The sequence below is a fragment of the Manis javanica genome, chromosome 12 (assembly GCF_040802235.1).
Source record: "Manis javanica isolate MJ-LG chromosome 12, MJ_LKY, whole genome shotgun sequence".
Lineage (NCBI taxonomy): Eukaryota > Metazoa > Chordata > Mammalia > Pholidota > Manidae > Manis > Manis javanica.
The window spans coordinates 19,068,320-19,188,377 of NC_133167.1; the positions used below are offsets into that span (position 1 = coordinate 19,068,320).

The window sequence follows — 120,058 nt, forward strand, 5'->3', positions numbered from 1 at the left end:
GCTCCAAGCTATGGCCCTTCTGTCTTCAAGCAGACAGAACCTCCACTTGGGTCACTGTCTCCCTGTGTGGCTTATCTCTTTCTTGGCCCAATAAAGACAATTTTTTGATTTAAGACTTTATTAATCTTAACTCCTCCTTTCAGCTTCCTTTCATCCACCATTCCCAAGTCCCATAGACTGACAGGCCATATCTTGGTATCAAGTTTGGAAAGAACTCAGGTAATGATGCTAGTGTCCTCATAACTAAAGGCACTTAGTGTAATAAATCACAGTCCCCTAGGGTTATTAGGAAACCTGAGTTTAAAGAGATTATAGTGGAAACCAAGATGCTAAAATGATCTCATTTTCTTGACTGAAGAAGATAATACTTTCTATCAAAAAAAAAAAAAAACAGGCTTGACAAGGTGGGTGACACCTGTTGACCACATTTTCATATACCCATGGATGAGAACATAGTGCCCAGTCTTGCCCATATTCCTAAACATGAGTATGTGGGTTCCCAAACTGGGAACAGCTATGAGAGGATTTGCTCATTAGCATCATGTTTACGCATTTATTGTCAACTATAATTACTTGTTTATTAGAACAGAGGCTTCTCTGTTTATTACAGTCATTATGGTCTGTCAGTAAGAGAGAATGTGCTTGAATTTCACAAGTATGTGTGAATTTTATAAGTCCTGCCAGCCTTAGCTAAGACCAACTCTCAATGAAATGCTCAGAGATCATAATTCTCAAGGAGGCAGAGGGTTTTATTTCAGCTAATAATAATAATAATAATAATCATCATCATCATCATCCTGCCCAACAGAACTGCAGACATTCTCCTAAGGAAGGAATTTGCAGCAAGCTCCTTCTTACTTAGCATTAATTCATGTTTCTCTTCAGTAGGTTAATGTGAGGCACTGTGCTAGGCATTGACTTGGTATGTGTGTTTTCATTCCATTCATTAAAACCCTCTAATGGTAGGGATCAATGAACAGTCCCATTTTCTAGGCAAGAAAACTAAGGCTCAGAGAAGTCAAGTGACTGGCTTTGAAGGATGTGGCTAGGATCTATATCCAGGCCTTTCTTACTACAAAGCCCGTGCTTTGTTCATTACACACATACACACACACACACCACTCACATACTTGTTCCCCACATATATGAACTGAAAGAGAATGTTGGCTGGGCTAGGTTTTCTAGGGACATGACTGCAAGGGTGTTTGTAAAGGGCAATGGCTGGGAAACAGGACTGGGAGGTAGAGCCTAGTGATTATAAAAGGAGAGCAGAGGTATGATGGCAGGTGAAGGTAGAGAAGCCAGTGATAGGAAGAGATTGTATTTGCTGGGAAAGTTAAAAACCATGGTGCCTAGCTGGGACTTGGAAGACTAAAATGTATTCATTTGCGTGTTATGGGTGGGGCTGGACAGCCAGGACATTAACAATCATTAGTTAAGTCTCTGATCATATTTAATCCTTTTTGCTTTTGCAGATGCTTTTGGGGAAGGGGATAGAGGTTGTGGCATATAAATGATGCTGTGCTCTGAATGGCCTCTAGCTGTGTCAGCACAAGAACTGAGGGGTCACCATCATCATAATGGGAATAGCCAACTGCTACTGAGAGTTAACTATATGCCAGACATCTTGCAAAGTGCTTTTCATTAATTTTCTCATTTACTCTGTATATCTCTCTACAAGGTTCTATTTTGTTTGCAGCTGAGGAAACAAGCACAGTGGAGTAAAGTAAAATGGTCCAGGACACACAACCATGAACTCTCAGAATCAGACCTCAGTGTCCCACCCTATCTACACTAACAGAATTTTGAGACATAACTGTATACCAAGTACCCTTTATTATCCTGGTTCCAGTTCATGAGAATGCATCCTGGATTTCAAGAGGCAAATTTGTGTTTTCTTACTTTCGTATATTGAGATATATATTTATACCCAGGAAAACACATCTTAAATGGATAGCTGCATGGATTTTTACACAATTACATAGACTTGCAATAGCTCCTTATATCCATAACTTTATCTAATCTGAAAATGTAGAGATGATAAATATTGCAGGAAGTGCAGGTAAAAAATTATTTTGCTATTTCTAGGTAACATTTATAAGATAATGATTCAGCATGCATATGCATGGCATTATATACATTTTCTTGTTATAATTTATAGAACCCTAGCCTCCCCTATTTTGGAGTGTGTGTGGATCCAGATGCTCAGGATGTATGAGGTGCAAAGTGATGAAAAACAGGATGCTATAGGGCCTTCCTGTGTTTCATTAATTGTTTCACATTGCATGCTCAGATAAACTTTTGTGCTCTGTACCTAGGGGAGACCTGACATATCCTGTAAATTCCCCAGGAGGAGGGTATATAAATTTAAGGTTTTATTGTTTCTATGTATGTATCTAAAAATCAGTATTTCTATGTCTGGCTATTGATCTACATGTGCATGTCAGGCAGCCATTAAAAAGGCTCTTTGTAAAGCCATGCTGCCTTAAGTGGGTTCTCTGTTAAAAGAGGTAACGTGTACATGGCCAAATTTTGCAGGGTGTGAGTATCGTTGCACACATGTGAACTGAGGGCAGAGAGGGGAGTTTGTGGTACAGATACAGATTACATTCTATTTTCGACTATGTGTGTACATCTTAGAGGCCTATAGTTCTGTGTATAGTCACATGTCACTGTAACAATATGACATGTTACCTGAGAGAGTTGATCGGCGGGGGGGCTTTGTCCCTGTGAAGGGCAAAATCCTGCACATTTTGGAACCATGTGTGGAATACACACATCAAAGGCACATTCAGAGGAGCCTGGGGAATCTTCAGCTGAGACCACCTTTCCCTTTGTCACAAGCTGACTCTGAGCAGGCAACTGCCCTCTCAGCACAGTTGTAAAGCAGTTTCTGTCTTTCATGTCCACTGCCTCATTGCAGGCTTTTTGAATATTTAATAATCCCATTTGCCTTCCCAGAAAAGAAGCTTGGAGAAGCCTGAGCATCATGGGTACAGAAGGTGGCAGCCAGACTGTGGCTGACGTGGAGCAGGCAGGCCTGCCATTCCCCCGCAGCAGTGTCCCCAAACTGGAAACCCCCGCAGATGGCTCCAGGCTGAGGATGTGGCGGAGAAAGGAGGCCCCGCGGGCAGTTCCAGGCACCAGTTAGGAGCCTTACAGAGGAAAAGGAAGCGCTGAGCTGGTACTGAGTGACCATGGCATGTGGTGAGAAGGAAACCAGAGACTTATTTTCCACTTCCATATAAGAACTTGGCTTGAATTCAGACGACTGCAGTGTTTTCATAAAATGGTGAAGCTTGGATGAAACACATTGCTCTGTTGATCCCCAGCAAACATTTTGCAGACTGGGAAACTGAGCCCCAGAGTGTAGCCAGTGTCTGAAATCATACAGCTGATTAGTGGTCAAGCTGTGTTTATAACTGTGATATATATAAGAAATATGTATGACCAAATATATATTTTCCAGGTATATTTGGTCTTCATCCACAGTTCCTGAAAACACTGAAATGGGTGTCTTATCACGTCAATGAGAGACTTTGGGACCCCACCCAAGGGCAGGACTGGAGGCTGAACCAGCCCATGGCCAGTCACTTAGTCAACCATGGCTACGCAATGAAGCCCTCACAAAACCCCCTGAGGAGAGCATGTTGCTCGTTGGGTCCTGCTTCTAGTTGGGGAACGACGTGCTCCCGTGCACCGCAGAGCCAGGCGCCAAGCTCCGCATGGATAGAAGCTCCTTTACTTGGGACCTTGCCCTGTATGTCTCTCCATCTAGCTGTTAACTTGTATCTTTAACCTTATCATAAGTGTTTTCCTGAGTTCCGTGAGCCACTGTATCAAATTAATTGAGCCTAAAGGGGAGGTCATGGAAACTTCCAATCTGTAGCCAGTAGGTCACAAGCACAGGGAACTGCCTGGGGATTGTGTGTCTGGAGTTGCGGGTAGAGGAGAGTCTTGCAGGACAGAGCCCTTAACCTGGAGAATCTGGTGCTGTCTCTGGGCAGATAGCATCAGAATTGAGTTGAGATTTCAGACACCATGCTGGGGTTTGAGAATTGCTTGGTGCTATGTGTGGGAAGACACATCACAACACACACACACTGGAATCGGCTCTGGGAACCCAAAAGAAGTACTCCTTTTACTGCTGTGGATACTGTTCCTGCAGTGTATAATACAATTATTGTTGTTGTATATGAAAAACACATCGCAATGACCCAAGACTCTGTGTCCATTCTTGGAATGGTGAAGTTATGCTGCAGTAACAAATAGCACCACATTTTCAGTTTCTTAACACAATAAAAGCTTAGTTTGCCTTTCCCCTAAGTCCGTGCAGATCCAAGTGACTCTGCAGGACAGCTACCTTGATGTAGTGGCTCAGCAGTCTGGGCTGCTTTAATCTTATGGCACCCCATGCCAACACATGCTCTTGTGACTGTGGTGGGGAGGAATCCAGCACACAAGATCACATGTCAGCTCTGAAATGTTGGTAACAGTAGTCATAAGACCAGGCCTAATTGCATAGAGAGATGGGAAATATAGTTGTCCAGGTGTCCAGGAATATTGGTGTTCAGGTGTCCAGGAATATTGGTATTATCAACCATAGTCACTTACCAGCTGTTTGCTCTGGGCAAGTTACCTAAATATTTGAGCCTCAGTTTCCTCTTCTATAAAGTGGGAAAACGAGGTTTCTAGCCCACAAGTTTGTTGTAGAGATACAGCATATAAATGAGATAAAGCATCTAAAGTGCTTGGCACAGTGTCTGGCATATTATAAATGTTCAAGAAATGGTAGACCTCCAGCTCTCTCCCTACTCAGTAACCAGTTTAAAACCATTAAAAAAAAAAGGGAACCCATCACCTAAAATCCTTCAGTGGGTTCCCAGCTCCCTTAGAATTAGATGCCATCTCTTTCACCACTGTCACAGGGCTGTCCATGATATAATTTCTGTCCTCCTCTCCAGTTTCACCATTCACCTTCCCCCCTCTCATGCCCTAGCCTCCAGTTACACTGGCCCTCTCTCTGATCCCATCATGCACCACATCATTCCATCTCCGGCTCTGTGCTGGCTGACCTCTCTAATCTGAGCACTCAGCCTCTGATCTCCACAACATTAGTTCCTTTTCACCTCTCAAAATCTAAATCCAAGAAACTTTCCCTGCCCTCACCATCTGTTTCCCTCTGGTCAACACACATGCTGGTGAGTCATTACCTAGCATATTAGCCTGATTAGTTCCTTACAGCACTTACTGCCATATGACATTAACTTATTTCATTGATTGCCTATTTATCTGTTTTCCACACTAGGATGTGAAGTTTGTGAAAGCAAGGCCTTCATCTGTGTTGTTTTCTACCACATCCCGATCATGAGGAATGGTCCAGGACTTCAGTGGACCATTTTGGAGAGCATATATCCCTGCTCAGCACCTTTTCCATATCACTATTTTGCCTCTTGTTGTCATGGATTTGGAACTTGCTCTTTACTCAGTCATGTTTGGAGAAGCATATCAACTCACAGCAGGAAGTAGCTTGCCCTGCTAATGTGGTGGGTGATAACTGGAGGCTGGGGTCCTAGATTTGAGCTTTATCTTGTAATCCAATGTTCTCCCAGTAGAGCTCAAGTACCACCTGTTTCAGAACCACCCAAGGAACTAATAAAAAATACATATTCCAAGTCCCACACTAGACAAATTAGTCAGAATTTCTAACGGTTGAGAGTATACCTGGGAAGCTGCACTTTTAACAAGCACCGCAGGTGGTCTTTAAGGTACACTTTGAGAGGAGCTCTCCGAGGTCCTAAGTTCAGTCCACCAATTAAGCATAACAAGATAATTTTTTTTGTTCTGTTTTGCCTTGTCCATCCCCACATTTACACTTGCATTGTCTTGTGAACTATCATACCCTGTCTGAGGCTGGAGTACACTGCCCTGGAGCACAGAAAGCTTGGGTACAGTGACTGATGTTCTCAGTGCTCTTATGTGCGAGTTACCAATTGCTGTGTAACAAATAACCCCAGACTTAGTGTGCTTCTCACATTTGGGGACACCTTTCTGCTCACTAGCAACTCCCTGAGAAGGATGGGATAAGGTGACAGAATCGGGGGCAGAAATAGGAAAGAAAATTAAAATCCATCTCAGATGACCCCATATTGGTGGTTCGGTGAAAGGCTTGATGTGGAGAGGCTGGGATGAGGCTGTAACATTGCTATAGATTCTTATGATCCACAATTGAAAGCAGTCTATGGTTTGGAGGAATGATGACTATGGGGTAGTGGTGGTAGTCATAATCTGTTCAACAAATATTTATTTAGCACCTACTACCACCTGCCATCATTGACCTAGACACATGGGATCAAAATGGACCAAAGAAAACCAAACAAAACCCTGTCCCATGGAGCTTAAATTCTAGATGAAAGAATGGAACCTTGGGGCTTCATTCAACCTTGGGGCTTGGTGGAGACTAAGTCCCTCATGACTAAGAGCTCATGAGAAAGAAGTGCTTCCTCCCTGTTTGAAGCACTTCTTTCTCATGAGCTCTTAGTCATGAGGGACTTAGTCTCCACCAAGCCCCAAGGTTGAATGAAGATTCCCCAAATTTTGTCTTTTACCAGGCTTGCAGATGGATATCTACTCAAACTTACATGCAGGGAAATGGACGCTGGCTGAGAGGTAGATGTCTTTGGGTCTGTGTGTTGGGGGTGGGGCCTCTGACAGTGGGCACAGGGCTTAAAATAACTATACTTGTGTCATAATTTCTGTAAGTCAGGAATTCAGGCACAACTTAGCAGGGTCCTCTGGCTCAGGTTCTTTCACAAGGCTGGAATCAAGATGTTGGCCAGGCCCACAGACATCTCCAGGCTCAGCCGGCTAAGTATTCATTTCCAAAGTCACTCCTGTAGTTGCCAGTGAGATTCAGTTCCTCGCTGGCTGTTGGTCACAGGCTGTCCTCAGTCCCTTGCACATGGGCCTCTCCAGAGTGTAGCTCACAGCATGGCAGCTGGTTTCCATAAGAGAGAACAAGTGAGCGGAGCCAGAAAGAGAGTGAGAGCAAGACGGAAGTCACAGTCTTCTGCAACCTGATCTCTGAAGTGACGTCCCATCACTTTTTCTGTATTCTATTTATTAGAAACAAGTCAATAAGTCCAGCCCATGCTCAAAAGGAGGTGACTATACAAGGGTATAAACACCAGGAGGTGGGGATCACTGGGGGCCCTTTTAGAAGCTGCCTACCACACCTTAGCAGAGTTTTGAACCTTCTTTGGTATGGGACACAGGATGGCACACAGGTAATAACTGTGTGGGGATTCTATGTGGCACCTAGAGATGTAGTTTAAAAGGCAGTGTTATGTTGTAAGAAGGGCATAAACTTTAGTTTGAGCGAGGACTCTGTTAGAATCTCAGTTTTGGTGTTCACCTACCATATAACCTTAGGGCTTAGGCCTGATCAACTGGGCAAGGCGCTTGTTAAAATGCAGAGTCCCAGGTTGTTCTCCAAGAAATTCTTATTTAGTGGATTTGGGGTAGCACCTAAGAATTTCTATTTTTGCTAAGTGTCCAGGTGTTTATAAGCACATTTGAAAAAGGTGTGTGGTTCAGTACATGGTAGTTATTATAATTTGCATGACAGCAATTTTGCAATTATTATTGAGAAACTACATGTTTGAAAAGAGTCAACTGGGATATAGTAGACAGCAAACTGTACTGTGTATTAGAAGATGTGTAAATTCTAGCCTTTGTCTGACACTTTGCTGTGGCACCTTAGGCACAGAGCCACCTTATCTTACTGGACCTCTTTTTTTTAGCCTCTGTAAAATGCCTTCTAGCCTGTGTATTCTCTGTTTAGAAAAGAAGAAACAACAGCAGCTAGCATGGGATCACTTTAGGGCTCCCCTGGTAGTAGAAACAAGTGCAATGGCCTCCATAATAAGTCTCTTCTGAAATTCTACATCTCCTAATATTTCTTACTGAAGACTATTCCTTGGAGCCTTTCATTCCTCTACTCTTCTAATTCATATGATCCCAGCATCTCTGTATGTAATGAAATATATCTGAAAACAACCTCGTTTAAGAGAATAAATCTATTAAGGAGCTGAGAACTTCCTGGCATGAAATGAAAAATATTGATTGCTTCTCACCTGTTAGCAACGAAATCCCATCCAGTTAATTAACCTGCTCAGAGATAAAGTTTATTTCTGCCCTTCACCTTCAGCTCCAAATCTTTAAAACCATTAGAACAAGTACCTGGTCAGTGAATAAATCTTCTCTCAGAGTGGCATTCAGGGCCTTCTGTGATCTGGCTCCAGCCTACCTAGCTGACTTTACTTGCACTACTTACCTGCAAGTACTTTCTATTCTGACCAAATGGAAGAACTAAAGTATTTAGTGTTTCCACTGCTGCTAGAAATATGCTTCCCTCCTCTGAATTCTACATATTTTAACTCAGTTCAAACGTCACTTCTTGAAAAAGACTTTCCTAGAGCTCTGGCATCTCCACCTCCCCCAACTTCTCCTAACTGCTGCTAAGCTGTAAGCATAAATTAACTCCTTATTTTAAACACTGCCAAAACTTGTTATACCTTTGTAGAATTTATTGGTTTATATCGTATATTATGATTATATACATATTTATAGTATTAGGCCCTTGAGGATGGGATTCCAACCAATTAATTTTTGTGTTCCCCACATCTTCCATACAATGCCTTGCCTATGGTTGGTGTTCAGTAAATATTTTTTGAATGCTTAAATGGAGACCCATTGATGTCACATTTTCTTCATTGTGCCTTTTACTCTTGGGGCTTACAATCACTTTTTCACCATCAGCATAAGGAAAATCTAATTCAGTGAGGTACTTCTTAGGGTTTACATTATATTCAAAACAGAACTCTCAAGCCTCTCAGTCTTTCTGAATACAGTCCTGTTGTTGATTCCCATCCTTAGCAACTTTCTGTCTCTAGAAACCTTTTGCTTTCAGTGGAAGGGCTGGGAAAGACAGTCTTATTATGGATATCACCCCTTTCTATGACTCTGAATATAGGCCTCATATTGCTTTTCTGTCTCCTGTGCAAATTTACTGGCATGACACACTGAGAACTAGTATTTCATCAGCAAAGAACACTGAAACTCAATTTCAGGTAAAGCAGAGATATTCAGTGATGTACGAGAGCACCCACATATGTGTCTAAGTTAAAGGGGAGAAATATAGCTGCTTCACTGCAACAAAAGGCTGTTTGTTTGTTCAGGGTTCATTTTCTTGATTGCACACCAGACTTTAGGTGCTGTGTTTTGTGCTGAGGTACAAATATAAATGCTGGTCCTTGCCTTCAAGGAGCTCTGAGTCTTATAAAGGGAGATGAATGTGTGGTGAGATCATTATTATAGAGTGTGATTTGCACAATGTCAAAGGCAGGCACAAGGTGATATGGAGCACAGAGAATTTTTGAGAGCAGATGGATTTTTTTTGAACAAAGAAAATCTTTTTTGCAGCACAGTGTTCCTGCTGATATCAAAAGTATCTGTATTACTTGGTAGTTATTAACAGCATCAGCATCATTTTCCAACCACTCATCTTGGGCCAGGTGTCAGCATCCATGGCAGATGCTGAAGCATGATTCAAACAAGCAGCCACCCTGGGTTAGCCAACACCCAGACTTAGGTCCTTGCTTCTTAGAGCTCATAGGAATGAATCATTCGAGGAGATGGCAGCAAAGGGGTAGTTTTCCGATGATTCATGGGACTGAACTTCATGCCAATGATATTTTGGTGCAGAGATTTTGCATGACACTCTGTCTATGGCTCCAACATTTCTAAAGGCATTACCCCAGTTGTGTAGGTGACTCATTGGGACAGCTTATCCAAGTCTGTGACCCTGAAGGTGCATCTGTGTGTGTGTGTGAGAGAGAGAGAGAAGGAATGGGAGAGGAGTTGTGAGGAAAGGCAATAAAGCAATCCTAAATTTTAAATGACCAAAGTCTACAGCTGCAAGTAGTGAGTATTTGTACAGTCCACTTTAAGTTTTTTCATTTTCTTGTCATTTATATTTGGTGACACGTTTATATTCACTAGCAACTCCTTGAAAAGGGTGAGGCAGGGTGATACGAGTCAGAAGCAGATATGAGAGAGAAAATCAAAATCCATTTCAAGCTACCTCCTGTCAACATTCTAATGAAAAGTTTGTATGGTGGGAAGACAGGAAGCTGTTGGTTAAGATGAGGCTGTAACGTTGCTGTGGATTCTTATAATCACAACTGAAAGAGGTCTATGGCTTGGAGTAATGATGACTTTGGCGATGGTAATGGTGGTCATAACCCATTCAACGAATATGTACTGAGCACCATCACTACCTGGGCATATAGGATGGAAACGGACCCAAAAAGTCCATGCTCTTTGGAGCTTAAATTCTAGAAGAAACTGGCAAAAACTAGCATCCCTTTCCTTGTTTGAAGCACTTCTTCCTCATGTTACTAGTTATGAGGGACTTAGTCTCAATGAAGTCCCGGTGTCAGTGGGAGAATCACAAAACTTTACCTCTGCCAAAGCTTAGAGACTGATACCTGCTGAAAATGTTTATATGAGCAGGGAAATGGACTCTGGTGGAGGTGTTGAAGTCTCTTGTGTATGCACGTTGAGGGGGACGGTGTTGGTGCAGGGTGGGAACAAATTCTACAAACGTACTATCTACACTGATACTTTCCAGCTGGGGGAAACACACGGGTCAGTACCTGAATTGCACCCCTCCACCCACTTGCTTTTCTCTCTGTTCCTCCACTTCGCTCCCCCTCCTCCCTTCCTTCCCAAATCCCTCCCTTTCCTCCTTCCTTCCCCTTCCCTTGGTCCCTCCCCATCCCCTTCCCTCGAACAGTCCCCCTCTGCTCCCCTCTCTCTCTCCCTCCAGCCTCCTTTCCTCTAGCCCCCTTTGCCTCCATCCCTTGGCGGCGACTGCGTCAGGCCCCCACCTGCGTGACGCGCGGGGGCTGGGTGGGAGCTGTCCACTCGCTCCGGGTGCTGAATGCAGCAGCGGCGGCTGCGGAGAGCTGAGAGCCTTCGTCGTTCTAGGAACCTTGTTTGCAGTCCTCGGACGGTCAGCTCACCGCCCCGCCACCTCCCTTGCAGCACCGCCCCTTCGGGAACTGAACCAGGGGGGCAGCAGTCGCGGCGGCGTGTGCGGAGCAACGGCGAAGACAAGACAACACCTGGCAGGAGACTGGAATCTGATTTGCTTTCTTTCGCCTTTTATAAGAGATATATTTATATACGGTTTTGAGGAGTCGCGAGGACCAAGCAGGCCGAGCCGGGGCCAAGTGCTGGCTGCCTCCCGCCTCGGCCACACCGCTTCGTTTCCCCTCCCCACCGTCACCTGGCACCGAAAACAAGCCTTACCTCGTTGCGTCTGAGAAGAGAGGTTGCAACGGCGAGCCCAACCAGCCAGAGGCAGCGGAAAGGAGGGAGGGGCGTGGGGGAGTGGGCAGAGAGCCGGCCGAGGCCGCCCTTGGTGGGGGTAGCGGGGGCAGAGCTGCCGTGAAGACCGGCAGCCGCCCTTCTCCGCCCCCACCCCTGCAGAAGCACTCTTTCCTGACTGAGAACCGAATTATTGTTCTTCCACTAGTTTTATTTCATTTTTTATTACCCCACCTCCCACCCCCTTACTCCCTAGCCGCCCCCACCCCTACGCCTGCCTCGCCTCTGGTTGCATGGCAGCGCTGCCCGGGCGCGGGGGCTCAGAGCCGGCCCCCAAGGAAGGAGGAGGAGGAGGAGGATCATGAAGCCGGGAGTCGCGGCCACGCCGGACGGCGAGCAGCAGCCAGAGGACGAGCCGGAGCAGCCCCCGCCCCGGAGACACCCGGACGCCGACCAGCAGTCGCCGCCGCCGCCGCCGCCGCCACAGCAGCATCGGCGGCCGCGGGCAGACTCAGAGCAAGAGGAGGGCGACGACCACCTAGAGGAGGAGGAGGAGAAGCAGAGGCCACTCACCCGCTCGGATCTTCCCTTCTCCTGGCTCTTGCCCGTCGCCCTAAGGGACCATTGATGGAGCAGAGGGGAGTGGGCCGCAGATTTACAGACTGCCGCAGGGGTGGGCTTGGGGCTGAGATCATGTAACTACTCCTTCCTCCTGTCCCCTCCCACACGCCCCTCTTCTCTACCCCTTCTCTCTGCTCCACTGCCTCTTGTCCCCCATACACACACCCTTATCTTAATGCTCAGGAAGGAGGCGGCTCTGCAAAGGTTAAATTGATCTTTTTTCCCCCCTTTCTTTCCCCCTCCCCAGTCTCTTACTGTACCGCCTCTATTCTCCTAATTGGCTTTTCCCTCTTCTGTGCAGTCTTTTGGCTGCAGAGGCAAAGCACAAGCCCCTTGCCCAGTTTCACCTGCATCCCTTCCCCCCATCCAACTGCTCTCTTAAAAGCAACTCTGGTGCTTCCGGGGATTAATTGCCCCAGTTTTCTGCCCAGGAGAATTAAAACTTCTCCTAGTCTCCTCTCTGCCCCACCTTAATCCCCAATCTCCGGATACTGAGGAAAACTCTCTTGGCCCATGCAGTCCAATTCTTCACTAAGCTAGTTTGCTCTAAGGCCAGCTCAGTCCACTCCAAATTTGATGTATAAATTTCCCCACCCTTTTATGTAAAAGAAAAAAGATTCCCACTGCCTAGAAATTTCAGAAGAACCACCAATCCTCTCCTGGGGAACTTCCTAACAATTAGACCTGATGTCAAGGCCATAACAGCCCATCCTCAACATTTTTAAAACCCCCTTGTGTCCCCAGGTCAAAGGCAACAGGAGACACCTGTGCAAAGCCTAAGGTTGGGGTAGGGGCTGGTGGGGGGTGGCAAGAAATCCTCTCTTTCTTGCTTTTGGGCTTTCCAGGTGGAGTTCAGAGTCAGTGACTCACAGTTTTCAGTCCTGGGGCAGTTTGTTTGCTACTTGGAGGGGGTGTAAGAGGAGCCAGTGAGAAAGCAGACTCTCCCCATAACACAGACAGGCTGTGGACCCCCCAGAACCATCCTATCTTCCTCTGCAAAGACTCCAGCTGCCCTTCCTGGGCTCTCTGCCTCCACTGAGCACATGCTGACGCCCCTGAGTGGGCTGCTCTGGTGGTGGTGCTGCGGCCGTGCCTCGTACCGCTGTGGACTGTGCACCCCGGGTCCCCAGATGTTGCGCCACCAGGGTCTCCTCAAGTGCCGCTGCCGCATGCTCTTCAATGACCTGAAGGTTTTCCTACTGCGGCGCCCCCCTCCAGCGCCCCTGCCCATGCACGGCGACCCCCAGCCCCCTGGTTTGGCGGCCAACAGCACCCTTCCGGCTCTGGGTACCGGAGGGTGGGCAGGCTGGAGGGGCCCTCAAGAAGGTGTGGGCAGGGAGACCCCTCCTCTGCCACCTCCACCACCTTTGCCACTGTCTTCTGTGGAAGATGACTGGCGTGGCCCAACCACAGAGCCACCTGCTTTGCTGCTCAGCAGTGCCTCCTCAGATGACTTCTGCAAGGGGAAGGCTGAGGATTGCTACTCCCTGGGCAGCAGCCTGGACAGTGGCATGAGGACCCCACTCTGCCGCATCTGCTTCCAGGGACCAGAACAGGTGAGGCTCTTTCCCTTTTCGTGGTTCCTTGTGGTATCTCCAGGTCTTGCAAATTGCCACTTCTCTTCCTTGCTCTGGGGAACCATGCTGTTTTTAGTGTGAGCATTGTAAGTTTTAAAGGCTCCTCAGTAATGTTGCTTGTGGTTAAGTTTGCCCAAGAGGTGTCTGGTTCCTGGTGGAGCCTGTTTGGTGGCTCAGTGGTACCCCCATTTTTGCATTTTCCTTCCAATGCTCGTGTCTTCAATTCCGCTCAAAAATTTCATAAGCATCCTCAAGAGTAGAAGGTCCAGAGTCAGAAGCAATGAAATGAATTTGGTGGTACATTCATGCTTGTTGTGCAGATAACTTTTTATCTGACTTGTTGTTAGTTACATTTGCTCCAGCTATCTTCAGTCCCAGATTCAAACTTCTCCCCTTTCTCAAAGTGTATGAAGATCTTGTCTTGTTCCCCTATTCTCATGGACTGAAACTCAACAAACCAGAGTCTGTTATTTCACTTTGTGATTACCTTTCCCATACTATATTGACATCCTCGGTGTATGTTTTAGTCACTGAGGAGGAAATGGAGAGGGATTCTAGGTCCAAAAAGACTCTACAGTTTGCTAAGATACTTCTCAGAAGACTCAAGGTTTTCCTAGCTTGAAAACCAGTAGGTCAGTGGGGTGAGAATGAGTTTAAGAGATTTGGAGAAGGAAGTAGGGAATCTTTTCATATCTATTCCCCTTCTCGGTCCTGAAATATATCAACTTAGAATGTCCCTTAAACTTACCCCATCCAGGTTAGGGGATGCCAAGTACCTCAAGGACAAGAGTCTTCCCATGTCTGAGGTTTCTCCCTATCCCGTTCATTCAGATTTTCACACATATTCATCCCACCCATTCTAGTTCCACTTCCAATCCAGTGTCTGCAGCTGGGTAGCATGGGTACATTCTCCTAGAGTCATGAATTGTGGCAACACTTCCCACAGAATCCCATGTAGGAGAGGCTCACCTTAAAATCTGATCGAGTTAGTGATGCTGGAGAAGGAACATTCACTTGCATTTGGGCAGGCTTATTCCATCACATCAGCCACTTCTTCAGCAGTTTCCCATGAATGGAGGGAAAACTTCTGGGTGCTCCTTGAACAAATGACAGAGCAGTAGGATGCCATGCTAGTGCTCCTGAGTGGCTCTGGCTCTTTTGAAGACTTGCTCTGTGAGAGACAGGCTGAGCTGACATTTTCATTCATTTTTTCTTTACTCTGAATGGGCAAATCACTTCAGGGACAGATGATCACTGGGGCCACAGCATGTGTCTTATAAGGGAAGCTGATGTAGATTTCAGTGTGAATGTGAATAAATGTCTCTGAAAAGCTGAGAGCTGGGTTCTTCCTTCTTGTGACTAAAATTGCCTGAAGGCCCAAATGAAGCACTGCCCGGAATTAAGGACTCTTGCCAGGCAAGAGGTCCAGGATGCCTGCCCAGGGCCATTCTTTCAGCCCTTTTTCTCCACTTTCAAGTGCTGGGCTTCCCACAGCAACACACGGTGGAGTGGCTTGGCTGAGAAGAGAGCAATGTCCTGCTTTGGGATGTTCCTGGTCAGCATCTTGCCTCAATCAGGAGCCTCATCTTTTCCAAAAGAAAGTGTTATTGGCTTTGTCACTTCTCAAATTCTTTATTCTCCTGTATGGGCTGGCTTAGTCTGCATGTCAGAGGGCCAATGGGAGGATGGCTTCTGGCAAGAACAGCCCTGTTTCTAGAAAATAGAAGGACTTGGAGCCTTCTCTAGATGGTAGTCCACCTGCTGTGTGAACTTCTTCAAATTGTTTCATGCCTCTGGACCCCTTTTCTAACTTTTGAGATTTAGAGACATGTTTTTCTCTTCCCTTTCTCTCCTTATAGGTGTGTTGGGAGGATCTAGAAAGTAATAAGCCTGAAAATGCCTTGAAAGGGATTAATATATAATGGCATGTATTTTGATCATGAAAAAGCAGTATTTTGTTGAGAAAAGAAAAAGAAAGGTTTATTAGGAATATTGTGAAACTCCCTCAAATGATACAGGGTCTGGCTGGAAGTGAAGAGCTTTTATTCCTTGTTTATTATTTTTACAAAGCATCAAAAAAAAGCATTGAATAAAAAAGCTAATATCAATAAAGGAATGAGCTCTACGATTATATGGATGGAATAAGGGGTCATATCAATATTAAGATTGGATCAAATCAAGCACCTCCTGCATATGATTATTATATTTGGAGGGGGTAGGATTGCTTTCTGTGTGCAGGAGCCAGGACATTTTAATGAGATTGTAGTAGTATTAAGAGTAGCCTGTGGTAGATGTGAACACATTTTCCCACTTTTTGCTTGTTTTTCTTTGCAGGGTTTCAATGAAAAAGGGAGACAAAGGGGAGGGGAGGGGGAAAACTCTAGAGAAGAGAGAGACAGCCAGATGCAGACTGGGAATCTGAAAAGCTGAGATTTCAGTATTTTATTTTCTGTGCAGGGATAGAGCTGTCCAGCAGTTGTCCACACGTGGCCCTGAAAGGAGTGCAGACAGTGCAATCTCAGTAGCTGAAGTGTCCTAGTCTTTTCTCTGCCCAAACAAAGGAACCGAACAGCTCCGCAGTCATTTGCCATTGCTCTGGGGTCTGAAAGACTGCCCAAAGACTGAAGATTTGGTCTCTCCTTGCCAAGGGCTTGTGATATATCCGATGAGGGGCAACTGGAGGAATCAGCTAGTTCCACCTTTGTACATATCTGTAAAGGACTTTGCACCCACTCATTCATGCATGCATTTATTGAACAAATGTTTACCTGGCACCTAGATTGTTACTGATGCTATTCCAGGCACTGAGTATCCAGGAGTGAACAAACAGTTGAGATCTCTACTTTCCTGAAGCTGACATCATAGTGGAGATGCAGAAATAGACAAGTAAACTAGTTCATAAATAAAGTGATGTCAGATGGTGTTGAGTGGCATGATGAAAGTAAAGCGAGAGGAGGAGTTAGACAAAAATGAAAGGGTGGGCTTGGGCAAGGGGCAGCTGCATTAGGTAGATGACTAGGAACAGCCTTCCTAAGAATGTGCCATCTGAGCCAACATCTAAATGATGAGAAGGACCCAGTGATGCATAGGTCTGGGGCAAGAGAATCCCAGGTGGGGGTAACAGTAGGTTCAAAGGCCTAAGTGCAAGTAAGCTTAGCATGTTTGAGAACCAGAAGAGGGAACGAACAGGTGGAGGGAGAGGGATGGAATATGATCAAATGCTCTGAGAGCCAACCTGGCTCCATGCTGGAGAGCTGACCGAGTAACCACTCTCCTCTCAGCCATTCACTCGGGTCGGACAGGGGTTTAGGATCCATGAGAGTGTGAGACAAGAGCCCAGTCGGCAACCCTCTCACTCTCCGTTTCTGGTTGAAGCTGCACCAGTTTGCTTTGAGGGGCAGTGTACCGTGGTGGGTAAGCAGACATCTCAGCCAGATGGCTCCAGTTCAAGGCCTGAACAAGTCGTACAGCCTCTCTGTGCCTGTGGGTTCCCTCTTGGTAAGACTGGGATAATAATGATAGTCTCCAATTCATAAGGTGATTCTAAGCATCAGATCAGTTAGTGTGGTTAGAGCAGTGCTGTCACAGTGTTTTCATATTGTTATTATCTCAGAGGCAGGACAAGTGTTCCTCCAGCCTTGCTGTAGAGGGAAAGTGCTCCCTGGCTCCCCAGCTGGCAGGGGCACTGCTCTAATTTTGGTCTAGCGGTGCTCATAGATTGCTTCTTGTGCACTCACAATGCTCTAGGCACAGAGTGTTGCTCCTCTGTTTCCATCATCAAAAGTCTTTGTTAAGTGCCTACTTCTGCCTGCTGCTCTGCTGAGCAGGGTCTGGAAACACGGGGCAGATGTGGCCCTGCCCTCTGGGAGTTTCACAGTCTAACCCAGACATCACAGAGGCTGAGGCTGATAGAGATCAAGAACACAGAGACGGTGAGTCGCAGGTGAATCACAGTAATATTGGGTACAAGAAAGAGACACATGTTTGAAAGCAGCTAGTGTGTACGGTGTCTGTCTATTCAGAGAGATGAGTGGGGGAATTGCTACCTTTTCCCCAGTTAGTCAGAGAAGGCTTCTTTGTTATTGCTGAAGGCCAAGTGAGGAGACTTAGCCTGAGTTTAGACAGCTGGAAGCAGAAGAGCTATGAGACACACAGAGACCTCAACAAAGAGGTGAAACCACCTCCTAGGCTGGGTCAGCTGGTGAGCACCCGGGGGTGGGTTCAAAGATGAAATCCACCAAGGCAGTGGTGGTGGGGCACATGTTTTGGACCTAATGGAAAGCTGAAACAAGTCTACAAGAAATTAACAGGCTCGGTCTGCCTCCATTATTCTTCCTGGGATTTGCTTCTCTGGAGCTCCACGTTCAGAAGGGGTGAGAGTGATGTGGAATATTTCAGTCAGTGTTTGCATTCTTGGAGAGTGAGAGAAGGGCTTTGCAGGGCTCAGGGGGAACCTGGAGACCCCAAGATACAATGAGAACCCTGGAAGTAGAGATCAAGTAGAGCATTTTAGGAGAGACCCAAATGGTATATTATTTTTGCCAGCACTGTGGTTCAGTCTTGCATATATTTGTGTGATTATTTAACTAACATCTGTCTCCACAAAGAAGAGACTCATCCCTAATATTTACAGACCCTAAAGCAAGAGTACAGGTGGAGGCTCCCACACCATAGGCCAAAATATACAAAGGTAGTAAATCCAGCTAACAAAGTATTACACAAAATGTGTTATAATTTATTACCCTGATAAATAAACCTTCAAAACAACTGGAAGACAGGTTTTGATTTTAAACTGTTGGAATACTTTGAATTTTGTGCAAGCCAAATGGAGATATCTGGTCCTTAGTCTACAGGCCACTCGAATTCTTTTTTCACTGCTGGCTCCATCCTGCACCAGGAGAGCCTTGGACACACACATGTGGACAGTTGCGCTGGCTTGTTCAAGCTCTGTCTGCACCACTCCCAAGCAGCTGCCCCTTATCCCTCTCCCTCTGAGCCTGAAGAAGAGAACCCTGAAGGTTCTAGGAGCAGGCTTAAGGCTGAATAGGCAGGAATTACCAAGTCCCAAGTAACTGGAGCATGTTCTAGAAGAGAGGCATGTCTCCTTGACCCTGCAGACTCCTCACGCTATGGGGAGGGTGCGGCTGAAGAAGTGTAAGAGTGGGGCCTTCTACAACAAGGGTCCCTCTTGCCTGGGTCTAAGGGAGGCACTGCGAAGGGACTGTAAGATCTCTGGAAGCAGCGGCTTGTGTGTTGTGCTCATTATTGGGTCATCAGCTCCCATTCCAGTGCCTGCCATCTGCTTCATGCTCTAGAATATTTGTTGATGGAGTGCGCCTCTAGAGCTCATTTAGTGGGCCGCTCCACAGGTAGGGGAAAAGGGAACAAAAGACCATAAAGGAGACAATGCTAGCACCATGTGCTGAAAGTGCGCTGTGCAGGAGGGGCAGACCTGTTCCGAGGGGTCACAAAGGTCACTGCCTTGGCCAGTGATGGGATCTCTAGGGAAGCTAACTTGGATTTTGATATTAGAATGAACTTTCTATCAAGGTTGCCCCAGGATAGTATAGGCTGCCTGAGAAGGGGATGCGGAACTCAAATGGGTGACTGGAACTAGTGACCCTCAAGATCCCTTCTGAGACTGAGAGGTGGGATTCATTACCATGAGATTGACTGGGGGTCCAGAGAGATTTTAATCTAAGCAGAAAGAAATGAGTCTTCATCCCTTTCCAAGGGATCCTCTCATCCCGGGGTATCTAGTCACAGTGTGTACAACACATGGCATGTCCAAATGTGTCTTCAGCAAAGATTGCAAAGAAGAGTCTCTGTCTTATGCTCATAGAAATGGCAAATTGTTGGCAATAATGTGATTGCTGCAGTTACAAATTTAAACCATATACACACCACAGTAGGAAAGCAAGCATTTCATGAATGAAAGGCAACAGATACCATCATGGCAGAGTGATCCTAACAGTGAGGAGGCCCAGTTATCCCCCTGCCCAGAGTCATGAGTGGGCTGTTTTCATTTTCCCATTCAGTTTTTTTCCACTCTAGGTTTTCAGTACCTACTTTGGCCAGTCCTAGTCCTATTTAAACTGGAAGCTCCAGGGACCCTTTCCTCACTCAGGGTTCTTGCCAATGCTGTCATTCTTTAATGGAAGGTGATGTAAGGATATTCAGACCCCCAAGGCGTAAGGATGTCCAGGACTAGTTCCCAGAGTTAGCTATCCATTATTTACATGCACATGCGTGCACATGAACACACTCAAATAAAACACTGAGTGCATCTGTATCATGTTCTCAGGCAGAACCAGGGACTGGAAGAGGGGAGATGCCTGGTGCCTTGGCACTTGTAGGATGCTTCTCATCTAAACTGTCTGGAGATTTTGCACCGCGTTCACTTTGGAGCAGTCCTTCCTTCTTCACCTGCCAGCATGCCTGTGCTTGCAGTGGGTTGGCTAATTTATCGGGTGTGGCTTCTAGCTGAGCCCCGCCCCGCCCACCCTGTAAGACTTCAAAAGAGCCTGGGAGAGGAAAGGAAAGATAATTGCAAATCTCTCTCTCTCTCCCCATCCTTTCTTCCAGCTGGTATGTTAGAGAAGCCCAGCTGTGGCCTGTGAATTGGGGGAGGGGGAATAGGTAAGAGGGGGAGGAGGTACTTGAAGGAGTGTGGAAATGAGCTAGCTGCTTCTTGTTTGCTGGGAAGAAAGCCAAGTTGGAAGGGAGCCCGGATGTAAAGGAGCTGGCAAGTGAATACTGTGCGGCCTGAGCTGCACACCATCCCTTCCCGAGATGTATCATATGTAAGATAGAATCTACGTATGTATATTACATATAGCACACATTTGATACCTCCCTCAGCATATGTTATAAGTAAACATGGGGTGCATATGGGACCAAATAGGCAAAATTGAATAAGTTACAATTTGAGTTCTAGGTAGATGCAAACCATCAGAAAAAGGCAGACCCCCAAATACAGGCTCTGTCCAATTCCTGTGATCCAAGCTCACAACAGGGACACACGGGCCTAGTCTTGGAACCAGCTCTCTGTTCTCATCAGGATTTCTCATGGGCCCCGTGCTCAGAGGTCTTCAGGAGCACAGATCAGATTATGGAAAGGTTTCTTTGGATGATTCAGAGAATCAACATCAGTCTCTCCAAAACAAGCCTCTTGAAGCCACCCTATGGGGCTCGGCATTCAGTAGGGGCCCGTATTTGCTGAGCCCTTCCCCTTCCCCTGGCATGTATTCATCCCAGACCAGCGATGCTGTCTTTGGTCCCTAGTGTTCACATGGGTGAAAACATATTTCTCGGTGTATGCACATATGTTTACATGTATGTATAAATTAAAATGCCAGTCATGAAGAATAGGGTTGATCTCTTGAAACCCCATCCACCTCATCCAGCCTCCTTCTCTGTTTCTATAATGACAAACAGTGATGATTTTTATCCTAGTAACCATAGTATTGTTATCCTGGCTTGAGACCACTTGGCTAGAAGCAGGCCTTTTCTCATTCTATTGCAGAATGATGGGAAGAACATGGGCTTTAAAGTGAGAAAGACATGAATTAAAATCCCAATTTGGGCCCTCTCCAGCTGAGTGATCTTGGACCACTTATTTAACCTCCCTGAACCTAGATCTCACTTTATGAAACAAGAATAAAATAGTGAGCTTGAACACTTGTTATAGGAAGTGGGCATGCTGTATTAAAATTCTAGGTACACAGCAGCTGTCCATTAAATGGGAGGGATATTTAGATCCATTGTGTTAGCCTGGCTCAGAGACCTGGAGTGGGGCCCCCAGATCACACTGCTGCCTTTCCTACTTCCCTCCTTTTCCAGAGCCTTAAAAAATCAGACACTCCAGGAAAGTCTATGTTTTGACCACAGTGAACCCCAACTGTGCCTGTATCTGACCTCAGGGATGCACGTTTAGACCCAGTGCCTCTGGGGTTCAGCTGAGTTTCTGCCTTTGTATTGCCTGACTCAACTGAACCTCTGTCCTCTCCTCCTTGGGTCCCTCACTCCCAATATAGTTGTCTTTGTCCATCTCTAACCACCACCATGTTCCTGACAGATGTTATTAAGCAACACTCTCTTCTTGTCAGGAACTGTGCAGAAAGACACTTTCCTGGACTCTGAGTCCCTAGAGGCCAGGAGCAGAACATGCACAAGGGGGAGCATGTAGAGGAAGTGTCAGCCTCCATGTGACCTGTGTGCCCAACATGTGACAGCAAGGCGTTTGTGTTCAGGGTCTTCCCTAGACTCGGGTTTCTGAAAGCCTGGGGTGGGATGGATACCACACACAAACGCGATGTTAGATAATGTTGGTCCTTAAGTGAGAATGTTGTTCTGTTTTCGTTTGCTTTTCAGTTGCCTTATGATTGGGTCTAGGAGGAAATCTCACTAGAGTGGTAATACATCTTTAACACCTTTTAACGTTTGTCATTCTCCTTTGTAAACAAAGAATGTCAGGCATAGAGCCTTTGGCCATACAGTAATATCTAGTTAAAACTTGTTAATCTTGTTCTGTTGGTTTGTTTGTATTTCTGTGTATATTCCTTTTTATTAACAGACTTTATTTTTTTTTAAGGCAGTTTTAGGTTTGAGGCAAACTGGGCTGAAAGTAGAGTTCCCATAGCACTCTTGACCCCCCAGCCTCCCCTACCATCCATGTCCCCCGCCCCACCCACAGGGGTACATTTGTTACAGTCAGTGACTCAATACTGACACATCATTATCACGTAAAGTCCATAGTTTGCTCCTGCTGTATATTCTAAGGGTTTTGGCAAATGTATAGTGGCGTGTAGCTACCATTGTAGTATCATAAGAATAGTTTCACTGCCTTAAAAGTCCTTGAGCTCCACCCATTCACCCCTCTGCTCCCACCCCCAAGCTCTTGGCAATATAGCTTAGCCTTTTCCAGAATGTCACAGTTGGGATCATACAGTGCATAGCCTTTTCAGACTGACTTCTTTCACTTAGTCATATGCAATTTACATTTCCTCCACATCTTTTTGTGCCTCGAGAGCACATTCCTTTTAGCGCTGAATAATATTCTATCTTACGGATGTACCACAGCTTGTCTATTCTTTCTTTGGAAAATGATACCAGTTTTTTATTTATGGTAGAGACAGAAACTCTCCTTTAGAAATCAGTGTATTGAAGTAGGAATGTTTGACATGTAGAGAAAAATGTTAAGTGTGAAGAAAAGAACAGTGTAGATGGCACATGAATAATCTGAGAAGTGTAGGTGACTGCAGTTGGGGTAATGCTGGCCTGGGCTGCACACCTTCCGGTAGTTCTGGAACATTCACAGGCTCCAGGAAGTGCCTCAGGAACGGGGGGAAATGCAGAGCCTCAGGCCAGGTCCCAGGGTGGTGCCCGGAATCTGCACTTTGAGCCTCTAGCTTTGACAAATGAAGTAGGTGCTTACTTCAGGAATACTGTGTTAGGCAGCAGTTTGAGGAGGCAGCCAAATGGGGAGAAGACACACATCCACCAGCCCCGAGGTTCCTGACGTCCAAGGACGAGGGGCGTGGGCACTGGAAGAGGAGGGGGCACCAAGTTGGGAGGACACAGGACTACACGACTAGGAAGGAAGTGACATGTGCAGCTCAGGGCAGAGGCAGGGAGGGATGCCTCTTGCATCCCTTTCTTTCCCTGCCTCAGTGGCCTGGGAGCTCTGAGTTTCAGATGGGAGAGCCTCAAGATGGAAAAGCTAGCCCACCAGGGACTGACACAGGAGGGAAGGGCAGACTTTGATTGTTTAAGACAGTGAGATGTGTTGCCTGGCTAATGTTAATTTCCGTGGCTAATAAAACCATCAATTCCCACTTCTGCAGTATATTCTTGAGCAAAGTCAAATCAGGGGCCTCCCTGCGGCAGCCGCAAAGTCCCAGAGCCAGGGAGCAGATAGCATACAGCTCTCTGAGTGCCAGCAGGGACATGCTTCAGCTCAGGAAGGACACATCGTTTTTGCCTACAGGTCATTGGCTGGATCTAGAAACACGGCTCTGCCTAATAACTATAGTGGTGGGGAGTGCCATCCTCCTGGGTGCCTGGAAAAAGAGGAAATCCAGACATGCGTGAGCTCTAGAAGTCTCTTCCTTAATAGTATCAGTACCTCCCTCTTAGGGTTGTATGAGAGTTAAACCAGACAACACATGTGAAGCATTTAGAACATTGCTTGACTCACAGCACCACATAAATGTTGGTAGTTTTCTTACTATTTGCTCATTTATAAAAGGAGAAGGCTGTACTCGGGAATATCCAACTCCTTTCCCATTATGGTGTTCTCTTTTATGCCATATCAGGTGGAGGAACAGCACCTGGGGCTGGTGTCATGCCAAGACCCCCCTCCACCAATAGAAGAAATCTCGCTAGAAGAAGGAACTTAGAACTGGGACTTAAAAACTGAATCAAGGAAGCAATTTGGAAAATAAGACTTGAGGACTGTTCCAGGCATAGGAACAATGGAAGCAAAGAATCAGATGCTTTGAGAAAGTTAGCATGGTACATAAGAGCATGGGGCTTTGCTAGTCAAGCAGAACTGCTTTCCAATCCCAGTGTTGCTGGTCAGTGGGTGTGTGATGTTGAGCAAGTCACTTACAGACTCAGAATCCTCATTTCCTCCACTGTAGAATGAGAATGATAATAATAGTATCTGTCTCAGAGGTTGTGGTGAGGCTCAAAGGCTCAATTGGTAGAATGCATGCAAAACTTTTGGCATAGTGTGGAATGGAAACACACAATAAACATTAGCTCTCAATGTTGTTATCTGACCCCTCTATTTTCTTCTTCAAACTTCCCTTGTGAATTTCCATCTTGGTGTACGTAGGACTGGGGGTTGCTTACCTCAGGAGGAACTGCCAAGACACTGTAGACGTAATGAAACTAAATATACCCAAGCACTGGCAGTAGACTAAATAAAAATTATCTCGAAGGTATACATACTATTATTCAAATGTATATGGAAGTCATTGTCATGAACAAAATCAAAAGCATCTTCACTTTAGTGTAGTGTCCTGACAATAAGTATATTCTCAATCAACAGATACTCAGAGTACACCTATAGTCACTTGAGGGTTGGTGAAACTTTAGACATTAAAAGGAATCCGAACTGAGGGACATTCTATGAAACAACCAGTCAGTACTTTCCAAAAGTGTCAAGGTCACAAAAGATAAAGGACAGTGGGGCAAATGTCCCAGATTAAAGGAGTCTAAGGAGATATGACAGCTACTCACAGTGTGTGCTCTGAATTGGATTCTGCACATTAGTGGGACAGTTGGTGACATTTGGATAAGATGTGTGACTTAGTTAATGGTATCATGTCAATGTTAAGCTCCCAGTTTTGGTCATTGTACTAGGATTCTATGAGATGGTAAGTGTTGGCAAAGTTGGTGAAGGGTCTGGGGGAGCTCTTTGTGTTATCTTTAAAAGTTTTAAAAAATGAATTTGAAGTCATTGCAAAATCAATAATGGGAGTGGTTTCTTATACCTGGAAAATGAGGAATTATTAGTATAGGAAAAAGAGCTTGAGTTTGGTGGTTAGAAAAACCCGGGTCGGAATCCAGGCTGTAGCATATCCTAGCTGTGTGGCTTTGGGAAAATCAATAAAATCATCTGAACTTCAGTGTCTTCTATCTGTACTGTGGAGTGAATACAAAGAAATACTTTATAGAATTGTGGGAATTTAAGTAGATAACACTTACCGCAGTGCATGAAAGGGGCTCCTGATCAACATTACCTACCTTTTTGATCTCTCCTTCCCCCTCTATCCCAGGATGATGATGAACATGCCTTGCGCATTTCCCCTGGTATAAGTACAGTGTGCTGCATGTTTTGAGATTGACAGGGGGACACCTGCACCCTGAAAAGTGTTGAGTAGGCAGGGAAGTTTTCCCAATATGGGATCTTAAGCATATAAACAGAGTTAATAATCATCAGCATAAGCAGCATTGGCCATTATGTGATGTTCTTTAACACTTTGAAACCCAACACCCGCAAATGAGTGCTTTGGCACACTGAGTGGGTTGTATGTTTTGATTCATCCTGTGGTGATCCCTCCAGGAGCCACAGACTTAAGCTTTCACAGAGCAATATGCTACTTTAGAAAGAAAAGCTTTCTAGTGGTGGGGCTCCGAGTTCTCTACCCTGTTAGGGAACCAGCTGTGCAAACCAGGCAGCTGCAGGTGAAGGAGAGCAGGTGTGTGCAGGAGTGCAGAGGTGCCCTCTCCTGTTCTGGGGGTGTTTGTGGGTGGGAGTGGATGAGAAGCCTGAGGGGCTGAAGGAAGGAGCGTGTGTCTACCCATGGAATACAACTATCTAATTTAGAAGAAAAAGGCTTCCAGAGTGAGGGGATTGTTCTATGTGGCTATTCCTGCCTCTTGTGCTTCTGTGTTCCGGAGAGAGCCCGGAGGGCATAGCCTGTGCAAAGTCAGTGCTGATATTTGATGCAATACTCACTGCCATGTTTCTCATTTCGGACACCCAATAAGTGTTTTTCAGGAGGAAAGATCAGTTCGGGCTTCGGAGGAGTATATGATGTGATTTCAAAGGTTCTCTCCCTTCCCTCCCTAAAAAAACACATAGAGGGTCTTCACGATTTAAATTAATTTTTATCCTTCCTGTGAATGTAATTCAAATAAAAAAGTGCTTATTTGTCATGATGGCTGGAATTAATTTCCAAATAGTCCAGTGACTGTAGATAATACAAGTCTGGTTATGCATTTAAAAATGCTGAAATTGGGTGATGGTTTATTTTACTATTCTCTCTGCTCTTGTATGTTTGAAATTGTCCATAATACAAAGGTAGGGCCTATTGTTCGGTTAATAAAAATGTTACAAAAAGACAGTTATTAAACATGTTACAAAAGGGGTGGTGGAGCTAGCTGACAGTGGCAAGTTAAGCTCTGGGTACAATGATGCCGAGGAACGAAATTAAAACGGAGGGTGCCTGAGTGCATCCCCCCGGGTACTTTATCAGTCTTGCTCAGTGAGGGAATACATCTGATGACCTCTTAAGGGATCTTCCATCCCCAGAGATCAAGATTTCAAGGTGAAAATTTCCTCATTTCCTTTCTGGTCCACCCAGTGCGTGGCCTCCCCTACGGCTGCCCTTCCAATGAAGAGGCAGGAAACATCCCGGCCACAGTTGACTCCGGATATAGGAAGTTCTGAGTCGTTTGCTCTCCTGCTGCTTATTGCTATGGAAAAAAGTTAAATGCCCTCAGTATGGTGACAACCAAGGACTGCTGGGATTGGGACCTAACATCCATTCCAGCCTCCAGCCTCATCACCCCTACTTCCCATGGGGCACTCCAGCCTATCCCTCCCACCTGCCAGCCCCCAAACACACCCTGTGGCTTGGCCTCATGATTTCCATTCACAGGCTTTTTTCCACCTGAGACATCCTTGCCCTCTTCCTTTACCAGCCCAAACCCTAATGTCCTCCACACCTGACTAAGGTCACCTCCTCCATGAGACCCCCTGCACACCTCCTCCTCTTAGCCTGGCTGTGCTCCTATGGCACTTAGTCACCACAGGCTGCTCACCCCGTTACCATCATTTCTTTCCATCTCGTTTCCCCCATATGAGGCGGACTCCAGAGAGCTTGTTGCATGTGTCCACTTCGCCTTTGTATCACTCCCCATGCCTAGCAGTGGTGGGGCTCAAAAAAGTAATGCAATTAATATATTCCAAGTCAACTAGGTATATAAAAAATAGATCCACTCAAGAAGAGCATCTTTTTTCCCAACCAACATCTCTCCCTTTCTGCAGTGTGGGTGTTTTGGACTGAATTGTCCCCTAGATTCATGTGCTGAAGGCTTATCCCCAAAATGATGGTATTTGGAGATGGGGCTTTGGTGAGGTATTTAGGTTTAGATGAGGTCATGAGGGTAGGGTCAACATGGTGGCATTAGTGTCCTTACACACAGAGACATCAGAGAGCTTGCTGGCTCTCTCTCCCTGCCACACGAGGACACAGCAAGAAGGTGACTGCCTGCCAGCCTGGGAGAGAGCTCCCACCAGATCCCGACCCTGCTGGTACCCTGATCTTGGACTTCCAGCTTCCCGAATTGAGAGAAATAAAGGGCTGTTGCTTAAGCCACCCAGTCTGGGCATTGTTATGGCAGCAGAGCAGACTAATACAGTGGGGGAGAAGAGATCTCTGAAACTGATTTTTAACCATTTCAGTGGCTGCCGCAACCCCCTCGCAGGCATTCCTTCAACACACTGAGCACCTACAGTGCATCCATATTGCTCCAGGCCCTGGGAATTTGTCAGTGAGCATGCGGGCAATGCCCTTGCCCTTCAGGAGTTTACCTTCTCCCTGTCAGAGGCAGAAAGCTGAAGATGCCAGAGAGAGAGCCAGCAGTTATAATTCTCGCCTCATCTGGTTAACTTCTCCTGTCCTGTTGAAGTCCCTGGCCCCCATAAATGGGCAGGGTGCTGCTGCTATAAGCTTCTGTGGATCCCTGCACTCAGCCTGCTGATTGTAGCATTCACCCCCCTGCATTGTCGTCGCTCCTCCCATATTCCCCTCCAGACTATATTCCCCAAGAGGGCAGGTGTTTTGTCTCCTTTGGCACTGCTGCTTCCCAGCACCTTGCACAGAGGCTCACACACTGAGAATGCTCAGTGATTTTTGTTGAATGAATGAACCAACCTTTCTAAGTATTAACTTTATGCATGGGAACAATAGCTCCTAGCCGTGTCTGCTCACGAGGGCCTGGTGGGTACCAAAAGAGCAGCAGATCTTATTCTTGATGCGCGTGTGCGTGCAGGCACGTGGGTGTGTAGGGGCTGTGCGTCAAATCAGCTGCAAATGTTACTTAACATAGGGTGGCCAACAATTCCAGTTTCTCCAGAGACTGAAAATTTTCCCCAAATGTAGGACTTACAGGGCTAAAACTGGGCCATTCCAGGGTAGATCTGGACAAGAATGCTTCAACTAACTACACTGTAGACCACTAAATCCAGGATGACACCTCAGATTCTCCACATCTCCTGGCAGTATGTGGGGAGCGCTTGATTGATTAGCTGGTAGGTGACTGTCTTCACACTCTAGGAGAAAGCAGCCATCAGCTCTTTGCCAAGCTGCTTAGAGTCAGTGAGGTGTGAGCTCTGAGAGCTTCCTCTTTGCTCTTACCCAGGGCAGGAGGTAGGGCTGAAGAAGTTAGATGTCTAGAACTGAACTCCTCAGACTTTGACGTGCATACAAACTGCCTGGAGTCCTTGTTGAACTGCAGCCTCTGATTCCATAATGACTCGGATGGAGCCCATTGTTCTGCATTTCTAGAGGTAGCCAGGTCAATAATACTTCTGCTCCACTTTGAGTGGCAAGGGGCTCAGTGATTCTCATTTTTAGATGGCATATTAGAATTATCTGAGGGGCAGGATTCTACAGATGCCCAGTTACAAACCCAGGCCAATTAAGTCGGTCTCTGGGGGTGGGGCCAGGCATCAGTATTTTTAACTCTCTCAGGCAATTCCAGTGTGCAGACAGGGCTGCAAATCCCAGGGAGGGGTAGGAGAGAAAAATACTGCCTGATGATAGGGCTGATTGATTGGTCCAGATGGGCTAGGCTGTAATGTCAAGTGATTTATTGGAATTGGAATAAAAATCTGAGAGAGGGAGCTTATTTAGGAAAGCCTAGAGGCAAGATTCTTTAAAAAAAAAAACAGGGCATGATGATTTGTATTCTTTGGCCATTTAGCAGGTAATGAACGACACTCCACAAGCACTCGGGGTCAGGGAACCCAACACACAGCCTTGGGGAGAGGAGGGAGCCCCTCCTCTGAACGTATCTGATGGGAGAAGACAGAGGTCCTCCAAAACCAGCAAACCCCAAGCTTCACAGACAGAGCCATCCAGACGGAGTGGTCCTCCAACATTTCCGACTTTCTCTTATTTCTTGCTTGTTGATGCTTCCTAACAGCTGTTACAAGCGTTTCCCATTCCCATCCAGTTGCCAACCTCATTCTCAGCAGATCAACTTGCCTCCTTGACTGAGAAAACTGGGGTCAGCCATTCACATTCCGTCATCTCCCCGCTTCCACCTGTCATCATTCCCTCTTCACTTCTGCAAATGCCTCTCTTCACCCAGCCTCTCCTGTTCCTCCCAGCTGCCTCCTTCCCAGAATGGCTGCTGGGATCTGTCCCCAGTTACCCTAGCAGCTTTCATCTCCACTGAGACTTCACTTCATCCAGTGCCACCACCCCTGCACACACACACATTCCTCAAGGACATTTTTGATCACTTCCTGTTCGCTGGCGCCCTCTCCCCTGCAAGCAGGCCTGCTCAGGTCTCTAATGTCCCTTGAAGATGTAGTGCTCTCTCTTCACCCCCTCACGGCCACTCCTATTGCACCATCTTATTTCCACCTCCACCACTAACTGAAAATCTTCCTTGAAAGGTTCCTGATGACCTGAATCTAACAACCAGTGGGCTTTTAGAAGCCCTCCCTCCTTGATTCCTCTGTGCATCAGACACTCCTGATTCTCTCCTCCTTGCCGAAAATGCTTTCCTCTCATGGTTCTTTGTTACTGCGTGTTTGTGGTGAATACAAGGCCTGCCTGCTGAACATCAATTCCACCCTGCTTTTGGAGAAGTCTTGGCCATTCCCCATTTGGAGGCCATGAAGTCAATTGCATGATTGACTTGGAACCCGCTTTCTCTTTCCCCACCCCCAGCCCTACCATGACATAGATGAGAATAGGATAGGAAAAAAATCTGAGTACATGACATGTAGGAAGGGTAAATATTGTTAAATGTATATTTTTGCTGTAGACTACTGAAGAAAAAAGAGCTTCTGTTGTAGTTTGCCTTTCTGTACTGCCCAGCTGGGAAGTAAAAAACATTTCCCACATCTCTGCAATATTTCTAAAATCACAGTAAGACTGTCTTATAAAAACTGAGCCCTCCTCCCAAACTCCCTGTATCACTAATGGTTCCTCCATGGTTCCCATTCTTCCTCCAGCTCCATCCATACTGAATCAGTCACCAGGTCCACTCTGAGACTCCAGATTCATTCTCTACCTGGCATTTTTCCTTGTTCCAATTGTAGTTGCAGATGGTGCAAACCCAGAATATTACAATAGCCTTCTAACTACTCTCCCCACCTCATTTCCTAAAGCTCCCCAGTTCAGTTACAATCCTGAACTGACATTGATACACTAGATGACCTTAGGTATGTTGTTTGACATTTCTGAGCCCCAATATCATTCATTACCTGCAAAGTGGAAATATTGAATACAATTCTCACGGGGCTGTTTCCAGAATTAGTTGAAAGGGATATAAAGAATACATGTGGAGCTGGATAAAGGGTATATGAAGAAGCTAGCCTAAGTTAGGAACTCAGATATTAGCTTCCGGCCTTCTAATTCATCAGACACCCTGCTACCAAACCTCCTATGGCTCCCTATTGCCTACTGAATAAAATATCTCAACTCTGGTCCTAGTTTCCTAAGGGTCCCTCAACTTGGCCACAGCCTTCCATTTAAGCCTTCACTTTTCATTAGTCCCTGTCCTGTCACTATTCTTCTCACAGACACGCTTGTTCCTGTCTTTGTGCTCTTTCCCAAGGCAGCTACCTCAATCCTATTTGTACATATTATAGCCTTGTCCCTGCTACTCCCATAGCCATCCCAAGCCAATAACAGCCACCCTCAGCACCCTGGCTGGCACCTATGTACGTCAGCCTTCAGCCCCAGCCCACCCCATCGACAGCAGAGGTGCCGATTGGAGCACCAGAACATTATTGCATCTGAGGGGACCTGCCTCCTCTTGGACACAGGCAGCCCTGGGTTCAACCAGTGCCCTCTTTTACATCAGACAGGGGCCCATGTGAGCTCCTGTCAACCCCCAGAAAACCGATCCTTGGTTTTGGCTGACTGTCAGCTGGAGGGACTAGCAGGAACCTTACTGGTAGTTGTGAGGATTCACTGAAGTTGTAACCGATAAAGTCCAGTATAGTTCCTGGTATCCTGGCTCAAACTGGGTGCCCTCAGGTGGTATGTGGGCAAAGATACATTTTCTTTGACCTGGGCTGGGTTATAATTTGTTTATTTTTAATCAAGTGTACACACACACACACACACACACACACTCCGGAAGTGACTTCTCTTGAAATATGGGAATACTAGAGTATCCAGAATCACTGGGTCCCCCTTCTTCCCAATTATGGGCCATGACTAAGTAGTGGTTGTACCAAACTATAGGCAGTTTGCTACTTCCCAATCCGACCCTCTGTGTATATGGCTGCTGTATCACATTGCTGTAATATTGCAATTCTTCTGTGCCAGCTGGTGAGCAGCTCCAGCACCTGGCCTCCCTAGCTCCTCCCCCTCCCTGATCTCATCAGGATTTGGCGACTAAAGGGTTAATGCCCAGCATAGTGGGGGGTTTCTGGGACCTTTCTCAGGGTAAAAGGACAGCTGATTGGCTGGTGTCTGGGCAGGTCCAGTTGTTAAATATTTTGAACAATATCACTGCCCAGATGTACTGGAGTTTATGCCCCCGAGGTGACCTCTGAGTCCTCAGCATTGAGAAGAGGGCCTGGCACATAGTAGGTGTTATTTGTTGACTGGCTGACTGACTGACTCTACCTTATCCTATCAAAGTTTCCTCTCCTTTCCCTTTCCCTCCCCTTCCTTTGAAGCTAACAGAAAACGAGCCTACCCTGGAACCTGCCCTCTTACTCAACTCTCCCTTCCACTCCCCTCAATCCTCACCCAGATGCTGGGGGTAGACTGGGGTGGGATCTGCTGGTGTCCCCCATCCCGTGCCCCTCAGCAGCAAGCAGGCCTCTTCTAGGAGCCAGTGGCAGAGGAGTACAGATGGTTTCTTCTGCCTGTGGGCAGCCAAAATGTAGTTGTGCACGAGAGACTGTGGGTGTAATCAAAACCACTTTATTTCTCAGACAATAGAAACAAACAGAACAGCAATCTCAGTGAGGACATAGAAGGACCAGCAGGGAGTAGACAGATTGGAGGAGCTGCAAAACGGTATAAAGTAATGACAATGATTCTGCTGGCCGTTCTCACTGCCTCCCTGCTTGGAATGGTTCTAGCAGCTGCTTTCCTGGATTGCAGGCGCTCAGGGCCAGGCATTCCAGGAGGACAAAAACTTGAGGATTTGAGAGCAGAAGGGAGTGTCACTAGGTCTTTGAAATGCGGAATGATTCCGAGGAAAAATGATGAAGAGGGAGAGGAAATTGCCGACCACTGTGGAGCTGTCCACTGCCTTGGCAGAAACCTGTAGACTTCTAATGTGAGAAACCAGGAGGCTTCCAGGTGAGTCCTGCAATGCTCCTGGCTGGCTGGGTGACCTTGGGCATGTTGCCTCACCTCTCTGGGCCTCAGTTTTCATATTTCTGAGTAGACTGGGCTAGTGGAGTTTGCAAGTCCTTGCTACCCTCCAATATTCTGTGGCCCCTGAGTCCTCTTTCATGCACACCCCTTCCCCCATTTCCTCTGCTGAAACTGTTTGGCTCGTACATCTCCCTCCTACAGCTGGGAGCTCTTCCCCAAATCCAACGGCCATTTTCTTTCCCTTTGGTCATGAGGTCCCTGGAGTACGCTGAGTATGCTGGAATGATGGAGTGAAGGACAGAGGGCCGGCCCCAGGACGGCTAAGACTATTGCAGACAGCAGCCACCAGGGCTCTTTACAAAGGAGGGGTAGAGGGAGGATTAGTGGAAATCACTGGCTTTGCCTGAATCCCGCTGGGGTCTGGTACAGTCACACTGAGACTCCTGCCTGGAGGCCCCTCTCTGGTTCTCCCACTCCCTCCCCAGAGATACCCTCAGGATGAGGGCTGCTGAAGGAGCCCTGAAGGATATCGGGTCAGTTTCTGGCTGAAACTGAAGGACCAGACCTTCAAAATCATTTTGGAGTTTATATTCATGTGTCACCCCAGATTTAAAAAAAAAAAACAAAAAACAAATGCAGATGGGAAAGTTTCCCCCCAGTCCATCCAGAGGTCCCTCATTCTGGCCATGAAAACTAAGCACGGTAGCCAGCGCCCAGGCTGTAAAACCCATCTAGCAGCAGGCTTTGTGGGAAGCTCCGAGGCGCGGATAGTCTGGACGGCCAGCCCCACCCTCTCGGCTTCCGCTTCCTTTGTTTGGGGTGTGGGGTCTGAGAGGAGGCTTCTGGAGGTGTGGGAAGGAGGGAGGCCGCTCTGGCTGGAAATTGGGCATCAGCCAGGCCGCCTCCGAGGAAAAGGAGGGGGGCGGAGGGGCGGGCCCAGCGGGCGGTGAGCGGGCTGCTGCCTGATTTAAGGCGTTGTTTTCGATCACCCCAGCAGGAGGCCCAGAATGATGGTGGAAATTAAGTGCACAACTCCCCCGAGGCTCCCTGGGACCCCACCGTCTTGGCAGAGTCCTGGATGATAATGGGGTCTCCCGGAGGGTCGCCATGGGATCTCTCATGATGCCAGCTTGATACTTGAGAGACCGCAGGAAAACTCAAAGCCCCAAGTCAGTGCCCACCCCACACGGGAAAATGAATGAACCAACGGGCAGATGAGGATTTGTAAAGGATTGTAAAAGTGCCCGACTCCCCATGTGAATGCCACTTTCGATTTTGCTGAAGAAAAGTGCTTTTCAGCTGAGCAGCTAAGAGAGAATAGTGAGTCTTAAAGAAGGAGGGGGAGGGAGGGGGAAATGAAAGAATCAATTCGTGTTTTGACATATTTACTAAGAAATGGAGAAACTGCTTAGCACCTGCTAATTAGAGTCAGAGCAACCTGAATTCCCTGTGACGTGCAAATGCCATGGGAGCTGGAGGGACAGGTGGATTTTGCAAAGGGGATCATGGGCTCTTCCCAGCTGAGGATGGAGGGCTGTAGGAAGTAGGAAGGGGAAGATGAGGAACTGAAGAAGTGCTGAGAAGGGCAGGTCATTCAACACCAACCCTTAGATTTCTTGGCATGTTCTGCGAGAAGCCAAACGCCATCTTCTCTCACAGCTGCCACCTTTGCCGGGGGTGCTAGGGAGGGGGCTTGGTAACCAGTCTATCCTCTTCAACTGTAGCTCAGGAACTGCAATACTCAAGCTCAAAGGTCATATACCGGTCCAAGGTCACTTTGTGTTCTCTGTGCTTAACTCTCAACTCTTTGGAGATTCTCTCCCAGGTCCCAACTTCCTGTGTCCAGCCTAGGGACCTCAGAAGGGCTGGGGACACAGGCCCTGGACTCAAACTGCCTAGGTCCGACTCTCCCTTCCCCCACTTGCTTGCTGTGTCTGTTTTTCTGGGCCTCAGCTTCTTCTGTTGTAAATGGGAGATGATAATGGCACCCACTTCATAGGGTGAGGATTAAATAAATGATCCATTTAAAGTCCTTGACTTATAGTAAGTACTCCGTGGATTTAGACTATCATTTTTGAAGACTTTGGAGTCAAGAGCCATGCCTGTCTAAGCTCAGCCAATGAGTAGCTGTGTAGTTGTACGGATGAGGGTCTCTTTAGGAAGCCAGAGCCCACATTGGGCGATTCAAAGAGGGAACTGGTTTCATCAGAGGTGTTGGTGGAGCTGTAAGTCCAGGCAGGAGACACCGGGGCAGCAGAGAGAAGCAGTATAGTACCTCGGTGCTGTCCCTGGGGAAGCAGGTTACTGGAGCTGGGAATGCAGGCTTCCTGATGGGATCTGGGACCACTGAGGAGGGGTTTTTGGGGTGGGGGGGCTAGAACTAAGGAGGCTACACAGCTACTGCTGAAGTTGCTACCTGAAGCTGGGAGGGAGTGAGGAACTACCCTAGCTCCTCCCTAACTCCCACCCTCCACCCTCCTGCTTGGCTGAACCAGTTGGCCATGGAGCCTAGGACGTGTAGTTTCCAGGAATCAGCGCCCTGTGACAGAGGGCAGAACAGGGCAAGGCAAGGAGTGAGCCACCTGGGGACCTGGAGCTCATCACTTACCCTCTTGAACATTAGTGTTCTAGCCTGCTTAAGAGAAAGTGGGGAGAGAGAGAGGAGGCCTGATGATCGGGCTGGTGTGATTGTTGTCTTATGAGATAAGGTGAACAAAGCACATGGTATGGTGTCTGGTTAGTAAGTATGCAATAAGTGTGGGTTCATGCTGTTCCTCCCTTCAGGATCCAGCTCATATGTCACTGCTTTTGGAAGTCACCACTGACCTCTGATCTTACGCCACCTGCTCATTCTTTCAGTAGAGCATTGATCGCATTGCAGTGCCATTTGGGATCAAGCATCTGACTCTTCCACTAGAGTATAAGCTCCTAGAAGTGGCTTCCTCCTCTTGGCATCCCTTGCTCCTGGAGTGCCTGCCACTCAAGTTATTGGATGACAGCCCTGTAGGTCAACATACAATGTATACCTGTTCAAAACAGTCTCTGAACAATGCCATAATTTGTGGGAAACAGATTCCTAGAAGTAGGGAGTCACTAGCAGAATTTTAATAGAGGGAAAGGAAAGAGAAGAGAGGAGTGAAGTTCAAGGAGGATGAGAAGTATGAAGGTTTGGGACAAAGACAAAAGGGCTTATTCAAGGTCACACATATAGTAAGGATGTCAGATCTCCTAAGCTAGTGGGTAATTAAAAACTTTATTTTCTTCGGTTTATAAAAAAATAGCACACATTCAGTGCGGCAAATCTAGAGAATTCAGGTAAGCAAAAAGAAGAAAAAAAAAATTATCCATAATACTAACCCCTAAAATAACCACACTAAAGATTTTGGAGTTCATCAGTTCAGTCATACACAGATGGAATTTTTTTTCTTACTAGAATAGTATCAATCTGTTTTGCAACCTATTTTTAAAAATTTACCAATAATGCTTGAACAACTTTCTAAGACATTAAATATTCTTTTACAGCACAAATTATAAAGCACCATAACAGTTACAGTATACATTCGCTTGATTTATTTAACCAACTTAACCAACACACTCTTACTGAAATTTTATCTTGTCCTTAATATTATACTGTACTAGAAAATTCTATTGTGAAATCCATATAGCTTAATCATTTTGCACATTGTCATTATTTCTTTAGAATAATTTCCTAGAAGTAGAACTACTGGTCGAAGAACAGGTACATTTTTACAGCTTTTAATAAGGATTGATAATTGCTTTCTAGCAAGATTTTTAGAAAATTATTTGTATTTCCCATTTAGTATAGAGGAAACGGTTCTGGATAAAGTTACCCACACTGCATTGATCTAATGCTATTTGTCAAAAATCAATTCATCAAATGACCAATTCACAAGATGGCCAGTTAGGAAAATATAGGTAGATGGATAGATAAATAATAGGGCAAGCCAAAGCCACATTATTAAATGACCAATTAAAAGAATAAACAATCTAACAAATGTACTGATAAACATTGTTGTAAAGCAATTTCTGTTGTATGGGAAGGTTTTCACTTGGCTTTGGAGATTGTCATCAAGTATGATGGTTTTCGTTTTGTCTTTATAGCTGCAGCTTAAGGATTGCTCAGTTTGTGAAATGATGGGGTTTTGTGTGTTACGAATCAAAAAGGTGTATTTTCTCATTAGAAACCAAAATGTTGGCACTTTAAATGAGAATCTTTGTTTTTACTGATTTCTTTTGAACTCTTTTTTTTTACATCATGTCTATCGCCACACGTTTTTACATTTTTATGAGGCTTCTGCTAATTTCTCAATAGTTCCTTGATTTATTTCTAGCAATAAGTAAGCAAAATTGAATATGTCATGGGGTACTACTGTCACTTCTTAGTTCCCCCCTTTGCCTAAATTGTCTAGCATGTTTAGGATTCATCATCAGTTTACTCCTATCCTTCTTCAGTAATTTCATATTGAGGGTGAATGTCCTTCATATATGTGAGGCACTTGTCACACTGTTCCTTATAGTAATTTATTCTAGGTTCTGGTCCTCTTTTTCTGCTGCTTGCTCTTTCTGTCTCGTCTTCTACAAACTTCCACCAAGTCATCACATCCCAATCACTCCTTGTTAGAAACCCAAATCAAGATTCCATATTAGATGGGGCTGCTTCCTCCAATTTCTTTAGTATACTGGGGAATATCTTAAAAATTTTTTTCATTATATGCATTTTCAGCATTCACTTGCTAATTCCTCAAATTGCATATCAGCCTTAATGCATTCCTTACAGTTACATTTTTTAATTTAGACATTTCCCCGGTGATGGGATTGTTTCGGACATGTTTGCATGTCATTTTCTGTTTTTCCAATCTTTTGTCATTTGGGGCATTCTTTGATCAGCTCCTTAAATGGTATATTAACTCTACTTTTGAATTCCTGGAATTAATTGATGTGGTTGCTTCTGCCTTATTCTGGCCCAGCCAGTCTTCTGGGGTTTATAAGATTTATGGCCAATGAATGTTTGGGTAGTTTGTCAGTTATTTCTATTTATGGTGAATGTATAACAGATTTTGTGATTCTGTCCATCGTTGGTATCTTCTTTCTTGTGTTTTGACCAGTCTTGGCTTGAATTGTGAACTCTATAGATTTTCTGCAAATTATTACCAAATTGATATTACTGTTTATTTTTTCCAACATAGAAACCTTACACCACTACTAGAAATAGCACATAGTCATTTGAGCAGTTCTGATGGTTCCATCCCCATGCCAGTCCCTCACTGCACTCCAGAATCCACAGGTTAATTTCCGGGTGAATTTGATCAATTCACTAACTTATTGGACTAACTGGCTATTTGGAAAATCTTTTTTAGTGAATACTTTTCTGGTAAAACAGTCTGCTTCCTTGTTAAAGCCCTGTTTCCTTGCATCCTTGCCAACTATATTAGTTCTCTACTGCCACTTTAACAGACCACTATAAACTTAGTAGCTATAAATAGCATAGGTTAATTTTCTTAGAGCTCTGTAGGTTCAAAATCCAGAATGGGTTTCATTAGACTAAAATTAAAATGTTGACACACTGCATTCATTTCTGAAGGCCTTAGGAGAGAATTTGTTTCTGCTTGTTTGGGTTGTTGGCAGAAGTCAGTTGCTTGTGATTACAGGACGAAGGTCCTTGTGTTCTTGCTGGGTGTAAACTGAGGGTCCTCTCAGCTCATGCCCGCCTTTCTACGTCTTCAAAGCCAGTCCTTCTCATGGTGGCTTCCTCTGATCCACTCCTCTGACTTCCTCTTCCACTTTTTTTTTTTCAGCGAGCTTACACTTTATATTTATTTATTTCTAAATTTTTTATTAAGGTATGATTGATATACACTCTTATGAAGGTTTCACATGAAAAAAACAATGTCGTTACTACATTTACCCATATTGTCAAGTCCCCCCCGTACCCTATTGCAGTCACTGTCCATCAGTGTAGCAAGATGCCACAGATCCACTATGTCCCTTCTCTGTGCTACACTGTTCTCCCCGTGATCCCCCACACCATGTGCACTAAACATAATACCCCTCAGTCCCCTTCTCCCTCCCTCCCCACAGCCCCTCCCACACCCTTCCTCTTTGGTAACCACTAGTTCATTCTTGGAGTCTCTGAGTCTGCTGCCATTTTGTTCTTTTCAGTTTTACTTCATTGTTATACTCCACAAATGAGGGAAATCATTTGGCATTTGTCTTTCTCCACCTGGCTTATTTCACTGAGCATAATGTCCTCCAGCTCCATCCATGTTGTTGCAAACGGTAGGATTTGTTTCTTTCTTATGGCTGAATAGCATTCCATTGTGTATATGTACCACATCTTTTTTATCCATTCATTTACTGATGGATACTTAGGTTGCTTCCATATCTTGGCTATTGTAAATAGTGCTGCGATAAACACAGGGGTGCATATGTCTTTTTGAATCTGAGAAGTTGTATTCTTTGGGTAAATTCCAAGGAGTGGGATTCCCGGGTCATATGGTATTTCTATTTTTAGTTTTTTGAGGAACCTCCATATTGCTTTCCACAATGGTTGAACTAGCTTACATTCCCACCAGCAGTGTAGGAGGGTTTCCCCTTTCTCTGCATCGTCAACATTTGTTGTTCTTAGTCTTTTTGATGCTGGGCATCCTTACTGGTGTGAGGTGATATCTCACTGTGGTTTTAATTTGCATTTCCATGATGATTAGCGATGTGGAGCATCTTTTCATGTGCCTGTTGGCCATCTGAATTTCTTCTTTAGAGAACTGTCTCTTTCCTCTTCCACTTTTAAGGACCCATGTAATGAAATCAGGCCCACTCAGATGATCTAGGAGAACCTCTCTAATTTCAGGTCAGCTGATTAGGAACCTTAATTCCCTCTTGTCATGTAATATAGCATATTCCCAGGCACCCTGGTTTAAGATATGGATATCTTTGTGGGGGAGAGGGGCATATTCTGCCTACCATGCCAACATTAGCTATTGTTGTTAAAAAAGAAAATCACTCCAGCTAGGCTTATTTTGAGCCTAGGTTAGGAAAGTGAGATAGGGGACCCAGTGGTTGCCTTGGCACTGTGTTACAGAAATGTTTTCCTCAAAATCCACGTGAAAGTGACTCTGGGCTCTGTTTGGTCCTGAGGGTATTGATGACCCTCTTTGCAATAAGGAGGAGGGATGTATTCCAGAGAACTATGCAAGCTAGATATAGGAGAATGGAGACTTCCATTGTGGCCCAGGTGAGAAGAGAGTTGGAGGATTTTAGAAAAAAATGGGGTCAAAATAAATTATTTTTGAGCAGAGATAAATATGTAAATCAGGAGGGTCTAAGGAGTTGATTTTAAGATTCATGTACTTGGTAATTGCTGGGACAAAGGGTATGCATATTCCCCTTGAGTAGAGTCTGCCAAACCACTTGATCATCTACATTGTTTTAATTTCCGCTGACCCAGTAGAATTACATGGTCTCTTACTGTGGCTTTAAATTAGTTTCTTTGATGGCCACTAAAGCTAAGCACTTTTTCATACATTTATTGGCCCTTTGGCCATCTTCTTTTGTGGAGTACCTGTTCAAGTCTTTTGCCCCATTTTCTGCTAAGTTATCTGGCTTTTTCTTTTGATTTGTAAGAATTCTTTATATATCCGAGCTTTAAGGCCTTTGTCATATATGTGTTTTGCAAGTATCTTCTCCTATTCTGGGGATTGCTCTTTGGATGAACTAAGGTTCTCAATTTTACCAATTTTTTCCCTCTCTGGTAAATGTTATTTGTGTACTGTAAAAGGAAACTTTGCCTATCCCAAAGACCATGAAAATGTTCTTTGTTTTCTTCTAGAAGCTTTATAGATTTTACTTCCACATGTAGAACTACAATCCATTTAGACTTGATTTTTGTGTGTGGGATAAAATGAGTTCAAGATTCACTTTTTTTTCATATGGATACACTACTGACACAGCACCATATATTGAGAAGACTAGCCTTCCCTACGACCCTACAGTTTCCACTTGTCATAAATCAGGTAATCATGCCTATGGGGATGTGGGCGGATGCCCTGCTCTGTTCCACTAGTCTCTTTGAATTAGTTCAATACCACATTGAATTCATGACTATGGCTCTATCATTAGTCTTGATATTTGGTACTGCTAACAACTTTTTTCTTCCCCAAGATTTTATTGGTCATTCTTGGCCTTTGCATTTCCACATAAATTTTAGAATTTTTAACAGAAAAAAACAGGATTTTCATTGGTGTTGCATTGAGTCCATAGATGCACTTAGGGAGATGAACATCTTTATCAGATTTCTCTCAGCAAAGTTTTGTACTTTTCAGTATAAAGGTTTTGTACATCTTTCATAAGGTTTACATCTAAGTATTTGAAATTCTTGATGCTATTGTAAATGATAACATTTAAAATTTTGAACTTTGTTAGCCAGTCACATAAATTAATTTTCTATCTTCTATTAGCACCATAAATCAAGAAATTTTGCTGAATTCACTTGTAATTATAATAATTTATAAGGTTATTTTTTCCTATGTCCACAATCATTGACTACAAATAATGGCAAATTTTGTTTTCCAATTCTTATAAAATTTTTTTCTTGATTTATTGAAATGGCTAAGGCTTCTAGGATAGAAATGGAGATAGTGACCATCTTTGTCTCCTTTTTGATTTCAGAGGCAAATGCTTTAATATTTATCCACAATTGTTTTTGCTTTAGAATTTTGTAGATACTCTATAAAAAATTTTAGAAATTCTCTTCTACTCCCAGTTCACTAGTAATTTTAATCATGAATGGATGTTGTTTTATTAAACCTTTTTTCTTCATGTATTGAGATGATCATATGACTTTTCTCCTTTATTAATAAACATATTTATTATGCATGTGAGGTGATCTACATTGATTGGTTTCCATTTGTTAAACGGTCCCTGCATTTCTGAATAAATTCACTTCATCTGGGTGTATTGTCCTTTTTATTTTCACTGGATTCAGTTTGCTGATATTTTGTTAATGTGTCATGTTCATGGAAGAGATTGGCTAGAAATCTTTCTTTTGGTGTCAGATTTTGGTATCAAAATTATATTGGCTTCATAGAATATAGTATTCTCTTTTCTTTTCTTAGTTTGTGTAATATTGATATTATTTCTTAAATATTTGGGATAATTCACCAGTGAAGCCATTTGGACCTAAAATGTGAAGATTTTTAACTGCAAATATAAATTGTTTAGTACATGTAGAGATGCTAGACTTAATTTCTTTTATGTTGTTTTTATAACTTGTACTTTTCTAGAAAGTTGTTTATTTTACCTAAATTTTCTAAAATTTTTGGTATAGGGATTTCTATTACTAACCTTTTAATGTCTTAAAGGTCTGTGGTGAAGTTAATTCCTGATGTAGTAATTAATGCTTTTCCTCTTTCTGTCTTGAGTCTTGCTAGAGATCTATCCATTTTATTATTCTTTTCAAAAATGCTGTTTTTTGCTTTATTGGTGTTCTATAATGTGCATTTGTTCTCCACTCCATTAATTTCTGATCTTATTTTTATGTTTCCCTTCCTTCTACTTACTTTGGGTTCAATTCGCTGTTCTATTTTTGAATTATTCAGATGAATGCTTAGATTCCTGATTTCTTAGTCTCTCTCTTTTCTAATTTAGATGTATAAAGATCTAGCCACAGCTTTGGTTATATCACCTCTTTTTGATGTCATATTTTTATTATTAAGAATGGGAATTTCCACAGTGATTTCTTCTTTGACCCCTGGATTCTTTAAAAGTTTATTACTTAATCTCTAAACAATTTGGGGATATTCTATTCAATTTTGATTATTACTTTCTAGTTTAATTTGACACAGTCAAGAGAAAATTCTGAATGATTTCAGTTCTTGAAATTTTCTTAGAGCTTGCTTTTTAGCACAACATAGGCTCAAATTTGGGAAATGTTTCATGTCGTGTGCCCTTGAAAAGAATTTTTGTCATCAGTATGAGCAGCCATTTTGCCTATATCTGTAGGTTAGATTGGTTTGTCTATTTTATTTTTCATCTTTCATATACTTACTGATTTTTTAAATTTTCTGGTTTATTTATTCTGCCACTTATTACGGGAGATGTGTTGAAGTTTTCCCCTGTGATTGTAGCTTTGTTTTTTTATTTTTGTTCTGTCCATTTTCTGCTTTATGTATTTTGAGTTATGTGAGTTACATATAAATTAAGAATTGTTATACATTCCTGACAGAGCATAACGTCATTATAAAATATCCCTCTTTGTCTCTAATAGTGCTTCATGCTGTAAAGTCTACTTTGTCTAATATCAATATATCTACACAGCTTTCTTTTGGTTACTGTTTACAAGGTCCATTTTTTTTCCATCCTTTACTTTCAATCTTTTATGTCCTTATATTTAAGGAACATATCATTGGATTTTGATTTTTTTACCCAGTCTGACAATGTTTATGTTTAACCTAAGTATTTAGTCTACATAGTTCATTACTTCTGTGCCTGGGTTTATATCTACCGACTTTCCACTGTTTTCTGTTTGTCCTGATATGCTTTTTCTCTCTCTCCTTTTTTGCCTTCATTTGTATTAATCCACTGTTTTTTCCTTCTATTAGCTTTTTAGTTATGTATTCTTTATTCATCTCGTGGTCATCTTTACTCACTATAGCCTAACATAAACTGGTACTTTACCCATTTTTGAAACAGTGCTAAGAATGATTAGACCTTATAACATTTATATCTCTTAACCCCTCTCTTAGTTTGGGCTGCTATAACAAAGTGCCACAGACTGGGTGTCTTATGTGCCAGAAATGTATTTCTCACAGTCCTGGGATGAAGACTCTGAGGTAGGGAACCAGCACCGTTGGGTTCTGGCGGGAACCGTCCTACAGGTTACAGACGGCCAACTTCTCGTTGTAAGCCCTTATGGCAGACAAGCATTCCCGGGCCTCTTTCATAAGCGCACTTGTTCCATTCATGAGGATTCTATCCTCATGACCTAATTACCTCCCAAAGGTCCTATCTCCTAATACCATCACATTGGGGGTTAGAATGCTGACATATGGATTTGGGAGGTACACAAACATACAGACCATTTTTATTTTCATCATGGATTTAAATCCTACAAATACTTTAAAGCCCACAACTATCATTGCTATTTTTTTGTGCAGTGTTCAGTTTTATTTATCCATGTATTTATTCTTTGAGCCACTCTTTATTTCTTCCTGCATTTTCCATTAAAAACTGAAAACTGCAGGTGATGGCCCATCCACAGAGATGTGAACAAGGACTCTAAACAGCCTCTTGAACAAAGCTGGGATGTAGCAGGAGAAACAGTGAAACAGAACCATAAGACCCAGATTCTGTGAGCTGTGGAGCTTGAACAACTCATTTAATATTTCTGAGCCTCAGTTTCTTCATCTCTTAAAAACCATATTGTATACTTGCTTGCTTACCTGTCTTATAAGTATATTCAAGGTTAAATGTGACAGTAAATGTGACAACACTGTGTAAATTCTAAAGCAGAGATTATAAACTGACTCACAAGCTGTACACAAGTAACACACTTTTCAAAAATGTCTTTAGGGTGCTTCCTATTTTCAACCAAACCAAGGTTTAAGTATCGTATCTCAGTTAAAAACACAGATTTCTGCTTATTCCTTGGGAAAAAAAATCCACACACCTGGCAACTGCAGACCTGGCTTTACACATGGCCAATGGGCTGGAGCTGAGCAGTGCTGGAACACATTTTTCAGTTTTGCCACATGCCGCCTGTTCTCATCACATTCAAACATGTACTCACGTTGTAAGTTTACACATCTCTGCCCACCTCTTCTTGGTCCGTGGCCCTCGCTAAAGCATCATGTCAATATTTGTTGTTAGGACTCATTTAAGTCAGACATGCACAGGAACAGAATTTTCTAGGGTTAAGTGTTGCTAAGTGCTGAAATGGGGGGCTGGGAGAGTTTGTAGAAACACTTTCCCAGAGACCAAAAAATACATCAGGTTTAGGCACAGCCTCTCCTAGGGAGGAGTCAAATGACTAATACCAAGTTCCTCCCAGCTTTTGAACTGGGGGTGGGGAGGTGCTGTTTTAGAATCTGAATGTTGGAGGTAGAGAGAGTGGAGATTTTTCCCAGATAAATTATATATCATAATATTCAACATTTGGGAAGCAAAAAAGTTCCCAATATGGACAACAGAAAGAACATGTCTCTTTGGTTAATCAAAAAATGCATGGGTTTGTCAATACTTATTGAGCAGGCCATTAAAAATCTGTGAATTCCACTATATATAAATTAGATCTCCATTTTAAAAAGCACAAAGTAAAAACAAAATTTAAAAAGGGAGGCATGGGGTGAATTGTAACTCTAACCTGTATCAGGGACTTACACTATACTAAGTACTTTACATGGATTAATTGGGTTATTTCATCCTCACAATACCTTCTAATATAGGTGCTATTATTAGCTCCATTTTGCTTATTCAATTTTAGGTGCCCTCATTCAGAAAACCCAAGATGCTCAGTTAGCATTGGGGTCTTACAGGCAGGGTGGTCCAAACTCCACACACGAGGGAAAGGATATTCAAAGTATTGGTAGCTCCTTCACAAGGAAAGTTATGACTTCTTTGGCCTTAATAGTAAATAGCTTTGCTTTCTGAAAGGGCATCTCATGACAAGATGTTTCTATCTTTACAGAATAAGCTCTGACCCACCCAGACAGGTCATCTCTATATCCCAGGACAAGTGGTTCTTAATCTGAACATCTGATGCTCAAATTGAAATGCTAAGAACTCTCCATAAAGAAACAAGTGTTCATGTGTATGTAATGTGCAAAATACTACAAGTTCAGGAAGTTCAGACATCTGAAGCTCATTCATGGACCTCAAGTTTAAAACCCTTTGCTCTAAGTCAAAATGGGGTCAGATTCTAGGGACCTCAAGCCCACTTTCAACTTCTCTGATTATTCCAGGCACCTCATCACCAGTCACCAATCATTTGGTGTTAGTTTTCTTCTCTCCCAGAGGCTTGATGTCCACCTCCTGCTTCCTCCTTGTCTACTGGTAGGTTGGTCTTGGCAAACACATTCCAGGAGAAGCAGGCTTTGCTGATTCTCATTCCTTTCCTTCCCCTTGGAATCCCTAGCCATCTTTGGTAATTTACATTTATTTACCAACATACACACACACTTGGGTTTGCCTCCTTGTGCACAATATTTTTGATCGGTTCCTTCCTCGTTTCACAGCTACCTCAGTAAAGAGACTTGTATAACAAAGGCCTATTCACAGGCCTACCACATATGGATGTGATAGCCATTCACTGGAATAGAGTACCTGGTTTGGGTTGGGGAACTGCTCATGATTTCATAGGGTGGAAATCTAGCCCATACTTTACCCTTCAAGCCAGGTGCCCTGGCCCAAGGCTGGGTCTTCTTGGAAGAAGCATCTTTTTCTAGCTCAAACACAGTATATGGGACAACGGCAGCCCTACCTAATTAGCAGTGTCTAGAAGATGAATATATCAGAGGATAAAATACCAATGCCCCTATGCTGGTTTTGTATCAGCAGTCACCTTGTGTCTTATTTATTCTCAATGAATAAAACTTCCGGTGTTCCTGGGCCACATATGCCTGTAAGAATGAGACCTGAAGGATTCATTTCCTGAACTGCCCCCTCTCCATTTCACAGGATTCAGGTTTCTGCTATGGCAAGCTGAGAGGGAAAGAGGATGGGAATGGCTGGATAATTCTATTAGCATGTTACCTCTTCTTTCGTCTACTTCATTTCTAGCCATCATTCATCTTTGCTCAAGCAGCACTTCTTCAAGGACAAACCAATCCCCTTATAACACCACATAGCTTTCTTGCATTGGACTTACCTCCACTGCAATTTAATATTTTGGACATTATTGTATATATACCTAAGCTTCATGAGAGTGGGGACCGTTCTGTTTGTGTTTACCACTGTATCCCTGTTGACTGGCACATAGTAGGTGTTTAATAAATATTTGTTTGAATGCATGCATGAATAAAAGGTAGTCCAGATGGTGGGGAGCCTTAGAGTTTTGACTGGGGAGTTAAGGCCCTCCTATAGACAGTAGGAAGCCCATTTTCTAGACTGTGATCCTTTTGTCTCACCCCAACCTTCTATTTTTGAACTGTGTATTATAGCTCTTGCATTCCACATCATCATTCCTCTCCATTCTTACCTAGCTTCAGAGAAGTTTTTCAAAATCTTACTTAAATGGAAAAAAGCCACACCATATATCCTTACCTGCCTTGAGGGGCTCTCTGGTCTGGTGGTTAAAAGCATGGGCTTTAGAATCAGGTAGCACTAGATTTTTTTTTTTTTGGTTTCATTAATGTACAATTACATGAGCAACATTATGGTCACTAGACTCCCCCCACTATCAAGTCCCCCCCACATACCCCATTATAGTCACTGTCCATCAGCATAGTAAGATGCTATAGAATCACTATTTGTCCTCTCTGTGCTATACTGCCTTCCCTGTGCCCCCACCCACCAAATTAGGTGCGCTAATCATAATGCCCCTTTTTCCCTCTGATCCCTCCCTTCCCACCCACCATCCCCAGTCCCTTTCCCTTTGGTAACTGTTAGTCCATTCTTGGGTTCTGTGATTCTGCTGCTGTTTTGCTCCTTCAGCTTTTGTTTTGTTCTTATACTCCACAGATGAGTGAAATCACTTGGTACTTGTCTTTTTCTGCCTGACTTATTTCACTGAGCATAATACCCTCTAGCTCCATCCATGTTGTTGCAGATGGTAGGATTTGTTTTCTTCTTATGGCTGAATAATATTTCATTGTGTATATGTACCACATCTTCTTTATCCATTCATCTACTGGTGGACATTTAGGTTGCTTCCATTTCTTGGCTATTGTAAATAGTGCTGCGATAAACATAGGGGTGCATATGTCTTTTTCAAACTGGGCTGCTGCATTCTTAAGGTAAATTCCTAGCAGTGGAATTCCTGGGTCAAATGGTATTTCTATTTTGAGCTTTTTGAGGAACCTCCATACTGCTTTCCACAATGGTTGAACTAGTTTACATTCCCACCAGTTTACATTCCCCTTTCTCCACATCCTCGTCAATATTTGTTGTTTGTCTTTTGGATGGTGGCCATCCTAACTGGTGCGAGGTGATATCTCATTGTGGTTTTAATTTGCATTTCTCTGATTAGCGATGTAGGTAGCACTAGATTTTAAACCTGGGTTGCCCACTGGCTGACTATGTGATTTTTACCAAATGATTTAATATCTCTTAGTCTCAGTTACTTCAATCTGTCAAATAGGGGTAATAATATCTTCCTCATAGTATTCAGTGAATTAATCTAGGTGATATGTTCAGCAAACAACTTGACCAATAGCAGGTCCTCAATCACTGGACATTTTTATTATTAACTAAACTAGATGCTCATGAGAGAGGTGAAATATTAATCACGCATAGGAATTGAGTTCCAAAAGTTAGTATGTGACATCTGCCTTTATTTATTTCCCATAAAATGTTAAAGGAAGAATACTTTAACAGCTGTAAAATAAAATTTACAGATTTATTTAATATTGAGTCCTTTGTGTTCCTTGAATCTGCCTTTGTGACTTACAATAGTCCTACATTCTAAGCAGACCTTTCACTCTCCCTTTGACACCACCCAACAAACCAAGGCATTGGTAGTTTATACAGTCGTATCGGCTTTAGGACTGGTCAAGGGGGCAGAATCAGGGGCAGCCAGGCAGCAAGCTTCTCGTGTTGCCCAAAAGGCCTATAAAGGTCTGTATGCTCAAAACCATAGTGTGTCTCTAACTGTGAAACTCTTTATAAGCACAACTAATTTGAAAATAGCAAAACTTCAAGGATGAAGTACAAAAGCTAGGACTATACTGACCTGATTCAGGGAGGGCCTGGAGAGTTTCTTGCTCTCCTGTTCCAGGCAGAATGTATAACTCCTCTCAAGAGGGTCAGTGCATTGAGTCCATAAGCACATGGAGTCCTTGGCTGCCTCTCTGATTTCATTTCCTGCCATTCTCTTCATTCCTTCATGCGGTTCTTTGCCCACACCAGACTGCTCCTACCCCAGGGCCTGTGAACCTGCACTCCGCTCTCTGGGGCACACTGTTCCCCCTGATACACAGCTCACTCCTCACTTCATTCTTGTCACTGCTCAAGTGTCAGCTCCTTAGAGAAGCTTCCTTGATAGAGGACACTACCCTCTAGTAGCTTCTATCCCTACCCCTTTATACAAATTTAATTAACCTCACAGTACCTATGACTCCCTGACATATGCACTTTAAAGTACTTCATTGGTTTATCTCTTGCTATTGGACTGAATCACTTGAGAGCAAAGGTATTGTCTGGCCTGTTCACTGCTCCATCCCCAGCACTCAGAGCAGTGGCTGGCCCAAGGCACGCTCTTTGGACTCTTGAATGATTTCTGTTTAGGCTCCCTTCCTCTTGTATTTTGCTCAGTGGAAGTGGTGAGGAACTGCCTGCCTCCCTTAGTGTAACATTCTTTTAGGGATTAGCATTGCAGAGATGAAAAACCTCAAGTGTAAATATTAACTTGCGGAGCCTGCAGATTAAAAACGTGGAGACCACTCTGCTTTCTGTGGGTGACTTCTTGAGCACTTCCTGCTGCAAGAAGGGCAGATGCTGTGATCAACACACCATAGCATTTCCACAGCCTGCATCCAAAGTCAGTTGGGAAGGGCTGGTTGCGTTTGCTTGCCAAAAACACTTATTTCCCTGATAATTTTATTTTTAATGAAGTAAGAACATGACATGAGGTCTCCTCTCTTAGATTTTTAAGTGCATTATACACCATTGCTAATTATAAGTGCTATGTTGTATACAGCAGTCCTCTAGAACTTACAGTCTTGCAACTCCCCATTTCTCCCTTCCTCTAACCACTGACAACCACCATTTGGCTCACTGTTTCTATGAGTTGGACTATTTTAGATAACCTCATATAAGTGGAATTATGCAGTATTTGTCCTCCTATGACTGGCTTATTTCACCTAGCAGGTTCATCCAGGTTGTCATGTGTGGCAGGGTTTCCTTTTTTTTTTAAGGTTGAATAATATTTCAACATATGTATATACCACATTTTTTGATATAATCATCCAATGATGAGCGTTTAGGCTGTTTCCATATCTTGGTTGTTGTGAATAATGCTGCAAGGAACATGTGAGTGCAGATATCTCTGTGAGATCCTGATTTCAATTCTTTTGGATAAATACCCAGAAGTAGGATTGCTGGATTATATGGTAGTTGGTAGTTCTATTTTTAATTTCTTGAGGAATGTCTATACTATATTCATAGGAGCTGAGTGATTTTACATTCCCACAACAATGTACAAATGATTCCAATTTTCTGTATTTTTGCCGACACTTGTTACCTTTTGTCTTTTTGATCATAGTCATCTTGACAGGTGTGAGGTGATAACTCATTACGCTTTTGATTTGCATTTGCCTAATAATTAATGATGTTGAGCGTCCTTTTGTATACAGTTGGCCATTTGTATGTCTTCTTTGGAAAAATGTCTATTCAAGTCCTTTGCCCATTTTTCCCTCAGGTTATTAGTTTTTTTTATGCTATTAAGCTATAGAAGCTTCTTATTTATTTTAGTTATTAACCCCTTCTCAGACATATGGTTTGCAAATATTTTCTCCCATTCTATAGGTTACCTTTCCACTATGTTGATTGTTTTCTTTGCTGTTCAGAAGCTTTTTAATTTGATGTGATCCTGCTTATCTAATTTTGCTTTTGATGACTGTGCTTTTGGTGTCATATCCAAGAAATCATTGCCAAGCTGAATGTCATGAGGTTTATCCCCTATGTTTTCTTCTAGAAGTTTTAGTTACAGGTCTTACATTTATATCTTTAATCCATTTTGAGTTGACTTTCATGTATCATGTAAGATAAGGGTCCAATTTAATTCTTTTGCATGCAGACATCCAGTTTTCCCAGCACTAGTTGTTGAAGACAGTATCCTTTTCCCATTGTGTATTTTGGCACCCTCTTAAAGATGACCATATATACATGAGTTTATTTCTGGGTTCTCTATTCTGTTCCACTGGTCTATAGGTCTGTTTTCATGCCAGTGCCATACTGTTTTAATTGTTACAGTTTTGTAATATATTTTGAAACCAGGACATATGATGCCTCCAGCTCTATTCTTCTTTTCTCAAGATTGCTTTGGATATTCAGGTTCTTTTGTGGTTCTACATGAATTTTAAGATTGTCTTTTCAATTTCTATTAAAAAATGCCACTGGGATTTTGATTTCTTTCAATCTGTAGATCACTATGAGCAATATGGCTATTTTAACAATATTAAGTCTTCCAACCTGTGAGCAGGGTATGCCCTTCATTTATTTGTGCCTTCTTTGAGTTCTTTCATCAATGATTTGTAGGGTTTTTTTTCTGGTAATTTTAACACGTGCTTCCATTTCCTACTCAGCATCAGAGAGCCAGAGCAATGGCTAAAATTTTTTCCTTGGTCTTGGAATTGCAGAATTCTCTGGAGAGTCAGTGTGTCCACTGTTTCCTCTTCTATTTGTATTCCCACACCACCACATGGCCTGTTCATATCCTTTCTCTCCTCACCTGCCTACAGAGAAGTATAAAAAGGATTTGCTTTAAAAAGAACAGGAAGCTGATAGAAATCAGAGCCCAAGCTTCTCCTTGTTGGGGGAGATGGGGTTTAGTGACCACAGGAATTGGATTTGATATTTTAGACCCCAACCTACCTGCTGTACTCCCTGACAAGACAATGATGAAAGTTAATATACATGAAATACCCCATTATACTAGAAACTCCTATCAAGATGAGAAAATAACACTGTCAATTAATGGAGATATTAAAACCCATGACAATCTCTAAAACTTCATTTTGGCTATTGGTGTCATGTGTTCCACTTGCCCAAAGCCCCACATCTTTCACCAGAGTCATGGACAAAGTGCAGCATGAACTTTGCTCTCTGCCTTGCCCACATTCTGAGGGCAATTCCAATAAGGAGGTAAGCAGCCAGAAGACAGAAACCAGAAAATAAAAGGAAAACATCCCCCATAAATCAACAAGCTATCATATTAACATGGGTGATTCAGAGTCTACACACAGGGAATAAAATTATTGTTCACTCCCTAAAATATGAACTTAATATTGGTGATGCATTTTCCCCACAGATCTAAGGTAGCAGCTCTCAGCCTAAGGTGAGAACCATCCGGGCAGCCAGTTAAAATTCAGGTTCCTGATTCCACTGTGAGATGCTGATTCCAGACGTATGGAGTGGAGCCTAGTGTTCTGCCTGTTTTACCGGCATTGCAGGTAGTTTTCAGTGGAGATGGTTTTTCATAGGCCAACACGGAAATAAATGCTCTCAAACATCTCTCTTAATTTAGACATCATTCCAAGACTCTCTAAGAATAATTAGATAATTTTAACAAGCTCTAAAACTTCTTTTTTAAAAAGCCCCCCAGGTGACCTAAGGCCTTCTGCTTTCACCTTGCAGGAGCCAGCTGGAAACTGGAGGCATGTGGTGTGCCACGTTTCTCAGATGTTGATGCACACGGATCACCTGTGGATTGTGTTAAAATGCAGATTCTGATTCAGCAAGTCTGAGGTGGAACCTGATACTTATGCTCAGGATTGTAGCCAACCCTGTTTCCCTTTATAAAGTATGTTTAATATCTGTCTTACCTCACAGAGGTCTTATAGGATCAAATAATGTAATATATGGGAAAGAACTTTGCAAGCTACTAAATGCTATTTACAGCAAGTATTATAATAACTACTCAAAGGTACAAATAGGGCCAGAAGCCACTTCTGGGCTAGCTTGGGCTCTAGAAGCTAAATGGTTATATAGATATCATCCTTCCCCTTCCTTAAAGGTGACTTTCCTCTCCTCCCTGGCACATCCTTCATTCACTGTGCACCTTGCATTCCTCTGATGTGTCCAGCAACTAGTCTCTCAAACTTGTTCATCCTTATCCTATAAGCTGGGATTCTCAAACTGGGGTCCACAGACAGCCTGCTCTGAACCATGCTGGATGCTTTTTTAAAATACAGATTTCCAGGTAGCACCCATGACCTGCAGAATCAGAATTCCAGGGGTGGGGCCAGGAGCACATGTCTGTTTGAGAACATCTACCTCAGTGTCCAGAGTTTGTGCTTCAGGCACTATTCTCCATTGCTTGCTTTAAGAATATGACTTTGGGATGCACCCACAGTCACCCCTCTGTGCCCTCCTTCCCCACATGCTCTCCAGTGCGGCATATTTCTTTTCTCCAAGGGCGCAGTTTCTTTCTTCCACCATGCAAAACTCTTTCTTAGAAATTCACCTTTCATCTTTTTCTTGAAACAGAAAGCTGCTCTGTTTTGCAAGGTTTTGCAATCCTTGGCATTTTCCCCCCCATGCTAGAGAAAGACTAGGGGATGGATAGGGCCTCCTTTATTATAAGATAGCGAGCAGGCGACACCCCACAACAGGAAGCACAATTAAGAACATTCCCAGCAGGAAGGCTGCTCTCCGAGAAGCACAGAGAGCTGTCAGGACAAGTGACCTTTCTAATCATGCCTGACATTTCACAGCCTGGAAGGCGGAAGGGCTGCCCTTATTCTGGAGGCGTTGTGCGGGCTGTGTCACCCCAGACACCTGCATCTGAGGCTTTGGTGACTTGGCCTCTGACTGGGTGATGAATCAGAGCACGCAAAAGCTTTGTTTCCCAGGAAAAGAGAAAACATTGAGCAGGGGGCTTAAGTGGATGGGGTGACTGTGTCTAAACCGGGGATAGAAAGGGATTGGAGGAGGATATTGCCTCCCCGAGAGATTAGCTCTGTTCCACAGGACTCAGGTGATGCTGATCAAACAGCCCTGCTCTGAGGAAGTGAAATAGACAGGATCAGCTTCCAGTACCTTCTGGCCCAAGGAGAATGGTGACTCACTTTTTACCCACCTCAATATAAGAACAGCTTTCTTTTTTTTCTTATTATAAAATTTAAGGCATGCTCATTCTAAAAGCCATTCAACATATAAAGATATAAAATAAAAATTACTTGGAATCTCACCAGTCAGAGATAACCATTGTTAGCATTTGTTTGCAAATATGCAATATTTTTAAACAAAATACAATCCTATCCAAAATACTGTTTTGTAACCTGTATCTTTCACTTAACATCTTGAACACATTTTCATGTCAATAAAATATAAATTTAACAAAATCATTTTTAATGATTCCACTGTATTCCATTTGTGTGAATGAACCTCTTGAGGTTGCTCTGATTTTTAATCTTAATAATGTACAATAATGAACAGCTCCATCATTAAATCTATCTGCAGAACTGACACTATTTCCTTATGATAAATTCCTTAAAGTAGAATTGCTGAGTTGAAGAGTGTTCATATTTTTAAGACTTTTACTCTCTGTCATCTAGAAGGGTTATGCCAATGTACATCCCCCCAGCAGGGAACAGAGAATGTGTTCTCTTTGCCCTCTTCAACTCTGGAGATTATAATCTTTTCTAACAATTGTGGGTGAAAATGATTACTGACAATTGTTTGTATGTACTTCTATTTATTAAAGGAGTTTAACAGTTTTTCTTATATGTATTGGCTATTTGTGTTTCTTGTTTAGTGAACTCCCTTGTCCTTTTTCCCTTCTTTGGGAGTGTGAATCTTTCTTACATTTAGTTGTAAGTTCTTTCCATACAATAATGATAACTTATTGTTATAAGTTATAACTATTTTGCCTCATTTATCAGTTGTCTTTATGTGCTTTCTGGCCATGAAGAAATTAAAACTTTTTGATGTTGTCAAACTCCTGTGGTTCCAGATTTTTTGGAACCACATGGAGACAGGCCTTCTCTATTTCGTGGGTATAAACATACTTATTGGCATTTTCTTCTTGAACATGCTAGCTCTCTAAACTCTCATGGTCTTTGACCACAGCTCCCTCTGCCTGGAATAACCTTCTTCCACTCTGTGACTGGGTGGCAGCTTCTCAATACTCAAGTCTCTGATTAAATATCTCCTCAGAGAAGCTTTTCCTGGTTATATACCTAAAGGTTCTCTCAACCCCCATTTTCTTTCTCTTAGCACCCTATTGTCTTCCTTCATAAGTTTTATCAAGAATTGTAGTTATATATTTTATTTGCCTATTTATTCAATATTTGCAACTAGACTGTAAACTCTAAAGGGCAGAAATACCTATCTGTTTCATATTCCCAGCACCTCACCTAGTGTCTGGCTCATAGTTGATAAATAAAAGATATTTGTTAAAAACTGTTGAAAGTTAAATTCACCTAGAATTTATTTTGGTATAAGGTGTGAACTAGGTATCTATTTTAAATGTTTCCAAATAGTATCTTGTGTTTACAACATTCAACTAGAATGCAGACTAGTTCTCTTATAATCCACCTTTCACTTGGATCCAAGAAGTGAAACCCAGGATATGGGAGGGGATAGAATCAATGGCTCTCAGTACTGTGGTTCTCCAGGCCCACTGTCTGCTCTCTCTGCAATGATGTCCCTTCCTCCATTACTGCCTTAGTCCTAAGTGCTTCCCATAATGCTATCTCAGGGCTCAGCCTGCAGTGGATCCTTAGTTAATGGTGTTTACTGGCTGATTCAGAGCATTTAAACGGCAGGGGAATCAGATAGCTCTGATGTGTTTCATACAATATTCACATCAGCCTTTGGAAGCCCTGAAAAATCTATGCTCCCTCCATAACCCTCAGAAACTACATTTCTCTATTCCCTTTCCATATCTAGAGATCACACCTAGCAGTTATGAATGAAGACAACAGAGATGGAGAATTAGTCAGAGACAGCCAGAAAGGAGAAGATGGTGACACTCGCTTACATGTGCTTTTAAAGTTTTCATGGGCCACCTCATGCCACATGCCCTTTGCTCCTTCAAAACTGAGCTGTGGAGTAGCTGTGGCAGCTTTACAGTTAGGCTTAGGGAAGTCATAACTTCTGTTCTTTAAAATTCACCTTAGTAAATTGTTTCCAATTCATGAAAGTGATACACTAGGTATAAAATAATGGAAGAAGTAAAAAAAGAATAGATTTTGCTCTGTTTAAAAACTGTTGTAATGAACCTACAAACGTTCAACTTTACTAATAATCAAATGGCTGAAACTTAAAGGAAAAATTAGATGCCATTTGCCTCTAAAAAATAATCGAAGAAGTCACAAAAAAGGAACCACTTTTTTTCATTTAAAATTTGCTTTGTTAAACCTAAAAATATTTCAACTTTACAAATAATCAAAGAATGTAACTTGAAATGACAATTAGATATTATTTTCTCCTAGTAAATTCATTGTAATATATAAAATTATAATACATAATGTTGAGCAGAATGTGGTAAGACAAGTGCTTCATACACTATAGATGGAGAATAGAGATGATATTTCTGGAATAGAATTTTCCAGGAAGAGGTAAGAACCTTATAAATGTCCATACACAACTGGCTTTTATTCGTACTTCTGGAAATTTCTACTAAAATGCTAATCTACTAAAGTAAAAGTGTGGAAAAACCCAAGTCTTTGACAATAAGGTCATGAAAAAATTGGCAGCTTAGCCACAGTAAGGATGATTACTGACTCATTGCCAATAACGTTTCTGTGGATTAATTAATGACATGGGATAAGTTTCTGAATCTAATAAGTACCCAGAGTTCAATTCCAGATTTTAAAGTTAAATTTATATTTTTATAGGAAAAAGATTTGGCTATAATAAAGTGTTAACAATGCTTCTCTAGGTGATAGGATTAAAGGGAATATTTTGTTTCCCTCTTACTATTTTCCAGATACTTTATAATCATTATATTGCTTTTTATTAAAAAAAAAAGTCCTTCCCCCTCTTACGCCTTCCCATCTCTTGGTGATGTTAACGTGGTCCTGGGCTATATCCATTGACATACGTAATTCAGAAAAGAGAAATAAGGGCTCTCCTATATACCTCCTTTGTTAGCTTAACATCTGTTATATGTAGGATGAAGCATTTACGAGTGTAAACCTCCAGAAGTGGGCTAATAAAAGGGTGGCATGATGAAGAGAGTTAAAACCATGTGACATGAAAAATTGCTAGAATCCGTAGGCAGGATTAGGAAGCCAGACTGGCTGCCCGGAGAATCTGAAGGTTATCATGTTGCAAAGAGAGTCAATTGCTCTGTGTCACCCCAGAAAGCAAGACCACTGGCTGGAAATAACAGACACCTAGACTTGGGTTCACTACAAGAAAGAACTGTCTAATGATTGCAACTCATTGGGGTAGGAGGGCTACTCATTGCTGGGGTCCTGGCAGAGTGACCACCTGGTGGCAGAGTTGAGAGGAGTCCGGCCTCACTTGAGTGGTTGTACTGGTTAGGTGTCCTTCAGGGTCTCATCGAGGCCAATGGGTCTCTGCTTTGCTCACCCTGAAATGGGGAGGCGAGTCCTGGAGATGTCACTTAGTCATTCTCCTTTCTCTCTGCTCCTTCCTCAATTCCAAGCAGGAAGGCACCAAATCCATTGCGGCAAGTGGTTGTATGTTTGTGGATGGAATGGGACAGGGCATGAAGATCGAGAAAACGGAGCTGTATCAGTGAGCAATCCAGAAGGTGTATTAGCCAAAAAACAAAAACAGGGGCCAATGAATGGAACTTGGTGCAGCATGACTGGAGCCAAAAGTGTTTATCTCTAATAATTTCCATTTCAATTAGTCTTTAAGATTTAAGGCTAGTACATTTTTTCCAGTTTCCGTGGTATTTATGGGCTGATCCAAGTCACTTAAATAACAGGGGAATCAGATTTAAGTTGCCATCGGCTGGTGGGTGGAGCAGAGTGTGGCTGCATCAGGACACAGGCAGGCCTCCGAGTGCAGGCACGATGGCCTCCCACAGCACTGAATTTATGTTATGTTTATAGCTCCTGAACTCAGTCTTTAAGACAGTCTTCCTCCAAAACTTACCTAAGGTCCTTAGGAAGACCTCCATGGATGGTTTAGGTCCTGTGACCCACTCCCAAACCAATCACCGTGTCCCAGGGTGGTGTGGTGGCCCACTGACCAGTCAGGCTGGGGCACATGCACACACAGCTGGAAACAGGGCGTGGTGGAGCAAGGTCGCCTTCTGCGGATCATGTGGGTGAAGCAGGACACGGAAAGGAAAGGGTCTTATGTCCACTACAGGGAATTCTCTCCTATTTTAACACTATTTTGGAAAAAGTGATGTACCAGTTACCTTAGAAATCTATTTCATGTCCATTCTTCTAGCTTGCATTCCTTCAGCTGTGATTTCCACCCATCTTGATCTGTTCCATCTTCAGGGTAGATTTACATCAAAACCGCTTCCCTCGCAGACACACTGTGAGGGTTAATTGGGTTTTCCAGAAGCCATCTGTAAAGTTCCATGGGGTCTTCAGAAGCAGATGCTTTGTAAAGAGATTTTGCTATTAGAATCAACTCTTCATTTTTTATGCTTAGGGGTGCTGAGGGTAAGCATGAATCAAAGAGCGAAGTTCGGCAGGTAGCCAGAGGGGAGAGAGGCTGCACCGCAGTCGGCGCCATCCCCGTCCCTGTTCCCACGGCCGTGAGCAGCCAGGGGGTGCGCAGCGGCCGCCCTCCCCCTCACCCCCTCGGTGGCGCTCTACGGGCTGGGCACCACGGGCAGCAGCGCAAGGAGCGGAGGCCGGCGCAGCCTCACATCAGCGGCGGGAGCGAGAAGGTCATCACCACGAAGGTTTTGGGGACAGTGTCAGAAATGGGGATGGTTTCATCAACAGGAATGACAGAGAAGGATGTATGTGCCCAGCAGATGGCCATAAGGAGGCATAACCCCCAGGAAGTCCCTTGGCAGTGTCAGGGAAGCAGAGACTGTGGGGTTTGATGATGTTGAAGGAGGAAAGGGTGCGGAGGCAGCAGATGCTACAGGCCCTGGTGGAGCTGCAGTGAAGGGGTGAACAGGCAGGAGACCTTAGCCATTACAGACGCCGTCCACGTCCATGGGCCTCCCCGCAGTCACCAGCAGAACCACCAAAACAGTGAGCTGGGGGAAAGGAGGATGGATGGGAGAGCGCCCCTGACGGCCGGGCCCAGCAGCGCTGCCCCACCCCAGGCCACAGGGCCCACCTTAGGACACGCCCAGGCCCTGTGGGCGTGAACCACAGTATCCCAAGCCTCCCGTGCAGGGAGAAGAGATGGAGGGTGCTGACAGGGACCCCAGGGTGCAGGAGAGCAAGGGAAGCCTGTGAGACAGAGTATGTGTCGGGGTTACAGACCACGAGTCTGCAGGGGCCCTCCCCGCCAAAGACAGCTGAGAGAGGACGGCAAGGAGGGGACAGGGAAAATCGAGGAGGTGGGGCTCAAGGGCAGCCGCCGTCTCAGTAATGTACAGCCGCAACTCCAACTACCATCACAGACGCCCGGAAAACCCCAAACCACATAAGATGGCAACGAGACAAGAGCAGCCGATCCACCAGCTGAGAACTGGGCCACTGTACCGGGTGAGCAGGGTGCCACTGAGTAAACGCCGGCTTACCACCTCTACCGTAATCCAGTTTAGTTATCCAACAAGAAATAAATACGAAATTCCAGCAACAAGAAATGAACAAAAGATCAGAGCGGAAAACCTTAAGTGCTTGCTTTTTGCGCAATGACCAGATAACCAGAGCCATCTGCATTATCTGTGCAGGATAGGGTTTTACTATTTTTACCTAAAGACGTCTCTTTTTGGGAATGACAAACATGTTCTCTCTCTCTCTTTTTTGTTTTTAAGCCTGGCTTTTCTCAGTGCACCTGGTTTTTAAATTGTTTCATATCTGGTCATGTTGATTTTTTTTAAGAACCTCATTTTTAATTTGTCATAAAAGTTTACACCTTAATGTTCTCCAAAAAAGTCCATAAACGACAAACACCTGTTAACAAAGGTCCCAAATAATTTTTTTAAAAAGGCAAGGAAACAGAAGTCTACAAATAGCACTGAGACTTCATTTTGACTGTGATGACTATTCTCTCCTCTCTAAATTTTAGCATCTGCCATTCACAAGCAGCAAATGAGAAGAACAACCATGATAGGTTGGAATGTCCATACCCTTCTCTGAAAGGAACAGAAATTGGGAACAGGGGGCCAACAGTGGCTTAGCAGGTTGTATAATGTGAACCCAACCAGGCTCAGCACCCGGAGGATTATCAGCTGGCTGCGTCCTGGAGCTTTCCTTTTTTAGCTTGGATTAGTGAGCTATGGATGATATATAACTGTCTGGGTGGTATGTAGATGTCATAGTCTGGGCTCCTTTGTTAGCCTGCAAGATCCCTTTCTGGGGACTGTCAGGGACAAATGCTGGGAAGCACAGTACTTAATGGGAGGGTCATAACACAGGAGGAGAGTGTAGGCCAGGCTCACAAGCCACACTTGAGGATGGGCACACTGTAAGGCTCTCCCATCTAGTATACTTACCTAGCTTGCATGGGCCCATCATCAGTGGGCAACAGAGGAAACCAGTTTCCATGCTGTTAAGGGAGAAAGGTCTAGAATCCTAGCTCCTCTAGGATAGGAGCTCCATGTGACTTTTTTCTTTGAAAAAAATTTCCCCAACTTTTAATTTAAAAAACACTCAAACACATAGAAAAGTTAAAAGAATAGGACAATGAACACCTGTATAGCCTTTATCCAAGTTTATCATTTTGATGTATTAGGTGCTCTCTCTATATGGATAGATGTAGATACCTAGATAAATACAGATATAGAGATAAGGATAGATATGGTGTATATATAGTATATACCTGGTGTATATCTACATATAAGGTGTGTGTGTATGTATGTATACATTTTCCCCCTAAGCTATTTGAGTATAAGCTGCAGGTTGGCTTTATTTTATCCCTAAATAGTTCTTTATGAATCTGCTGAGAGCAAGTATATTCTCCTGTAAAGCACAATACAACTACACCCCAGAAATTAGAATTGATACAATGCTAAAAGCTAATACACAATTGATATTTAAACAGTCCCAACTGTTCCCCAAAATGTCCTTTCAGTTGATTTTTTTCCCCTCTAGCTCCCCTACCTTTGCCTATCATTAGAACATTCACACTCTGACAAGTGAACAGTCCAGGCTCATTATTACATAGACTGTCCTCAATGTGGCTTGTTTAATCATTTCTGCATGATTAGATGTAAGTTAAGTGCATGAATTCTTAGCCATGTGACCTTTATTTAGCAAGTCACTCAACAATGCAGAGCCTCAATTTACTGATGATATTACATACCTCATAGGAATGTTGTGAGAATCAAGAGAAATAATATCTAAAGTTCATAACACAGGAACAGATGGAAATAAGCACCTAAAAATTGTTTGCTCTATGATTAGCATCATCATGACATCACCATCCACAGCTGATAGACCCTGCTCCCAAACAGGTTTTCATTTCCCTGGGAAATTTCCGGGGCACCTAACCCCATTCTCCTCATCTGCAAATGAAAAATGAGACTTGCACTGAATCGCTTACTGGGCTATTGTGAGAAACAATAAGAAGTGTGGGATCAACAGCATACTGCAAACTAGAATATGATATGAGAATGTAAGGAAGCATCATTATTATTTTCTGCATTTGCATTCTTTTAAATTACTGTCTTGTATAACAGAAAAACTCAAAGTAGGGGTTAAGATGAAATTGCCAGCTCTGAAAACCTAGTTCCTGTGTTTAACTAATACAACCATTTTTAATTGTTTTTTACCAGCAGAACTTCATTTTCAAATGAAATTCATGGAACCCCAATATATGGAGCAGATTAAAGTAAAGTTATTCTGAGCAAAGTTCAGGTGGAGATGAGTACTCAGGGACCTTGTGTGACCCCTGCAGAGCCCCTGGGCTCTGAAGAGTGAGGCTGGAAATCTGAACACAGGCCTGGGTGCTAGGGACTCCTTGGGTGGCCTCAGTGGCCCTGTCGGCATCTGCTCATAGAGCCATGCCATCATTTGTCTTCTTAGTCCTGGCCCTTTTCTGCTGAAGAATGGTATTATCTATAGATAATTTCCAGTGGTAATTTCCACAGTTCACTATTAATCATTATTAATTGTTTATAAGCATCCTTCCCTGGAAACAGCACTAAATGCCTTGCACTTGGGAGACAAACACTGACAGATCATAAAATGAGGCACCGTCATGTCTCTGATAGAGCCGCTCCTGCCCTGAGCCTCCCAGCCTGCATGTCACGGTGTGCTTCCCATCCTGAACTGGAGGCTGAAGCTCCCTGCAGCCCACCTTGGTGCCTGCAAACGACCCCTCCTCATTCTTTGAGGGGAGCACTCTGCCGTCAGCATGCTCTAACACAGTAGGGCCACTGGTGTGACAGGCAACAAACATGAACCCTGTTTGTGCTGTGCGCCATCTAGGTCACCTACTTCTCTTCTGATCTTGACAATCAACCCACCAGGTGGACAACAAAACCCCCACTTAGGTGATTTGTTCAAAGTCACCCAGCCATGGCACAGGGGGATTTAAACTGAGGTCTTCTAGACTCTAAAGACTCCCATCCTAAAGGCCATGGACCAACCTGTTTTCTTCAAACTTCTAGAAACCCTCCTTGTACCATGTGGTGTTGATGGCTCACTGCCACAGGCATCTCCTTGCATCCTTTCAACATTGTGTGAGCCAACATACTAATCATATTAGCTAATGCTTATTTGCAACCTGCTACATGCTGGGTGCTGTTCTGAGTGCTTTCTGCATATTAACTCATGTATCTTCACCACAATCTCATGAGGTTGGTCTATCCATCCTGCAGGTCAGGACACTGAGGACCTGAGACTTGTACAGAAAAATGTCACACTGCTAGTGCTATCAAATGAAAGTTTATGACTTCCCCAAATTCATATGTTGAAATCCTGCCCCCACTGTAATGGTATTAGGAGGTGGGGGCCTTTTCAGGTGATTAGGTCATGAGGGTGGAACCTTCAGTGTAGGATTAGTGCCCTTATGAAAGAGAGCCCAGAGAGCTCCCTGGTTCCTCCTGCCACGTGAGGACACACTGAGAAGATGGTCATCTGTGAAACAGGGAGCAGACTCTTACCAGATACCTAATCTGCTGGTGCCTGGGTCTGGAGTTCTCAACCTCTTATAACTATGAGAAATAAATGTTTTGTTGTTTATAAGCCACCCAGTCAATAATAGTCTGTTACAGAAGCTTGAAGGTACTAAGACCCCTAGTAAGTGGTGGGGCTGGGATTTGAACCTGGTGAGTCTTCCTCTAAGAGCTAGGCTCTCTCTACTACAGTGAGCCAAGGGTAGTTTCTAACTCCAACTTATAGACAAGGGACCTGGGAGGCTCAGCGGGGCTGGGTGACCTGCCCAGGGTCACGTGGCATTCATTACAGGGTGGTATGCTGGCATCTCAGGATAGTGTAGAAAAGAGGCCAAAACTTGGTCCTTGAAATAAAAGTGGATTCTTTTCCACCGGTTGGAGTCAGGGTGAGACGAACAAAATAGGAGCTCCCAAAATAGGGCCAGATACGCCCACGGGTTCAAGTCTGAAAATGAATTTGGAGTCAAGATTAGGAATAGTTGACAGGAAGACAAAGCATGGTAGCTAGGACCAGATATTTATTCTGGGTAGAAAAATTTCCTGGGCAGAGAGAGAGAGAGAGAGAAATCCTGGCAGGGACTCTTTTGAGGGCCTGTGAGCCCATCTTCTGGTCAGTCTATAATTTTCATGACTTGCAAGGCACGGAATTGCAGGGAACCGTTAACAGCTGGGACTACATTTGGAAGGCAATCTTCTAATCTGGTCAGGCTTGAAGCTGCGTGGGAAGGACGGCGGTGGGGGCAGGGGGGTACTTCCGAAGGAGGAGGTCAGCTGGGCTGAGAGGATAGCTGCCCACAGAGGGCGGTGATGGTCGGGTCCAGAGCTTTCATTAGGCTAGTGAGGGGGACCTTGCCTCCTTTTTATGGAGATGTGAACAAGAATGTTCAGAGTAACCTTAAACTAGAAACAATCTCAAGTTTCGTCAGCAGTAGAGTGGATAACACATTATGATGCATTCATACAGTGTGACATTCTATAGCAATGAAAATTGTTCAAATTACCACTGAACCTAACCACCCCAAACCACTGTTAACTGTGTTCTGGTCCTGCTCAGTCGCCGTCAAGGGCTGGAGTGGGTATGGGCAAATCTCAGTGGCTGGGTCAAGAACGTGCCAGGTTGAAGCCGAGCCAGGCTGGAGTCTGGCAAGAACCACGTCTGTCAGGAAGAACTGATGCAGTCACCAAGCCCCAGAGGGAAGGCTGGCAGGCAGTCTGCTTAGGGCCGGAGAGCTGGCGGAATCAGGAGTCTGCGTGAAAGGACCCGTCCAGGAGAGAAAATGGGATGGATAAGGAAGGGCTTGGCACCTGAGAGACACAGGAGAGCTGCCAGGGCAGGACCCTACCATTGTCCAGAGAGGGTGGTCCAGATAAGACAAGTCCTTTGCCCAGAGTGCCCGGGGTGAGCATGGGGGGCGTGGGTATGTCAGCTTTTAAAAGGAAGCACATGTGACCTTTGACTGTATATGTAGGTAAAGCTTCTTAGTCCATTTGGACTGCTGTAACAGAGCACCACTGACTGGGTGGCTCATGAGCAGGCATCTATTTCTCACAGCTCTAGATGCTGGAGGTCTAAGATCAAGGTGCCAGCTGATCAAGTGTCCAGTGAGGACCCACTTCCTAGTTCATAGACAGCCAGCTGCTTCTCACTTTGTCCTCACGTGGTAGAAGGGGTCTCTTCTTTAAGGGCACTAAGCCCATTTATGAGGTTTCATGGCCTAATCACCTCCCAAAGGCCCCAACTCCTAATACCATCATATTAGGGCTTAGGATTTCAACAGATGAATTTGGGGGGGACAAAATTCAAAATATTCAGTCTTTAGCAGCTTCCAAGTTGCAAAGACCCAAACTCTAAACTTTAAACCAGCTACTGTTTAAAGTGTACGCTGACTGTATGTCATCTGTGGGGGACATAAAAGCTCTTGGAGTCAACCAGCAAAACCTTTCAATGGTCTCCCATGGTTTGTGGGGTCAGTGTGGCTGTGTAGGTGGTCCACTGTGTGACTCCTAGGGCCCCACACACGTAGCCTACAATGGGAACGGTGCCCTCTGGACTTGTGCTGTGCACAGCCTACACAACATATGCTGCAGCCCTGCCTGGGTACAAAACTCTCCTTAACATGGCCTACAAGGTCTACCCCTTGCCCCACTGCTCTCCCCTACTCTGAACTCTAGCTACACTGCTTTCTTTCCATCTTTTACGTTTACTATGGTGAATTAAAGGTGGCCACAGATTCCATGATGCTCCCTCTTATTGATGGCTTTGGTCAACAGAATACAATAGAAGTGATCCTGTGCTGGGTTCCCCGTCCGGGGCTTAGAAGACTAGCGGCTTCCACTTTCTGCCACTTGACACACTCTCTCTGGGTACAGGGAGCCACCATGTATGAAGCACGACTACTCCAAGACTGCCATGCTGCAGTGCCTATGTGCAGGCCAGCCATCCCCTCTGAGTCCAGACTTGCGAGTGAAGCCATCTTGGACCCTCCAGACCAGCCCACCTGCCAGTGGATTACCGCCAAGTGGTCTCAGTCGGTGCCCATGGAGCATGAAAGGGCCCGGCCAAGCACTGTCCACATTTCTGACCCACAAAATTGTGAGATTAGTAAAAATGGTGGAGGTTTTAAGCTGCTGAGTTTGGGAATGGATTTCTAGGTGGATGGGCAATAGGAGCCCTTGCTGTGCCCCCCCCCCTGCCACAGGACCCTGGAATTTGCTGGAACTTTCTGGAATGTCTTCCCCTGCCCTCTTCATCTGGTTAATGCCCGTCTTCCAGCCCTCAGCCTGCAGACAGCTCCCTCAGGGAAGCCTCCCTCTGGCTCACCGTGTCCTCTTTTTTGCGGCACTTGTCAAAGTAGCAGTTTTACATTTATGTGCGTGATTATTTCATGAATGTTTCTCTCCCCTCCTATACCATAAGCAGGGACTAGTGTCTGTTTCATTTGCTGTTAATACTCCCTAGCACCTTGCATGGCACCTGGCACATGACATGCGTCAACAACTATTTCCCAAATGAGTGAACGACCACCTGGAAGTGTGAGCTCTTCCTACACCACATTGACACATGGTTTAAACCTGTGGCCATCAGAGCTACCGCGGGGGCGACTGTGTGCTCAAGGGAAAGGCCGCATCGGGGCTCTAGAATCCCCCACCTCACGCCAATTAGCACAGTCCCCCTTTAGTTTTTTGTTCAATATTGGCATCCCTCATAGGATACATTTGAAGAAAAGGTTCCAGCTACTTAAAAAAGTATGTTTGAAAACCACAGTCCTAGACCTTGCCCTTCCCATCAGCTATCCCTCGCTCCCTCCCATCTTTTCTCCCTTTCTGCCTTCCGCGCAGAAACTTCCACAGAACTAATGCCTGGCAAGGGTTTAAAAATAGAAGTCCCTCTCCCTCACTCTCCCTGTGTTTCCTTTCCTTCCCATCCCCCTGTAATTTGTGGTAAAAAAAGGAAGCCATCTGAATGTGCTCCACTGAAAAGACACACTCTTTGTGACTAAAGAAAACAACAGGCCGACGTCCTTCCCTGGACAGCCTTTCCCTTGAGCACATGGCGGCCCCGACGGTAGCTCTGCTGGCCACAGGTTTAAACTGTGTGTCAACATGGTGTAGGAAGGGCTCACATTTCTAGGCTGAGCCCACATGTCACAGGGGGCAGCAGGGCTGAGGGCTCTGGCCACTTGGGCAGCAGCCTGCTCCCCTGCCCTGGGTGGGGCCCATTTGCTCCTGCTCAAGCACACACACACCACACACACACACACACACAATACCACAGGGTCACTGCATTCACGTTTCCAGCTGGATTTGGAGGCGCACATGGATGTGAAGCTGTGAAGGTCCACCCGGGTGCTTCCCAGAGGACCCCTCTCAGGTGGTCTCCTGGGACAGCTGTGGGACTCATCTACCAGAGAGGGAGGAGGGAGTCGTGTTCTCCAGAGCCCAATGGCAGCCTGGTGTGTTTTGTCGGAAACAGACGGCGGTGTGTGTGTGAGAGGGAGAGAGAAGAGCAAACAGCAAGTGTAAGGCGAGAGGTATGGGGCCATGTGTGTGTGGCCAGTGGACACAGTACAATCAGGAACGAAGAGACACTGTGGTGCAGTGGAAACAATAAGAGCTTTCTACATTCACAAGATTAGTTTTTAGTGCCCACAGCCATGACATAGTTGCTGTACGACATGGGGCAGATGACCTCAGTTCTCTTACCTATCAAATGGGATAATAATCCTCAGCTCTCAGCCCTGCTGTAGGCTCCAGTGAGATCATGTTCACCTGATACCTGCATGTACTAGGCAATTAATAAAGTGTCCTTGCTCTTATGTGGCAGGGCATCTTCACTCTGATGTTTAGAAACGTTTAATACAAGAAAACTGATTGTAGCTAAAACTGAACTCAGTAAAATTTACAATTTATTAAAATCTGGCAAGAAGAGTCACAGCTTCTGGACACAATTCAGATCTGCAAACTTTGATCCAGAAAAAAATTCAATTTGGAAGGATTATATAGTCCACAAAATAAAAATTTCAGTGACAGAAGCTATAATTAGCAAATTTTAATATGTGCCAAAAAAAATCAACCAACTGAAAGGTTAACACATATATTAATTATAAAACGATTTATCCTGATGAAAAGTTTCAATAACATTAAATGAGAAATAGGAAAAAAAATGGAAACAGTTTAACTGCTCTGTATTTAAAAAGATTAAAAATTAATTTGGCTTTAAGAGAATTCTCTGGAAAATACTTTCTCAAGGAGAGTTTATCAATGCATATCTAATTCCCATTAAAAGTCTATACTTGTAAATACAGAATCAAAGTGTCCTTGGGGTCCAAATGCAAAATCAAAACAACCTCTGCCGTGATCATAATGATGATGATATGACTATTATGAAAAACGTTTAGGTGAAAGAAGTGTGGAGTGCGGTTGGGTAGATGTGTTGGGATGTCCTCACAAGAAAAGAGAGTCTTTTAGATACAGAAGATACCAGGAGAAGGTATGTGTGATCCCACTTGTCTATTCATTCTTTATGGTTTATTCTGTGTCATTCCTCTGAGCGGCTCAGACAAAAGAGAAAGGGATGAGGACAGGGAGACTGCTGGGAAGGACCAGTCCTTAATTCCTTCCATGGGACCGGACCACCCACGACAGCCCCCTGCACAAGTTGCTCAGTTTGCACATGGACTTACGACAACCGTGGGCTGAGAGGAGGTAGGTCAATGATTCACAGAACTGGAGCTCTTCACCACAGTGTTTGTGTGCAAGGTCTGCCAACTTGGCTGAACAATGAGAGGCCTGCCCATCCATTCCTGTGATTTTCTTGGGGAGTCTTTTAGCACTCCTAGGCACCCCATGTCAGCTTGTTTATTCCATGGTTCCCTCATCTAGCCCATGTTTCTGTCTCTCCTTCATTCTCCTTGCTTCTGGTATTTTTATCTGAGGGTCACTGTCAGGGCAAGAAAGAGGTGCTTATGATGAATGGAGATAGGGATTAATTCCAGAAGAGATGGGTGGGACAGGCGATGAGGAAAACTGGGGCAAAGGTGATGGGAGAAAGCATTCAGGCCATGTACCACAGCCACCTGAACCTTCAGACAAATCCATAGTGCATGATGTGAACTTACATGTACAGGTCTCCTTTTCTGGCTTCACATACATACCGTTCTCACTAATATGGACGCACATCACCATACACCATGATCATTGTCCAGTCTTTTGTAATGTCCCTTCACCAAGCTTGCACAGAGCTTGCAACCTAATATCTGTCATTCCTCCAGAAAGCAATCACTGATTGAAACTATGAAAAAATGCAGCTGTAGGTAGTGAGCTTCCTGACACTGAGAGGCTGGTGGATAATTAAGTAACACACATGGGATGCTTGCGTGCTGAGTGGAATGGCTTCCATGGAGTCTGTAAATGCTTTTCACACTGTTCTAGGGTCTGTGACAGACTTGACTGATAGGGATTTAAAGAGCAAAGGCAAAAACAACAGAATGAAAACATAAATAAATGGCATTAACCTTACATCATATGCATGCCAGGAGAAATGTGTCTTCTTTGTGAGATGAGAGAGCCAGGAGACGTAGGAGAGAAAGAAAGGGGCAACCAACCGAAGAGGAACTTGGCTCCCCGCCGGCCTGCAAGGTTGGGCTGAGGAAAGTCTGGAACTTTGATTTAATGATCTTTTACTCTGGGTGATCATATTCTGAAAAGAAATAATTCAGGCCAAGAAAATTTGTAAGAAACCAAGAGAGAGAACAAAAAGCCTGGTTTATGTTTACAGTGGAAGACACTCCTTTCAATACCTAGTGTGCTTACCTTCCCACATCAAAGGATTTCATTTTAGGTTCTTACATAGCTGAGAAGCCAAACAGAAGATAAGCTTGCTTAGAGATATGGGGGCATGAGGAAGTGAATCATGTGCTCTTTAAAAATAATTAGGGACAAGCAATAGAAATCTACCCTTCTCTAATCCAGGGAGCAAATACTTCCAGTACCCTGAGGATTCCCATACCTGGTTCTTCCACTGCTGTGCTGCAGATGCACAGCCTTAAACAGCTCTCCCTGGGTCCCCTGCTTTGGGGTTCTGGGCTGGGCAGGGGGTTGTCCTCTGGTTAGCAGTGCCACTTCCAGGAGACATCCTCATCTGCCCATGCAGTGTGCTCCCTTCAGTCCCAGACAGCTCCTGTTTCTCTGCCTTTGGTCTAATTCATCTTCAGGCAATTCCTGGAATCCTGTGTTGAGTTGTTTTGCATCTACAGGGCCTTTGCATAGTTCATAAACTCCTAAAAAGTCAGATACTGTCAGAGACTGATAGAGAGTGTTTGATCCAACATCCCCATTTAAACAATGAGCAAACAGAGGTCTAGAAAGAGAAACAGACTTGCCCAGTGGAGGGCCAGGACTCCAAGACAGGCTTTTACCCAGCACACCCCCAGAGCCGCTGCGTCCTCCCTTACGCCATTGGGGATGTGCCTGTGTTGAGCACCTGAATGCTCTGGGGCACTTGCATTGCCGCCTGCAGCCTGACCCCTAGTCAAGTGGCCCAGTCACCCTTTTGAGTTCCTTGAACAGAGGCGAAAGAACAGGATCAATCTCCACTGACACTACCAATCTATTTCAGACACAGGAAATGTGAGAATAAGTAACCCTTGAAGGGGTGAGCTGATGTGTACAACCAATTACTTTGTTAAATGACTGCCTTACTAATTTGCCGAACATCGATGGTCCAAGTTGGGAGAGATTAGGCATGGGAGGCTGGGCACCCAGCTGTGATCTAGGGGAAGAGGTCTGGAGGGGAAAGGGTGTTGCCAGTAATGGGGGCCCTGTTCTGTCTTCTAAGGGCGAATCAATGCCTTCTTCCTCAGGATCTTTTCCCCAAAAGTCAAGGATTTCTGTCTGCTTTTGTAGGAGATGAAGTTCTCACCACTTCAGAGAAGATGCCGAAATGGTCACTTCTTTCAGTCTGGCTATTTTCATTCCTATGTTCTGAGCTTAAACCAGAAAGCTTTCTTATTCCCCAGTGAGGAGACAGGAGGCATGATTGGGGGAGACAGTAGAAATGGAACTGAGTTTTTGTTTGTTTTGTTTTAGAAGCTCATCTTCATATCTTTATGAATTATAAAATTCCACTTCCAACAGTGGCCTCCAATTCATCTCTCCTCTCCTAACTAAATGTGTGCTAAGTTTTCAATAAAAATCTGACAATGAAAACCAAAATACACAAAAATAAAACTGTTTAGTCATAATAAATGATGTTTTATTGCTTGAAGTTTTAAAGTATTAATGAAGTAGGGTTTCTTCGCAAACATAAAACAGTTTTCTGACAGTGTTGATTTTGCTTGTATATATTTTGCTCCTCTGCTTTTTGCCAACAGGTTCATTATGCCACTAGGTCAACAGAGGACAAATGGTCAATGACCAACCCCAGCCCCACTTCACTAGGCATAATCATGGAGACACATTTATTGAGTCTCTGCATTATTCTAAGCTCTTTATATTTCATTATTTTTTTCCAAAACTCCTAATAGATAAGTTCTACTATTGCTCTTATTTCATTGATGAGGAAACTGAGGCACCAGGAGGTTAAATAACTTGCCTAATTGTCTCCAAAAACCACAGCATGGATCATTCCACATCTATGCTAACCAGCTGATATTGTCTTGTTTTTCATAGTCACATCCACTGACCTACATCTGTCATTCCATATTATATGTGTGTTCCAGGAATTGCCATGGCAGAAAGCACACACATTGCCAGAACATACTTCCCCAACCCTTATCACATTAATTTACTTGAGGAAAACATATTAACATTGCTCTGAACAACACAGGAATGCTGTGCCACTGCTTCAAAGCACACAAGCAGACAAATGGACACACACACACACACACACACACACACAGGGGATGAGCTTGTAAGGGGATGAGCTTACATTGGGAGATTTCTCTGAGGTAGGGGCTACTGGCTTCCTTAGCTGTACCAGTGATAGTAACTATGCAGGATTTCCCTTATGAGAGTCAGGGGAAGCACAGAGATGAGAGGGTTTACAGCCTGCTGCTCCTGGGCTGCCCCCGCTAAGAACACTGGGTAAGGAAGTCCTTGGCCCTGGCTGTAGTCCAGCCCTAGAACTGGAACAGTGGTGTTGCAGCTGGGATGGCCCCTGAAAGTAGCCATTCTTTGCTGCCATGCACCTCCCCAGGGCCTTCCCCTTGAAGCTTCTCTCACCTGCTCAGAGGGGTAGGACCATCTCTTCCCTGCACCTCCTGCCATGCTGCTTTCACAGCCAATTAAAATTCTATTCCATTCCCAGCAAGGGAGTTGGCAGCCTTGGGTCTCCCCAGCAGGACAGACTGGCTGCAATTAATGTCTCTTCTGGAGCCTGATTAGCTAAGGAGAGGCTAAAATACTTATCCTACCCCCGAGGCCACTTTTAAACTAGGAAACTATTCAGAGTCATCCATTAAGGCAGAGATATTAACTCTTTGTTTTTTACTCTTGGTAGTAGAGCTGAATCAGACAGTCAAGAGGTCCTCTCTCAACCGGACAGTCCTATGGATCAAGGGAGGGGAGACCACTTGATTACCTTTGTATCCAATTTCCAGATGACTGGAATGAATTGAGGGCCTCCTGTGTTAGCCAAAGGCTAGGAGCTGGGGATTGAACAGGAGCCTATGTGCACTGTAATTATGTTGAAGCTTTGAATGTAAATGGTAATGCATAGAATTAATGCATTTAAGAAAAAAGACGAAGTCCAAATGATGGAAGAAGAGCAGAGAAAGAAACACATATGGAGTGTTTACTGTGTGCCAGACACCATACATGTATTATAGCAAGGAATCCTCCAAGAAACTGCATTTTCACAGACGACAGAACTAAGACTCAGAGAGATTAAGGAAATTGTCCAGGATCACACAACTAATGTGATAGATTGGTTATACCAATGGCCCTCCATTTTTATGCTTCCCTGTAGTCACTGACTTTTGGTAATGCTTGATCACAGATTTGGGAGTAGGCCACATGACTTGCTTTGGCCAATGGCGCATTAGCAAACTTGGTGCAAGCTGAGGCTTGAAAAGAGCCTGTGCATTGGTCTTACCGTCTCTTTTAGGCAGGAATTCTTCCGTCAACACGTGAACAAGCCCAGGCAATGCGAATGACAAGAGACATGAGCAGAGGTGGGCCCATCCTAGGTTGCCCAGCTTCTAGCCAGCTCACAGGTGCATGAGAGAGCCCAGCCAAGCCCAGCCAAACCAGATCAGCAGACCTACTCAGCCCACTGGTAGACTTGTGAAACATAATGAATCGTTGTTATTTTAAGCCACCAATTTTGGGGCTGCATATGCAGGAGGATGGTTAGTAGGCTGAACTAACTGATACAGCTAGTAAACGGCAGAGCCAGAAGTTATTTGATTTCAAAGCCTATGCACTGCCCATTCATCAGGGAAAGGCAGAAATTATAGCAGGAAAAATAAGTTTAGATTATGATACATTTTAACAGCAATGTTGCCCAGTCACATAAGGGCATTACTGAGAGGAATGTAGTGTAGATACCCATACCTAGGTATCTTAGAGGGCAATGGTGGGCAGTTATCCAGGTGAAGGGTCTTAAATGTGGGACCCTTTGCCCCCAGGTGTCTTGCCTTGTATTCTGCCATCTTGGAGACTGAGCTACACTGAGACTCCTAACAAGAGTACTCTGAGTCCTCCCTGTTACCCATCAGTTCCCTGGAGAAGGAAAAGACCCGTTGGCACCCAGGCTAAGATTCTGCAGCCTCCAGCTGGCTAGATGCCCTCTCGTGCTTTCATGGCTGAGACTCTTCCCCCAAGACTGCCTCGGTTGCATTGCTGCAAATTCTGAATTTAACTCTGCCCAAGCAGGCGGCCACCTTCTGCTCCTTCCCTACAGTGGGAAGAAAGGTAGAAAGGAATAGACTGCCTGTATTTTATGAGCCTTCCTTCTCGTGGTCACGGCCATGGTAGTACTCATAGTTACCCATGAGAGTGAAAAGGGATACTGAACACTGTAATGATATGGATGGAAAATGGTGTCATCTTTCTAAGACCAATTTGGTACCATGTATCAATGGCCTTAAAAATGTCCATGCACTTTGTGGGGACCCTCCTACACTGTTGGTGGGAATGTTAATTGGTACATCCACCATAGAAAGCAGTATGGAGGTTCCCAAAAAACTAAAAATAGAAATACCATTTGACCCAGTAATTCTACTTCTAGGAATTTATCCAAAGAAAACAAAATCCCTGACTCGAAAAGATATATACAGCCCTATGCTTATTGGTGCATTAGTTACAATAGCCAAGACAGGGAAGCAACCTAAGTGTCCATCAATAGATGAATGGATAAAGATGATGTGGTACATACACACAGTGGAATATTATTCAGCCATAAAAAGAAATTCTGCCATTTGCAATAACAGAGCTGGATCTAGAGGGTATCATGCTCAGTGAAGTTAGCAAGGCAGAGAGAAAGACAAATATCATATTTCACTTATTTGTGGAATGTAACTACAAAGCAAAACAAAATGTACAGAACAGCAGTAGACTCATAGACCCTGAGAAGGAACTGGTGGTTACCATGGGGGAGGGTCTGGGGTAAGTGGGTGGGGACGGTGAGGGGAATAAGAAAGCACACATACACAAAAAAGTCCAACTGGGCACACACACACAAAGTGTCCATGCCCTTTAAATTAGCAATTCCCTTCCAGAACTGTTCTCTAAGGAAATAATCATGGAAATGATCCATGAAATCGTCGGTCACCATGAGAAATGTTTCATGACATAGTGCGAATGGAAAAATACAAGTTAGAAACTGAATGTATATTACATTTCTGATTTGGAGAAAAGTATGTGTATGTTGGGTGGGCTATAGTTATGAGGAAAATCTGATTTATATGAAATCTCTACATGTTTTTAAGATGCAACCTTTTCTCCCTCAGCCTCTGGACATATGGATCCTTGGCTATCTTTGTCATAGCAGGAAACCTCACCTAAAAATCTGAGAGACCGGGGACAGTGCAGAAAAAAGTGACTGAAATGATGTATGACATGAGAATAGGATCTAAAAAAAGACTTTTAGTGTGGATGGATGGTTCCCGAGGGGAAGATGAATGAAGTTTTAAACAATCATGAAGTACAAGGAAAGTGGGAATGTGGACTTGGATTACCATATTTCAAAAAATGATTGAAAACAGCAAGTCTTGATTGCTTGGTTAACCACCTTATTACCCAAAAGAGGTTAAAGGCAAATCAAAGGAAGTAATATTTTACATACCAGTCACTAATTAAGTGAAATGCCGGTGTAAAAACCACGGCCAAGTCTGAGAAAGCACATGCTAGTGTGTATGTGTATCTGGGCTAGAGCCAGCTGGAGCTTTTAATACCAGGGCTGAGATCAGGTGCTCAACCAAGGCCCCTGGATGGCTCCTCCATGAAGGCTGCTGTGGGCTATAGTTTCAGTTTTTTCTAGGGAAACAGTGCTGAGCCTTGGGTGCAGAGGCTTGGGCTCACCTATGAGCTCTGGTCTGTCCTGCATCTGCTTTCACATGTGGATGCAAAAGGGCAAACTGGGAGGCACTGGTAAGCATGGCAGGCTCTGGGGGAACCCTTCCCAGCATTATCTCCATATAGGACCACTCAATCTGCAGGGTTGGAGGCAGGCAGCCTGACCAGAATCTGGGGGATAGAGAGGAAGACCTTTGAAGACCACACACCTTCTCAGAATTAAGGAATATAGAATTCTTTCAAACAAAAAGTAAAATTGCCAAGATGACAGAAGTTACAACCACCACTTGCAGCAGCTTAGCAGAAGCTCAGAGTCAACAGACCGGGGTCTATTCACACACCACAGTAATTTCAATTCTATGTAGCCTGCTCATGACTGTCGGGGAACTGGAGCCAAGAGACAAGACTTCAGGAATAGTATGTTTCCTTGAGATGTGTGAAAAGCACTGGGCCAGGGTTTCAGTAGGCTCTGGAATGAGTGTCACCCACTGAGAGGCATCAATTCCACAGGGATTTGAGCTCCTACCCAGAGCAGGAAGGATCTGTCATTTTTCACTGTTTCAGTGTTGTCCCACTGCACCACCCTAGGAAAGGCCACTGCCCTCTCAGGGCTTCAGGTTTTTCGGTCTAAATGGAACATATTCAAAATGAAGCTCATCAGAAAGAAATGCAAGCCCCATACAGAGAAACAATTGAAAACACGTTCCAGTGTTTACTGCAATCTCTTTATAAAGCAGGCAGAGGAAACTAAAAGGCAAACATCTCTTTTTTCCTCTCTTCCCTTCCCTTGCTAATCTTCATTATGCAGAAGATTTTAGCCTGTCTGCCCTGCTTTCCCTTCTCCTCCTTTCCTCTATTTCTAAGGGCATCATAAAGCCCCCAGTTGGCCCCAGTAACACACAAATTCACAGTCTTACCTGAAAGGGGGAGGGTGATAGGGGAGTGTTGGTTGTAAGACTCACGGTTTAAGACTTTTTCGTTTACCCCATCACAAGAGGTAGAAACACAGGCATGTAAGGGAAGAAAGCTTGGGAGGATGGTTTGTAAGAGAGGCTACCAGCTGGATGGGAGCTGGGGAATCTGTTTTGTTCTTCCCTCTCCTGAAATAACAGGGCAGCTGGCAGCACCTGGAGACTCCCGGCCTTTATCACTGTTATTGCCTTATACTCGTTATGCAGGCCCCCAGCAGCTGAAGTACTCACAGTTTGCAGACTGATGAGCTTCATTCACAAGGTGGTAAAAGGAGGTGCTTGGTAGGGCAGCCAACGCAGAGACCTCTTGTCCACAGTGCCAGGGAGCAGCATCCTCTCCCTACCTCTTTGGTAAGGATGTGAAGAGACTCAGTAAGGATAAGTAGGTACATGAGAGACAATAAATAATGATCTCCAATGAGCACCCACTATGTGTCAGGCAGGGTTCTAAATACTTCTCCTGGTGTATTATCTCACTTAATCATCATGCGACCCAAGGAGGCAGGAAAAGCATCTTTGGTCCCACTTTACCTCTGAGCAAACTTGCCCAGGTCACATAGCTAATAAATGGTGGAGCAAATCGGACCAGCCAGTCTGGGTCCACTGGCCACAGTAACCATGCTCTACTGCCTCATTCATGCCAAGTGCTGTCTTGCCTGAGGGTTTCAGCCCAGGGCAAGTTCACTATGGACTCAGGGAGACCCACAAATGACAATGGAGCATTCTTGGGTAAAAGGGTTTATACCTGGCCTTATTCTCCTGGTGGTAGGTCAGCATGAGAATCACGTCTGCATCCAGCAGCCTGCAGGCCTGTAATCCCAACTAGCCCCTTCCCCACCCAGAGCACTGGGCAGAGCTCTTTATACAGTGACTCAGTCACTAACAGTTCATTGCCTACAGGTGTTGAAGCAGTGGCCCAGCAGCCGGCCAGTTATATCATCAAGTAGTTTAGGGTCAGGTGAGGATCCTGGCTATAGGAACTTCCGTTTTCCCCACAAGTGCTTAAAACAATATGTGTTCCCAGCACATGTTCAGTAAGTGTGAGCTTGTAAAAGAGGCAACCGTAGCAACAGCAGGATTTGTAAAGCAGTATAGGTATGGGTGATGGGGCTCAGAGTGGGTAGGTAACTTGTACAATGTCTTTCACCTAGTAAATGGAAGAACCAGGATTTGAACCCAGCAGTCAAAGCTTGCATACAGGGCTTGACATGTGGTAGGTGCTCAATAAGTTTTAGCTATTGGTATTTATTTTTATCTTTGCATACATAAGAGCATGTAATACTTTGTATACTTAGAGTGATGTAGGAATCAGAAGCTTTGCCAAAAGTATCTATCTGGCCCAGAGTTTTACAAAGTGACTGCTAGCCAAATTTGCTTCAGGAGAGGAAGTGTGGGTCTACATGGAATATGAATTTCTGAAGAAAACTGGGCATCTTGAATTCTTAGCAAGCTCCTAGGTGATTCCTTTTTTTTTTTTTGCAATTTATTTAATTAATTAAGGTATCATTTGATACACTATCTTACGGAGGTTTCACATGAGCAACACTGTGATCACTACATTCATCCATATTATTGAGTCCCCCACACACACCCCACAACAGTCACTCTCCATCAGCGTAGCAATACGCCACAGTCACTTCTTGTCTTCTCTGTGCTACACTGTCTTCCTGGCCAGGTGATTCTTATATATGCTAAATTCTGAGAACCAAGGAATCAAGACTTCGGTAGTTTAGCCCAAGGTCACCTGCCGGAGGGTGGCAGAGCTGTGGCTGACACCCAGGAAAGGCCCTGCTCTTTTACTTTGTAAGAGTCAGCTGTACAGAAGGTTCTAAGTGCCTAGGGCTGTGATTCAGAACACGTGTGAAGTGTAACACACCATCATAGCTCATTTACCCTTGTAACAACTGCTGTGTCCCCTAAATACACTGAATGACACATTAATTACAGTGACTTAAAATGAATTTTTGTAGAATCTCACCACAATTCTTTCAAATAACATGAAGGTTTTGCCCAACTAAAGCTGGGCATCCCTCTGCCAGTGTGCAGGGACTGTAGAGGGCTGATCCCAGGGGCAACTGAGTATTTGTCCCTTAACTTATTGACTTGTGCCCTTGGCTTGGCCTGACTTGTGGGAAAGAGGACACAGTGACCTGGAATCTCCTACATTTCAGGCTGATGGCCTGGAACCTTGGAAACAGGCCCAGCCCTCTATTGCATGCAAATAGCCCAATTCTGGCCAGCCACAGCTTATTAAAATGATATTTTTCTATTGAGTCAGGCAGACTACTGGAGTCAGATCAGCCTTTAATTTTAGCTCTTTGGTAATGATGAGTTATGCAGAAAGACAAACGGACAGTGTTTTGTACATTAGGTCACTGAAAATACAGATAGGATTATGAATATACACATAAAATATGACCTTTTTTTCCACCAGCCTTCATAGAGCTTGGTTTGTTTATTATGCAGATCATGTTCAACTTTGTGGAATTGGATGTTATTTAAATTCAATTATTGTGAAGTTAAGTTCTTCTTTCTAGTACCAGTTGAGTAAATTTAGAGGCAGTTAGTGGAAAGAGGTACATTTGTCTTATACCCGTTAAATTATAGGGAGAAAAGCACAGCAGGAATAAAATAATTATCATGAAAATGAAAAACATGGCTTGGACGGTTTGGTTTGGGCCTGTGCATTTGTTTTCCTTGTCTCTTTCTGTGTTTCTTTTCTTTTTAAACCGATATGGAAAATTTTCCATGAAGAGGGAGACAGATTATACGTGTGTGTGTTTGTGTGTGAAAGTAAGTTGCTGGTATAAGAGCAGAGCTAGAAATACATGGTTAATTGGATTTAGTGTAGGTAACTACAGCTTATTAAGGCCTTAAATCTCTTTTTTTCTACTTAGTAATAGAGTTCTTTCTTTTTTAAATCAAATCATCTTGCAACAATTCCTTGTTTCTTTCTGTCAGTGTTGACACACTGCCTAGTCTCCTGAAGCCGAGGTTTGGCCTTGGTGCCCTTGAGAGGGGACGTGAGAAGCTTGGGCATAGCCTGGATGGGAAGGAGCATGTTAATGCTGTGGGTGGGTGGCAGAGCTACAAGATTGGCCTGCAAGTGTTCTAGGCAGAAAACAAAGAGCTACCCGTACTTATACTGCCTGACACAATATGCAGAGAATTCAGAATGACTTGTCTGTGTATAATAATGGACTGTGAGGCCATGGGGATCTTTGAAGGTCATTTTACCAACTGGCCTGCCTCCCACAGAGAAGGGGGGAAGTTGTTTTATCATCCCCAGGGCAGCAGGAGTCACACCCTGTCCTATATAGCTCTCCACCACGACCTTTGTTGGTGAGGGCTTCATGATAGGCCATTTTTCTTGATCCTATTAAGAGGATACGTGGACCTGTCACAGATCCGTGGAATAAAAAAATCATGGTCTGGTCTCCTACAGGAAGAAGACACTTGGAATCTTCTAGGTTTTCCCCAATTCACAGTCCCATCTGTGCTCCCCCTTTTGTCTCCTCCCACCAACCCAGATCCCAGCTACACAAATAGTTGATTAATACCATGGATCAGTTCGGTGGTGCCCATAAAGTTGGGAGGATGTATTATTGATAAGTCCCCCTGTTATTCCCCCAAATATGTGGACTCCAGGGAGTCCAGGGAGTGATACAAACAGTCCTCTTTCCTTATCAGGTCAACTATCCAGCCTCACAGAAACTACCCAGGATGGACCCTGGGGAGTGGCTGCTTACTTTGGCCTCCCTCCTCTCTCCTCCACAATCCCAGTAAGGTTTATCTACTCCTATACCCATTCCTCCCACGCCAAGGCACACAGGTTCTGGGTCCATCTTGGAGGGGAAATTCTGATTTTTACAGCTTTAGGTCCTCTGAGTCTTTACAGTGAAACATTTACAAGGCAACTGTAAATATCCTTATTAATCTAGACTGCATCTCTTGGAAAACTTTCAGGTATTACTAAATTTACAAAAATCTCTCTTGATCTGACTTCACGAACGTCCCTTCCCACCAAGGGCAGGGGTGAGAGGAAGGCATGGGGCGGGAGTTCAGGTTCTTCCTGTTCCCCCACCACTGCCACAGCAATTAACACCCAAGGACCACTGCCTGGAATTGAGTTCAGAGGAGAGGGGCAAAGCAGCCGAGGGCTTCTGCCTTGGCATTTATATGGTAATAGGGGAGCTGGCAAGGTCACCCCTCTTGTTAGAGCTGGAAAAGTAAGGGTCTGACGAACAAGGCCTCTGGAGAGGTGCAAGGCAGGTAATGCTGGAGTGGGCACACATGCCGTGGGTACAGGCCGCCTGGTGGACAGAGCTGGTTTCAGAGCCTTACTCTGCCTTTCTCTTGAGCAAGTAACCACCCGTCTGAATGGATATCTTTGTTCGTAAAATAGGAGAAATAATTATTAGCCTAATTTGATTATTGAGTAGTAGGTGGTCGAACGTCTATGCAAGTATTTCGTTACAAGTGTGAAATGTTTATAACATTAGGATCAAATTCATAAAAGAATGTTATATAAAGGAGGAAGAAGGAAGGAAACTGATTAATACTTGATAGGAGAGGAGACAGTCAAGGAAGGCCGCTGTAGCCCTCCGCTCACCCCTGACATTAGCCAGCGCTTGCCGAGAGCTTCCAGTGTGCTAGGCATGGGGCTAGATACAATCTCTTTCTGCCATCCTCGCCCACTTGCACAGATGAGCCATTTTATTTTCATAAAAAAGACCCTGAGTGCCCCATCAATCATGGTTTATTTTTCCAGTCTAATCCCTCTTAAAGTCTCCTGGCTGACTTGCGTGAATTCTCAGACCATGGACACCTCCTCCCACCTTCACACTCAGCCCACGGCTTTGCTTCACTTTTCACCTACACAATAGAAGAAATCAAAAGAGGACCTGGCAACTTGGCAACTCCGTGGTTTATTCTCAGTTCTCACCCAACCTGACTTACCAGCCCTTGACAAGGCTGATGGTTCCCTCTTTCTGGAAAGTCTGTCTTCTTTGTAGGCTTCTGGAACATCCTGTTCCCTTCCCATCTGATGGACCTTCCTTCTCAGTCCCTTCTGCGGTGCCTTCCCACCCCCCAAGCTCCAGGATCCCGGTATCCTCTGGGGAGCAGCCCCAGGACCCCCCCTTTTCCTCCTTACATTCACTCCTTTGGTGATTTCAAACTCCAAGGCTCGTGGCTTTAAACACCATCTGTACACCAATTTGTATCTTGAGCCTTGACCTTTCTGCTAAACTCCAGACTAACAGGGTTTACAGTCCCTATTTGATATTTAATAGGCATCTCAAAGTGGACAGGTCTGAAGCTGTCCCCCCTTGGTCTTTCCCACCCCAACTGAAAGCAGCTCTCTATCCTTCTCATGCCTCAGGTCAAAATCAGCATCACCCTTGACTTTCCTCTTCTCATTTGCCACACCCAGTCTATCAGCAAATATTCATATCTATATCTTCAAAATATATCCAGAAACTGGCCATTTCTCAGAACTTCCACTGCTACCCCGCTGGTCCAAAACACCACCACTGCTCACCTGGATCACTGCAGTAGCCTCCTGTCTGCCCACCCCGTGCTTGCTTCCTTCTAGTCTATTTGCAGTACAGTAGCCTCGGTGATCCTGCCAAACATAGATCATGTCAGTCTCTTCTGCTCAAAACATGCTCATGATTTTCCATCTCATTCACAGTAAATGCCAAGTCCTTAACATGGCCCACAGCTTTGATTTGTCCCCTATTCTTGATCCCCATTATATCTCTGACCTCATCTCCTTCCCGTCTCCCCTCATTCACTCTAACCCAGACACATCAGCCAGCCTCTTCCATGTCCCTAGCACATGCTAGGCATGCTCCTGCCTCAGGGGCTTTGCCCTTGAAGTTCCTTCTGCCTGGATTCTCGGCCCCCAGAAATCTGCACGGTGTGCTCCCTTACCTTCCTCAGGGCTTCACTCAATGTCCGCATGCAGTGAAGCCCTCCATAGCAGCCCTAGTTAGAATTTCAATCTGCCTTCTGCCTGGTATTTGTTTTCCGTTTCCCTGCTTGTTTTCTCCATAGCACGCAACAGCATCTTAGGTGCTTAGAGTTCATTTATCTTTTTGTCTGTCTCTCTTTACTAGAGAATTTTGCTTAGTTCCATTCACTGCTGTATCCTTGTCATCTAACACAGAACGTGGAACATACAAGATGAATATTTGATAAATAATGATGGAAGGAAGCCCAGAAAGGTGAAGCGACTTGCCCAGGGTCACACAGATTGTAAGAAGCCTGGATATACCCAAGTCTGGAATTAGAATCCAAGCTCTTAACCACCATAGTAGTCTTAGTAAAGGAAAATGTCTCTAAACTGCACCTCAGGGCTGATGTTTCTATTGTCTCCTGTGTTCTGATCTCACAGAGCTACAAGCTGCAGCAGGGCCTGGCTGTCTCTGCTTCACTAGACTGTTTGTTTCTTTCTGCCCTAGTGCCTGTGTGGGCAGAAGGGCAAGTCCTGGGCTTACGTGCCATGGCAACCAGGTAACCTAAGGACTCCAGCACATCCTTTTAGGTTGAGAGGGGGGAAAACTGAAGCAAGCCAGAAATAAACAGAGAGGAATCTGTGAATGGAAAAGCGACTGGAGCCTTGCACCTGCGGCTTGCTGTGCCATTGGCAGAGGGGAGAATCCATCCTGTTCTCGTCCCTGCTCACCAGCTCGGCCACAGCCACAGGCTGTGGCTCACCTTGTCCTGCCTTCTGTCTCCAGCATGACTGCCCCTAACCCATCCAAGAGGCCGGCGCGCTTCTGTTCAGCATCTCCAGGGAAGGAGGGCCCTCAGATGCTCACAGTGCCCCGTGGTAGCCCAGAGGACAGTCCTGGGCCAGACGTCAGAGTATCTATGTTCTGACCCCTTATCCACCTCAAAAGGGCAGACTCTCTTAGGTGGCTCTTTAATGTCAGCCTCTCTTTGGGGCTCAGTTGACCCTTTATTTAAGGCACGGCTCTGTTCCTTACCTATTTGATAGTAGCAGAACAGAGTAGAGCAGTAGTAGAAAAATACTATGAAATTAAAGCCCTATGGACGGGCAAATTGAAATTGTAAGATTTTCACAAGAGGACTTATGCCCGGCACTGTACTCAGCACTTTGCATGTATAATCCCACTCAGTCTCCACAGCTACCCTTGGAGGAGGTAAGAGTACCTGCAACAGAAAGAGAAAAGGAGCCTCAGAGAGGGTAAGAGACTTGCCCGAGTTTGCATAGCAGTAAGCGGAGAAGAGGCATTCAAACCCACATTCATCCCGCCCCCACACCTTGTCTCAGGGGGGCCAGGGGATTAGAGGAGGTCCGATTTGTCTTGCTTTGGTCACTCCCACGGCGGTCTCGGGGCCCCAAAGCTCTGAGCAGATCATCGTGGAAGTGTCTGTTGCCCATTGCATTTAATAAACCCCTTTGATCTGTGCAGTTTGTGAGCTCTGCAGACAAGGTTGCAATAATCCTCCACACTGAAAGCCTGGAGCCTCGAGAGCTGGGTCTGAGGAGCTGTCCCCTCCCATGCCCTGGTGGCTGTCCAGGCAGAAAATGCACCTTTATTGTGCACTTACAATGTGCCCAGTTCTCTGGGGGTGTACGGGAGCAGCCAAGATCCTGGAAGACACAACTGAAGAATGAGGAAGGCCAAAGTGGGTGAGAAAGCAGGGAGAAGAGACAAGCTGGCAGTCATGAGAGATTTGATGGAAGGGCCCGAGCAGAGAGACAGAGAAGAGACCCAGGGACACAGGTGTGGGAGGACGGCAGGGACCAGAGTGCAGAAGGGGGTGAGCAGAGTGGTGTGGTGAGAAGCTCAGAGACCCGTGTCTGAAAGACCTGATTTTCCTTTCTGGCCATGCTACCAGCTGGCTAAGTGACCTTGAGCTGGTTGCTTAAACTTTCTCTTCATAGGGGTCTTCCTTATACCGACAGGTGCTCACCACTTTGGTTTGCATGTTCCACCACTTCAGTTTTAACAGAGTTTACTGCAAGAACCTCTTTAAGTCTACCCTGAATCAGTGTGGCCGCCGGCTCATCTCCAGTTCTCTTTGCTTTTGAGGAAATACAGGTCTGGTCAGCGGCAGATGGCAAAGTTGGGTTAAGGCCCCTTAGAAGCCCTAAACACAGAAAACGATGAAACCTCCTCTCAAATGTGCATAAAAATATACTAAATCATAAAAACAAAATGTATGTGATTGCCACAATTAAGCATTTTTCCAGATTTTTTTTCTAAAATCCTGGATTGCTTCCTTCATCAAAGTTAACTTTTTAACAGTTTTCGTATCCTCACGTTTTACTATTTGTGGCACCCGAAGCAGTCCCTATTCTACCTGTTGGCTGTCCTGTTCCAGGGTAAAGTGTGGGGGACTAGGAGCTCCAGGAGGAAGAGCACATCTTTGGCCTCTAGGCCCTGTTGCCAGGCACTTATTGCTGGGCTCTCACCCCACCCTCCCAGGCCTGTGGGCCAGACCGGATCATGCTGCCCCTTCTCCAGATGGGTATGTAGAGGCTCAGGGGACTCCAGGGAGCCCTGATGGTCCCACACCCAGAGCCACGATGGAAGGCCCAGGTCTTGTGATCAGCTGTGCCTGGCCAGCAGCTCTTCCTGGCTTGTGGCTGCTGCTTGGGAAGCACGGAGCTCAGCCTTCTCTGTCACTTGGCATGGTTGCCAGGGACCGGAAGTAATGTCTCTTACCTCATTGGCAATTTGACATGGCTGCTTAACAACCCGATTAATCAAGCCCAGCTCATCCTGTTAGAATTAATGAGCCTAGGAAATGCTGCCATGAATAATGAGGGCTTTCACCCCTCCCTCAGCACCTCTTCCCACTGCCCCCCTCCTACTTCCTTTTCAGAGCCACACAGCAGCTACTCAACACCAAGGGCCGGCAGGCCTGGGAGGGTGTGGTGAGTGTCCAGCAATGTGGGCATCTCCTGCCCCTTCTATGCCTCACCGGGCACTACAGCTGCTCACCTAGAGCCAGAGCTGGCCATGTCCTAGAGGTCAAAACAAACAGATACATATGCATTCCACAATCAAAGTAGGAGGGAGTGTCTGTCCCAGGCACTGTACTAGGTGCTGAGGATGCAAAGATGGTTAAGATGTTATCCCTGTGAGCAGTCAAAGTATCGTCTCTGAGCAGTAACCCAGAGACGAATGGTGGAAGTGCCACAATGGGGGATGGGAAGGGCCAGGACCCGCAGTGGAGGGGGCCTATTAAAACAGGAGAGGTCAAGTGGGGGACCATGGGGGTTGTCTGTGGATGAGGCACTGTGAGCATTTCTGCCACCAAGTTCATTCATGGCACATGTATACGTGGAGTGCTGGGCACTGAGCCAGGTGCTGGGGTCCCAAGGTCAACAAGACAGACATGGTTCCATTCTCGTAGAAGGCGCAGTCTCAGCCCCATTCCAGGGCAGTGTAGGAAGCTTAGCGGACACTCGATTCATTTTTTTATTTACTCACTCAAACACAGACATTGAGAGCCTTCTGGGAGTAGGGCTAGGCACTGGGGAAAGGGGCACAGAGTGGATGACCCCTCATCTCTGCCTTCCAGGGCTCCTCTGCTGGGTAAACAGGCACACATACAGATCCTGTAAGGATGTGCTCAGTGCTCTAACGGGGATATGCCCAAGGTGCTCAGTGCAAGGTGCTCAGAGATCTAAGCACTGAGCTGGAGAAGTCAGGGGTGACTCCCTGTAGGAGGTGGCACTGGAACCATCATGAAGACAGACAGGTAGACCAGGTGCAAAAGGACATTCCAGATCTCATGCATGTCCAGGTGTGGTCTTAGAGTGAGAGCAGCTGAAGTGGAAAGGAAAGATGATTCTGGGCATTCTGGAAGGAAATCGCTGGTTCTAGTATACAGCAAAAGGCTTGATGAAATATGCGAATGGAGATCTGTAACTGATAAGTCAGAGGCTCCTGTGCTTGTCTAATCAAAGTTGGGAACAAGATGTAGTTTTCTGGGTGGAAAAATCCCCAAGTCAGCAGGGACATGGTTCAAGTGGCTACATCACAAACACACCAGTGTGGGGCTCAGGGATTGGGGCTGCGTGGCATCTTCTGGGTCCTTTGATGGGAAGCAGAAGGGGCAGGTCTAAAATAAATGAGCTGGGGGAGGGAGGGCATAGGAAGTAAGGAAGGAGAGGGTCACATATAGGTCAGAAGGGAGCATAGGTTGGAGGACGGGGTGAGCCCAACCGCTAAATTCTCTGGGAAAGTAAATGAAGGAGTTGAGTGAATGGAATTCAGCAAGCAGACATGATGGACTCCGACCTTGAAGGGAGAAAGAGAAGAGACGGGAGCAGAGAGGGAAGAGGGAGGGGAGAGGAGTGGGCGGTGGGTCTCATGAGGTGCGATGGGCCAAGGTGTCCGGCCTGGCAGGAAGCAGATGCAGGCTTCAGTCATGGTCATCTGACGTGTGGTCACAGGCATCTCTGGAGACTGAGTGCCACTGTGTGGTCTACACGAGGGGCTTCAAATCCCACCACCATCTACTGGGCCATGTCCTCTGCCTCATTGCTTCCAGTTCTCCCTGACTGTACCCCCAGCTACTATGGGATATTTTACATAAAAATTGCCATCTAGAGTCCCCTATCTACAGCAGGCTGGAGCTGATGGGGGCTATCCTTTTAACTTGGGGCCAGGCCCTCCAGTTTGTCCGGTCCCCACCGGCTGGCCTCTGTCAGTTGTGTTACCTGTCTGGCCCTGAGGACATTACAGTTTGAGACCCCCTGGCTGAGCCTTTAAGGAGAAGCCCGCGGGAGGCAGAGGACTTCCATAGAAACTGACCCGCTCATTGTCACAGAAGCCCTAGGACTTGGGCGGCCTGGGCTCAGAGCTGGTAGCTGAGTTGGCTGAAGCAGCCTGGCTCCCACGGAGAGGGGTGCTCTCCCAGGTCTTCTCTGTGTAGCATGTTGCCTTCTAGGAAAAAGCCTGTGGCCTGGTGTAAGTGGCGTGTCCTGACCTTCCCCAGATAGCCCAAAGTCTGCTCTCCAGGGGCCATCCACCCACCCCACCCACCCCACCCACCCCACCCACCCCACCCTCCGACAGACTCCAGGGCCAGCGCCTCACTTCCCTCTGCCTCTCTCCCTGCAGGGGGAGCTGCTGAGCCCGTGCCGCTGCGCCGGCTCGGTCAAGTGCACGCACCAGCCTTGCCTCATCAAGTGGATCAGCGAGCGCGGCTGCTGGAGCTGCGAGCTGTGTTACTACAAGTACCACGTCATCGCCATAAGCACAAAGAATCCTCTGCAGGTACAAATGGGGGCTGCCCGCTGGGACGCAGGGGTGCGGGGACCTGCTTGGGCCATCCCGCACCCCCGGATTTCTGCTGGGAGGGATGATTTCACCTTACAGTCAAGGCAGTTTGGAGCAAAGGAACAAGATGGGTTAGGGGGCAAACCCACGGATGGCATGTGAGCAGGAGGGGATGAACAACTTCGCGTTTTCTCCAAGCCTCAGGAGGAGGAAGAGGAAAGAGATGTGCCAAAGAAAGAGGTAGCTGTAGAGGGGAAGAGTGGAGAGTCAGACGGAAGGAATATAAGTGAGCTACTGTGTGGATGAATGGGTGTGGGTGGATGGATGGATGGGTGGGTGGGTGGATGGGCGGACGAGTGGGTGGATGGGTGGATGGGTGGGCGGATGGATGGGTGGATGGATGGATGTGTGGATGGATGGGTGGGCGGATGGGTGCGTGGATGGGTGGGGTGGATGGATGGGTGTGGATGGATGGATGGGTGGGTGGATGGGTGGATGGGTGGATGGGTGGATGGGTGGGCGGATGGGTGGGTGAATGGATGGGTGGATGGATGGATGGGTGGGTGGGTGGGTGGATGGGCGGATGGGTGGGTGGATGGGTGGGCGGATGGATGGGTGGATGGATGGATGTGTGGATGGGTGGGTGGGTGGATGGAAGTGGAAAGGAAAGGAAGAGAGGAGGGAAGAAAAGAAAAGAAAGGACAGATCAGAGGACAGAAGAGAGCAGGGTGGAAACAAGACAGAGGGTGGCAGGGATGAGGAGAAAGGCCGAGACAAAGCTAAGGTCAGGAGAAGGAGAAACAAGGGGGACATTAAGTGTGATTCCCAAACTGTCATGTGCATATAATTCACCTCGAGTCTTGTCAAAATGCAGACTGTGAGTCAAGAGCCTGAGGTTCTGCATTTCTAACAAGCTGTCGGGTGGTGCTAACCCATAGGCTGCACTTGTTGTGACAGGGAACCAGAGAAAAATGGAGAAGGGACAGGGGAGGGAGGCAGAGAAAAACAAAGTGGGCAGTAGGAAGAAAGAAAAGGGGAGGGAATATGAAGAGGGTACTGTGAAGGGAAGGGCACAGAGGGCAGTGGGTGGGACCTGCCAAACACATGCAGACAGGGCGGACCTGCCAGGGCTGAGGGCCCCCCGTCCGCCCCCACCCCCCACCCTACCCTGACGCAGCTGTTATCCCAGAGGAGCCAGCAGGCCCTGCGCCACCCTGAAATCCTCCAAAACACCAAAGCTCTCCCTGCCAGCCACACACATGTAGAGAGAGAGCACTTTGCTTCTGAAAATACCTCCACACATGCCCGGTGAGGAGAGGGACGCAGCGGCCTGGCACAGCTCTTCTGTCTCTCCTCTTTCAGGGGCAGGGGGAAGCACTGATGCTGCCAGCCCCGCAGAGGGTGGCTTGGGGGAGCTAGAGGATGGAGTCTTGCATGGAGGGGCAGCTGGAAACCTGGAGCTGCAGTGTCCAGAGTTTCTAGTTTACACACTGTGGAGTTTCACATGGGGCATTGCCAGGAATGAGTGTGTGTGTTTGAGTGTGAGTACAGGCATGTGGACCAGCAGTAGGGCGTTATTTCTGGAAGCAGGCATTGAAATTCCCAGGTGTCTCAGCCACCCTGACGGGGGAACAAGGGGCAGAGTAAAAGGTGCCTCTCCCTGTGGGGGTTCCCTCTTTAGCCATTCATTTCAAATCTTGAACTTTTAAACTAGCAGTGTGTGAGACAGCTGATCCCACACTCTCTGGTGTGCACTAATTTTCCCCTTTCTTCTCTGCTGATTCAAGCCTTGGAGAAGGGTCAGAGTCCGAATCCACAAGCCCACCACAAAGTGCCCCTTTAGCTCATAAACAGGCATCATCCCTTGATTTATAAAATCAAAAACCATTCAGGGATAGCTTTTTCCTGGTAGTGAAAAAGAGAAGAGGTTATTCTAATCTGTTAAGTATGGTAAGCAAATGTCAGTATTAACAATATTGGTCTATGAATGTAGGGTGAAGTTACTACCCCATCTTTAACTGTGAGTTTCTGGACACTGGGGTCTCCCTCTGGTTCTGTTACCCCAGCAACAGTGTTGCTCAGTAAATGCCACTTCAGTTTTCCAGGCAGCACCAGAAGAAGGAAGTAGTTTGGCCCAGCGCAGTGCTGTGTGGCTGTGGCCCAAACTGCTCAGGGTTACCCTGGAGGAGCAGGGTTGCACACAAGGCTTTGGCTCCTGAGCCTGGCCCTTCACCTCTACCCTACGGCACACAGGCCCGGAGTGTGCTCACTACTTTTAGGAATACCCCACCTTGATGGGCCTAATTGTGTTTTTGCTGAAACATAGTGAAGAACAGAAATGAAGGCAGCTCATACCCTTCAAGGCACTAATTAAAGAGCTATTCCATTTAACCATCACAGCTACTCTTGGAAGTCAGAAGGACCAATTTTATTTCCATTTTATGAAAGGATAAACTGAGAGTCCTTATGACTGACTTGTAGGTCACTCTGCAAGCTGGAGCAGAGCTCCGTTAGAACTGAGGCCCCTTGCTCTGTGCCCCCTCCTGGTAGAAGGAAGGAGACATCTGTCTCCGTGCTCTTCCTCTGGACTCTGCAGAGCTGGGATCCCGGCATGGGGAACTCCCAGGATCCTGTCATCAGCATCTCAGAATCTCACTGAGATGAGGCTCCGGGAGTCGGGTGGTGGCAGACCCCTGTTCCCCTTCCCAGGTCCCCTTTGGGATTTCAGGGCTCTCTCGCCTCTTTCTCTGTGCAGTTCTGCCCCCACACCTCCTGCAGAGGCTCATGTGGCACAGACAAAAGGAGAGCCCTGCCTGCCTATTCCTTCCCCATCATGCTTTGAACTGTAGTCAGGGCACTGCTTAGGTTCCACAGGTGGCTTCAGGGCTGGGAGGAAGGGGCTTCAGAAATTCAGTGGATCTTTCTGTGCTTCTATATTTGCGGTTTTTAAAGACTGGAGCAGGAAAAGAGGAGGGTTTTTGATGATTCAAAGGTTGAAATAGAAGGCTTAATTGGGAGCCCTCTTTGCAAACAGTGAAACAGGCTCTGGAAAAAGCATGTGTTGTTTATGAGAGGATTCTGTAGGATCAGGCCATCTTCTGGAAAATTTCCTTGTTATGTGTAATCCTAGGCTTGAGGAAGCAGTGGAAAATTTAAAGGCTCAATTACCTGTAATGGGATGCTGTCTGTATAATTAAATGTAAAGGCTTATGTCCTCCATCTAGATTAGCAAGTGATATACTTCCCAATGGTTATAGTTCCTCAGGGGCCACTGGTCAGTCCTGGCTGGAGCCAGCCTCAGTGATGCCATCCAGGCCCCTTAACACATGTGGGGGCTCACCAAGGGCAGATGGAAGGCTGCCTGCTTTTCCTGAGGAGTGCAAGCTGAAATGCTTTCTGGGGGTGTTCTCCGCAGGGCATTATGCAAACCCTACAATCAGGAGACAATCTTTCCCTCCATCTTCCCAAATCTGATTCTCTCACTTCCCTGCTTAAAACTGTTTAATAGTATCACATTTACTATTAGGACAAAGTAAAAAATTTGTGCATATTCATCAAGATTCCATGTGGCCTTCCCTTCTTACTTTTCCAGCTGTCTCACCCCACACTCCTGTTTGCTCTCTCTGCTCCACCCCCTCTGATCTTCTTCTAGGTTTTCATGCTTACGTTGTCTTCTGCCACAGGGCCTTTGCACATGCTCTCCCTTCTGCCTCAAGCATTCTTCCCTCCTCTCTTTGCCTAGTGAATGCCCACTCAACTCGAGCACAGCTTCTTCTGAGAAGTCAAATCCCTCAACCATGGCTCTCACAGTTCCATGTACCTGCTTTTCTTACTGCTGATGAACTACAGTTCTAAGTAGTGATTTGCCAGTGTTCCCTAGACTGTACCTTCCATGAAGGCAGAAATCTTCCAAGTTTTTGCTTACTGCTTTATCTCCACATCTGGCAGTGTATCTGGCACAAGGAATATTCAGTACATATTTGTTGAACGAGAGCATGAATAAATCCCAAACTAAAACCCAGCTCCAGGCTCTTTAGGCCTGTGCTACCTCAATCAGCCGTAGAATCGGAGAATTTCAGAGCTGAAATTCACCCACACCCCAGCCATCAACCCACCCATCAATACTGCTGTTAGTAGTGCTTTTTCTGCTTAAAAAAATGAAGTCTCGCTGTTCATATACAGTCAGTAAATTGTACTGTTGTTCTTATCTCTCCCCCACAGCCTGCATCCTCTCCTTTTCTGCTGAATCGGTAATCACTGACATGTGTATTAAATGACACGCATGGTGGTGGCACAGGAAACAAGCAGAAAAAAGGCCTGTGCCCTCTCAGCACCTATTAGTGTGAACATAAACAGTGCTGCTCTGAAAAGAGTATTCTGGGCCCTGGAACAGCACCCTCACTAGCTCTGCATTTTCACTGTCTCCTTCCTGGTTCACTGTCTGTATCAGAATCAACTCTAAGGGCCTTCCTTCCCAGCCATGCCTGCCCAGGACCCCTGCCCACAATGACTCCTGGCCCCTGGGTGTGATTACAGGTTTCCTCCTTAAAAGTACAATGCAAAACTCAGAAACTTACAAAAATACCCATTGTATCACAAGTTAGAAAGCCCTGGTTTAAATCCTAAACCAGAGGTGCGAGATTGCAGCAGAAGGAAGAGGGACAGGAATGGGGCGGAAACGGGATGCAGAGGTGGGCGAGGACCCCCAAGCAGCAGCTCACATGGCTTCTCCTCTCCGCAGTGGCAGGCCATCTCGTTGACAGTCATCGAGAAGGTGCAGATTGCAGCCGCCATCCTGGGCTCGCTCTTCCTCATCGCCAGTATCTCTTGGCTCATCTGGTCGACCTTCAGTCCCTCGGCAAAATGGCAGCGCCAAGACCTCCTCTTCCAGATCTGCTACGGGATGTACGGATTCATGGACGTAGTGTGCATAGGTGGGTCGTCGGGAGGCTTTTCTCCGTGGGACATGGGGGACCACATGCTGGGGAGTTAGACAAATCCCTCAGGATCTCTCCTTCTGGAAGGTCGATGTAGACATGGCACCAGGCTTGAGGCCTGGGAACTCAGGAGGGGCCAGAGGCTTAGGTTTGTGGGGTGAGTGGGGAGGTGGAGGAGGCAGGGCAAAGAAGGAAGATCTAAATCTTTCCCAAGCAAATCTGTCTTGCCCACTTGAAGATGGAGATAAGGAGGCTTGTCTCGAAGAAGGTTTGAGAAAGGTCAGTTGGTCAGTCCCTCTGCCTTAAGCAAGATGTGGGGGGCCTCTTCTCTGCTGTGTGCCCCTTGGTGGCCAGGACACTACAAGAGATGTCTATATACTGAAATCTATTCTTTTCACAGCATAATGCCTAGACATAGCCATGACAATACCTGCCCCCTTTCCTTTCAGCTTTTCATAAACCTATTCTGATGCCCAAGATTTCTCTAGTCTAGTGGTTTTCAAGCTGAATTAGTCCAGAGGTTCCACACACAGTGTCAGGAGATACTTTTGGTTTTTGGGAGTGGGAAATAGAATGCTGCACAGATAGACTCTGAATCTCCACCCCTGCTTTACCCTGAGCTTCTGTACTTTTATCTATTTACACATGTTTCCATTCCAGGGAAGGTTTTGTTTTAAAGGCTTTGGTGTTTCAAAAACAAAATGCTGAAAACCTAGCACTTTAGTCCCTGCTTGTTGCTTTATACCATTCCCAAATCCAGCTTCCCTTCTCTTCCATGATGTAGGTTGGCTGGTAGAGGTCTGGGTCTTTTTGTTTTTCCCAGCAGAAGATGACTATGGTTGTTGAAGGTTTTCACCCAAATAACTGAGGAGGTGAGGAAGGGTCCTGGTGTTCTCTGAGTGAAGTGAAGCACCCTCAACCACTGGTTACACCCCCTAGCCTGCACCTCACAGGCCATCCACTCGACCGCAGTGCTGACGGCATTAGAGTCCCACATTTGTCATCTCTGAGCATTAGTTTGTATATTGTATCAAAGAAGTTTTAGCACTCTGGCCCAAAAACATCACTTAGTTAGAATTTGGCTAGCAGGACCCTTTAATATTGGGAATCAGACAGAAGACTTACCTATTAATTACAGTAACCAGACACCAGTGATGCTGGAACTTGTAAACTGGTCTAGACATCTTGATGTTTCTCCCCATTAGCTGAACCAAGACATCAACCCCAAGTTCAAGAGTCTTTAATTATGGCACCTATGCAGTGAGAGAAACAGACTGCCCAGGTTTGGAGAATTGTGGAAGAGAAGACCGTGAATAGAGAGGAATTTGACTTTGAGGCTTTCTAATTTAGTTCCCCCTCCCACCAAACTGCCTTCCTACCCCTGCTGAGGCACGGGTTGTCGATGCTAAACTCAGGTGTGTCTCCATACGGAGGTGTGCGGCACTGGCAGGGAGGGCGAAGCAGTGGAAGACCTTTCTGAAGGGCCCCTCCAGCTGCCCTTCATTCTCTTCACGCAGGCTTTTGATCAGTCCCTGATGGGCACTTCTATGGGACATGTTTTCGTGTCACATGCTGTATTAGTCAGCCTTGGCTGCAGAAACGACTTCAAAACTGCAAAGCCTCACAACAATAAGCATTTATTTCCTATTTGTATGTCTGTGAGAAGACTGTGGCTCTGCTGGGCTTGGCTGGGCCTGGCTTTGGATTGTGCATTGGAATTAGGCCTGCTCTGAATGTCTCCTCTTGCTGGGGCCTAGGCTAAAGGCACAGGGACTCCGGGGGTGTATTCTTCTAGCCAAGTACAGGGGTGCAAGAGAACTGGTGGAAACTTGCAATGCTTCTCAAAGCTTCTGCTCTGTACTGGCACACTCTTCCTTCTGCTCATAGCCCATTGGCCAATGCAAGCCACCAACATCAGTGGAGTGGTGGGGCGGGGAAGGATCCTCCTTCTCCAGTGGAAGGAGTGTGGGTAGGAGAGAGGAGCATAAATGCCATTGACCACTCAGGGCTGCAGAAACTGAGAGGACAGAACATAGAAGCGACCACGTGATCGACCTGTACAGCTCCCTTGTTTTGAAGGCGAGGGAACTGGGGCCCAGAGAAGGGAAGTGATCTTCTCAAAAACTGCTCAGCTGGGATTAGAAGCAAGGGCTCCCAGCTGGCATTCCAGTGCTCTTTCCATTATCCTCTTGCATCAGACGCCAGGAGGCCTGCAACGTCACTTAAGGGATACCTGCAGAGGCCACTGTGATTTCGACTGCACCTCAGCCCACTTATGGGAGGAGCCCTCCAACCAGGGAGCTGCCCAGCACCCCTGCTCTGGCCTGCCTGGTGCTCTGGCCTCTCCCGCTCCCAGCGCCTCCCTCCAGCTGGGGCTCCACGGCACCATCTCCTCCTCTGCCTCTTTCCTGGCTCCTCTCTATCTGCCTGCTCCCCTCCAGCCCACTCCTATCCCTCTATTTTTTTCTCTTCTTATACACGTAGCACTCAGTCACTCAATTCCCGGGAGAAACAGAGTGAGCTAAATGTTGAGAGTTTTCACATTGTTTTCCTTTTTCCAAGCTTTTAGGAAGACATAATTGCCCAGGATGCACAGCCACACTGTGGTCTATCTGTTCTGCTCTGACAAGCTAGTGCCTGCTTGGAGACAGCCGTTGGACAGGAGGGGAATGAATAGGGACCTTAACGGCCTTTGGTGCCATCTCAAGGGGGTCAGATCTGTTTATATTTAGACTCGCTTATTTTAAAGAGTTGAACTGCTCTGTCATTTTATTGATTACAGCTGGAGCTAATAAGGTTTCCAGGATGCCAGGGAAAAGGATTATTCTTCCCATTTCTCAGATGGTGAAATTCTGAGCCAGAGGATTTATTTTAGGCTGACTCAGCCAGCAAAGTAGGACCCTCAGTTCAGTGTTTTTCTAGATGCTGTTCATAGGAGCAGATCCTGGGAGACAAAATTAAAAAGGGAGGAATATGTGACCTTGAGAAGAGAACGGGAGGTGACAGGCAGGAGTTCGCGATGCTGCTGCTTTGATGGAGGTGGTGATGATCCGTAGTGGTGACAGTGCTGTGGGCTGAAGTTCAGAGGTCGGTCACTTCTCCTCTGCAGTGTTCTGGGCAGTGGAGGGAAAACAGCACAGCCCTGCATAAGTGGTTGTGAAATATCAGCTTTTTAGGGGCTCTCAGGAAGGAAGAATTGGGTAGAACCTGCAATGTCTACCAGGGTGTCCTTATTTTTAGGCTCAATTAGATATTCAGTCTCACAGAACTACCAAAGAACAGAGCTGGCACCAGCTTCAGTTAGAGGACTGTAGGACAGGCTTACCTCTGCAGGTGAGTCCTCGTCACACTTCATAGCCTAGTCCAGGGCTGGTTTCTCGGCCCTCAAATGATAGCTCAGGAAGAAGGAGGTAAGATCCACAGTAGTAGATGCAGTGGGTCCACTTGACAGAGCTTCCAGGATCCCTGCAAAGAGTCACTGTATTCAGGGAAGCCCGAAGCCACAGCCACCTATCAAGCACTCATCGGAAAGCACCAAAGTCAGGGCTTACCTCTAACCTATGCACTACTACAGTGGACACTCCACAGTCATCAGATTTCTAGGGGCAAGGGACCAGAATGTCAACCCAGGGTTACATTCATTCTGAGAGAAGGAGAAAGTGTGCCATTACCCTCTCCTACCACCTTCTGTCTCCATCCATGAATCTGGACTTCTGGCATACAAACCTGATTCACAGAACCAATGTGAGGCAGAGAACCTAGAACAGGGGACTGAGAACTGGCTGGACCAGCCAGGAGGAGACATGATGTGGTCTTTTTACTGCACCAAAATGGAAAACACAGCCAAGAGAGGCACTGGGTGGCACCTATATTGCTTTTGAGGTAGTCACCAGTTTTAAAACTCAATTAGCTTATTCCCATGATAAAGGGGAAGCTTCCCTTTCCAGAAGTCCTGAGAAAGTGGAAGAACGTGCTGTGAAAGAGGGGGCAGAGGAAGAGAAGCCTCCTCAGCAGATAGTGAGTGGAAGTGATGACGGAAGAGGTGTGTTCTCAGGACATGTTGGTTACAAACACGTTGAATGGAAGAATCTGTATCCATAGACCCAAGCTCTTTGGATGGATGGAACAATTCAGTACCTGGATATAAAATTTATTATCAGAAGGGAGGGTAAGTCAGTGGTCAACTAGATGACTCCTGGGCTAATGACTCTCAGGGAATGGACTTTGGTTCTCACCAAAGGATTGTTCCTGAGATGGGTGCCAGGAAAGCTGAGTTCTCTGTTTGATGGCAGTATGGCCCCAGGGCTGTGGACAATGGCTCTGATTGTGGTCTTATTAGAGGGTTGTACATTCTGGGATACACGCTGCCCTTATAGATTAAGCATCTCTTGGCTTAAAGTCCTAACTTCCTAGAACACCCCTTGCCTCTGTGAAAACCAAACGTAAGCTGCTGCAGACAGAGCCACCCGCCAAACCCCTGGAAGGACAGAGAGGAACTGAGGAAGGGCACACCAACCTGCCAGACAAGCAGGAAGTGTTATGATCCAGACTTCACTGGTGGGGAAAGGCTTAAAGCAGTTGGCCTCCAGGTCACATAGCTAAACAAATGATGGAGCTGCAGGTTGGCCAAGAACCAGTAGCTCCATTTCCAGTGCACCTTCTACTGCCTATTTCATCTCTGATCTCTCTGTTAAGTTGCACAGGCAGAGCTTGGATGGGGAGGCAGGTTGAGAGGCAATTTGTCCAGTAATACTTTGACCCATGGCAGGCAGAAATTCAATGAGCCCTCGCTGCCCATGTTCTGTATTTGGGGTTTCGGAGGTTAGCTACTATTGCACCTCCCTTTTGATCAGTGCTATTCTGACACCAACTGAGAGGGAGGCTAGAGAAATTGGGATGAAATTTGGATGGTTTGTCTCCCTGTGAGACACTCTGGTGAAAGGTACATGTGGGTAGGGGAAGCTAAATCTGTTGGTGAAGAGGAACTTTCTATTCATTCACTAAAAAATATTTATTGAGAGGGGACTCCCAAGAAGAAAGTCACCTGCTTTCGTGGATCTGACATTTCATCGGGGAGGCAGGTAAGCTAATCACTGGTCCCAGTAATAAAGAGCTGGGACACAGAGATGAGTGGACACAGGAAATGATTGAGTCAGAGGGTGCTCAGGTTATATCCATTCATTTGACAGCTTTTATTGGCTATCTGGTTTTGTTCTTGAAACAAGGGAACTTTAGCAGAGAGATGAATAAGACAGAGTCCCTACCTCCAAGGAGCTCACAGTCTACAAATAAATCATAACAGTGGGATGTATAGATACAGAGGAAGGTAGAACAGAAATTAGAAAGCAATTAACTCTATCATGGGGGAGTCCAGGAAGGCTTTCTGAAGGAAGAGACCCTATGTTTGAGCTAGTTTCAAAAGATCAGTCTAAGTTTTCCCAGAGAGTGGAGAAGAATATTCCAGGGAGAGGGACTAGCATGTGCAGAGGCACAGACACATGAGAGAACGAGGTGTGCTTAGGGAACCTCAGGCAGGTTTGTATGGCTCAGTGTAAAGAGCCAGAGTAGCTGGGTGGGTGATGGGCCATCAGGATGGAGAGGTTAGCAAGAGCCAAATCCCACAGCACCATGAATCACATGCTACGCAGCTCAGGCTTTACCCTGCTGGTCGTGGGGAAGTGCTGGTAAGAGTTTACACAGGGAAGAAGCACCAGACCAATTACTCTGGTAACTCTGGAGGTTGGATCAGAGCTGGATGGACAGAGGCAAGGAGAGGCCCGGTGGAAATGCTCACAGGAGCCTGAAGAGGTGAAGAACCACAGGCCAGTGGCAGTGGGGGAGTGTACAGGATGCCCTTGGGAACCGCTTAGGGTGTGGACCGTCTGAGCTCCTCCTAGGCAAAGGGAGCCCCAGAGCTCTGGCTCAAGTGGAGACCAGGCACCATAGCTAAGCATGAGAATGGGGAGGGCAATGGGGGGGTCAAAGGGGAACTGAAATGTATCTTTGGCAAAGACACCAAAACAGAAGGACCACCCGAAGCCTAAAATCCAAGCAGAGAGGTAAGAGTCAGTTCCTAAACCAAGAGTTTGCTGTAAAAGAGAAGCAAGACCTTCAGAAATATCAGTACCCAGGCTGGGAGGCACCCAGTGAAGGTTTGCTGAAACTGTTAAAGCCGAATCCAGTCATAGTGCAGAGAGCCTGACCCGGTGTCCTCACATGATTGAGAATCTGCTGGTATCTGGAGCAGTGCCTCTTCCTGAAGGTCTGTGGCTCCCTCACCCATGTCCCCTCGATGAGAGGATACGACCACACTGACTGTTCTTGTTCCACTTGCCTCCTCTTCCATCATCTCTAATGACGCTGTCCGCCCCAGCCGAGAGGCTGGCAGAGCCTCCCAGCAAACAAATGGGACGTTCTCTGCTCCAGTGGGTCAAGTTATTAGGATTTAACAAGAGCAAATTAATTAAGGTCTTTGGCATCAAAAACATTTTTTTTTTCACTCTGCAGGCCCAAGGGATTGGCCAAAAAAAAAAGTCAACTTTACAAAAATGAGGAGGACCTCATCCTCATCATGTTTGTTTTTCCTTGTGAGTGGAACAGGGTCAGGGAAGGAAGGAGAACATTTCTGAGATTGCTCCAAATCTTTAAAACAGTGGGATATGGTAATTAACGAAATCATAGAATTTTTTGGTAAAGCTTCTTCTGTGTGCTCTTAGGGTTCTTTCCCACGGTGTACAAGTACCTGGTACCTGCCCTCTGACATAAAGGGATTCAAGTCCCTTCATAGCAAGTGGGTAGGGAGTGGGGACAGCAGGACTATAAAAACATTATTTTTCAAACTTAATTTTAATTCAGAGTAAAAAACACATATGCTGCAATGATTCCTTCCTTTTTTCTCACCTTCAAGCTAGAAAAGACCCTTTTTAATTCCCTGATTAGAAAGCTGAAACTATAGAGAAGGCAGCCTGTGCAGTAGAAGACGCTGTAAGTAGAAGCTCCTGGTCTGAAGACCACATTAGACAGTAACCACCTCTGTGGCCTTGAGCATGTCACCTCCTCTTTCTACATCTCAGTTAACTCATCTATAATATGAGAGGGCTGAACCTGATAACTTCCAAGGCCCTTCTAGGTCTGACACCTTAGGATTCTGAAGTTACCTCCATTGTGAGAAGCTGTCATAACTGTTGAAAGTTGCCCATAGTGGCGGTGGGAGATTCCCAAGACGTTGCACCAGGCCAAACACGGATACCCATCAGCCATGTAAATGAGTAAGATGATGCTTGGTCCCTGTTCCATTATCTGCCTGTGGCTTATCCAGTCTTCTGGATGAACTGCTAGTGCATATCCCACCTTCCCCGTTCCTCACCCTCTGAACTTCCTATGCATGGCTGCTTCTCTCCACAGCTGAGCTGCTGGATGACTGGGAGATGAAGATGACTGATGTAGAAGCAGACACAGCAAATGAGCACTGAAGCCCCTCAAAGGAGACCCCTTGGCAGGCAATTCACTTGTCCCATTGTGTCAATGAGGCTCAAAATATCTTAGGGACACCTCTTGGGCACTGTCTTTAGTGTTCATGGCACAGGTTGTGGAACACAGCCAGGAGTGGCATGTCTGTCCATTGATGGTAGGTTTGTGGCTAGAAATAGCCCCAGTCTGGTAAATAAGGATGATGATCAAGCCAGATAATACATTTTGGGGACTACATAAAACATGCCATGGAGCCAGAAATTGCTTTCTCTTGTGGCCCCTAACCTAGCACGGAAGGTCTTTTAATTAGGATAGCTCCAGCAGATATAATAATAATAATAATAATCATAAGCCCCCAAATTTCAGTGGTTTAATGCAATAGAAATTCCTGATCAGTAGGAGGTTCTCCTCCACACAGAAATTCAGGGACCCAAGCTCCTTCCATCATGTGACTCCACAGTCCCGTAGGCTTTTAAATATCTTTATCTCCAGGTAATAGAAAACAAAGGAGAGCTTGGATAAGGCACATACACGTGCACTTTTTACCTATTTTTTTTTTTTACTTATTACCTATTACACACTCAATACCTATTTCTTAAACCTTGTTCTGACTCATGCTCACATTCCGTACCAGTCACTAGGCTCTGCCTGGGTGCAGAGGGCTGAAAACGTAATTCCTTCTCAGTGGCATCTCCACTAGGGAACAGGAGTGTGGGGTTTAGGTGGGCAGTTGGTCATCCTTGTCACAATGGCTGTGTTCCTCCCAGTGTCACGGGCTAAGAAAAGGGATGTTTCAGCTGGAGCTCAGGGCCGAGATGACGACAAACAGTCTGACAACCTACAGAGCCTACAGCTATGCGAGGAAGAGCTGCCCCAGACGGTGGAGGGACAGAAGGATGAAGGTGGCAGTTCTTCCAGAACTGGAGTTCGCGTAAATACAGCCTAGGGTTGGGTCCTAGATAACTGTGAAACTGAACAGAAAATCCCAGAGAAGGACACAGTCCAAATGTATTGAGCTTCCGATACTACCTTGCATTCTGATTTTCCATTTTCTTCTTTTGCTTCTCTGCTTCCCTTTACCAATAGCCTTCTTCCTCCAATTCTGATTTCAGTCTTTCTCTTGCCAATGCCATTCCCACCCATCTTTCTCTCCTGTCTCTTCATCATTGTCCCCTTTACCTGTCCCTATCAGATGAGCCCCACCCATCCATGGCATCTTTCTTATTCTGCCCTGGAATCAATAAGTAATTTTGTTGAGCAGAAAGCAGAGGGAGGGCTAAAGGGAGTGATGTGAATGAGGTAGTTTGAGCTCTTCCAACTTGTGCCAAACAATCATTATCTACAAAAACAGGTGCACTTTCCTCCCCTTCAGCCACCTATCCATTAAAATGGTTTAATTACTTCCTGAACACTAGACAGGTAATTAGAAGGTGGCATTCAGACCAAATATTTAAGCCACCCTCTTCAATCAGGGTAAAGTTGTCTGATCAAGAAGCTAATTAAAAATCAAGTGTAGTGGCTCTTATTGGAAAGAGTTAGTTTGGGGCCTCAAAAGACCCTGCTTCTCTCTCCCCAGGCCCCTATATCTCCTGCATCATCACCAAGGTTCCATTAAGCTCCAGGTACTGTGTCAGCTGCTCAAGCCTCACCTGTTCCTGGCCTCTGTCCTTGAGGGGCATACAATCTAAGGGAAAGAGCATAGCAGTGTTCAAACACAGTTTGTGGGGTAAACGAACAAATGAACACTGTAGAGCCGGGGTGCCCAGGCTCATGAATGCTCCCACCTTGTCTGCAGTTTGGCTGTGCACTGTTTCAGTTCCCCATGGTCAACCGTGGTCCTGAAGCAAAGGATCCTTCTTCTGACATATCTTCAGAAGGTCAATAGCAGCCTAATGCAACACACCTACGTCATTCACTGCACTGCATCTCATCATGCAGGCATTTTATTGTCTTACGTCATCATGAGGAGGAGGAGGGTGGATACAGTACAATAAAATATTTTGAGAAAGACCATATTCACATAACTTTTATTACGGTATATATTTATAACTGCTTTTTATTAGTTATTGTTAATCTCTTTCTGTGCCTCATTTATAAACTAACCTTTATCATAGGAATGTATGTGTAGGAAGAACACAGCATATATAGTGTTGGGTACTATCCATGGTTTCAGGCATCCACTGGGGGTCTTGGAACGTATCCCCTGTAGATAAGGAGGGGCTACTGTATTCAGAAAGTTGAAGGAAGCAACGAGAGTCGGCACATGGGGAGAGGATGAGGAAGCAGGCGGAGAGGAAGTCTCCTTGCCCAGAATCAGCCAGGCCAGATCACAGGGTCTATAGACGGTCTTCAGGAGATTTATGACCCTCTTAAAATTATACGGGAAGTTTGTGTGTGTGTGTGTTTTATTTTCCAGGGAGATGGTCTTTAGCTTTTATCAGATCCCCAAAGGGGTATGTGACCAAAAGGATAAGAACTACCAGACTGCAGGGAGACAGGGAGCCCATTTCAGGAACTGCTGGAACACTGGAAGAAAAAGTGGCAATGGGTGGCTGTCTTGTCTCCTGGAATCACAGTGTGTTCAAGATTGGAGAAGCTTTCAAGTGTTTCCTTCCAGTCTCTTTGCTTGACATTGAGAAGGCTGGAGTCACTAACCACGGTTTGCTCCCTGAGTTCCCCACAGAGGCCAGCCCAGCCACAGCCCTGGATTGACAGTTGCTGCAGGGCAAACCCCATGGGCCTCACTGCCACCCCCCCCCCCCACCGGCAACTCAGTCACCACCACAGGTCTAGCCTCCCAGGCCACCCTCAGCATGTGGACAACCATCCCCTTCCCGTGTTGCTCATCCCTCAAATGCCCCATCTTCCCAGCCCTCCCACCATGCCCTCGGGACCCCATTGGCAACGTCTCTGAGTGAGCCTTTCATCTTCCTTTGATTCAAACAGCCACCTCCTGAGGACACTGGTTCTTGCGTGGAGTTTTGAGTGCTGGCTGCTTCCTCTCCCATATGCTGTGTTCCAGGGGGCCCGGAGGTGGGGACCACGTCCTCCGTGCTCCCACTACCACTTCCAAACTACTCCTTTTCCTTTACCCTTCAGAAGCTCTAGCCTCTTTGAAGTGCACGTCATCTTATTTAACCACCCTTCGCCCCTTCCGCGTGCTGTTGCCTGCTGACCACCCACTCACTCCTCACATCCCCTGATGCGCCTGGCTCACGCAACTCCCTCCCGCCATTCCTGTCTTCAGCACCTCTGTAGATCAGTGGTTCTCAGCAGAGGCGGGACCATCCCCTGGGGAGCATTCTGGAAATGTATGGGGGGTTTTGTTCATTTTATAATTTAGTTGTGCCCCAGCATTTATAATGAAATTTATATTGTCTTATTAATGACTTCCCCTTTGTTTTTCTTGACATGATCTGTTAGGGCAGTATATTAATTTTTTTTTTAAAGAAACTACAGTCTTATATTATCTCATGAATTTCATTTTGGGATAGGAAAAGGGATAATAAATTATATTTGTTATGAAAAGGGGGCAGTTGTTCTGACAGCATTGAGGATAGCTGAAGCAGAGAATCTATCCAACTCCCTGGCATCCTCATTACTGCAAAGACCTTTTCTCCCAGCCCACCTCAGCCCCTACTCCACTGATCACCTCCTAGACCTCACCACCACCACGAGCCATACTACTTCAAAATCTGGATTTAAACATCCCCCTCTCTGACCATCCCCCAGTCAGTCAGTCCTCTGACTCCAGCAATCTTCCTACTTCAAAGAGACCCCTTGGCATTGACCAGATCACTTTCTATGTTTCCTTTTTCATTGTTCCTTATTCCTTTTGTGTCCCGCTTCCCTCCATCCATCTAGATTCCATGGGTCAGCCTGAGAACCATTTCCACCACCCGTGTGATGAAACAGGACTCTCAGTGTCTGCAGCCAGTGGTGATTTAACACTATTTTATCTTCCTCATAGCATTTGTCAGACCCGAGATAGTCTTATGTTTGCTTACATGTCTTTGTGTCTCCCCATCAGCATGTAAGCCCTGGACAGCAGGACTTGGCCTGCCCTGCTCACTGTGCTAGCCCAAGCACTTGGCACGTAGTAAGCACGCTGTTAATATTTCCCTGGTGGTCTGCCAAGGCTGGTTTTTGACTCTACACTGCCTCTGGCCAATATAACTGCATCAAAGTTCTCCCAACCAGGGGCGTGTGTGTTTAGTGGCACTGGGCTATTTGTGAATTAGCAAAGATTTAACCAGTGGAATTTCAGACATCCTTCAGCAGGTATGAAGTGACCACGGGGTTTCTTTCGTGGGGCCTTTGAAAGCACACAATTCATTCAACATTTGCTAAGTACTGGCTGCCATGGATACGTGGTAGACTGAGGAAAAGATATTTATATGATGCCTCAGTGGATGGTGAATTTGGATTTTGTCAAGCCCAGAGGTGGGAGGGGTGGAGTAGAGGTAGGCGGAGGCATCGCAGGTAGGGGCTTGACTGCTTCATGAACTTGGGGTGGCAGCCTTCCGCCTTCTACTTCTGAGGACCAGTGGAGCCTAGGAAGTGGGGCTGGTAACCCTGCGGCTCAGAGCTGAACCGCCAGTTTGAAAAGAACAGATCAAGCCCATACAGATCCAGCCAAGCCAACACCTCTATCCGTTCATACATAAAGGAAGGCTGTTTCTCCCGCCAGGGCTTGCAGTCCCTAACTCGGCCTCTGCTCTCCTCCCTGCGCCCCAGGTCTCATCATCCACGAGGGGCCCTCGGTGTACCGCATCTTTAAGCGGTGGCAGGCTGTCAACCAGCAGTGGAAAGTGCTGAACTATGACAAAACGAAAGACCTGGAGGATCAGAAGTCGGGAGGCAGGACCCAGCCCCGGACTTCCTCGGCCGCGCAGGCCAGCGCCCCCCCCTCGGAAGAGGCGGCCGCGGGCACCCCTGCCCCTGAGGCAGGCTCTGCGCGGGCGGGCGGCCACCCCTCAGGCCCCTTGTCCGATCACCACTGTGCTTACACCATCCTGCACATGCTGAGTCACCTGAGGCCTCACGAACCGCGGAGCCCCCAGGGCGGCAGCCGGGAGCTCGTCATGAGGGTCACGACAGTGTGAGCGGGGAGCCCCCAAGCGGGCCGTGACCACGCGGGAAGGGTGGGCAGGCCCGGAGGGGCCGGGCCGCCGGGACCCGGGCTGGGGCTCAGGTGGGAGGCGAGGGGGCACCCCAGGGGCCGCGGCAGAGGGCAGGCGGGGGCTGGTGGGCCCGGAGAGGCCCCGGGGGCAGCCTGTTGCTGGAGCGAGGCTGGTGCAGTTTGGTGATTTCCAGTCAAATCCATTCTCCGACCAGAGCAAGGACAACCGACACACGCAACGAAGTGCAATACAGACTGAACCTGAGAAGCAGTGATGGAAACACCCTGCTGGGCCCTCGCGGACGCAGGGGGACGAGGAGGCCAGGGAGGGCGGCGGCAGCGTGGTGGGGCGGGGGCGCCTGCCTGTGCAGGGGCGGCGGGAGGAAGAGCGCAGAGGGCGTGGGAGAGGCGAGCACGCGGCCTGCCCTGTTTCACCCTTGGGCCGTTTTGGTTGCCCCCAGGCTGTGTTTTGAGCGTGGTTGTGGGGCGGGAGGGGGACGGGTTTGTGCTGGCAGGGGTCACACACAGCACTTGGGCCCCTGGGCTCCTCTGAGTGGGCAGGATTCCCGACTCAGATGGCTTTGGGGACTCTGAGGCAGTGTGCGGGGAGGGAGATGTTTGTGTGCGTGGCCAGGGTGTCGGGATTTCTCCTCCTTTCCAAACCTTCCAAACTGGACCTCCCATTTCAGATGGGCTCAGAGAGGGCTAAGGGTTGGAAATGAGTGTCTTTTTGTGCCCTTGTTAGTTTTATTTAATGGTGATTTGGCTCAACGATGTTTGCAGGAAACACACACAGAACTAGAGAAAAGTACAGATTCCCTGTGGGCATCTCAAGCACAGTCCTGCTGCCTGCGGCCTCGGTCTCCAAAGCTGTCAGTGCAGAAGCATCTTTCCCAACTGCCCAACCCCACCCATGCCCGGCCAGGCCCTGCTCGGTGCCATGCTGAGACCCAGGGCTCCCCACGGCAGGGTGCCTCCTGCCCAGGGTCTCTGAGGGAGGCATTTGGCTGGAGCCACAAGGGGTGGAGGGGAGGCCAATCAGTATTCCTTGCTGCTCAGAACGTCGCCTGAGGGCAGTCTGGCTATTCCCTCAGTGCTGTGTGCTCTCTGGACCCTCCCGTGCAGCTGGGCGGACCCGGGGCCCTGCAGGGAGCACTGCCCCGAGGGCCAACTGGCTGGTTCCTGGGACCCTGTCCGGGAAGGCCATTGGCTGGTCACCTGCAGAGTTTCTCCTTGTCATTGCACAATGGCCGCGTCATCCATGGGTATTAAAGGGACACTGTCAAGTACTTTTTTAAACTAGTTTTTAGGGTTTTTTAAAACTCTCTGTTGTTTGTATTCTCTTAAAAGCTTGAAAATAAAATTTCTTTCCCTAACACTAGTGTCCTTTTCTGCATGTGAGTTTTTCCCTCCTCTCTCCTGCTCTCCCCCTGTGGTATGATTTTGCCTTCTCTCTTGCCCTGTAGATGCACTCACCCCTAGTCTTCCTAGCAGGAAATCATTTCTCCTTTGAGGGCAGAGATGGGGCTGGGCAGGTGTGTATGTGCACATGCACGTGATCCCGCAGTGAAACACTGGGATTCCTGGCCTCTTCTTCGCTTCCTAGCATATGGATTGCTTCAAATCAAAAAGAGGAACAACTCCCAAACTCTCTCCAGGTTTCTGCCCAGGACTCTTGGAAGCAGGGACCATGAGTGCTGGGAGGAGATGTGGAGAGCTTCCCCTCGATCACGTTATTTCTGAGAAGCGGAGAGAAACACAGGAGACAGGTATGTAAGGACCTCATTCCCCTGACAGTTTCCTTTGGGTATCGGAAAACAGCCCTCAGGGCAAGCTCCATAGAGAGGGTCTGGACACATCAGGCAACTGCTCCCCTGACCTGGCCTCCTTCCTTGGGCCAGCAGCCTGTCCGGCAATGACATTAGTGGGATGCGCACAGGCTTAGGAAGCTTCCTCCCCTGATGAAGCTCACCGACCAGCAGGTCAGAGAAGACATAATAATTGGTGAGAGACCTAAGGACACATACAAGGAAAACACACAAATAAAAACCAACAAAACTATACAAGTAATTCACATAAAGGTATCACTTTTTCTGTGTGAATGGGTCATTCAGTTTAAATTAAATATTTATGGAAAATATGGATGTGTTATGTGGAGTATCTGCTTTCAAAACAGTGTTAGAATACAACAAAATATGCCTATCACCAAAACTACAGTGGCCAACATGTCATCTTTTTTTGGTGATTCACAGGGCCCTTCAGAATCTTGGGGTCATTCAGGGTCATCATTCAGAATAGGCAGTCCTGAAGAAGAGGGGATTAATGAAAAGTTCTAATAGAATTCTTGAGTTTGTTGGATCTTGATGATGTAAGCTCTAAGAGAGCAAGGATCTCATCTGTATTTTTTACTGCTATATATCCAGGACCTAGAGCAGTGCCTGGCACATAGTCAGCATTCAATAGGTATTTCTGCATGAATAAGATGCTCCTAGAAGAACAAGGGAGTACCGTCAGCATGCCGGAGACATGCCTCATAGTTCATCTTACACTCTACCTCCCAGGGTCATTCCGAAGAAAGATCAATGTTGGACTTCTCTACCCAACCAGATAGTTAATTCCCAGTGCCTTGGGGAATGGAGGTTATGGGTACAAAAATGAATGCACTGGGTTATTATATTTTACGAGCATCTCTGAGGAGTGAGGTAGAAGGTACTCTGACAACCAGAGACCACTGTCCTCTCCCAAATGTGCAAAGCATCCTCCATGTCACCAGGCAGAGGTCCAGATTGCCTGTGGAGTTATCCAATGCAGAGTGACAAGAAGTAGTCCGGAGAATTCACTTGGGTATCATCGGCAAGTATGGCGCCATGCATGGGGCAAGATACGAGCTAACACCTAAAGCTTTTGCTATGTGCCGGGCACCAAATTAAATACTTTAAATGTATCAACACACTTAGTATTCCAAAAACCAATGAAGCGATTATGATCTTCGTTTTATACACTTAGTATTCCAACAACTGAGGAAGCATTATTTATCTCCATTTAGCAGATGTGGACACGGAGGCAAAGCGGTAACTACCCGCAAGTCACCAGCCAGTGTTCCAGCCCAGGCAGCCCAGCTCTAGTCATAACCCCTCCACTCCTACAGAACGGCTGGCACTACCTGAAGGGAAACCTGGGTCAGCCCAGCACAGGGAGGACATCATGACAGAGGCCTACAGAAAACTTGTGGAGGCTGGGGAAATTAGGATTAAGTAATTATAAACTGTTTTGTCTCAACCAAAAAAAATGAGTGTACCTAACAGTTGATTTTTTTATGTTGTCCAGATAATATCCTGGCTGAATGGAAGCCTATATAATAGAAGGTTGGTTCTACCTGGACACTGGGGAATTCTGAAAGGACAATGGACATAATTCAACCATATTTTTATGGACAGAGGGGCAGGTTCCATAAGGAATCACAGAGGCCTCTCCTAGAAAAAAAGGTAAAAAACAATCCAATTTGGGGACTAGACTTTTTGGTCCTAGTTCCAAGTAAGTGGTGCAAAGTGGCAGGTTGGGGGTTGCAATCATAGTTCACAAAATTTAGAAGGACCCCACAATTATGAGACCTTGTCTCTGTCTATCAGGAAAATAAGTCTGTCACTGTCTTATTTTACCACCAAAATCACAGAATTATTTAGTCTCTGTGAGATAATGTATTGCTATTTAGTTTTGCCAGTGAAATGCAAAGACTATAGCAGAGGCTGGGGCATCATCTGGATACAATAGCCAACTCCTAAGAGTAACACGGTGCTCTGGAAGAAGAATTCATTATATTGTGGCGGTCAAAGGGCTGGAGCAGAGGGAGGAACACACTTGCCTTATTCTTCCTCACCTCTTCTCACCCTATCCTGTTCCCTAGTAATAAGCAATCAAAGATGATTTTCATCTGGGAGAGTCTGACTTTACAGCAGTGACACAATGGTCTGAAAACCTTCCCCTCACACATTTCCATCTACCCTTATTGGCAATGGCATGTGGGAACTGGGAAGTTCTGGGGGTGCCATGGACAATTGGGTGACACTCCAAGATGACTCTACATGGTGAAGATGGACGTCTGGTTCACCCCACATCTGAGTTCAGGGTCTGGGCTGCACTGGGTTGGCGGCCAGCTGGCTAGCCAAACACCCACTTGTCCCACCACTGTGGACACAGGCCCTTCCCCCAGGCTGCCTCTTCCCCACTCCAGCACATCCTATGCCCTCCTCCCCCAGGCCATCACGGGCACAAGAACCCGCTGGACGGAGGCTTTCTCCCTGCCCAAGTCCCAGCCTGAAGACCGCAGCCTTCGGCACCCTCCTTGCTCCCAGCCCCTGCACGCTGGAGTGAGTCCCTCCTTACACAGGTGACCCGTGCATTTGAGCCGAAACACACCTCATCATCACACTCAACTCCGACCCAAGGGCTCAGTAGGGATTTAGGGAAGAGGAAGAGCTGTCTGTGTTCAGGGGCTTCGGGAAGAAAAGAGCCGTCATAATTTTTGAGAGGGAAAAGTCCTGAAAACAGAGCCGGCACAGTGCCCCTAGGGCTGGTGGAAGTCTGGTGCTCTGCGTCCCTCTCAGGCCCTGTTAGCAAGGGGAGACGCAGCCCTCTGGGGCAGCGGGCAGCACGGCGCAGTGCGCCTCTGGGCATCCGCCTTCCTGGGAAGCCTCTCTGCTGGACAGGGGATCTGCTTCGGCATCTGTTAAATAAGGTGGATGCTTAGGCTTGGTGTCTGACAATATTGTCCTTTTCCCAAATCACCTTGGGGATATAATAAAAATAGCTGAACAGTAGTACTTTCCACATGCTAAACTTCATCTCAAACTTTTTATGTACATTAATATGTTTAATTTCCCAAAACCACCCAAATTGGGAATTAGTATTATTCCTCTTTTTCAGGTGAGGAAACTGGGGAATGGAGAGGTAAAGCACATTGCCCAAGTCATGTAGCCATAACGGAGGTGCTAGAATTTCCACCTGAGGAGTGTGGTAGCATATGTTAGGCTGCTAGCTACTCTGTACTGCCTCTCAGAGAAGTGGGAGTGCATTTAAAGGTTTACCTTGATTTCTGAGGCACTGGAGGAAAATGAATGAGCCCCACACCAGTTAGATGTAACCCAGATGCCATCTTTGTTACCTGCCCTTCAAACTGAGTGAAGGTCAACTCAGACCTCTCCATCCCTCATCCTACAGGAAGGTTAAAGCCCTCCTTCAGGACTTCCAATGATTCAGGTCCTGAAATTTGTTCCTATTGCTTCCTACTCCGGTTTCCAGAATCTTCTGAACACAGGGCTTCCATTCTCTGTCTTACAGCAATTCCTTTATTACAACTCCAGGTTAAGCCCAAATGTGGACATATTTCCTGCCCCTTAATTCCCCCTCCTACCCAAAATATTCTACTTGCAGTTGTATAAAATAGAGTTTTACTGGAAATTTGGAAGTAGCAAAGATCTCATATAAAGATCTAGAGTGAGAAACTGCTGTGTGGAAGGTTTCCCACCAGGTGGTTATCTAAAAAATAATCAGACATAACTACATTCAGGAGCTCACTGTCAAGGTACTAGACCCTAGGAAGAGGCTCAGCATTTCTCATCAAAAACTTTTCTCATGAAAGAGCCTGACAACCTTACTAACTGTAAATAAGTAAGTTAACATTATTCCCTTTCCTGTGGAATTAGTATTCTGAAGAGGAGATAATTCTTAAGCAAGAGGAGTAATTCACTAAATGGTGGAATTTCAATCGTCATTGAATAGGTAAAGGGTTATGTTGTACCCTTTTAGCCGGGAGGATCCCAACTGTGCATGTGCTTTTGGCACACACACACACACACACACACACACACACACACACACACACACACACACACACACAGAGGCAGAAACACAAGAGTGAATGGTAAATGCATTCCCTAAAAAGTGGCACTGAGTCACGGCCTGCTGACTGAGTGGCCCTTTGTATTTCCTCAGGAGGACCGACCCCCAACACATGGAGAGGGGCAGGAAGAGGTGTGTCTCTATGAGACCCTCTGGGCTCTGTCATGTCACTTAGTCTGACAGCCTCTTTGTGTAGAGGCAGGATTTGGGATATCACCTCTCTGTCCCAGCCAGTGGCCATTCCAGAGGATGACTTGTTGAGAGGGGACCCTCTGCACCCTGCAACACAGGCTGCTGTACCCCTTCAAAGAAGAGATGGAATTCTGGAGCTGCCACAGCCCTGAGCATGCTGAGGGCCTGCACCTGCCGAGCACATCGTCACGACATTACTGTAAGCCCTAGTCCTTCCCTCACAAGCCTTGAGGCTGAGGAATTAGGTCGTGTCATTCATAACTCAAATCAGTTGGTGGACATCTGTTGCCTTTATCTACCCAGCAGACAGAAATCACCTTTCCCAGGAGAAACCTATACCATGTGGTTTGGGAAGGGCCGAACCCCTAAAACCACTCCAGTCATGGCACTGGGACTGTGGCACAGGCATGGGTGGCCAAAGTATCTTATTTCTCTGTCCACTGGGATTGGTTCAGAAATGAGCATATGACCACAGCCAACCCCAGTCCTCCAAGGGATTTTCCCCTCCGAGTGAGTGGGAAACGCTGTTTTCCCTCCACCATAGTTGCTCAGCCTGGCAGTCTGGGAAAATAACATCCCACTTTCAGCCATGTGGAAAGCACCTGTCTTCAAAATAAGGTCAAACAGGGACACACAACACAAAAAGCAGATGATTCAGACTCTCCTGGTCCCATGACTGAGCCAGTTCCTCCACTAGATTTCCCAGGACATTTGCCAATGAATTTGATTTTTGGTTACATCATCCCGAGTTGCTTTGATGTCACTTGCAACCAAAAGATCCATAAAGAACACAAAGATTTCCATATATCCCAAGACAAAGCTTTGGGTTAAATTCATTGGCACACTGGTTGAGGGGCCAATGGAACTGGAATGGGTTGCCTCCCTTTCCTATTGGTTAGGGACCCAAGTTTGCATAGTGGCAGCATTTGCAACTATGATTCTCTCCCAATTACATTTATGAACATGTTCAAGGTTATCAAGTGATTAAATAGGAAGATAATATGCATAGACATGCATGCAAGAGTGTTCTTTTAAACAGTATCTTTAAAAAATTTCTTAGGAATGTATCGGGGGAGACAGTGAAAGAGCCTAAAGAGAAAAGCAGACAGACTTTAATCAGAACTCTGATTTAAGGGCTTAGGAATAGGCAGGATCCAGTTATGAGGCCACAGGCCAGAGTCAGAGTACCAGGATTCAGAACACAAGGTAGGAAGCAAAGCTGGGAGCAAGACCTTACCCCACCAGCCAAAGCCAAGGGGCTCCCAATTTCCTTGGCATTGACCATGTAAACAGCATGCCCCACCCAGCCACCCACCCATGTGCCACCTTTCTAATACTACTATTGTTCTTACTGGAGTAAGAGCTCCCTGGGTTCCTGACTTTAAGAATGGGTACCTATGGAAGCAAGGAACCAGGTCAGGTTCCTTGTGAATGTGGGTAAGTAACTTAGCTTTTCTGTTCTCTGGTTTTATCTCTCAGGATCTTTGTAACAGCAGAGATAATGCATATAAAGGTAACAGTGGATAAATTATTGCTATTATCATTTTATTGTTCAACAGAGTAATAGCAAAATTGTGCCATTACCATAGTGTATAAAAAGCAAGGTTAAATCAAAGCAAAAAATGGACCCTCGCACTGATACTCTTGTCTCATTTAAGTTTTCATTCAACTACAAGTTACAGATACCCAACTGGCAGGAGCCTAAACAATTAAGGTCTTATTTTTCTTCTTTAATGAGATGTCCAGAGTAGGCGACTGCTAGCATCAGTCCAGCTGCTCAGTGATGCCATGAGCAACTCAGGCTGAGTCTTTCTGCTCTGGCATCCTTAGCATGACCGTCACCTGTGGCTCTAACTTCATAGTCTCAGGTGGGCTACTGCAGCTCAAGGCAGGAAAGAAAGGAAAATGGGGTGGGCCCAGTTACATCCTTCCTTACACGGGGAAAGCTAAAGCTTTCCCAGAACTGTTGCTACTCCTACACACGCTCCCATGTCTCCACATTTTTTTTGGCCAGAAATGTGTCACACAGTCCCCCTCAGCTGCAGGAGGGGCTGGGAAAGTGATTGTCTTTTTTAGCTCCTGCTGTGGAACACACCAAGGCAAAATAAGATGATGAGAACGGAGAATGGATGCTGGGTAGGCCAGCCAGCCATCTGCCCAGCCCTCTGGGTAGACAGATAAATTAGTGTGCTGCTTTTGAGGGCCACTTGGAAGCGCTCTACTGAATTTGAAATGCACATACCCTTCAACCCAGGAATTCGATTTCTTTGGAACTCTCCTAGAGAGACAGTAGCAGATGTTGCCTTCTCTAAGAGGTTGGGAAATGAAGATCGGAGTAGTGTCACTGTAATGACACAAATTAGAAGAACACGAAATGTCTGTCAACATGGGAGTGATAAAGTGTGAGATACTGAAACCATGGGATACCATCCACGTCAGAGAGAGTGTCATAGACCTGGAAGGACTGACAGGGATAGATCTCAAAGTCATGTTGTTGATGAAATACTATAATCTGCAGGGCAATATGAACAGTGATCTCATACATGCAGAAGAACCAGAAAAGAACCTCACACTCACTTCAATTTTAAAATGCATCAGGATACTGCCAAACAGAGTTATTTATTTCTGGGAGAGGGTGATATTGGGGAATGTTTAATAATAAGAATGAATTCATATAATATTTTGTATAATTTAAAAAATTATGGTACATATATAGAATGGAAAGTTAAGTAATCATTGGAAACAATGATTAAAATCTTTTTAGAAAACAGGTACCTTGTAGCTGGAAGGGTTCCAGTTTATCCTTCCTGAGAACTTTGCTCAGGTGGAGGGGCTACCCTGCAGGGGTGTGGAGTGGAGGATTCCTAGGGGCTTCCAAGGTTCTGTGTTTCTCTGGCTCTATGATAATGAAAGTCTGAGAGCAAGGAAATTTGCAATAGAAAGTTTCTTTGCTGGTCTAATGGAGAGCAAGGGAGGAGAGGAAGGTCTCAAGTTGCATTACAGGAGTGGCCTCCTCCACCTTCCCTTTGGCCATGGGCTTCCAAACTGGAGGTTTTCTAGAGAAGCCTCTGGAGCTCCCGGAGATCTTGAGTTTTTGCTGCCAGCACACACATGGAAGAACAGCCTGCCTGGCTGAGAGGTGCTGAGCGCATCTGCAGCCAGAGGTCTCTGAGAGTGGCCTCTTGCTAGCCTTGCTCTCTGCATGTTCCTGAAAGAAGCTGCAGGCAAAGCCGGCCAGCACAGAGCCAGCGTCATTAAGGCCCCAGGAAGTTGGTTCTTTCGCCTTCTGTCTCCTACTTCTCTTCTTCTACCTTCCAGGGTTTTCAAGCAGCAGCCAGATGATGCATTCCCACAGCAGATAATGGTGTATATGATGCCAAACGGTGTGGATGATGCCAGCACCCCCTACCCTCGCCCACTCCAGGCTTCAGCCCTCAGGGGCCACCAGGCTCTGTTGATAGGGGCCAGGCATCCTCTGCCCAGGGACATGTCAGCTGGGGATCATCCCTGCAGGCTCCCACTTGTCCAGCCAAATATCTGAAGCCTCCCAGGTGCCAGTCCTGGCCTCAGAGGCTGCCAGATGTGACTTGGGAAAGTCGGTCAAGGAGATTGACAATGTAGAAAAACTGAAATCAAACAAGGTCAGGGCTGCTATCTGGGCTCTGAGGCAGATGGAGACCCTAGGGAATCCAGCAGAGTAAACAAAAGAGCATAGAAGAAACAAAGTCTTCTTCAGAAGCAATACCACCAAACAGGGAAGGTAAAACAAGCGAGGCCTTGTTTGTGTGTATTTGAAATTTTTCATAATAAAAGTAACAAAATAGCCCACATCACATCATCCTTCTGTGCCACTGTTCCATCTCTGGCTTGGAAGGCCTTTCTCAGACTTTCTGTGCATAAATTGTACAGATCCCACATGGCCCAATCCAAATGCTATTTTCTCTTAGGAGGCTTCCTGCTGTCTCCTCCTTCCTCCACCAGTCAGTGAGAATCGATCATGCCCTCCCCTGGGTTATTTCGTTTTGCTCGTTCCATTTTGAGAGCAGTGATTCCATTCTCATTTATAAAATAGTCATCTGCATGCTAATCCTAAACGTGGGGGTTCTGATTTATTAATTTCTCAATCGTTAGTACCTAAGCCATGGTCTAGGACAACAGAAACTGATGAAAGAATAGATCAGTTCATTCATTCATAAACATTTCTGGTGCATCTGAATATAACAGGCACTGCAATAGGCAGTAATGTTAATAAGACGACGAAGAGAGTGAACTCAACCTCATGGAGTCCACAGTCTGGGAAATGGAGGCAGGCATATAAAGATGACTACAGTGAAGAGTTATTGGTGCAATCATTAAAAATACCTAGAGAAGAAAAGAGAGCTCAATTCTAACTGAAGGAGATCAGGAAAGTCTTCAAGGAAGAGGTGATGCTAACTTGGTATATTAGCTCAGGTGCGTGTAAAAAGAAGGTTAGATATTCAAGAGATCTACTGGTAGAGGGAGCAAGAGAAAACAGGAAAAGCCCTCAGACTACAGTGCAAGCTTGACACCTGTGGGTAAAGCAGGACAGAAAGGCTTGGCCAGACGGGTGGAGAGTCCTGGAGCCAAAGCTGCCCAATGGAGGAATCTTGTATCTTGTCGGAAGGGGCTCTCTTTAGGGACCCACTGTGCCCAGCCGCTGGCTGGGGGTAGCCCACAGGAACCACGGTCTTGGCCATGAACACAGTGGCAGATCCAGCATAAATAATGATATTTTATTTATCATTAATTGATTATCATTATTTATCATTAATTATCAATAATTAGGGAGCATAAATCATTAATTATGCTCCCTGCAGTAGGAGATGAGAGTGGCACATTTTCATGGCCAACACACTTGGTCTTCATATTTAAGAAGTGTTAGCAGGCATGTAGGTGAGGCAATGTGGGAGGAGACAAAAGCGAAGCTGTTCCAGAATGAGGGATCTGCACACGCAAAGATACTGAAGGACGAAATCATGTAGCTCACTAGCGGCCTGTGACACTGGGCATGAGTGGAGTGTCGGCTGGGGTGGGATGGGATAATGCAGCAGAGATGGGGTTGCCTGCTGGGCAGTGGTTCCATCTCGGGAGGTACCACATAGGAGTACTGAGAGCCACTGAAGATCAGGGGAGCATTAGAGCAGATTTAGGTTTGAAAAGAGGCCTGGCAGCCAGGTGGAGAAGGGCTTGGAGGAAGGCAGGCCAGATAGGAGCCTGAGCAAGCATTCAGGCAGCGATGAACTGAGGAGTGGACTAAAGCAGTGGTGGTAGAAAAGGAGAGGAAGAGAGGGATGAATGAACGCAAGGATGAATGCAGGAACAAATGAATGAATGCCAGCAGTCAGGTGCAAACCGGTTATGCCTCTCTCATGGACAGATCCACTGTATTCAGACCGCTGAATTCTGCTTTGTGTGGAGATGGAAATGAAGCAGCCACCTGTAACTGTTTCCTGCAAAAGAGGTTCCAGCATGTGAAAATGTGCCCTGATATATTATCAAGGGGAGAAAGTCCCCATTATCCTGCTCTGCAGAAACACATTAACACTGGCCCCTCCCCATAGGCTAGTCTCTGGTAGGCATGAAAACGACTTTGCACCCAGTCAGGGCATGAATCCCCAGGGGGCGAGGCTGTCCTTTCTCACTCCATTCGTTTTCAGGGCCATATGACATTTGCCTCATTGACTTCCCCTGCTGATATAGTCTTGTTTGCTGGTTTATCACAAGTTGCTTCATTTCATTTAATTCAATTCGTTCTCCCACTTGTCCCACTTTTGCGTCTGTTTCACGTTCATCACGATGGCAGGGAGACAACTGCAACTCCCACCAGGCAGACGTTTTCAGGGAGCCGGCTAACTTCATTCCTGTAGCTCAGCAGCTGCCCCCCACCCCAGCTCCAGCTCTGGGAAAACATCACAGTGGGGCCCTAAGAACAGCAAACTCAGTTCTACTGAAAACCATTGCTGATGAAGCAAGACGGCGAGGCCACCAATAACAGTAATGGCCAGAAGGATAATTTCTGGTCTAATCTACTTCCTTCATTCCAAACTTTCTGTTACCATCTTGTGTAAGGACTACATCTAAAAAGCCACTTCAAAGACATTCCCTATCCAGGCGCTCTGGTAACCAGCGAGGACAACCAGCTTATCCACCTGCTCACACCGTGCTTCCAGGCTTTAAAATTCAGTTCTATTTCTGCCAGATCCAGTGTTTCCAGCCGTCTTTGTTACATCTGCCACCCTGTCCAGTTGTGGCTAGTTGCTAGCTTGTTTTGGTCTCGGTTCCCTTGAACATTAGGTGTTTTTCACCACTTTCACATCTGTCAGAGTGAAAATGAAGCCTTGTTCCTCATTTTGGGCCTCCAAGCATCAGAATGGTCTGTTATCAGGGTGCAACTGAGCGATGGTGGTGTCTGGACTTGTAAGGCCTGGTTTCTGGTTCTGCTCTCTCTATGCCATGAGTCCTCAGGCCAGAACGTGTCCCTGTCCGCTCAGTGGGAAAACCAGCTTCTGCTCTCCCACACGCCTTATCAGGCCTTGGGTACAATGCGTGTGACCTGCAAAGGGCCCTGAGACCTTAAGAAGAAATAGCAGAGAGACTCGTGGCCATTTCTGAGTGAGCAATACTGGGAAAAAAAATCTAATCTTATGCTTTTCTTACATTGTCATCACTCTTTTATACCCTGGTCCTTCCTATTTGGCTGTGACATTTGCTGTTCTCAGCCCTACTCCCTCCAAGTATGTATGACATTATGTAACCGCCTCACATTCAGATTTAATTGGTTCTAAGTATACTGCTCAAAATCTTTTACTGACTAGCACACTGTTCTCTGGGCTCTGAGTCTGGGGGTGGTGGTGGTGGTGCTGAGTGTGTCTGTGTTGGGTGGAGCAGTGTTAGTGGAACTGAGAGAAACAACCCAGCAAGTGCCAACTGGCAGCCTCTTTGGATCAATAATATTAATGATGTCAGAGACTTCCAAAGAGCGATTGCCAACTCTTTTGGCTTTTCTCAGTACTATTATCATTACGGCAAGGACACCCCAAGGCCCTCTTACTTCAGTGCATGACAGACGGCCCCAGATGACAGGGCTGATGCTGTCTTCAAGGGTGGCAACCCCAGTGCTCCCTAGGGGGCTGCGGGACTGCAGCGGGGCTTGACCTTAACTTTGGCATCAAGGTTTCAGAGGGGTGGATGGCATGTCTCCTGAGAGCTCACTTTTCACTAGTATGCATGCAACCACTTACGCTGCCTTACCCTGAGAATTTCCACCTGCTTTTATGAAGACATATTTATAAAGATCTAGGGCTTCACTGGTGAAACAAGGAAGTGTTTAAGTGCCTACACTCTGGCACAGACATTCTGGTTCCACTTTCTGCTCTGTCATTTACTAGATGTGTGTCCTTCTTAAGGCCAACTCACAGGGCTGCTGTCCTCTGCGGCAGGGGTGTGGGAGTGGGAGGGCTGTCTAATGCCGAATGATAGCTGACAGTCTGGTAGTCACTCACCGCAGGGGTACGGGAGCCAGAGAAAGGGCGTTTGGATCAAGTGAGAAGACAAAGGTCTGAGACATAAGTATCATTTATTCATTCAACATGTATTTCTTGAGGACCTTTGAGGCATTATTCCAGGTTCTAGTCCAGTGCTATCCAATAGAAGTTTAATGCTCACCACATGTATAATTTTAAACTTTCTAATAGCCACAGTGAAAAAGAGGAAACAGGTGAAATTAATTTTAATGATGTTTCAGTTAACCCAGTATATCCAAGGTATTATCATTTCAACATGGAGTCAAAACATATGAAGTACTAATGAGGTATTTTATGTTCTCATTTTCATCCTAAGACTTTAAAAATCCAGTATGTGTTATACTCTTATGGTACATCTTCAATAATGGCTACATAAGCGTTGACATCTGATAACCTGAACTTGGAAACAGGAGTGATGGCTAATATTTATTGGGTTCTCCTTTGGAGAGAGACATGCTAAGCACTTCCCATACATTAAATAATTCTATCCTACAGCACAGCTAATAGGTGTTGCTGCACACTTATTTTGCAGAGATGAGGAAATGGAGGCCCAGTCACTGTAAGTTGCTGCCAACCATATGGCTGCTACGTGGTGAGCCAGGGAAGCCAGTCTGTCTGCTTCCACGCGCTTGGGCATGTATTTCCTATCCCTTTTACTGTGTCCCTTTGGGCCAGTTAGCCCATCTGAATCTGTTAACATGTGGCTGCTTCTTAGCTCTCAGGGCTGTTGAGAGGAAGAAAATGAAACTGTCGTAAGTGGGGTGAACTGCTTGCTCTGTCTGCCTTATGCAGGACATCAAGAACTGTCCCATCTCTTTGATTTCTCTGGTTTAGATGAAGACCACCCAGAAGCTACTTGGTAAGAAGTTCAATGTCACCCTTTGGGGTCCTCCCTGTCTCTGGGACTTAGAGTCCCAAAAGGAGATCTGTCTGGCTCCACGGCCCCTGCCTCTGTCCCCGTGTGCCATGCAGGGTCATGTGGGGTGCTGGGCCTCTCCCAGCTACAGCCATTGACTCACACTCAAGTCAACCTGAGGTAACACCACAGGACACCATCCTTCATAGTGGATTCTCCAAGTCACAGCTCAGTGGCAGCAAATGAACTTAAATATTCGAACTTTTGAATCCATATTTAAAAATCAGGATATTTCACAAAAAATCTAGATTTATGATTTCTCTCAAAAAAAAATATGATGACACTCAATCTATATTCCCACATGGCTACCACTGAGTAGCAGCTGTCCCTTTCAGATGGGGCAGGTGCTGGAGCTGGCCACAGTACTCAGCACTCCCTACTGATCCTTGGCACTAAAGAACATTAGGATTTTCATGTATCATGACACACTTGCCATTTCTTTTAATTGTGAAGACGTATTTCTCTGTGTTCATGTTACTACAAGACATACCACACACAGACAGGCTGGGTATCCTAAGGCCGGCAGCTTTACTCTTTGCTCAGCTGGCACCTTGCAACACCCGTCCTGCTCTCGGAGTCCAGCCTGTCAGCCACACACACAGCCATTCTCCCGTCCAAAGGCACTCACTGGCCAGGGCGATCCAGGCATCCAGCCCTCCAGAACTTGCAACCTCTAGGCTTTTTTCCAGTTCTGAAGAGCATTGGAAGCACCGAGCATTCATTCTGTTCTCCA

At 45.7% G+C, this 120,058-nt stretch overlaps 1 protein-coding gene and 1 pseudogene across 1 annotated transcript; both read left to right on the forward strand.

Annotated features, from left to right (window-relative positions):
- Positions 1-13,058: 13,058 nt before the first annotated feature.
- MARCHF4 (membrane associated ring-CH-type finger 4) lies at positions 13,059-107,564 on the forward strand. The gene is made up of 4 exons (XM_073218130.1): positions 13,059-13,571; positions 87,088-87,243; positions 91,988-92,180; positions 104,391-107,564. Exons 1-4 carry the CDS (start codon positions 13,059-13,061, stop codon positions 104,756-104,758), a joined length of 1,230 nt encoding a protein of 409 aa, XP_073074231.1. The 3' UTR covers positions 104,759-107,564.
- LOC140844834 (Y-box-binding protein 1-like) lies at positions 58,383-59,432 on the forward strand (annotated as a pseudogene).
- Positions 107,565-120,058: the final 12,494 nt, after the last annotated feature.

Excerpts from the sequence above, each read along its gene's own strand:
- MARCHF4 (XM_073218130.1), top strand. The coding sequence starts at position 13,059 with ATGCTGACGCCCCTGAGTGGGCTGCTCTGGTGGTGGTGCTGCGGCCGT. Across the intron at positions 13,572-87,087 it reads GCTTCCAGGGACCAGAACAG|GGGGAGCTGCTGAGCCCGTG; the intron begins GTGAGGCTCTTT and ends CTCTCCCTGCAG. Across the intron at positions 92,181-104,390 it reads CATGGACGTAGTGTGCATAG|GTCTCATCATCCACGAGGGG; the intron begins GTGGGTCGTCGG and ends CCTGCGCCCCAG.